This window comes from Rattus norvegicus, chromosome 15, assembly GCF_036323735.1.
Source record: "Rattus norvegicus strain BN/NHsdMcwi chromosome 15, GRCr8, whole genome shotgun sequence".
Classification (NCBI taxonomy): domain Eukaryota; kingdom Metazoa; phylum Chordata; class Mammalia; order Rodentia; family Muridae; genus Rattus; species Rattus norvegicus.
Genome location: NC_086033.1, coordinates 11,565,528 through 11,709,706, shown reverse-complemented (window position 1 = coordinate 11,709,706; position 144,179 = coordinate 11,565,528). Strand labels below are relative to the sequence as shown.

General features: G+C 42.6%; 2 protein-coding genes and 2 long non-coding RNA genes across 11 annotated transcripts in view; 1 reads left to right on the top strand and 3 right to left on the bottom strand.

Moving 5' to 3' along the window:
* Positions 1-3,300, bottom strand: part of LOC134481945 (uncharacterized) — a 7,553-nt gene extending 4,253 nt beyond the window's left edge. Inside the window, exon 1 of the long non-coding RNA XR_010057867.1 lies at positions 1-3,300. This exon is cut by the window's left edge and continues 940 nt beyond it. This is a non-coding gene — a long non-coding RNA (uncharacterized LOC134481945).
* Positions 3,301-25,846: 22,546 nt separating this feature from the next.
* Positions 25,847-32,544, bottom strand: LOC120097102 (uncharacterized). Its single transcript, XR_005494344.2, has 2 exons — positions 32,479-32,544; positions 25,847-26,517 (listed from the first exon to the last, which is right to left on the bottom strand). It is a non-coding gene; the product is annotated as an uncharacterized LOC120097102 (long non-coding RNA).
* A 31,792-nt stretch (positions 32,545-64,336) lies between these two features.
* On the bottom strand, positions 64,337-68,530 carry Oxsm (3-oxoacyl-ACP synthase, mitochondrial). 3 transcript variants are annotated; one of them, XM_039093089.2, is made up of 3 exons: positions 68,399-68,530; positions 66,866-67,864; positions 64,337-65,862 (listed from the first exon to the last, which is right to left on the bottom strand). In XM_039093089.2, exons 2-3 carry the CDS (start codon positions 67,831-67,833, stop codon positions 65,460-65,462), a joined length of 1,371 nt encoding a protein of 456 aa, XP_038949017.1. In that variant the 5' UTR covers positions 67,834-67,864; positions 68,399-68,530; the 3' UTR covers positions 64,337-65,459. The 3 variants fall into 3 exon arrangements, with proteins under 3 accessions (XP_038949017.1, XP_006251773.1, NP_001093978.1); XM_006251711.4 differs by having other exon boundaries at positions 68,372-68,507; NM_001100508.1 differs by lacking the exon at positions 68,399-68,530 and having other exon boundaries at positions 64,341-65,862; positions 66,866-68,087.
* A 199-nt stretch (positions 68,531-68,729) lies between these two features.
* On the top strand, positions 68,730-125,232 carry Ngly1 (N-glycanase 1). Of its 6 annotated transcripts, XM_039093451.2 has the most exons (13): positions 68,730-68,880; positions 69,676-69,876; positions 79,332-79,446; positions 86,692-86,928; positions 96,134-96,299; positions 102,079-102,301; positions 104,629-104,750; positions 106,793-106,938; positions 108,173-108,283; positions 110,678-110,842; positions 113,649-113,834; positions 124,014-124,191; positions 124,572-125,232. In XM_039093451.2, the coding sequence occupies exons 3-13, from the start codon at positions 79,432-79,434 to the stop codon at positions 124,745-124,747; spliced, it is 1,725 nt and encodes a 574-aa protein (XP_038949379.1). In that variant the 5' UTR covers positions 68,730-68,880; positions 69,676-69,876; positions 79,332-79,431; the 3' UTR covers positions 124,748-125,232. The 6 variants fall into 6 exon arrangements, with proteins under 6 accessions (XP_038949379.1, XP_038949378.1, XP_038949380.1 ...); NM_001414987.1 differs by lacking the exons at positions 68,730-68,880; positions 69,676-69,876 and adding an exon at positions 74,379-74,551; NM_001014136.2 differs by lacking the exons at positions 68,730-68,880; positions 69,676-69,876 and adding an exon at positions 74,379-74,551 and having other exon boundaries at positions 124,014-124,201.
* Positions 125,233-144,179: the final 18,947 nt, after the last annotated feature.

Below are 144,179 nucleotides of genomic sequence, written 5' to 3'. Positions count from 1 at the left end.
TTCCTTTTAAACAGCTCCTGAAGAGCCAGAAAAATTGGGTGAGACTTGAGAAGTCCCCATGCTCGCTGCAGCAGCTCCGCAGCTAATTTCGCTCCCCTCTACTGTGTGCTGCGAGCACAAGCACAGATAAAACACTATTTTAAAAATTAACTTTGGCTATCAACCAACACACCGCCACTAGAGCGGGGTCCATAAGATTAAGTTTCTTACTAAGCATTAAGGGGACCAAGTAAAACTCTTCGACGAACAAAGCAAACAGTTTCATGATTTCAAACACAGTCGTCAGTCCAAGATTTTAAACACGGTCGTCAGTCCAAATTCAAACACGAAACAAAAGTCAAAAAAACACTGGACAATACCACAGAAAACAATCCAGACAAACAAGACCAAGACAAAGCATCCTATAACCAATTTCCACAGATGCCTGGTACCTTCAGTACCTAGCCCAAACTGCAGCTTAACCTTAGCTGCTTCTGGGATACCAAACACAGAAACAGAATACAGACAACAGACACTAACACATCTAAGCACACTTGTCCGTGCCTATACTTAAATAGGCAGCCGAACTCGACCTCCAAAGTCACAGTCAGATCTTTTTGACTGCCCGTTGCCGGGTCCTCCCGACAAAATTCGGCTCGAGGAACGTTTCTCATGCGTCCCAGAGCCAGGACCCAACAAAGGCTGACTCGTGGAATGTCTCTCACGAGTCCCAGAGCCTGCGCGATTGGGGCGTCCCCCGGTGCGCTTTCTAAAAAGGAAAAAAAGAAAGAAAAAGACTATTCGGAGTAGGAATCCTTCATCTACTCACAGGCGCCATTTCGGGGTGGGGAACCTTCTTCCACCCGTGCACAGGGCAGGAAACCTTCTTCTGCCCAGACAGTGCACTAAGACTCTCGTGCACAGGGCAGGAATCCTTCATCTGCCCAGACAGTGCACTAAGACCTTAAACCGGTACCGAAAAACACAGACTACAGGACTTAATTCACACACACTCACACACACGAGCACAAACAAAAGAGAAAAAAGAAAACAAAACCGACGTCGACTTCGTGTCGACCAGAGGCACTGAAACTGATCGGCAGGTCGCAGACCTTGCCTAACAAACCGGTCGTCAAGGAGTAAAGTCTCCTCTGGACCTATCAGATGGGGTTCACCAGGCGTCCCTGGTCCCCCCTTGTCCTCCTGGGACGTCTCCCAGGGCGAACGGACGGTGGGTACCTGGACACGTCTATCCCTATCCACCCCGCTCTCCTTCCTGGAGCGCGGTCTCACTGAGCGTCCGCAAAACCGAAACAGCGATCGCACCAGATTCCCAGACAGAACATAGACACAGACCCAGACACAGCGCTGAGATAAAACAGAGAATCTTACCTCCAAGTGGGTCTAGGACCCCTGGGTGGTCGCGCAGATCCCGGACGAGCCCCCAAATGAAAGACCCCCGAAGGGAGCCCCCCACTCAAGTCTCGGGAAAGACGCGCACCCAGTAGGACACAGACACCGACCTGCTGTAATCACACGAGGAAGATTTATTGTGAGCGAGATGAAACGAGAGCTCAGGCCAGCATGCTGGGGTCGAGACTCATACACCACACAGGGAGTAGAGGAGTTCGACCCCGACCTGAATTTTCACAGAGCTTATAAAGGAAAAAACCACAAACCAGGGGGATCAAGAGGGAGGGAGGAGGGGAATTCCAAAACCATAAACTGCCCATACATCTAGGCCTTTGTGACATTGTGATTAGGGGTAGTGACATTTTACAGGGCCATTGGACCATTGTGGCCGGAGGCTATGGGTCATTGTGGCTGTTCCAGGAAACCTTTCATGCAAGAATGTTCCGGGAACCATTGCACAGCAAGGGAGGGGCGAAAAGTTCATGTTCTCACAGACCCTACCTCTTCTTTTTGGGTAGCTAGGCGGCTTATTATTAATTTTTAATCCTTCACATTCACTTATGAAACAGAGACAAAGAGAGACAGAGGGGAGGAGGAAAGAAAATATAGGCAAAAAGTTAAAGGTATGGCTGAACGTGACATAAACACCCAACCAGGAAAAGGAAGAAATAGAGTTCTAGTTCAAGTTTGTCTCCATGATTCTTTCTTCCCACTATTGGGGTTTGCCATGAAAGTCTTGGTAGAAACATCAGAGAGCATTTAAACAGCTTAATGGTAGCTACTAGATGCTGGATATTGAATACGACAGTGGTGCTGAGGATGTGACAGCTTGTTAGGAGCAGGAGAAGGTGACCACAAAGCTTCTCACCTGCCTAGATTCACAAACAGCACTGGTGCCTTAGGGCTTGGAGTGAGATCAGTGGTAGAGCACCTGACTAGCTTGAACAAAGCTATCTCCATTACTGGTTCTGTGGCTAAGGTGAGATACCCAGCCTAGAGGCAGGGGGCTCAGCAGTTAGGAGCACTCGCTGCTTTCCCACAGGTCTCAGATTTAATTCCCAGGACACACACATGGTGCCTAACAACCATCTGTAACCCCACTTCCAGTAGTGTACAATGCCCTCCTTAGGCTGCTGTAAGCACTAGGCACATGCACAGTACAGACATACACACAGGCAAACACTCAAAACACATTTTTTCCCCAAAAAAGCCTAACAGAAGCAAGGTTAAGTTAGAAAAGCTTATTCTGACTCAGCATTGGAGTGTTGAGTCCACAGTCACCTTTCCACCTGCACTTGAGCAGAGCAGACTGTTTGCAGAGGACCACAGAGAAAGCGTCTTCACAGCTTGGCGGACGCTAACTGAAACAGCAAGGAGAAAGGGCACTGAGGACCTAGTGATCTCCCAACATGCCTCACCCTGTGCCTACCTCCCCAGACTCTCTCAGAACAGAACCACAAGTCACAGACCAAGCATATAATACAGTCTATGGTGGACACAGCAACACCAAAATAAAAATAGTGCCCGTGTCTCCTGGAAACTAACATTTCCAGGAGGGTAACAAGGTTCTGGTAAGCTAAAACACATCCTAATTCAAAAACAAAGAAAAAACATGAAATAAAATGGATGCATCATCTCAGAGAAAAAAATTAAATGTATACACAAGTTAAATAATACTAACAAAAATATTGCTAGATTTGTGGTTAGTGAGCTGGTCAGGGGTTATGAGTACTTGTTGACTGCTATCCCAGACCAAATTTGATTCCCAGCACCTACAGGGGTTCACAACCGTCTGTAACTCGAGTCCTAAGGAATCTGACACCCTCTTCCGGCCTCTGTGGATACTGCATGCATGAAGTCTACAGACATATGGGCAGGCAAAATATCCATACACAAAAAATAAATATAAATAAGATCTAAAACCAGAAAAAAATCAACTAAAAGTTAGATCCTGCTAATTAAGGTTGCAGTCTACCGTTGTCCTGATAGCTTTCTGCAGTCAGAGCAAAATGAAGGACTTCCCTTTACCAGGGGGATTTCTCCATCTCTGACCTCATCTGGGGAGCCTGAATCTCCTCACTCTATCTGGAGAAGGTCGTGTCGTCCTTGGCAGATCTACAAGTTCAATTTCCTCTTTTCCCATAAGAACCCACCCAACTGGGGATTTAGCTCAGTGGTAGAGCGCTTGCCTAGAAAGCGCAAGGCCCTGGGTTCGGTCCCCAGCTCCGGAAAAAAAAAAAAGAACCCACCCAACAAGTACCTGGGATTCCAGGAATGCCTCTCCTTGCAAAGGAGGCATCTAAACTCCAGCCAATGATTTTCATTCGCCCTGAAAACTCCTTCCAAATCTCCAAAGTCTATCTATACCCCTGGTTCACTCCAAATAAAGTATATGCATACAAGCCCACCTGGAATAAAGACATACACACAAGCTCAGATCGTCTCAGAGAGCTGTTTCATTGAAGATTGTCAGAGAAGGTCTTCCTCTAAAAGGAGCTGTAACACTAAGGTCCTCCAGCCACGAACTCCACCCCCAACCCCCATGCCTCTCACCCTGCACTTGCCCCATCCCTCGACCCCCGGCACTCCCAGCCAGACCAGGATCCTCTAGCACTCCACCCACTCTGGACTCCACTTCATCCTTCCAGCCCGACCTGCAGCGGCATCTGGACACCTTGAGAGAAAAGAAGTAGAGGAAGAGGAACTATAGCTGGACCTCAAAACACATAATACCTCAAAAACATGCGCTAAATAACTTTATGCGAAGAATGGTCAGCCTCACCATCTGTCCATCTTACCAGTGTTTGTTCTCTCCCGTCTCTCTCCTCTTTCCAATTGTAACCAGGTTTATAGAGAGTGTTGCAGAATATGCAAGGAAAAAATATAAAATGTTATTTGATTTCTTTCTCTTTTTATTTTTGTGGTTCTCGAACCCGGGACCTCGCACATGCTGAGAAAGTGTTCTACCACTGAGCTACATGCTAGGCCAGTGTCACACAATTTCTACTGCATAATTTAAAAGTGTGAAAAAGTTCAAGCATGTGTCTATTCTTTGGCACAACATCCATACCCCTGGACACATATTCTAAGACAAAGTTTGACCTAAGAACTGTGAGAATTAATTTTATATGCAAATACCTATAAAAACAGAATACCTAGTGAGTTATTCGTGCAAAAACATTTTCGTAATTGTAAAAATGTTTGCTACAGTAGAGTCTAATATGAATGAGTTAGATGAGCAAATTTTAAGTTGTTTATATTTTTAAGACTACATGCATAAAGCACAAGTAAGCTTGCATGCTACATACTAGGTCTACACCAGAGCGGGAGCCGTGGCCTTATTAGGGTCACAAGGTCTTTCTCTGTGCATAAGAGTTGTTCTTGGCTTTTCTACTTAAATTGCGCTGTAAACAGGAAACAGTTGCTTTTGAATTAACATGCATGCATCAGGGAAGGAGGCCCGACCCCACCTTGTCTGTGAGCTAGTTTAGTCAAACTCGAGGATACCATAAGAACCACAGAACAGTCAGGATGGCTGGAGGCAAACTCTGCCATTTCACCATTTTACAGATCCATCATCAGTACTCTTCCCCAACAAAACACAAAATGCATTTCTAATAAGAAAGACAAGCTTTAGATGACAAGCCTGTCACAATGCAATTAAGAAGGCATTAAGGCTCTTCAAAGGCAGCAGCACAAACCATAACGACAGCATGAAATGCACAATAAAGAGATGAAATATAAGGCACACAAAGCGCCTTATTGAAAACACAGGATTAAGGTTGGGAATGTCTAGGCGCTCATCAAAGACCTTATTTCCTCTTGTAATCATTTGAATTTAAGGATGCCAACCTCGAGGTGGCTTGATTCTCCCAGCTTATGGAGCCGTTTTGAATACACTTGGGCACTCCTGAGGCCGTTGATAGTTGTCTGCTTTGAAGAATGTAAATGAGGGGAAATGCATTACTAAAATATTCAAAATAATTTAAATATGCATTTACAATACGCATAGCATAAATGGAGGCAGGCTTAAGCAAAACTAGCTCTCCTCTCTTCTTGCTAATGTCTGTGTCCCAAATATTTTTCCTCCCTCATGCCAAAGTAGTCAAAAAAAAAAGCCCTACCACTGAGCTTTACCTTCCAAGGACTTACCTCACCAAGAGCCATTATTGAGAAGCGGATTCTTGTGGGATCACACTCAGCTCCATTATTGACTATTGGTTAATGGTTCAGAATTGACACAGCACAGCAGAAACTACACCAGGAACATTTGAAGAGGGCATGTGGGGGAGCAAAGGGTCACGAAGGCAGCTTCAGTTTGTCAGCTCCAAGTTTGTGCACGGACAATGAATACAGTCATCAAGTTCAAAGTAATCGATGTGCTTCAAAATTAAAGACACAAATACTTTCACCCTGTTAAGTTATAGCGGACAGTAGGCCACTGGCTGCCTCAGATAAGCTACTCCCTCTATTAGCCACATAGTGGGGCTTTGTTCAGGATCTCTGATGCTTCGGTCTCAGCAGTGAACAACTTGTGTTAGAACCCCACTGATAAGCCTCATGTCTCTGATCTCATAGGTTATGAGTAGTTTCTGCTGCTCCTAATTTATGTTACACAGACCTGCACCACCACCTGAGCAAAGCCTTTGACACTGTGGCTGCACTTCTTGGGCAATTCAACAGTTCGACAGCAACGGATAGCACGGTCTGTTATAGACTGTGAGTTTGGGCTGACCCAAGCCCACATGCTGAATGTCCACCTCTACCCCTGACCCCAGTGTAATAGTGACAAGAGTTGGGGACTTTTCAGGAGAAATACATGTAGATGAGGACTTGAGGATGAAACTCTGCTGCAGATTGGTGTCCCTTTAAGGAGAAAGGGCCCTGGGGAAAAGGCTCAGCGGGTAAAGCTCGCTCTGCCAGTGTGAAAACCCAACTTGGAATATCCATGGCTCGCATTTGTTTAAGCCTGTAATCCTAAACACAACAAGATGGCAGGTAGGACCTGGTTTATGTGGCAAAGTTCCAGGCTTAATAAAAAGGTGAACCAAAGCCATGACTGTCCTTTGACTTCTGCATACAAACATGCATGCACTCATATGCATGAACACACACACACAGAGAGAGAGAGAAAGAGAGAGAGAGAGAGAGAGAGAGAGAGAGAGAGAGAGAGAGAATTAAAAAAAAAAGAAAACCTGCAAAGTACCTATATCTACTATATGAAGATACAACTAGCAGGAGCTAAACCCCTAGCTGTATGCAAGCAGGAGCTAAGCCCATAGCTGAAGGCAAGCAGGTAAAAGGGCTCAGAAAAGAATAAAACTGTCTGCATTCAATCTTGGGCTTCCAGGCCTCCAGAATAGTAAATTAAATGAGCCCGCTGTCTAATCCACCCAGCCTATGGCATTTTGTTATAGTTGTCCATTACAACTAAGACGAAAACCAATACAGAAAGCGTGGTGCTGCTCTTAAAAAATAAAAATGTGGATGCATCTTTGGAACATGGCAATAAGTAGAAGCTGGGCTCAGGAAGAAAAGAGGATCACACAAGAGGTATGTGTGCAGAACGTGGACAGGATGTGAGAGGCCAGGACTGTCCTGATGAGTTCCCAGATGAAAAGGGGCAGGATCTCAGCGTTAGAGAAAGGGTGATTGTGTAAACGGCAGAGAACTTGACCAAACTGACCACACTGTCAAAGACAGAGCTTGCAAGTGAGGAAACTGAGTTTTTAGGTGAAGATATTTCTTTTTTTTAATTAATGTATTTATTCACTTTACATCCCAATATCAGCTGCCCTCTCCTCTTCCCATCCCCCCATCACAGCTCTTCCTCCTACTTCTTTCTTCCCTCTCCTCTATCTAAGCAAAATGTTGAAGAACTAGTTTGGCTCCCTATAATATTTATACAAAAATCTAAAATCAAATAACTCCAAGACAAGTCTTAAACAAAGAAGAATCAGAACCTAGAGATTTAGAGAGCTCCCAGCCTGCCAATACAGGGAAAGAGTAAGAAGGTCAGAAGAGAGCAGCCATTAATGTAGTAATTGGTGAGGTATGAAGCACAGATTTAACAAGTCTCTCTCCAGAAACTGCAATGCAGTGGGATTACAACAGCAGAAATACGTCTGTGGACACAAAAGGGAACAGAAAGTAGGATGTAAGGAAGCAAGGCGTAAGCATGTGTTCTGCATAGAATAAAAAGTGTTTCCCTTGTGAGGGCATCCAAGAAAACTGTCAATAGGGCAATGAACCTCAAAGATCCTACTCCACTGGGACCTTGAGCTTGGACTTATTCTACAGTGTAGCCACTGAACCCACGTAATCTTACTCAGCAGCTCAAACTAGGACACCTTGTTTGTGTGAGTGAAGTCTTCTATTACCCCTTCTCTTGTTCTTCTATCTTTTTTGCTTCTAAGATCTTGTTGTTTAGTTCTACTCATGGCGAAAGTGAACTGCAGTGCTGTAGTATGCGGGTCAACAAACCCTTAGTTGCTATCCAGCTGCCAGTGACTAGGCTACACATGTTGCCAGGCTTTCCCATCATTCCCAGACCCGTTTGCGTCTGCCGGCTGGGAGGTACAGGGCAGGAGGAGGGACGCAGAGCCAGCCAAACATGATGAAATTCTGACAGACAGTATTTGACCTATAGGTGCTACAAAGGATTTGGAAGACCTGAGCCATGCCTATGTTTGAATCTGGATCCTTTCAGCAGTGCTGGTCTAGGTTGGTGCTGGCTGTTCTAGCTTCTTGGCCTCTTTCCAAAGAATTGAAAAAAGAGCTCATGGACATTTCCAAAAGTAACAAGACAACCATATTCAAAGTAATGCAGTAGTACATATTAGAGAGGGATACAGTGAAGACTGACAGCAAACCACACCAGCGAGTGAGGATACGCAAGGATCAAGGACCTGTCAGTGAGTGAGGATGCCTGAGGACCTGTCAGTAAGTGAGGATACTCAAGGATCAAGGACCTGTCAGTCAGTGCGTGAGGATGCTCAAGGACCTGTCGGTGAATATAAGGATGCTCAAGGATCTGGTTATTGTTTAGTGCTTCTTATTGGTTCAAGAGAAAAAACTTGTTATTAAGGGGGGTAGTTTGGAGGGGTTCTCTGTTTTCATTGATAGACTAATCACATGACCATTTTCCTATTATACATGCATGTCCTTTCTTTGAACATGATTTTTAACCATATCCATGCCCAACTACACATAGGCTTAGTGTAATAAACACAAGACTCTTTATAAAAGCTTACTTGAGAATATATATATATGTATATGTATATATATATGTATATATATATATATATACATATATATATATGTATATATATATATATACTGCCTCACTACACATGCCCTGAAAATGAGTTCTGGCCAGTTCTGGATCCTTCCAGCATCAGATCACGATGCATTAAGAATATGTTTGAGTGGGAACTGTCCAGGTTTTCTGATCAGGAGGAAAATGATCTTATCCTAACAGAGGTATGCATGGAGCTCAATGCAAGTTAGATTCTGGGATTTCTAGGAGCATCGTTTGAAGAGCGATGTGTGTACATAGTGTATACAGGTAAAGGAGATAGACAGACAAGTGCATTACTGCAAGAAGTGGGAATGTATAACCCTAACAGAATAAGTCTCCAGATTACTAAACTCTTGCTTGTGCTTGCCTGCCTCAGTTTCATAGATAATGAGCCCTAGTAATTACCTTCTAATCCAAAGTACCCCTGTGTCTATCTTCAGAGAATGTAACCCACAACAAGGCAGAGTTAAATTTCTCAGACCATCCGATGCTGAGCAGCTGTAGAATAACCTACAAGATTTCTACCAAATAAGGTTATGGCTACATAATCAATTCCACCTATTTCCTCCCAGTTCAAATTTATGATTATTCCCAAATAATCCCTTAAAATGACAACTTTTCAATAATTTGTAAAATAGCTATTGCCAGACCCCTAACCCCAGGGAATCGGGCTGGCCACTCTCCATAACTTCTTCTGGCTGAACAAGGATGACAAAAAATTCTTTAAAGGAGAAGGGAAGGGTAGGAAAATTAGAAAATTGGTTAGACTTTAAGAAAGCTAGTTTTAGCATCTGTTATCCAGTCTCTATATGCTTAGAAGGCTCAGGGCTTGACTGAAGTTCTGACTAGATGCATTTGCAAGGTTAAATAAGGCAAGACGAACTGGAATCCATGACACAGGGGGTCCAAGTAGGTTAGTTCAACATCTCTGGCGATGACTCTTGTCAAAGCTGTGCATTCTGTTATATATAAATCTCTTTTTTTTTTTTCTGGAGCTGGGACTGGGGACCGAACCCAGGGCCTTGTGCTTCCTAGGCAAGCGCTCTACCACTGAGCTAAATCCCCAACCTATATAAATCTCACAACCAAAATTTTAGTACCATTAAGATCTCTACATGGATTGTGAAGGGTGCACAGATTAGTTAAGGATGAAATTCTGCTTCTTGTTTGAGCATATGAAAGACAGTTGTCTTTTTATGAGTTGATTTTATTAATAACCAATTATAAGTCTTCGCTCATCCTATGTGAAGGATGGTACAAAGAATCTTCTTCACCTGTCCTGTTTGATTCTCTTGAATTTATCTAGTTCTTCAGAGGGTCTTCCCCTGTCATAGCTGATCCATATCACTCTGGAAGGGTTCCAGAGTCTATTCTACTTTCCTGTCAACACAAATGCAGAAACTTCCTCCCAAAACAGTATGTCATTGTAACCGCAAATCATTAAAACTTTAGCTTGACCTCTCTCCCAGAGGATTTTTAATATAACCACCAGACTTAAAAATCACACTCATTTTGATAATTAAAACAATTCAAAGCAAATAAAGTAATCTAAACAAATATTATCTGTTGAGACAGTGTTTCTATTGTCCCCTGCTCAGAACTTCATGGCCTCAATTACTTATTTAATATCTCTGTCTACTTATTGTATGAGTATATTTCAAGGCTTTCTCTTTCTGTAACTCTTAAGGCCTAAATTCCTACTGTATGAGATAGTCTAGGCACCCTATCCCTTGCCTTCGATCCATTTTTTTAAGATTTAATGCCTCGATATTTTAATATCTATAATTAAATTTCCTTCTGCTTACTGTATAAGCCTATTCTTAGGCTTTTAATCTGTTATACCAGAAATATTGATCACAGAATTCCTGTGGATCCCACATTCAAAGAATTTAAGCACACTCTGCAAGACCTTTTAAAATCTTCCCTAAAGCAATTTTTCATTCAATCTCTCTCTATCTTTAAAAACAATTAAACCAAATTTTAGAATTTTATTCTTTGTATGAAGCAGGCAGCTTTTATCTGGCTCTCTGCCTCAGATTATCCATCATGTCTCTTTTCACAGCAAGAAATCTCAGTGTCGGCGGATCCCGGCCCGCAGCAGCTCTCTGCTCCCAGACACCTTGGGAGACAGACCCGACTGCCTGGTCAGGTGGGCACTCCTGAGGCTGCAGAGCTGAAGAGACCACCAACACTGCCCACCCCTGCCCACATCCCTGGCCCAAGAGGAAACTGTATAAGGCCTCTGGGCTCCCGTGGGGGAGGGCCCAGGAGCGGCAGGACCCCTGCCTGAGACACCGCCTGAACCTGAAGGAAACAGACCGGATAAACAGTTCTCTGCACCCAAATCCCGTGGGAGGGGGAGCTAAACATTCAGAGAGGCAGACAAGCCTGGGAAACCAGAAGAGACTGCTCTCTCTACATACGTCTCGGACGCCAGAGGAAAACACCAAAGGCCATCTGGAACTCTGGTGCACTGAAGCATCCGGAAGGGCCGGCACAGGTCTTCCTGGTTGCTGCCGCCGCAGAGAGCCCGTGGGCAGCACCCCGCGAGCAAACTCGAGCCTCGGGACCACAGGTAAGACCAACTTGTCTGCTGCAAGAAAGCTGCCTGGTGAAATCGGGACACACAGAGGCAGAATTCCTCTAGAAACGGGCACGTCCTGTGTTTACCGGAAGTCCCACACTCGTGGATCCCGGCCCACAGCAGCTCTCTGCTCCCAGACCCCGTGGGAAAGAGACCCAACCGCCTGGTCAGGTGGGCACTCCTGAGGCTGCATAAGCTCCTGGAAGTGGCGGCACAGGTCTTCCTGGTTGCTGCCGCCGCAAAGAGCCCGTGGGCAGCACCCCGCGAGCGAACTTGAGCCTCGGGACCACAGGTAAGACCAACTTGTCTGCTGCAAGAAAGCTGCCTGGTGAACTCAAGACACAGGCCCACAGGAACAGCTGAAGACCTGTAGAGAGGAAAAACTACACGCCCGAAAGCAGAACACTCTGTCCCCATAACTGACTGAAAGAGAGGAAAACAGGTCTACAGCACTCCTGACACACAGGCTTATAGGACAGTCTAGCCACTGTCAGAAATAGCAGAACAAAGTAACACTAGAGATAATCTGATGGCGAGAGGCAAGCGCAGGAAAACAAGCAACAGAAACCAAGACTACATGGCATCATCGGAGCCCAATTCTCCCACCAAAACAAACATGGAATATCCAAACACACCAGAAAAGCAAGATCTAGTTTCAAAATCATATTTGATCATGATGCTGGAGGACTGCAAGAAAGACGTGAAGAACTCCCTTAGAGAAACACAGGAAAACATAAATAAACAAGTAGAAACCTACAGAGAGGAATCACAAAAATCCCTGAAAGAATTCCAGGAAAACACAATCAAACAGTTGAAGGAATTAAAAATGGAAATAGAAGCAATCAAGAAAGAACACATGGAAACAACCCTGGATATAAAAAACCAAAAGAAGAGACAAGGAGCTGTAGATACAAGCTTCACCAACAGAATACAAGAGATGGAAGAGAGAATCTCAGGAGCAGAAGATTCCATAGAAATCATTGACTCAACTGTCAAAGATAATGTAAAGCGGAAAAAGCTACTGGTCCAAAACATACAGGAAATCCAGGACTCAATGAGAAGATCAAACCTAAGGATAATAGGTATAGAAGAGAGTGAAGATGCCCAGCTCAAAGGACCAGTAAATATCTTCAACAAAATCATAGAAGAAAACTTCCCTAACCTAAAAAAAGAGATACCCATAGACATACAAGAAGCCTACAGAACTCCAAATAGATTGGACCAGAAAAGAAACACCTCCTGTCACATAATTGTCAAAACACCAAACGCACAAAATAAAGAAAGAATATTAAAAGCAGTAAGGGAAAAAGGTCAAGTAACATATAAAGGCAGACCTATCAGAATCACACCAGACTTCTCGCCAGAAACTATGAAGGCCAGAAGATCCTGGATTGATGTCATACAGACCCTAAGAGAACACAAATGCCAGCCCAGGTTACTGTATCCTGCAAAACTCTCAATTACCATAGATGGAGAAACCAAGATATTCCATGACAAAACCAAATTTACACAATATCTTTCTACAAATCCAGCACTACAAAGGATAATAAATGGTAAAGCCCAACATAAGGAGGCAAGCTATACCCTAGAAGAAGCAAGAAACTAATCGTCTTGGCAACAAAACAAAGAGAGTGAAAGCACACAAACATAACCTCACATCCAAATATGAATATAACGGGAAGCAATAATCACTATTCCTTAATATCTCTCAACATCAATGGCCTCAACTCCCCAATAAAAAGACATAGATTAACAAACTGGATACGCAACGAGGACCCTGCATTCTGCTGCCTACAGGAAACACACCTCAGAGACAAAGACAGACACTACCTCAGAGTGAAAGGCTGGAAAACAACTTTCCAAGCAAATGGTCAGAAGAAGCAAGCTGGAGTAGCCATTCTAATATCAAATAAAATCAATTTCCAACTAAAAGTCATCAAAAAAGATAAGGAAGGACACTTCATATTCATCAAAGGAAAAATCCACCAAGATGAACTCTCAATCCTAAATATCTATGCCCCAAATACAAGGGCACCTACATATGTAAAAGAAACCTTACTAAAGCTCAAAACACACATTGCACCTCAAACAATAATAGTGGGAGATTTCAACACCCCACTCTCATCAATGGACAGATCATGGAAACAGAAATTAAACAGTGATGTCGACAGACTAAGAGAAGTCATGAGCCAAATGGACTTAACGGATATTTATAGAACATTCTATCCTAAAGCAAAAGGATATACCTTCTTCTCAGCTCCTCATGGTACTTTCTCCAAAATTGACCATATAATTGGTCAAAAAACGGGCCTCAACAGGTACAGAAAGATAGAAATAATCCCATGTGTGCTATCGGACCACCACGGCCTAAAACTGGTCTTCAATAACAATCAAGGAAGAATGCCCACATATACTTGGAAATTGAACAATGCTCTACTCAACGATAACCTGGTCAAGGAAGAAATAAAGAAAGAAATTAAAAACTTTTTAGAATTTAATGAAAATGAAGGTACAACATACCCAAACTTATGGGACACAATGAAAGCTGTGCTAAGAGGAAAACTCATAGCGCTGAGTGCCTGCAGAAAGAAACAGGAAAGAGCATATGTCAGCAGCTTGACAGCACACCTAAAAGCTATAGAACAAAAAGAAGCAGATACACCCAGGAGGAGTAGAAGGCAGGAAATAATCAAACTCAGAGCTGAAACCAACCAAGTAGAAACAAAACGGACCATAGAAAGAATCAACAGGACCAAAAGTTGGTTCTTTGAGAAAATCAACAAGATAGATAAACCCTTAGCCAGACTAACGAGAGGACACAGAGAGTGCGTCCAAATTAACAAAATCAGAAACGAAAAGGGAGACATAACTACAGATTCAGAGGAAATTCAAAAAATCATCAGATCTTACTATAAAAACCTATATTCAAGAAAACTTGAAAATCTTCAGGAAATGGACAATTTCCTAGACAGATACCAGGTATCGAAGTTAAATCAGGAACAGATAAACCAGTTAAACAACCCCATAACTCCTAAGGAAATAGAAGCAGTCATTAAAGGTCTCCCAACCAAAAAGAGCCCAGGTCCAGACGGGCTTAGTGCAGAATTCTATCAAACCTTCATAGAAGACCTCATACCAATATTATCCAAACTATTCCACAAAATTGAAACAGATGGATCACTACCGAATACCTTCTACGAAGCCACAATTACTCTTATACCTAAACCTCACAAAGACACAACAAAGAAAGAGAACTTCAGACCAATTTCCCTTATGAATATCGACGCAAAAATACTCAACAAAATTCTGGCAAACCGAATTCAAGAGCACATCAAAACAATCATCCACCATGATCAAGTAGGCTTCATCCCAGGCATGCAGGGATGGTTTAATATAGGGAAAACCATCAACGTGATCCATTATATAAACAAACTGAAAGAACAGAACCACATGATCATTTCGTTAGATGCTGAGAAAGCATTTGACAAAATTCAACACCCCTTCATGATAAAAGTCCTGGAAAGAATAGGAATTCAAGGCCCATACCTAAACATTGTAAAAGCCATATACAGCAAACCAGTTGCTAACATTAAACTAAATGGAGAGAAACTTGAAGCAATCCCACTAAAATCAGGGACTAGACAAGGCTGCCCACTCTCTCCCTACTTATTCAATATAGTTCTTGAAGTTCTAGCCAGAGCAATCAGACAACAAAAGGAGATCAAGGGGATACAGATCGGAAAAGAAGAGGTCAAAATATCACTATTTGCAGATGATATGATAGTATATTTAAGTGATCCCAAAAGTTCCACCAGAGAACTACTAAAGCTGATAAACAACTTCAGCAAAGTGGCTGGGTATAAAATTAACTCAAATAAATCAGTTGCCTTCCTCTATACAAAAGAGAAACAAGCCGAGAAAGAAATTAGGGAAACGACACCCTTCCTAATAGACCCAAATAATATAAAGTACCTCGGTGTGACTTTAACCAAGCAAGTAAAAGATCTGTACAATAAGAACTTCAAGACACTGAGGAAAGAAATTGAAGAAGACCTCAGAAGATGGGAAGATCTCCCATGCTCATGGATTGGCAGGATTAATATAGTAAAAATGGCCATTTTACCAAAAGCAATCTACAGATTCAATGCAATCCCCATCAAAATACCAATCCAATTCTTCAAAGAGTTAGACAGAACAATTTGCAAATTCATCTGGAATAACAAAAAACCCAGGATAGCTAAAGCTATCCTCAACAATAAAAGGACTTCAGGGGGAATCACTATCCCTGAACTCAAGCAGTATTACAGAGCATTAGTGATAAAAACTGCATGGTATTGGTACAGAGACAGACAGATAGACCAGTGGAATAGAATTGAAGACCCAGAAATGAACCCACACACCTATGGTCACTTGATTTTTGACAAAGGAGCCAAAACCAGCCAATGGAAAAAAGATAGCATTTTCAGCAAATGGTGCTGGTTCAACTGGAGGTCAACATGTAGAAGAATGCAGATCGATCCATGCTTATCACCCTGTACAAAGCTTAAGTCCAAGTGGATCAAGGACCTCCACATCAAACCAGACACACTCAAACTAATAGAAGAAAAACTAGGGAAGCATCTGGAACACATGGGCACTGGAAAAAATTTCCTGAACAAAACACCAATGGCTTACGCTCTAAGATCAAGAATCGACAAATGGGATCTCATAAAACTGCAAAGCTTCTGTAAGGCAAAGGACACTGTGGTTAGGACAAAACGGCAACCAACAGATTGGGAAAAGATCTTTACCAATCCTACAACAGATAGAGGCCTTATATCCAAAATATACAAAGAACTCAAGAAGTTAGACCGCAGGGAGACAAATAACCCTATTAAAAAATGGGGTTCAGAGCTAAACAAAGAATTCACAGCTGAGGAATGCCGAATGGCTGAGAAACACCTAAAGAAATGTTCAACACCTTTAGTCATAAGGGAAATGCAAATCAAAACAACCCTGAGATTTCACCTCACACCAGTGAGAATGGCTAAGATCAAAAACTCAGGTGACAGCAGATGCTGGCGAGGATGCGGAGAAAGAGGAACACTCCTCCATTGTTGGTGGGATTGCAGACTGGTACAACCATTCTGGAAATCAGTCTGGAGGTTCCTCAGAAAATTGGACATTGAACTGCCTGAGGATCCAGCTATACCTCTCTTGGGCATATACCCAAAAGATGCCTCAACATATAAAAGAGACACGTGCTCCACTATGTTCATCGCAGCCTTATTTATAATAGCCAGAAAATGGAAAGAACCCAGATGCCCTTCAACAGAGGAATGGATACAGAAAATGTGGTACATCTACACAATGGAATATTACTCAGCTATCAAAAACGAGTTTATGAAATTCGTAGGCAAATGGTTGGAACTGGAAAATATCATCCTGAGTGAGCTAACCCAATCACAGAAAGACATACATGGTATGCACTCATTGATAAGTGGCTATTAGCCCAAATGCTTGAATTACCCTAGATCCCTAGAACAAACGAAACTCAAGACGGATGATCAAAATGTGAATGCTTCACTCCTTCTTTAAATGAGGAAAAAGAATACCCTTGGCAGGGAATGGAGAGGCAAAGATTAAAACAGAGACTGAAGGAACACCCATTCAGAGCCTGCCCCACATGTGGCCCATACATATACAGCCACCCAATTAGACAAGATGGATGAAGCAAAGAAGTGCAGACCGACAGGAGCCGGATGTAGATCGCTCCTGAGAGACACAGCCAGAATACAGCAAATACAGAGGCGAATGCCAGCAGCAAACCACTGAATTGAGAATAGGTCCCCCGTTGAAGGAATCAGAGAAAGAACTGGAAGAGCTTGAAGGGGCTCGAGACCCCATATGTACAACAATGTCAAGCAACCAGAGCTTCCAGGGACTAAGCCACTACCTAAAGACTATACATGGACTGACCCTGGACTCTGACCCCATAGGTAGCAATGAATATCCTAGTAAGATCACCAGTGGAAGGGGAAGCCCTGGGTCCTGCTAAGACTGAACCCCCAGTGAACTAGACTATGGGGGGGGAGGGCGGCAATGGGGGGAGGGTTGGGAGGGGAACACCCATAAGGAAGGGGAGGGGGAGGGGGATGTTTGCCCGGAAACCGGGAAAGGGAATAACACTCGAAATGTATATAAGAAATACTCAAGTTAATAAAAAAAAAAAAAAGAAATCTCAGTGTCTTTGAGCTGAGCCTCCCCCTGTGTTCCTTTGTTTAAGATTCTCTCGTGCTATAGCCACCACATGCTCCACTCCTGTCCCTGAGAAACCATTTTTCCCTCTTCCTAGACATATCACTGTGTGATATGTGTGTAAGTGATCAATCTGAGAATTCCTAAATTAACAGTGGATTCTCCCCGCCCATGTTGCACACCATCTGTAGTTTTTCTCTCTACCCACCTTTGCTCTGGTAAGTGACCACACTACCAGCCTCCGCCTGGCTTCCCTTGAATCTGTGGATAAAAGACACAGACACAGAGTTGTTCAATTTCAACTTGCCTTCTTGGCACAATTTCTGGGCACTACTATTTCTCGCCTGAAAAAGCATGCCCTTACCAATTTCTTACTTCTGTCTCTCCTACCTGCCCTAAACTTCAGTTATTAAACTCCCCTGATTACCCACCTGTAGGAGCAGCCTGTTTGACCACTCCATTTTGAGATCTCACATGGTTGACCAGTTCTCCTCTCTCCAAAACATGGCAAACTCCATTCTCCCTCCTTGCATCTCCTTTATCCTCAGGAAGTCCCATCTGTGCCTTTTACCCAATAATTGCCCATGGCTTTCTTTACTGACTGATCAAGAGCCAATTGGGAACAGAACCTTAGGATCAGAACTGCCCCCTACACTGAACTTTTACTTTGATACAACTTTGGGCTTTTTCATAGACTCGTCATTTGCTCACACACCCAATAGCACTTGTCTCCAATGATGTAGGCACTGTGCTTGGCAACGGATACAGGAAAACATCTGGAACTCAGACAAAGAACCTGAGGTGAAGCAATCATCCTGCAGCCATTAAAATGAAGACAAAGGATCCCTGAAAACAGAGGTATCAAGGGATTTCACAAAGCCAGAGCTGTTCCTGGGCTGCCTGGCATGGGCTTTCCTTGGGTTTTCTGTCACTTGCCTTGGAAGTATGAACTGTAGCTCATAACTCAGCACTCTGCCATAATTGTCAATTTCTTGATTGATAGCATTGGTTAAGAATAATTAACATTTTAGCCCACTATTATTGATCCAGACCACAGTCAGCCTGTGAAAAGGAACAAGGACATAAGACGGCTGGGTCTCTTGCTGCCCAGCCTTTGGCTTACTGTTATCAGTTACTTTCTGTTGCTTTCATGAAGCATCTTAGCCAAAAGCAACTACAGAAGAAAGGGTTTATTTTGGCATGGTTTCAGAGAGATAAGACTCCATCGTGGTGGAGACAAACCAGCAAGTGGCAGGCACGGTAGCTGGGATGGAATCTGAGACCTCACATCTTCAGACCGCAGCTAGGACCAGGCTCTAGTCTCTCAAAGTCTACCCAGTGACGTACTTCCTCCAGGAAGACCATACCTGATAAACTGTCCCAAAGAGCACCACCAACTCAGGACCAGGTGTTCAAATATGTGAGTCTACAGGGAACATCTCTTATTCATACTACCACAGCTCCCACTCTTTCTTTTTTCTCCATCTCAAAAGCATAGCCATGTCCTCTTGTTTCAGAGTATCATCACACATTTTTTTTAATCCAATAAGATGTTTTTGACACTTTTTTTATATCTCATATTTAAAGGAGAAAAATATCTGCTATGTGGCATGTAGGGGTTGGGTAAACATACAGTGTCTTATTTGAAAGTTTTAGTTTAGAGGAGCCAAGAGGTAAATGGCATGGCTATAATTATCCCTTCACAATCAATAAGCTTCAAATTGCTACCTGCTCCCAGAAGCACAAAAATTTTTAAAGTATTTTTTCTGAAATTTCAAGTATTACATATTCATTAATTTGCTGTGTCATGGAGTTCTAGACACAGAAGGTTTTTGGGGTGATGTTTATATAGTCTGTCTGATTGGGATTAAAGAAGGCCAGCCCAGCAGGTCAGTTCCCCTAGCACGGTCAGACTCTGAGGCTCCAGGAAGCCTTCCACAGACTGCACATCATTGATTTAACTTATCTCCTGATGAATACCATCTTCTTACTTATGTTTTTATTAACTTATTGATCTCTATTTAAACAAGCATCCATGTTATACCAGTTATGTGAAGTACATAGGCAGGCACTTGGGGAAATGAGGCATGGCCTTAGGAAAAGAACTCAGATAGAGATATATAGATACACCAGAAAGAATCTCAAAACAATCAAGTAAGAGTGCTGCATACCTTTAATCCCAGCACTCAGGAGGCAGAGGCAGGTGGATCTAAGTTCAAGGCCAACCTGGTCTACAGAATCAATTTCAGGACAGCTAAGGCTACATAGAGAAACCCTGTCTCAAAAAAAAAAATCTCAAAACAGTTACCAGTGAAACAGCTCAGCTCATAAGGGCACTTGAGTTGGATCTCCAGGATCTCCAACCTCGTGGAAGGAGAAAATCGCCTACTCCATATTGTTCTCTGATTTCCACATGTGCACTGTGGCACACCACACACACACACACACACACACACACACACAGGTACTCAGGCACAAATAGAAATAAATAAAATTAAAAATACAAACCATTTAACAGAAGTAAATACAGGCTGCCTTGGGGAATTCTAGAAGACAATCAAATCAAGCACAGAAAAGGAGTCCAAGAAATGCCTCCATGCCAGCTTATGGGCTATCTTGAACAGTAAGCACATGTCACCTGTTCATTGTAACTATGGTTCAAAGCCTAGCCACAGACACACACACACACACACACACACAAACACAAACACACACACAAACACACACACACACACAAACACACACACGAATTATGATGGTCTGGTAGCTGGCTACCTAATTGGACTTGTTTCCACTGCCTTCCCTACACAAACTTGATCCTCTCCATCCACATGGGCCCCTTGACATTCCTCCCCCACACCAAGCAAGCTGCCTGAGGCCTTTGTACTTCCTGCTCTGCCTGCTTGGGAATACTCTAATGGCTAACTCATTTCATTTGGCTCTCTGCTAAGGTGTCTTCTCTTTTGAGTGACAGGGCCATCTAAAATAATATTGCCATCATTGTAAACTAGTGCTTGGCTTCATATTCATGTGTAGCACTTGTCATGATCTAGTATGTTGAGTGTGGTATGTTACTTACCTTTCCTCTAGCTTTATTCCTTCAAGTAAATCCCATGAAAGCAAGGTGCTGTTTACTTCACCATTGTGCTGCAGGACCTTCGCAATCCTTACTCTCCATGCATACTCAGGAGACAAATAAGCAAACTCATCACATATCCCAGAAAAGAAGTGAGGAAAGAATAGTATCCAGAATGAAGCTCTTCACTCCTGTTCTGATTTGACATAATAATCTCTTCTGGTGAAGAGAAAGATCAGCTCCAAAGTAAATGCAGAGATTGGGGGAGTGCTTGTCTGAAAGGTTTGAAAACATCATTGTCAAAATTGGAGCCATTATACAAAAAGGCTTTTAAATTCTGCAAGATCTAAGCAAATTCATGGCCAAGGTCCATCTGAACACATAACTTCTGCTCCACAGCCAATTCTAAAAATAGACTTTTCTGTTCTGATCAGGCAGGTACTTTAGAGTTGAGCTATGCACCTGCAGGAGGAAGTAATGTAAGAATTTTCCTGTAGAAAGTTAAAAGATGAGAGAGAGAGAGAGAGAGAGAGAGAGAGAGAGAGAGAGAGAGAGAGAGAGAGGTGTGTGTGTGTGCCTATGTCTGTGTCTGTGTGTGCATGTGTGCATGCACCCATGTGCACATGCTTTGAGGACCAAGCCCAGGGTTTCATACATGTTAAGCAAGTACTCTATCACTGAATGACAGCCCAAGCTTGAGGGAGAAGTTTTTTTAATAATAGTAATTTTGTTACTGTAATATATTTACATCATTTCTCCCCTTCCTTATCCTCCCTTCAGTTTCTCCCGTGTATGCCCCCTTTGCTCTTTCTCTCTCAAATTCATGGCCTCTTTTCCTTTTATATTATATATATATATATATATATATATATATATATATATATATATATCCCCTGCTCAATCCATGTAATTATATATATATATATGTATATATATATATATATATATATATATATATATGTTTTCAGGGATGACCTTTGGTATTGGACAGTCAATTTGTGTGATCTTCCCTGGAGAAGATGATCGATATCAGCATTGACTAGTTTCCTGTAGTCCTCTATCTAGAGTTGAGACCTCATGGAGTTTCCTCCAACCATGTTATTATTTCTAGAACTGCCATCCTTGTTCATATCTTATTTAGGCAGCCGTGTTGGTGACACTTCAAGTGTGTAGCCTTGCTGACATTTCTAGAAGACATTATCTCACATAAGACCCCCCATTCCTTAGGTTTTACAATTTTTCTTCCCCTTCTTCTATAATGATCCCTAAGTCTTGGGTACAAGATTTGTGTTGTAGATACACCCACTGAGACTGGGCTCCACAACTCTGGGTTTTGACTAGTTGTGGTTTTCTGTAATGGTCTCTGTCTGTTGCAAAGAGAAGTTTCCTTGATGCAGGATGAGAACTCAACTTATCTGTGGGTATAAGGACAAATCTTTAGAATGTAATTCGGAATATTCTGGCTTGGTAAAGTGGTTGTAGGTTCTCCTCCAAGATTCATGACTTCAATAGCCCTGTGCAGTTGGCTAGGTTTCCAGTACCAGGCATGAATTCCCTTTTATTGAGAGGCTTTATGTCCAAGTACAGAACTGTTGGTTACCACCAGGGTTTGAGTGGCACTACTGTCCCTGGGGTTATTATCATGCCAGTTGGTGTTGTGTTTCATAGGTGTCATACCTAGGTAGGATTATTGCTTGATTTTTCTCCTTTGAAATTTGCATAGTACCTTTGGATACAATGAAATTTCTTTGTAATAAAGGAAGATAGGTAAGAGTTCCTTAAAAGGCAGCAACATACAATCCTACTGTCTATTCAAGGGTTTGAAGGCACAGGAATTAAAGTTTGCTTTTCAGATTTGAACTCATTATCTGTTGGGGTGATTGTTTTGTGCAGTGTGTAAAGAGTGTCTTTGTGTTATGCAAGCAGAGAGTTAAGTGCTTTGGTATTGTAATTCATATGGCTGCATCATATCCTGTAAACACTCCCTTCAACACCTTCTGATTGGTTTATTAGAGAGCTGAATAGCCAGTGGCTCAGGCAGGAGAGGATAGGTGGGACTTCTGGACAAAGAGATAGGAACTCTGAAAGAGAGGCTTAGGTGGGAGACTCGAAAGGCAGACACTGAGGAGAGGGATTCCCCAGTCAGAACTGAAGAAGAGGTAACTAAGGAGCCACAGGGAAGAACACAGATTAATATAAATGGGTACATTTAAGTCATAAGGGCTAGTTGGGAACAGCTAAGACCTTAAAAATTCATAATTAATTAAAAGTCTCAACTTATTGGGAAGCTGGCAGGTTATAAAAAGTCCAACCAGTTTTAATTCCCTACTTTTAAATGCTAAAACATTTCCCAACAGAAATCCTAGTTTCTCTTATCACTTGTACATGTGAAAAGTCTAGAACCTGTGACAGTCATCCAGCTATGGCCCTCAGCTAAGGGAGCTCTTCACAGTGTGCCAGGGTGCTTCCCATGCCTCTTTATTAGCTCACACCATGTCTTCCTTGGCTTTCTGACTCTGAAAGAAAAAATAAGGCTGAGACATTTCTAAAGATAAGAAAGATAAAAGGTGCTGTGGTTTGTACCTAAGCCATCCTCTGAGGACCAAATGTGAAAGGTGGTAGTCTCCATAAAACAGATGGAAAAGTAGGGAAAAATGGGGTGGAAATATGAGAATGGAGAAGCATCCCTTCATCCTGGAATCTAGTCAAAACAGAGAAGCAAGATCTCCATTGATATCACCAATTGCTTTAGGCCTCCCCCTCTTCCAGAATGCAAAGCTAATGTTTTCCCATAAGAAACCTCATTCATAGGGAAGTGCATATAACCAATCCCCTCGGGGAACCCTAATGGCTTCTTAACCTGACCCCATCCAGGTCGTCTCCAAAGCCGAGCTGTAATCTTTTCCCACTATCAAAAAAGTAAACAGTGGCAGAGGAAGGATGGGGTGCCCAGAAACCCAGTGAGCACTGAAGCTTCCGAAGTCCTACATCCGTCCATCACCCAGACATGTGAGATGCCTTTCAATCTTTGTAAAGTTCTGAGTCATCCTCTTGGCTATGTCTTGATTTTTTTGTCTGAGTGGCTGTCTTCCTCTTAATCCTCATGGTTAAGACTATTTTAAAATATCTTTAATGAAAATCTCCACACCGTTTCAAATGCTGGCTAGTCTTGATTTTTGGTTCAGTGTCAAATCCATGAATCCCCATTCGGACTAAGTAGAAGGTCCGAAGACTGTAGAGGAACACGGGCTTTTGAGAGTAGCAGTGTGGAACTGTGTCTCTGTGCATTCACCACTGACACAGCTCACAGTTGTGGAGATTAGAAGCGGACGATACGGTACCCTCATGAGCTAGGCCTAGAGGATGGTCTAAGAGTGAATGACACGACAAACTCATCGGCCTGACATTCAGACTCCACGTGGCTGCATAGGACGCCAGAGGGAGCACATTTAGATTTTACATGGCCAGAGGGGAAGCCAGGTCTTGCTGTCTTAGGACAATTCACATCAGCAGGAGCTAAGTAGGGGAAGGATGTGGGGTACCGCTCTGTGATTTTTATAACCTTCCACTAGGTTCCAACACCTGCCACCATTGCCACGCTGAGCAGCCTTGGGTACACAGACCATACCCAAACATGACAAATATTTTATTTTCTTTTATTCACTTATTTTACCTGTCAGCATTTTAAATTTTATTCCTGGCCTTAAAGTTAGACATTTCTGGGCTGGAGAGATGGCTCAGCAGTTAAGATCTCTGCTCTTCCAGAGATCCTGAGTTCGCTTCCCAGAAACCACATGTTGGCTCACAACCATCTGTAATGGGATCTGATGCCCTCTTCTGCTGTGTCTGAAGAGATCAACAGTGTACTCACATACGATAAATAAGTAAATAAATAAGTCTTTTTAAAAAAATGTTAGACATTTTCTCCAGAAACAGACATAATGAAAAGTGTTCTACATAGTTGCAAAGAACCATAAACTATTAGATTGACACATGTTCTCTCAGAAATGTAGAATAGGGGCTCAGAAGTTACCTAATAAGAATTATGGAAGAGGGGAGGGAGGCCCAGAAGAGTCCTTACAGAATCCTAAGGGTAAGAGTTCTCGATGTCCAGTTAGGATCTTTTGTCCCCACCTGAGCTAACTGCTGTGACTCACAATAGATCAGTCATTATGACAGTGTGGGGCTCAGTGCTCTGGTCTCTCACCAGCTCCCACTCATAATGTTTCAAAGGGATTTTAAGCCTAAATATAAGCAAAAGCCCTCATTTCTAACCCTTTAGGAACAAGTCAGAGAGTATCTCGGGAATCTATGAGGCTGGGATGTTTGTAGAATGGAGATGAGTGCTCTGCAAATTCTCTCGATGAGGGGCCCCTGTAAGCTTTTCAAGCTCCAGTGGCCATGTGGTCTCTGTCAGTACCAAGACCGCCATCAACACACTTAAGAATATGTGTGGCACCATGTCCTAGTAAAGCTTTATGAATTGCATTGGAAGGCAGATTCCATACAATTTTAGTGTTATAAAAAACTATTCTTTGATTTATTTTTCCTTTGAATTACTTAACACAAAAAACCTTCCTGGTTTACTACCCCACACAAAGCAGGTACTGAGAGATCAGGATTTGGCCATGGGGCGTGGCTTGCAGATCTCTGGCCCACACTGTGAGGGAATAAGAAGAGAAGCTGTCCTTGGTCTCAGGGACAGCATACACTTCCCTGTCCTAAGTAGCCTACCCCAACTTTCTATTGCAGAGTTTGAATTATCTCTCAAGTTATTAGATTCATCCCACTTCTTAGGACCTTCCCTGTGATCCTCCTATACATGATGCATTCCAGATTTCTTCATTCTTTATACACATTACAATGACATTAACAGGAGAAAATTTCACTACAAATAACAGCTTCAATAAACATTAAGTCAGAAAACGCAGTTTATATATGCAGTGGAGTTTTATATGCACTTGAAGAATGAAGTCAAAGCATTTGCAGGAAAATGGAGGAGCTGGAGACCATCACCTTAAGTGAAATGAGTCAGACTCAGAAAGACAAACATCACGTGTTTTCTCTCATACACTCACCGCACCTAGACTTAGACAATTGTTCATGTGTGTGAAAGTACAGGAAGATCTGTGTGGAAAGAGTGCAAGAGCAGACTTAGCTGATAAGGAAAACATGAATGAAAGGCAAAGGCAGGTATGTATGAAAATGCCCAAGTCAGACCGTGCGTATGCCAGCAAGAAAATAATACAAATAGAAAATATTTAACATCTATATTTCTCTATACTTTTTTGTACATATGCAAACACTTATAAAGTTGGCATTACAGTGTATATACTGTATATTGTATACTTTTACATCATAAATCTTAGTATTATGCTATATTATTAAGTAGGGCTCATGAGAAGTTGTTTCAAAGTGCTAGGAATTAAGCCTGAGGCCTTATGCATACTAGGTAAACATTCTCCCACTTAGCCAAGGCCTTTATGTATGCTGGCCTTGAACTAACCATCCTCCTGCCTCAGCTTTCTGAGTGTAGAAGTGACTGCTACATGCCACCACACCCAACATCATGTACAAGAGGTATAAGATGCTGTATAACTATAATTTTTATTGTCTTCTCATTGGCTGGGCATTCAAATCACTGAACGTGGTGGGTAAAAGTGACAGTGAATGTCTTTATTCTCTGTTCTTTTATACCTGGAAAAATATTCTCAGAATTAACCTTATAGGTGAAGGGATGGTACTGCTCTCTGATTATCAATAATCTGTGGAAATTTCTTTCAATTTTACACCAAAGCCACCAGCCAAAACAGAATTTCCATTGTCACCAAGATAAGCGTGTGAGGTAAGAAGCCACCTGGTTCCATCACTGGCACCGAAGTTCCTCAGAGAAAAAGTCATCTCTCCTTCAAGCTTCGATGTCCTCATCTGTCAAAAAAGAAAGGGATGCAGACACTTTATGTTAGACATAAGAGGTGATCTATGTCATGCTGTCCACAGGAAATGACTTCCAGACACAGTTGATGATGTGGTGGGGATGAGGAGTGGGAGATTCAGATCATGTATCTAATCTTGCCTGATGCCGTGTGATTGGCCAGAGGGCATTTTTTATTCCAATGAACAGTTTTTGCTATTTATCTTTGGGGATATGCAAAGATATCCTGGGACTTTTAATATTGTAATATCCTCCCCTCCCCCCTTGCTTACTCTTTTTAAAATAGTTTATTATTTGGTTGGTTGATTGAGTGACGTGTGTGTGTGTGTGTGTGTATGTGTGTGTGTGTGTGTGTGTGTGTGTTGACATGAGCATGTCATAGCATGGGGTGAAGATCAGAGGACAGCTTGTAGGGTTCGTTTTCTGCTCTTGCTATGCCTGTCTCAGGTGTCTTTCTCCAGTGAGCCCTCACACTGCTCCCTTGCTGCTTTGTTTTATTCTGTTTACATATTTACTTACCACATTGGGCATCAGCCAATTGTGTCCTCTAGACCTGAGGACCATATTATACAGCTTTAACCTAATCTAAGACCCAAGATTCAAGCATTTGCTTCTCTATTTTGTTAGTTAAGCATGTCACTCGTGAACATGGCTATAGCTTTTGTCTTAGGGTATCTGTTGCTGCGATGAAACGCCATAATCAAAAACCAACTTGGGAGGAAAGGGTTTATATGGCTTACACTTCCACATCAGTGCTCGTCATTGAAAGCAGTCAGGATAGGAACTCAAGCAACGCAGGAGCTGATAACGAGGCCATGGAGGGGTGCTACTTACTAGATTGCTCCCCATGGCTGCCCAGTCTGTTTCCTTTAGATAGAACATAGGACCATCACCCACAATGAACCGGACCTGTCCCCCATCAATAGCTAATTAAGAAAATGTCTTATAGCTGCATCTTGTGGAAGCATTTTCTCAATAAAGATTTTCTCCTTTCAGATAGCACTAGTTTGCTTGTCAGTTGACATAAGACCAGCCAGTACATATTTCCAGCTCTCACACCAGCTGAGTCAACAAATATGCTACAACAACGATGCCTCCTACCAGTGTCTACACTGTCACTGAAAGCCGGGAGGAATGGTTCTGCATCTGACTTCCTTTATACACACCATCTTCTATCAGCACTCCAAGACTCAAGGTTGCCAAAAGCAGATCTCCTAACCTAGAGAGCTGATATAAAGAACACCCAAATGAAAACATATTGTTTCCTCTGTATTTCTTCTTATGGGAAAGGATAAGGTTTAACGAACGTCAGAATATTCTAGAACAAACAAGATGCTTCTTAAAACTAATGACACGAGTTTTTGTGCTCTGTACTTCTGACGTCATGAGTGCTGGTGGCATTTGCAGTTCCAGAAGGTGGTAGTTTTTTTTTTTTTTCATTAAAATTCATTTCCCAAACCTGCAATCTTACTCTAGTAAACACTGGAGAACATTTGTTGAACAAATGTCTATACTTGAGTCTACAAGAAGTGCTAAACGTTACATCTCTGGTACTCACTAACTTGTGATCCATGTTCTGCTTCCCTCCAGAACTCAGTTTCATTTGGAGAGCAAAATGGAAGATTTTAGCTGGTGGGTCCTCAGGTTTTCAGTGAGCCCTCTTTTCAGTAGGCATAGCAGCAAATAGAGGGTGTAGTGTAAGCAGGGTACAAGTAGCTCTCTTGTTGAGAATGTCTCTTGCAGGAGAAACACCATAGGGAAATTTCGGCATTTTTTTGAGAAATGGAATTTTCATTTCTCATCGTTTCTGCTGGTCTTGTCCTTCAGGTGTAAATACAATCGTGCCTTTTGCACCATGCCGAGCCTACGCTACACGGGGTTTATAAACTACAGTTTTTTAGGTCTAAAAGAATAAGGACAAATCAGGTCTATCTTGTGACATCATTAGAAACAAATTGTTATGTTAAAAACACAACAAAGAAACATTTACTCTTAAAAATTTTTAAAAATAAGCCGGTTCAGCTTAAGTGAGCGCATTTCAGTAACTGAAAGTCCTTTTAACCATCAAGGCTTTGGCGCCATCGTGTGGCCATTTGGATTTATTTTATTTTATTCTTCATAAGATTTGTTTTGTTTTGTTTTGTTTTCAGAATAGTGTTTCTCGTGTGGTCCTGGCTGGCCTGGAACTCTCTGTAGATCAAGCTGATCTTGAGCTCTGATATCTACCTGCCTCTACCTCCCAACTGCTGGGATTAAAGGCATGTGCCACAGTAACATTCACAAATTTAAAAGTACATGCATCTAAACTTTACAGCACCATGTTTTGACCTCTGTATATATTATGAAATGATTACCACAATGAAGCTAATTAGGAAATCCATATGTTAATACCTCTCATAGAGACCCTTGTATATGACAATAAACCTTTAAGATTGACAGTCCGGGAGCTGGAGAGGCAGATCAGCAGTTACTTTTACAAAGGATCCTGGTTCAGTATCTTTCCTTTCTTTCCTTCTTTCTTCCTTTCTTTCTTCCTTTCTTTCTTCCTTCCTTTCTTTCTTCCTTTCTTTCTTTCTTTCTTTCTTTTTTAAGACTTATTTATTTCATCTATATGAGTACACTGTAGCTGTCTTCAGACACACCAGAAGAGGGCATCAGATCTCATTACAGATGGTTGTGAGCCACCATATTATGGTTCCTGGGAATTGAACTCAGAACCTCTAGAAGAGCAGTCAGTGCTCTTAACCACTGAGCCATCTCTCTAGCCCCCAAATTCAGATTCTAATTCTCAGGTGGGCCATCTCACAACTGAGATCTGGCACCCACTTCTGGATTCGTACAGATAAACCCACACTCAAATACATACATAACAAATTAAAATATACATCTGAAGGACACCGTGTGCCTCTGTTAACTGTGCAGTATATACGTGTTCAGGGGCACACTCATAACAGAAGCTTTGACCCTTGATAAAATCAACTCAACCCCAACTAGTTTGTAAATGAATGAGACTCAGACTATGTCTATTTTATTTAACTTTGACAGTTACTAAGGGGATCACCCATAATCTACTTTGCTAACTGCTGGCCTGGTTACCTTCCTCATAGTATACTCCAGATACTTGCTGTTTCTCCTGCTGCTGTCTCCTCTTTCTCCTCTGTCTTCTCCACCCCTAACCAAACCCACCTACCTCTAATCCCTCTAGTAATTGACTTTCACCAACATTATTTAACTAATAGTTTTGAATCGGGGAACATAGGCCTAGACCTTTAGATACAGAAGTTTTCCACTCCACCCAGCCCACAAGTCCCCTTCCCAAATTCATGACTTTTGGGCTTGTTTTGTAACCCTTTTAGTTTTACCAGGGCCATCTGTGTGACTATTGGATTAGAATGCTCCATGATGCCCAGTAGGGCCACCAGTGGGCCCACAACTGAAAGAGTCCCTCCTCACTGAATCTGTAAACAGGAAATAGCTCTCTCATGATGGTTACCCCACCCCTTCCCTGAGCCACTCCTTCATCCAGGTCAGACCATTAGCTGCCCCATTCTTACACAGATCCACTCCAGGCATGTGCAGTTGCTATGGATTTGACACTGCAATGGTTGTCCACTCCAGGCATGTGTAGTTGCTGTGGATTTGACACCGCAATGATTGCTTCCACTCAGATGAAAATCTGGAGCTCTTCTTCCTACCGTCCGGCTTATACATTCATTCTCTCCTTCTTCCATGGTGTTCCCTGAGCTTTGGAGGAAATGGCTGTGCCTGTCTTATTTAGGGCTAGACGCTCATGATTCTCTGTATTCACAACCCTTCACTGAGAGAAGTTTCTCGGACTAAGTCTAGGAGTAACATCTCTATAACTGTAAAACTGCATGTGTAAACAAATATTTAGAACCCAATTTAACTCTATGTATGCCAGACTAGCTAAGCAATAGCAGTACGTTTCCTCCAGGCCTATGACTTCCTCCACTACATGTTTTGACCAGCACTAGACATGTATTCCCTTGTGGAATGTGCCTACATTCCAGAGACCAGCCAGTTATCACCATGTGCCAATACTGCACAAGAAGGTATATCTTGCCTGGCCAGGTGGTCTCATAGTTTAGAATATTTACAGTTAGGTCAAAGTATTGTTGCGTCTTCTCCCCCAGCAGCTTGCATAGAACCTTCTAGAAATATTCCTCTTCCTAAAGGTTACATAACCGTCCCAAGCAATCCCACTACCTGGGGACAAAGAATTAAAGTACATGAATCTATGGTGGGCATTTCTCAATCAAAACTCCACATTACAGAGTACCATTGTCGTGTTGGTAATTGTGGTCTGGGTGTCTTGTAGTTGCTTTGTTCCTGTCTCTTTCTTCTCCTCAGCTGAGACAAGGTCTTCCTCTGTAATGCAGGCGGGCCTGCTACTCAGTGTGTTCCCCTCAGGCCGCTAACTCATGGTAATTTTCCTACCTCGGCTTTTCAAGTGTTTCTGTTACCAGTACCACACCCGACTTTCTCTCTTACTGCTCCTTTATTAAGATTTGCTTGTATTCATGCCTCTTTACATTATGTAGGTTTTATCTTTATGGTTATCATGAGGCTTATATAAACTATGTTATAGTTACAATAATCTATTTATGTCAACTGCATCCAAAATTTTGTCTATTTACTCACTCACTCCAAACATCATGTTCCTAAAATAAGTTTACTTTTTAAATATTACATATCTATTAATAACTCCTTATGGTTACAATTAGTCTTTTAAAAGCCTTAGCTATTAATGCATTCAACTAAAATTCCTCTCATAATATAATGTAATTTTTTTTCTAAAAATATAATTCAAGAGACTGGAGCCAGATGTGGTGGCATCTGCCTTTAACCCCAGCACTTAGGATACAGAGGCAGGAGGATAATCTGTTACTTTGAAGCCAGTCTGATCTACATAGTGAGTTCTAGGACCACCAGAACTATATACACTATATTAGAGAGACCCTGGCTCAAATTTACCAAAAGGAAAGGAAGGAGAGAGAGAGAGAGAGAGAGAGAGAGAGAGAGAGAGAGAGAGAGAGAGAGAGAGGAAGAAGAAGAAGAAGAAGAAGAAGAAGAAGAAGAAGAAGAAGAAGAAGAAGAAAGAAGAAGAAGAAGAAGAAGAAGAAGAAGAAGAAGAAGAGAAAGAAAAGAAAAGAAAAGAAAGAACAAAGAAACAAAGGAAAAAAACACAGTTTCTGGGGCTGGGGATTTAGCTCAGTGGTAGAGCGCTTACCTAGGAAGCGCAAGGCCCTGGGTTCGGTCCCCAGCTCCGAAAAAAAAAAGAACCAAAAAAAAAAAAAACACAGTTTCACTGACTTTTAGTGAAAAATAAGCAACTATTTTTTGCAGGAACTAGCCAATACCCCCATGGAACTCTGTTATACCTGGATGATTAATGTATCCAAAGTCTCAAAATGGAACTGCTAGATTTTGTTCTTTCTTGTTCTTCATACTGTGATGGCTGAAGCCACTTTAAGGACATACACAAGATATGTCTTCTAGGCATCTTTTAAGTGAGGAAAATTATTCCACTACAAGAAACAATGTTAGTTCCTGTGTGGCTGGGAATGGAACTCAGGTCCCCTGCTGAAGAGGCACAGTCTTAACCAATGAGCTGTCTCTCCCTCCAACCCCAGTTGGACTAGCAGCTCTTTCTGGAGACAAAAGTGTGGGCAGGCGCACAGACCCCTACTGACTCCTCCTGACAGTTGCCTGGTAGGGTAGCAGCAGCATGTAGGGTGGGGGTCTCTCAGAACTTCAGGTCTCACTGGATCCACACAGGATGTCTAAGTCCCCTACAGCCACTTGCTTTCTGTCGCCTTCCATCCCCGAGGGCTGAGCTCAGAACTGTTTTATTTTTAGTCAGTGCCCTTCTCTACAATCTGCTTCCCTCTTGTGCCATAAAAGGCGTCAGGAGAGTTTGTGAACACCAATACCTGAGGTGGCGTCTTGCATCCCCATGTAATGTTCATATCCGTCATATCCTGTGGTTTGATTTGCCTTTGTGAAATCAAAAGAGAAAATATTATGCATGGCCTTTCTTTGCTTAAAAAAAAAAAAATCTATTGAGCCGGCTCTTGAGAATTCATACCTGCTGAGATTAAAAACACAGCACAGCAAGTGATTAAAATCCTGTTGTCTCTGCTGGTTTTGTGAGAGCTATTCATCTAACAAAGAAAGGTCTTGCTCTCCGCATTTACAGTGCTTGGAGAGTGTTTCTCCAAGAGTTGGGGGAAAGAAAACAAAAACTGGAGAGGAAGCTTAAAAGTTGAAATAGTCTAGACCCAGGATGGGCTTTTTAAGCACAGGGCCTTCGTCTGAAACTGCACAGCACAAATCCTGCTTCAAGTTCATTTACATAATTGGCTGACCCAGCATTTGCATAATTGGCTGAACCAGGAGGTGTGCTATCTGGAAGCAGGGTGCTTCCAGTTTTGATCCTTTCAATCCTGTGTTGGGCAGCCCTGGCAGCTGGACTCCCCTCCCCCACTCTCTCCTGGCACACATCCAGGAGCGCTTGCATCGATCCCAGCTGGTGGCACACTGAACAATTTTACTGGAAGACCGCATTTGGCAAGCAGGTGCCACCGGGCACCAGGCATTTTCCACGTGATGAAATCACATCTCCCAGCCTCACTCTTCTTGATTCACTGATGAGGCTAAACTTCATTGTTTCTGAGCAAAAGGTTGCTATTCAAAGCATGTCTTAATGGCAGAAGGAGCTGTCACGCTCAGAGCAATCACACTGACCAAGTGTCTTTGCAGTAAACTGTGGCAGCTGCCCGGGTTGTATAGAAAGTACACTGTGACATGGGGATTAAATGAATATCTTTGGTAGCTGCACTGCCACCATTAATGTAAAAAGAATAAATACACAATTGAGAAAATTATAGGTAGTCAGACTCAATTATTTAATTAGCCTAGTCAGTTTGAATGTCTTAATCATTTTATACTTAGCATATCAATTTTATGTCTCTCTTAGTTATTGTTCACCTGCTATAACGTGAATATGACTTGTCCCCTCTGAAATTCACTTTGGGAAGTTGTTGGTGGCATCAGGAATTGAACCCAGGACCTTGCACATCCCAAGCACAAGCATCACTATGGAGCCACATGGTCAGCCTCGTGTTGACACGTGATGGCTGTTTCAAGAGTGTTAGGAGCTAAGGCAGTGGAAGGTTCTGGGGGTCGTCAGAGGGAGCCTTCGTGAGTGAACTCACGCATCCTGCAAGAAGAAGTTGCTTCTGGATGCTTGTTCGATCGCCCCTCTTGCTCCTACCGTCTGTCCAGGCACACACCCACCCTCTTGTTTTTCCATCTCCACAAAGCAGCATGGGTTCCTGTCTACATGGGGTGTGGGTTTCGGTCCCTGATCATAGAAGACCCAACCTCCAGGGCCATACCTAAAACAAACCTATTTCTTTTTTTAAATTCAATCTCAGATGTTTTCTTAAAACAACATAAAATCAGCTAACAGTATTTATCCTTTGACTTTGTACACATTTTCTTTCCTGCTTGCTTGCTTTCTCTTTTCCTTTCTTCCTGTTTTCTTTCCTTCCCTCCTTTTCTTTTTGTTTTTAATGAGACTGTTTCCCTAGGCAACTCCGGGTGGTTAAGAACTTTCTGCATAGACTACTGCCTGCCTCTGCCTCCCAAATGCTAGATCAAAGGTATGTTCTTTGCCTGACTGTATACTAGTTGTCTAAGTTTAAGTCTATATTTATAGGCTAAGTCCCCTTGCAGCCAAATGATGTGATATGATACATACACACATACATATATCCACATGTGCACATACATATATACTTGTATATACACGCACATATGCATACATGAACACCCACACATATATATATATATATGTAAAGAGAGAGAGACATACACACACATGTACACAAACATACATAGTCAAATAGTTCCATCCAGGTTCCCTGGTGAGCTCTTGCTAGCCACTGAACCTTCCCAATGAATCTGAATGTTCTGTTCATTTGTGTTGATTGAGATGTCTGCTATCACCCTGGTTCCCTTGATTCTCTAAATAGCTATGTTTATCCCTGGAGATTTTAGGATACTGGCATTCCCTGTAGCCCTCTGTGTGCTCAGCGCGCTAGGGGATTTACACCTAGATACCTCCTTTACCATCTGTACTCTAAGCTCTTCTAGCACCCATGCCCCAGGATTTTCCTTTCTCTATCTGCTGCCCTCATTCCTCAGTGTCCGGGTCCCCATTTTACTCTCTTTAGTGACATCACCAGCCAGTGTGTCTTCTTTCACCTACAGCACACACCCAAAATACTCACCTGGCCACCATCGCTCTATATCCTGACACTATCTTCACTCTCTCCTCTCTCAAGGCTGTCTTCTCTGTTGCACCAACACCGAATGTCGCCTGCACTTTAAACTTTATACTTTCTAAGAATCCTCAACAATCAGTATGCCTGCTTGCTCTTTCATAAAGTCTATTTCATTGTATTTTGTTTTCTTTTGAGGTATTTGGCTGATTTCTGTTTTACATTTTGTTTTGTTTGCTTTTTAAACCCGGTCTGAAAAAATCCAAAGGAAAATAGATAAGTCCAAGTGGCCTTAGAATTCAGGCTCCTCCTATCTTAGCCTCTGAAGTTCTAGAATTAAAGACGTCTACCACTAAGCCCAGATCATTAAGTTTTCAATGATTTATTAATACTGTTTATTACGGAAACAGACCTTTTGCTAACAATGGTCCAAGTCCCTTTCAACTATTGTTTTACTACACAAGCTCTTGATTTTTCTCTAGTCGAACACCTCTTTTACGCTCACAATTGCGAAAATTTGCTGCTTCTGAGCCTCATTTGTAACTTAGAAAGCTACTGGCATCTGCACTTCCCTGAGTCTTAAACTTTAATCTCAGTGCAGGAAACGTGCAATACAGGCTTACACGTTTCCATTTGGATTTGTTGTTGCTGCTATTGTTCCTTGTTTGTTTCCGATTTCCGTCTTGTTTTACTTTGCTTCGCTCTTTGAGACCTGGTCTCACTATGACCTGGAACTTCCTATGTAAAGCAATTAGCCTCAAACTCAAAGAAATTCACCGTTCTGGCTCTTGAGCCCTGAAATCAAAGTTGGGACCACCACATCCGGCAACTTCAATTTCTACTTTTCTAACATTATATAACGTCCAACTTAACTAATATACATAATGCCACTTCAAAATGTTTGAGTGTTTTAGGAAATGTATTCCTAGAGTTAACAGGCTAAGAAAATGAACACAGCTGGGCTCATGCTCCAGCCATCACTCATGGGAGGGGCTGAAGCAGGAAGTTCTCAAGTGTATCCCTTCCTAGTCTACAGAGTGTGTGTGTGTGTGTGTGTGTGTGTGTGTGTGTGTGTGTGTGTGTGTGTAAGAACAAATACATCAATAAGCATTTTCTTGTAAGGTGGACATACATTGGAGGATACTCAGCAAGTTACAGCACCATAGTAATAATGTAGAGTATCACAGTCATGATTCCTGACTTTTCTTGCATGGAAAGCCCCTTCTGCTTTCCTTTCAAGGACGTCTCACTGTTAGGTCACCACTGTTCTTCCTTGACTCTCAGGAAGAAGGGTAACACCATGTCTGCCCCTCTCTGACCAACTCCAGCTAGAAGCAGGCAGCTGGTGTGCGCTGGTTGGGAGACCTAGGACGTCTTCCCTTCTTTAGAGCTCATTTCGAATGTCTACCGCAGGGTGCCGCTGCCTTGCTCTCATACTCACAAACTGAGTGTTTTATGGAACTAGCCTTTGCAGAGGCTAAGGAAATAAATACAGAACAAACACTAGAAAGAAAACCTTATGGGGTTGGGGATTTAGCTCAGTGGTAGAGCGCTTGCCTAGGAAGCGCAAGGCCCTGGGTTCGGTCCCCAGCTCCGAAAAAAAAAAAGAAAAAAAAAAAAAAAAAGAAAGAAAACCTTATATTCTGTTACAGGATCAAATGTAGTGTGGGAAAAAAAAAAGGAAAGGAAAGAAGCCTTAAGAAATGTAGCAGGGTGCAGACTTTAACACATGATCAGGGTCGGCCTCCACGAGCGGACTGTGAATGGTAACGCCACGGAAGTAGGAGTTAGACCTCCTGCACAGGGCACTCAGCTGGCAGCAAGCAGAGCCCGTGATCTGACTGACCTAAGGCAAAAGCCAACAGAAACAACAGCTCATAAGACAGCTCACTGGGGACACAGAGATAGACGAGGGAAGGGAATGAGACAGAGTCAGAAAAAGTACACAGAGAAAGAGATCATACCGAGTCATGTTAGACAAACGGATGGGTTTCACTTATCAGGACTAATACATAGAACTATCACAGGTTTTGTGCAGAGCCCATTTCTGTCTCTGGAGGACTTTCCTCAAAACTCAGGCTATACATATCCTTCCAGAATGAAGAGCTTTCTAGAAACCCATGTTCCCATCTCTCCTTGAGCACTGTTCTTGAACAACTGCTATATTACAAACTCTATGCAGCTTAAACCTGTTCCACGCAGACAACTGGATTGCACTTGCCTCAGACTGCACTGCAATGCCTCTTGCCTCCTGCCCAGGAATTCCCTGGGCAGCTAGGAAGCTTGGATCATGTCTTCAAGTCCTTTGGAATCTATTTGTTCTTTGAATCTATTTTGTTCTCTCAAAGGGAAATATGGATAGAAAACAGTGCCAATCACTCAACAAGGTTGGGGATTAGTTGTAGATTTAAAGAAAAAAATGTGTTGAATATGACATGAAACTCAGTCCTGTTTAACTTATAGGCACTATCTCATTTTAAAATCTAAAATGGGGGCTGGGGATTTAGCTCGGTGGTTAGAGCGCTTACCTAGGAAGCGCAAGGCCCTGGGTTCGGTCCCCAGCTCCGAAAAAAAAAAGGACCAAAAAATATATGCATGTATGAACGCAAACATATAAACTTTGGGTTGGGGATTTGGCTCAGTGGTAGAGTGCTTGCCTAGGAAGCGCAAGGCCCTGGGTTCGGTCCCCAGCCCCGAAAAAAAAAAAAAAAAAGAAAAAAAATCTAAAATGACCTTAAAGTCTAAAGTGCCCCAAACTTCTATTGGTTTTACACCAATGTTAATGTGAACCTGTGTTTGTCGGGCCAGAAAAGTGAGGTCAGCAGAGACAACAGAAAAAGTAGGAACTGGCAAGGAAGAGTTTTAGTAGCTACTGAAAGTAAGATTCAGCATCATGATCCTAAACTCAAGGAGAATAATCTCTTCAAATCAGAAACCCATGCACACAGTATTTGGAAGGGCTGAAGAATCTGCTATAAGTAAACTAGCAGTCATCCCAGCCGACTTATAATACATTTACATCCTCACACCTCAACAACAACAACAAAACAACCACAACCACAAACAATAAAAACAAATGCTAGTTTTCTCTGTTCTCAGTCACTGAAAATTTCTACTTGACGCCTGTAAGGTGAGAAACTAATTGCTCATCTTGTTTTTCATTACCAACGCAGCTTTCAGACATAAAATCAAAGTCAGGATAAATGCAAAAGACCGAGTCAGGAACCAAGTGCAGAAATTATCTTCTAAGTGTTGCTTATCCTATCCTCTGACTGTCGCCTAATTATAAAGATGCGCAGTGTCACCTCTCACATCGAATATATTCCCTTGGAGCCACCCAAGAGAATTTAAACCCTAAAGAAGATAGATCAGGGCTAGAGATATGGTTCAGTTGGTAGCGTACTTGCCTAAAATACGTGAAGCCTAGGGTTCAGTCCACAGCACTGAGTAAACCCGGTACATGCTTGTAATGCCAGCACTAGGGAGGTGGAGATAGGAGGGTCAGAAGCTCAGGTCATCCTCAGCTGCTAGTGACTAGTGACTTCAAGGCCAGTGTGCACTACATGACGCACTGTCTAAAACTGGTTGGAGGGCAGGAGGAAGGATCCAGCAGTGGTGGTGCACACCTTGCACACCTTTAATCCCAGCATTCCAGAGATGAAGGCAGGCAGATGTCTGAGTTCAAGGTCAGCCTTACCTAGAGAGGGAGTTATGGGACAGCCAAAGCTATGCAGAAAAAGTAAACAGAAACTTAAGCCTTACTTACTTGTGACGTCTGAAGAACATGAATCCTGGTTCAGTCAGGTCAGCTGAGACCATCCTGCTCCTGTTCCTTGGTGGGAATGTCCTTCCTCTGGCAGTTTCCCAAAGGAAAATCACTCCTTGGAACTCGGCTTGACTCATATTTCTGACATCCCATTGGTCCAAGCAAGATACATGAGACCAACATGGACATACATGGCAACCAATCCAGTGGGAGATCATCCCCACAGCCTCTACTACAAACCATTATATCCACTTTGGAGAACTCACTCAAAGAAATAGTTCAACAAGATAAATATTTATATGTCAAACATACTGATTACCACATGGAAAAATTGGAAGGTATAGATTCATAAATGAATTAGGACCTGAGAAAACAAACGTTTTGTAGATATTAAACATGGATTCTTTTTTTGGTTGCTTGCTTGACTTTGGAGACAGGGTGTCATATATCTGAGGCTAGCCTCAAGTTTCGGCTGTAGCTGAAGGTGATCTTGCCTCTATGTTTCAAGTGCTGGGATTACAAGCACTTATTGGCATTCATGGTTTACCCTGTGCTGGGAATTAACCCCCAGTCCTGCTAACAAGCATAACAACCCACCTACACTCCCAACATCCCCAGGCCATCTTTGCTTTTGCTTTTGCTTTTGCTTCCCATAGAGCCTCACTGTGCAGTTCAGGCCAAGCTGCCACTCACTGTCTATTTTTGAATTTCGGGTATTTGTTGTTTTCATTATCTGACTTTTTTTTAAAAAATGTAATCTTATTATTACTGAAAATGTAATTGAGTACTCAAAATGCAGTGACCAGCAAATGTCTTTTCTCTCCCTATTCATTGTCAAGATCTGAGGCTCAGTAAAGTTATTTAATAAAGCGAAACTATATTGTATGTCTTGAATGAAAGTGACAGACATAGGTCCATATGCTTGAATGTGTGGTACCTAATTTGTGAAAATGTTTACAAAGGATTAGGAGATGTGGCCTTGTTGGAGGAAGTGTGTCACTGGGGGTGGGCACTGTGATTTCAAAGCTCATCCCAAACTCAAGTGATGTCTCTCTCCCTCCCTTCCTCCCTTCTTTCCTCTCTCCCCCTCCCTTCCCCTCTCTCTCTCTCTCTCTCTCTCTCCCTCTCTCTCTCTCTGTGCGTGTGTGTTGCTGCTGCTGCTGTCATCCTCTTAGCTCAGGATATAAAGCTCTCAGATTCTGTTCCAGTGTGAGGCTGTCGGCTTCCCATCATGATGTTATAAACTAACCATCTAAAAATATTTTCTAAAAAAAATAACTTTAAAAAAAAAAAGGCCCATTGCCCCTCTGGTCTGCACTTCCACCTGTACCTGTGGCAGATCAGTGTGCCTGTCACCCAAACTCCACAACCTGCCTGTCTCCCAGAAGGTCTGCCCTAACCAGGGATGCAGGTGAAACTCCCACCCCAATACCCGCCCCATCTGGTACCCCCACAGAGCCCAGAAAATGTGGGATCTATCCACTCTGGCAGAACCCCATTGTTCTTCCAGTCTGCAGCTCCACCTATACCCATAGCAGATCAGCATGCTGGCCCCTCCCTGCCCCCATTCCCACCCCACAGACTGCTTGTCTCCAGAGGTCCGCCCTAACCATGGACACAGGCCTGCTCTAACTAGAGCCAGAACTGCTTGCCTCCCAGGAAGCATGCTTTAACCCAGGTCACAAAGTTCTACCTGCCCCCAAGGAGGCCTGCTCCAATCAGAGACACCCTCGTCACTTAACATGAGAGATAACCAGATGGCAAAAGGCAAGGGCAAGAACATAATCAACAAAAGCAATGTAATTTGATATCATCAGAACCCAGTTCTCTGCGACAACAAGCCATGGAGAACACACCTGAAGAACAAGATTCTGACCTAACATCCCATCTCATGAAAAAAAAATAGAGACCTTTAAGCAGGATAAAAAGAACTCTCTTAAAGATATACGGGAAAACACAGATGAATAGGTAGAAGGCCTTAAAGAGAAAATAAATAAATACCCTAAAGGATACAATAAGATATATCAAACAGGTAAAGGAATTGAACAAAATGGTCCAAAACCTAAAAATGGAAATAGAAGCAATAAAGAAATCACAAATGGAGGCAACTCTGGAAATGGAAAACCCAAGGAAGAGATCAGTACCTACAGATATAAGAAATAGAAGAGAGAATCTTAGACATAGAAGATATCAACACATTGGTCAAAGAAAATTCAAAGTATAAAAAGTTCCTAAACAAAAGCATCCAAGAAATTAGCAACACCATGAAAAGACCAAACCTAAGAATAATAGGAATAGAAGAGGGTGAAGATTCCCAACTCAAAGAACCAGAAAACATCTTGAACAAAATAATAGAAGAAAACTTCCCTAACCTAAAGAAATAGATGGCCATAAATGTACAAGAAGCCTACAGAACACCAAATAAATTGGAGCAGAAAAGAAAATCCTCCTGCCATAATAATCAAAACACTAAATGTACAGAACAAAGAAATAATATTAAAAGTTTTAAGGGAAGAATGTCAAGTAACTTATAAAGCAGACCTATCAAAATTACCCTACACTTAACAAAAGAGTCTCTAAAAGACAGAAAGTCCTGGACAGGTGTCATGCAGAACCTAAGAGACTACGAATGCCAGCCCAGGCTTCTGTACCCAGCAAAACTCTCAATCCCTATAGATGGAGAAACCAGGATAATCCATAACAAAACCAAATTTAAACAATATCTTTCTACTAATCCATCCCTACAAAGGCTACTAGAAAAACTCCAACCAAAGAAAACACAAGAAATTAATCATCTCACAAGAAACCAAAAAGAAGAGAATCACACATACATCATACCACATTCAACAATAAAAATAAAAATAACTAATTATTATTCTTTAACATCTTTCAACATCCATGGACTCAATTCCCCCAATAAAAAGACTTAGCCTAACAAGCTGGATACATAAACAGGATCCATCATTTTGCTGCATACAAGAAACACACCTCAGAAACAAAGAGACACTAATTCGGAGTAAAGGGCTACAGACAATCCCAAGAAACAAGCTGGAGTAGCCATTCTAATGTCCAATAAAATAAATGTTCAATCAAAAGCAATCAAGAGACAAAGAACGCTTCATATTCATCAAAGCAAAAATCTACCAAGATTAACTCTCAATTCTGAACATCTATGCCCTAAATGCAAGAGCACCCACATTCATAAAAGAAACTGTATTCAAGCTCAAAACAGGAACTAAAACTCATACAATAATACTGGAAGACTTCAACACCTCACTCTCACCAACAGACAGGTCATTGAAACAGAAACTAAACAGAGACACAATGAAACTAACAGAAGTTATGAACCAATAAACTTAACAGATATCTTCAGAACATTTCACCCAAAAACAAAAGAATATACCTTCCTCTCAGCATTGCATGGAACCTTCTTTAAAACTGACCTTATAATCAGACACAAAACATGCTTCAACAGATACAAGATGAAATTATCCTATGCATTTTGTCAGATCACCACAGACTAAGGCTGGACTTCGGTAAAAACAAAAACAACAGAAATCCCACATACTCTTGGAAACAGAACAACTCTCTATTCAATGGTAACTTGGTCATGGAAGAAATAAAGAAATTAAAGAGTTTCTAGAACTTTTAAAAATAAAGGCACACCATACTCAAATTTATAGGACACAGTGAAAGCAGTGCTAAGAGGAAAACTCATAACTCTGAGTAACTCCATAAAGAAACAGGAGAGAGCATACACTAGCAGCTTGGCAGCACACCTAAAAGCTCTAGAACAAAAAGAAGCAAACACACTCAAGAGGAGAAGATGGCAGGAAATAGTCAAGCTCAGGGCTGAAATAAACCAATTAAAAACAAAGAGAACAATTAAAAGAATCAAGGATATCAATGATGGTTCTTTGAGAAAAATCAACTAGAAAGATAAACCTTTAGCCAAACTAACTAAAAGGCAGATCCAAATTAACAAAATTAGAAATGAAAAAGGAGACATAGCAACAGAAATTTAGGAAATTAAAAAAAAATCATCAGATCTTACTACAAAAGCCTATTCTCAACAAAACTGGAAAATCTAGATGGAATAGATTGTTTTCTAGACAGATAACATGTACCAAAGTTAAATCAAGATAAGATAAACTCTCTACACAATCTCATTACCCCTAAGGAAATAGAAGCAACTATTTAAAACATCCAAGCAACAAGAACAACAAGCCCTGGGGCCACATGATTTTAATGCAGAATCTGTCAGACCTTCAAAGTAGAGCTACTACCAATACTTCTCAAACTAGTCCACAAAATAGAAACAGAAAGAACAGTACCTAACTTATTCTATGATGTCACAGTTACTCAGATACCTAAACCACACAAACACCCAACAAAGAAAGAAAACTTCAAACCAATTTCTCTTATGAATATCAGTGCAAAAATACTCAATAAAATTGTTGCAAACCAAATCTAAGAACACATTAAAGACATCATTCACCACAATCAAGTAGGCTTCATCCCAGGGATGCAGGCATGATTGAATATAATGAAAATCCATCAACCTAATTTAATATATAAACAAACAAAGAAAAATGTCACATGACCATCTCCTTAGATACTGAAAAGGCCTTTGACAAAAATCCAACACTCTTTCATGTTAAAAGTCTTGGAAAGATCAGGAACTTATGGCACATACCTAAACATAATAAAAGCAATATACAGCAAACCAGTAGCCAACATCAAATTAAATGGAAACTTGAGACAATCCCACTAAAATCAGGGACAAGACAAGGCTGCCCACTCTCTCCCAATCTATTCAATATAGTACTTGAAGTTTCTAGCTAGAGCAATTAGACAACAAAAGGAAATCAAGGGCATACACATTGGAAAGGAAGAATCAAGGTATCACTATTTGCAGATGATATGATAGTATACATATGTGATCCCCAAAATTCTACCAGAGGACTCCTACAGCTGAAAAATGACTTCAAAGTCATTTTGCTGGACTTATATCCACCAAAGTGGCTGGATATAAAACTAACTCAAACAAATCAGTAGCCTTCCTTTATTCAAATGATAAATGAGCTGAGAAAGATATTAGGGAAACAACACACTTCCCAATAGCCACAAATAATATAAAATACCTTGTCCTAACTCTAACCAATGCAAGTTGACCTGTATGACAAGAACTTTCAAGCCCCTGAAGAAAGAATTTTAAGAAGACCTCAGAAGATGGAAACATTTCCCATGCTCATGGATGGGCAGGAAAAATGGCCATCTTACCAAAGGCACTCTACACATTCAATGCAATCCCCATCAAATTCCAACACAATTCTTTACAGACATGGAAAGAGCAATTCTCATCTTCATATAGAAAAACAAAACATATAAAAAAAAAAAAGCCAAAACGATTCTCAAAAATAAAAGACCTTCTGGGGAAATCACCATCCCTGATCTCAAGATGTAGAACAGAACAATAGTGATAAAAACTTGCTGATGTTGGTACAGAGACAGAAAGGTCATCCAGAAGAACAGAATTAAAGACCCAGAAATAAACCCACACACCTCTGGACACTTGATCTTTGACAACAAAACCACCCCTGTGTAGTGGAATAAAAGAAAGCACTTTCAATAAATGGGCTGGTGTAACTGGCAGTCTGCGTGTAGAAGAAGACAAAATGATCCATATTTATTGCCTTCCACAAAGCGCAAGTCTAAGCAGATACACTGAATCTAATAGAAGAGAAAGTGGGGGAACGCCTCAAAAGCATTGGCAGAGGGAAAAGGTCCTGAACAGAACACCAATGGCTCAAGCGCTAAGATCAGCAATTGACAAATGGGATCTCATAAAACCGAAAAGCTTCTGTAAGGCAAGGAACACTGTCAATTGAACAAATCAGCAACCTACAGATTGGGAAAAGATCTCCACTAACCCTACATCTGACAGAGGGCTAATATCCAAAATAGGTAAGGAGCTCAAGAAGTTAGAATCCGAAAAATCCAATTAACCCAAACACAAAATGGGGTACAGATCGAAACAGAGAATTCTCATCAGAGGAATCTCGAATGACTGCGGAGCACTGAAAGAAATGTTCAACATCCTTAGTCATCAGGGAAATGCAAATCAAAATGACTGTAAGAGTCCACCTCATACCAATCAGAATGGCTAAGATCAAAAACTCAAGTGACAGCAGATGCTGGTAAGGATATGGAGAAAGGGGACCAGTCCTCGATTGCTGGTGGGATTGCAGACTGGTACAACCACTCTGGATATCAATCTGATGGTTCCTCAGAAAATTGGAAATAGCTCTACCTGAAGACCCAGTTATAACATTCTGGGCATATACCCAAAAGATGCCCCACCATACCACAAGGACACATGCTCTACTATGTTCAAAGGAGCCTTATTCACAATAGCCAGAATTTGGAGGCAACTCACACATCCCTGAGTTAAAGAATGGATACAGAAAATGTTATTCATTTACATAAAGAAATACTATTCAGCTACTGAAAATGAGGACATCATGAATTTTGAGGCAAATGTATGGAATTATACAATGCCATCCCAAGTGATGTAACCCGCACCCAAAGGACATATATGGTATGCACTCAAAGATAAGTGGATATTAGCCATAATGTGCAGAATACCCATGATACACCCACAGGCCCAGGTGAGGATGCTTCAATCCCACTTAGAAAGGGGAACAAAATAATCAGGGAAGGAGAAGGAGAGAGGGACCCGAATGAGAGAGGGGATGGAAATGGGGAAACGGGGCAGGATCGGATAGAAGGGTGGGGGCACAGGAACAAAGAGCAGAGACCCAGAATATTGAATGGAAATATGCAGTTGCCTGGGACAGGGGGTAGTGAACCTCTAAATAGTCTCAGAGACCTGGGATGTGAGAGACTCCTAGAATTCAATAGTGTGACCTTAGGGAAAATGCCCAACAGTAGGGAGATGGAGCCTGTCGAGACAGACGGTAGAGGGAAGGGGTCACCAACCCACCTTCAAAACTTTTGACCCAGAATTGCTCCTGTCTGAAATGGAGCAGAGATTGAAGAAAAGGTCATCCAGTGACTGGTCCAACTTGGGAGCCATCTCACGGGCGGGCACTAAACACTGGTACTCTTACTGACGCCATGCTGTACTTGCAGACAGGAGCCTAGCATGGCTGTCTTCTGAGAGTCTAGCAGCAGCTGACTGAGACAGATGGAGATACTCACAACTAACTATTGGACTGAGGTCAGGGACCCCTATGGAAGAGTTAGGGGAAGGAGGGGATGGCAACCCCATAGGAAGACCAACAGTGTCAACTAACCCAGACCCCTGGGAGCTCCCAGAGACTAAGCCACCAACCAAAGAGCATACAGGCGCTAGTCCGAGGCCACTAGCATATATGTACTGAAGGACTGTCTTGTCTGGCCTCAGTGTGAGGGGATGTAGCTAGTCCTATAGAGACTTGATGCCCCAAGGAAGGGGGATGCCCAGGGGAATGGGAGCTGAGGGGGGAGCACCCTCTCAGAGGTGAAAGGGAGGGAGGAGAGGGTGAAAACTGTGGGGGGAGAGTCCAAGAAGAGGGCGGCATTTAATATGTAAACATAAAATAATTAATGTTTAGAAAAACAAAAAGGGGGAAACAAAAGATTCTGAAACTGCGCTGGGCCCAGTGGTGCAGATCTGTAATTCTAGCTACGTGAGTAGCTGAGGCCCCAGGGAGTACAACTTCCAGACCTTCTGGGGAACATTTATCAAGGCCATGTCTCCAAAATATAAGGTAAAGGGAAAAATTAAAGGGAGGGCTGGAGGCTCAGTTCAGTGGCAGAGCAGTTGCCTAACGTGTTTGAGGTCTTAGATCAGTTCCCAGTAAAACAACAGCAATAAAAAGACTAGAAGTTGTGTTTTTATATGTAAAAGGCACAGTAAATACTCGTTCTAATTTTAATTTTTACTGAACCATATAAAACACCAAGGTTTTGTTATATTTTGAAGTTTATATTATATCCTTTAAAAGATTCATTTTATTGTTTTTGTGTATGTGAGTGTGTATATCTATGTATGGGTATGTGCATGAAAATACAGATGTCGAAGGAGTCTGGAAGAGGGCCTTGGATCCTTGAGAACTGAGCTTAAAATGCCCATGAGCTGCCCAGTATGAGTCCTGGGAACCAAATACCAGTCCTCTGGAAGAGCAGTAAACAGCTATAACCACTGAGCCCTCTCTCCAGTCCCACTTTTCAATGTATTTGGATTAGTTTCTAATAATTAAACACTTAAAACATCTTTTAATTAAACTTTTTACGTGTTTATTCCTCAATATATTTGTACTACAAATGCAGTTTCAATACTTTTGAAGTTCTTAGTATTCATAGTTGAGATGGTAGTTAACTGGGACCCATGAAGAAGCAGCCATCAAAGCTCTACTCCTCGCTATGCACCATACCTATGTTGAGGTTTACATCACTGCTTTGCTGTTATGCAAGGTTTGTTGCTGCATATTCATTGTACATAAAGATGTTCAAGTGTGTCAGATACTGTGACCACATCTACTCCCTACCCTTTCCAATTCTCTCCTCCATTATTCACATTCAGTTCCCCAGAAACAGGTGTTTCTACTTTCATTCCCTATCTATCAATCTATCTATCTGTCTGTCTATCTATCTGCCTGCCTGTCTGTCTGTCTGTCTATCTATCTATCTATCTATCTATCTATCTATCTATCTATCTATCTATCTATCTATCTGTCTATCTATCCGACTATCTATCCATCCCTCTATCCGTCTATCTATCCGTCTATCTATCTATCTGTCTGTCTGTCTGCCTGTCTGTCTATCTATCTCTCTCCCACCCCTCTGATCCACAAAAGAAAAAAATCTATGTTTTTCTGATTCATTTCATTTAATATGAGGACCTCTAAATGACATAGACCCGTTTTTCTTTATGGATGAACAAACCCATATTTTCTTCATCCATTCGTTTATTGGTGGACATCCAGGCTGATTCCACGGTGTTATCATAGTGAATAATGCAGCGATAAACATGGCCATGCAGGTATGGCATGGTGACTTCATGACCTTCAGAAATATACTGAAGGCAGGAGAGTTGGGTTTAAGGCACATTCTGGTTTTGGTTCTCTGAGGACCATCACCTGAAGTGACTGGACTCGTTTACCTGCCCACTGGGAGGGTGTAAATGTCTGCTTCCTGTTCTGTCCTCACCAGTATTTGTAACTTGTTTTCTTAATGATTGCTGATCAACCCGCAGGGGAAAGCAACTCAAGGTTTAAAGTTGCATTTCTTACGGAGGAGAACAAACACATGGATGTCAGAGGACAACTTATGGAAATTGATCCTCTCCTTCTAATAAGTGGATCCTGGGATCAAACCGAGGTCATCTGGCTTAGCTTCTAGCATCCTTCCTAAACTGATGGGCCATCTCTCCCACCCATGAGCACTTTCTAAAGTGAGCAACTAGCCCTTTCTCTCAAGACAGCAGTCTCCTGGCAGAAAACCTAAGGGATCCATGACTACTAGGGGTCGCCACAGCTTGTGTGAGAATTAACCCACATCTCTTTGTCTCTATCCTCCTTTCTTAAACCAATGAAGAGATCTTCACTGATTTCCCATTGTGTCACATACTCTCCTAGATTACAGAGAGACAAACAAAACAAAAACTTACATCACTTGTTTTCTTTGCTAGAAATCTATATTTTCTTCTGTCAAAAGAGGGAGTCAAACAAGATGAGCTCCTTTGTGATCAAGTCCCTGTCAACCGTAGGGCTCATAAGGAACTCCCAACATCACAGGAGCCACTGCTCATCTTACATGGTTTTAAAGTTATAACTAAGTGTCACTAGGAAAAGAAGACACAAGTGCATCGTTCTCTCTTTTTTCTTTCGAGTCAAGCCTGAAGTGGAAATTTCTGGTTTCTTTGGAGATTCAGTTGTGTCATGGGATGTTTTTCTGGAAACTGTCATATGAGATGTATTTTTTTCTGAGGCCAACTCATGGAAAGATGTTTTGCTGAGAACAGACACGTGGTGTTTTTCTGGAGAAAGCCTGGAAAGAGAGCATGAGATGTTTTGCTAGACCAGATGCTTGAGAGAACATGTGGTATTTGGAAGGGTTATAAATATGGCCTGATGGATGGACAGTGGATGGTGCTGGATGGCCTTGGTACAGCTTACCTTTCTTTGCTGGTCATCATTTGTCGTGATTTCATAGAGAGAAATGTACCAAAAATCTTCTGGGGTTCCGGTGGCTTCTTGCCACTTCCTCAAACTCAGGCTGATTGGCAGAGCTTTGCTACTTCTCGGGGATCGACCTGCAAGCCTTTGCTGATTCATGACTGGTGTTTGCAAGCCCTGCTGTTAGTAAACGGAGCTTGTGAGAGGATCAATCCACCGCTGCTGACTCATGTGAACTGAAGGCAGATTGGATTGGCTCCAAAGAAATATTTCTATAAAGGTCCACATTCTCCTTTGCCCTGTTAATCTTTAATTCCCACTACCTCTAGTGGGTGGTGGGCTAGAAGGGAGATTAACGCATTTAAGAACCCTTAGAGGTTTTGAGCAATCTAAGCCTATATAGAAGGCCACCCGGTTGTCAGCCCCAGATGACTGTGTTCAATGCTTACATGATAATGATATGACAAACCAAGACTATCTTTACTCTCCAGAAGGAACATGAAGGAAAGAAGAAGGTTTTCCAAGTAGATGTGTGAGTTACCAGACATGCACGGCACCAGTTGGAACTATCCTTTCAGACCGAGTTTCCTACAGGGATTATTTATGACTTACCCCACCGGCACCCTGATAGACTTAAACCAGCACCATGAGAATGCACACAGAGCCTCCCAAAGATATGAAGACAGATCGTTGGAATTTAGTTGTGAGCAGAAAAATATTGACATATCAGGCAGCCCACAGCCACCTTTAACCACAGTCCCCAGGGAGCCAATGCTGTCTTCCAGACTCCTTTGACATCTACATGATCCATGCATGCACACACATTCACATAAATAAACCACAGAAATATTTTAGTGGAATTATGAAATTAAAGAAATGGGGTCCGGTCCCCTGACACATAAAGTTACTGCATTTATTGCCACATAAAGCTTAAACTGTGAATCACTCTTGTCTGTCTAAATTCTTATTTTTGATGCTGTATGTTAATGTAGAGAAAAAGGAAATAGAGAAGAAGCAGAGCCTTGGTATCCAGGCCTTCGCCCTTCATTTTAGATCCCATTATTTCCAGAGATACACAATAGCGCCAAATCTTTTTTTTTTTTCTATCTTGAGTTGCTTCCCCTGTATATTAGCTGTCAGAGTGAAATTATTGTGCCTCCCACATGGAGGCAGAAATTCCAAACAATGGCTGCTGACAAATGTTTCTTGTATCCTGACTCCACAATGAAAATGGGTTTTACAACCAGCTAAAATTAAATACCATTGTTACAGAAATTGAAACGCATCAGGCATCTTCAACAGGAAACACCGTGTGCTTTCTTGCCTTGTTATTGCACCAGTAATTATATTGTACAAAATCAATTACAATAATGTAGCCTTCCTAAAACGTGACACCCCACTGGATATGCACAGCGTGAAAACACGAGGGGTGTGGGTAGAGATGTATGTGTTGACAGCTGAGAAGAGACACTGAAGGACAGAACACTCCAGATCTCGAAAGGTGATACAGGCCCAAGGCAGACAAAGGGACATCCCGGGTGTTCTAGTTAGTATTTCTGACAAGCTCCATTCTGCCCCAGGAAGACTTACAGACTTGGAACAGCAACATCCTCCAGGATGTCAATATGAGCTCACTTTCATATTGTAGCCAGATTGTAGGTTTCCTATAGACTGCCTGACCAGCAATGGGTCAGCAGAAACAGCCCAAAGGCCTCAGTTCTGCTCCATAACCCTTCATACCTCTAGAAAGCTGACGTGGCTATTTTTGATGCAGTAACACAGAACAACACGCACAAGGCTGCCTCATGCTCAGGATTGGAAATGATGTCTACCACAGGCATTGCATGCCACCAACCAGTGTCACCAGTCATCCTTTTCAAAGTCCCTAAGTACAGAGGAAGGAAGCTAGCATAGTACAGTGATGGATCTCCCAGCAAGGGAAAACGCCTGGTCTGTTGTCGAGTGTCACTGTCTGCTTGGCATATACCCAGTGACTATGTTCTTTGTTTTCAGTATTTTGCTTTTGAGTTTTAGGAACATGATTTCCCAGTGTAGTCCAGGTTGGCAGCAAGCCCCAAGTATTCCTACCTCTGTTCTCTCAGCCAGAGATCACAGACATTCACTACTTACTGTGTTCAGCTGCGGCCCACGCTCCTCTGAGGCTTCACCTACTCTATCTAGCCCTATTTGCATGCTGCTACATTCTTAATGGCCAATGATGCAGAGGACAAGCCAAGAGAATATAAGGAAGATGCTATCATTGTCCTCTAGTCTACAATTACCATGTGTCCAAAACACTCTTGGATGGCCTCATGCTAGGTAGACCAACCTCCCTGTCCCTTGACTCTCAAAGTACCTTGTTTTGGTCATGGAAACCCCACCAGGAAAGGACTATGTTTGTGTATTGAGTCTATATTTTTGCACTGAAGTTGCTGTGAGAAAACAGACCCTGTAAGAACTGGGTCAACACCCTGTCCTCGGGCTCAGGCAGAGCAGCCGGCCAGTGGGTCTGAGTCCCAAACCATGTCTGACTGGCCAGCTGCTCTGTGAGTCAGAAACAAATGTCTCTGATATGTAGCTCCAGTTATAGGTTCATTCCCCAGAAAAATCCATGCTAGTTAAAGCAGAGGATGAAGGGAAGTAGGGCACAGACATCAGCGGTCAGGGATGGTCAGGGAAACTCACTCAACGCATGAACTGTCTGGAAGGAAGTATTCTTTTCCCCTCTGAACATTATAATCTGTGACAAAATTTCATTAATAATTTATTTATTTTTATTTTATATTAATTAGTGTTTTGACTGTATGTATGTCTGTGTAAGGGCGATGGGTCCTCTGGAACAGGAGTTAGAGTTGTGAACTACCATGTGGGTGCTGGGAATCGAACCCAGGTCCTGCCGAAAGGGCAGCAAGTGCTCTTAACCACTAGCCCATCTCTCCAGGCCCGAGAAATTTTCTACCAGTTACATTCTGAATGCAGATGTTCCTTATTTGATTGTAGCTGTTGCTGTGGCCACTCACTAGAAGAGCGCTTTGCATTTTACTTTTGTTACTGTAGCAGGATAAATTAGTGTTTATTCTGTGAGAGTTTCATATTCCCCATCTGTAAACTGGGGCTTAATGTGCAAGAAAAAAAAATCAAAGTGTTTTTTGTTTGTAGTTTGGTGTATTTTTCTCCAAAGGATGATGGGAAAGACGATTTAAAATATTTAAGAAATACAAAGCAATATGTAAACACTAAAGAACCACTTGTGAATACTGGGACAAGAAGGGCCTTGCATTTACAGCTTTCTTCTCTGTGAGCAGTAGCTGATAATAACCCTCATTAAACATTCTAATTATCTACTGACTGGTTCCATTCCAGATTCAAATTATAGCAAGCCCGAGATGAGTGAATGAAGCACAATCAGTTCAGTGTGCTGATGGGATATGGCGGACCAGGGTCAGCAGTCACATAACCACTTCAGAAAGATGAAGTGCTTCCGGGTAGAGAAGAAAGCAGAGACTTTCTCCACGTCAGACAAGCCTCCCAGGGAGACCGGGCAGGATGCTCTTGAGTCAAGGTTGCCAACTTGACTTAACCGATGTCTTATCTGTACAACTCTCACTCCAAAGCCATCAGTTGTGAGCTGACTTACACATTGGAATTAATAACAATATTTGCTACATCTAGAAAAACTGCTATGCTCAGTGAGTGTGTGTGTGTGTGTGTATTTTGCTTAATTACCAATAAAATATAATAAATTCATGAATAGTTCTAAGCTAAATGAATTAACTCCTTACAAGAAAAATCATAGTCAGATAACTTTAAATTTTGCATAATAAACTACAGACCAGAAATTATTTTTTTAAGCTGTCCTTGAGCCAGGGTCTCATCACGTAGCCCAAGCCAACCTGGAATTTCAGATGGTCCTGTCACAGCCTCCTGAATACTGGAATTTCTAGCATGGGCCTCCACTTGACTTCTCACCCAGTTCTTTCCTGATGTTGTTGTAGAGTTGTGAGCACAAAGTTAGAAACACAAAAATAACATCTCTGCATATAATGACTGACGGATGTCTCAAAATCATTCTTACCCTTGGGTTTTTTTTTTCAATTACAAACAAAAAAACTTGGAAGGAAAGAATCAAAAGGGATATTCGTTCAGGTAAATCAGATAGAGTATCTTGACGATTTGAGCAACAAAGACTGATTCTGTAGGAATGTTTTTCAATGACCCTGAAATGGTTCTCCGCTCCCTAAAACAGACACTGACTAGTTCTCTTCTGTATTTTCCCTAGAGACAGCAGAGCACCCTCCTTTGTCGACCCTGAACCCTCCCTGGGAATGGGCCAAGAGACACCTTCTTGTTGGTGTTGTTCTTGCACCAGTCAGGGACAGAGCAGATGGCGGTCCTTTTGTCAACCTAGCTCGATGCTTGGCTTGATGGTCAAAGCTGTCTTACTATGCCTAGGACTCCTAAAAATCAAATCAGTCAAATCAAATCACATCCAGGCAGAGAAGCACAGGAGGAGGAAGACAGAGACCTGTGGACCACCATGCCTCCCACAGACCTGCCCTCCAAGTACGGCACAGGTGGGCCATCAACACCGGCTTGCCGCCATCCTGTATAGCAAGGATGGAGGATGCCACCCAGGGCCGCCCCCCCCCCCCCCCCAGCCATGTGGCCAGCCTGCAATGGGAGCTATCACAGTGTGCAAGTATGTTCTGGTCAGATGACAGAGAAAATGTGGAGCAGCTTGAGTCTGATGAAGAGATGGAACTGAAGTGTGGAGAGGAGTACCCTGTGTGAGCCCTGCCACCTGAGGCCTTGGAGATGTCCCAGCCTGGGCTTCCACTGAGGGCTTTTCCTCAGTCTATGACTACTGAGCAACAAGGGTCGGTATTGATATCCATAGCTCATATTACTGCTAGAGAATATGGGGATTTTTCCGATTAGGGTATCCACAAGGAACCAGGTGAATGTCCAATGGCTGTGTATAACTGGTCCAGCCCTTCACTGCATGTGGTACTCAGGAGAGTAGGCCCCATCTCTCACTGGCAGCAGCACTCAGAAGAATAGGCCCTGCACCTCACCACGGCAGCACCGTGGAACTGGTTCTGGCAGCAGGGCTATGGGTGTGCCAGCCCTGAGAGCATGAGTGTGGGAGAGCTGACCCTGCTATTTATCTGCCATGGGGCGGCACGGGTGCAGAGATAATGCCTCCCCTGCCCCTTGCCACCTCTGGCAGTCAGGAAAGCTGCTTACAGGGTCATGAGCTTGAGAGATCTAGAGCTCACCCCCACGGTGCTGATAAGGGAGAGCCAAAGGCCAACCAGCTCAACTGTCACCCAAGCCCAGATCCAGGACTCCGAGTTGGCCCACCCCAAAATCAAACAGAATCATCCGCAAAGAGTCGTGATGTGTGAAAGGTCAGTCCTGATGTTCCACAGCTGCAGGATCTCCATGACACAGGGCAATAAGAGAATAACCAGGAAGGGCCCCGATGAGGATCCAATGTTGATGGTGTCATGGAACCCAGAGAGTTTCAACCACAGCAATGACTCATTGCAATGAATATTCAAGTGAAGATATGGACAGACAGATACACTGTAGGATATGCTATGACATACTACAGCTTCCAAGATGAGATGCTTTCTATGCTTTGGTTTTAGATGGTGTCTGTGTGTGTGTGTGTGTGTGTGTGTGTGTGTGTGTGTGTGTGTGTGTGTGTGTGTTATTTTCCAGGGGAGGTTGTAAGGCCAAAGGATGAATACTAGGGGACAGGGACATGAGATGGACTTGATGCATGATGTGAATATCACAAAGAATCAATGAAGTTTATACAAAAGATTCTATCTAGCGAACAGAGAAATGATTCGGACTAGCAGTGCTAAGACAGAAGTGTGCGTTGTTAAGCAGCTCTGGTCAAGGTGTAGACATTGTTTCAGCGCCTGTTCTGCAAGGTTTTCCACTGCAGTCCTTAGGAGTCCCTCAGTATGCTGCTTCTGCTTCAAGTGCAGCCTCACTCTCCTGTGTCACTGCTCTCAACTGGGGGGAATCTTACTATGAGGCTCTGGTCCTCTTGGAATTCAAGGTTGAGGACTATGACTGACCTCTGTGCCTCCAGCTTTGAAGCAGGCACTTCTTGAGTGGCTAACATGCCTGACAGAGGTTGTCAGACTTCTTCCTGCCGTTAGTCACCCAGTAAATCCAGGGGAGTCAGAGTTTTATAGCAAAGCAGTGTTTGCCCGCTGTTAGTTATTGTGTAAAACTTGAACTTTTCACCTTAAACGAGTCTGTTTGTCTTGTAGGGTGAGAATTGACAATGTTTTCTTCAAAACGGCAGATAGTAGGCAAGAAAGATGGCTCAGCAGTGAGGAAAGCTTGCATCTCTTACAAATGGCCAAAGTTCTGTTCCCGGCACCCATGGAAGGAGCTCCCAAACACCTGAAACTCCAGCTCTGGGGATTGGATGCCCTCTATTGTCCTACTGGTCACCAACAAGCACATGCACATGTGCATGTGTACAGGGAGACATATATGTACACATACATAAAATAAACCTTTATTTTTAAAAGTAGGTCATAGAAAATGTTAGGCTTGGTAACCAAGTTTCTGGAACAAATGCTCGAAACACTCAGAGTCCATAAATGGATGGTGCCATTCTTGTCAGCAATAGATAACTTCTCTGCTGCTTCCCATTACCTTTTTCATAAAGGAGAGCAAATCAAGCTGATATAAGGCAGATTGACAAGGTAAATGAGCCACTTTTATCATCTATGTTTAGATGAGTTACAGAAAATGTGACTGAAAGTGTTCTTCAGACTCTCCCACTGAAACGTCATCCCAGAGTGGGGAAGGCAGTGGGTACTTATGGAAGAAGAACCCCTAAGAATAAGAAGAGGAGAAGAAGAGAAAAAGGAAGAAGGAAAAGGAAGAAAGAAGCTGAAAAGAGAGAGACAGAGGAAAACTTTGTGGTAGTATTTCTTCTTATGTGTGGTCCCAACCCATCTTCTAGGAATATGTTCTTAATAATTACATGAATTCTGGGGAAGATTTATACAATTTGAGCTCTTCCAAGAGTCTTGGTATTGTGGTTTAAAAGTGAAATAATTCAAAGTACAGGCTGGAAAATAATTTATTACAGGGACTTTCTTGTATTAATTGCTTTTGCCATTTCTGTGATAAAGTTACTAACAAGAAGCAACTTAAAGGAGAAAGCACAGACTCTGGCTTATGGTTTGAGGGTCCACTCCATCATGGCAGAGAGGGCATGGTGGCAAGTGCAGTGACTGTGGCCAAATGACTGCAGGACTAATGATCACTTACACCTGAGTAGATCAGGAAATAGGAAGATTGGATCTGGAAGTGAACCTGGACTGTAATCCTCAAGGCTTTCTGTCCTCTTAGTCAACCGTTTCCTCTAGCTAGGCTTTGCCTCTAAAGGTTCCACAGAGCCCCACACTTCTGCAGAGCCTGTTCTCTATTGTGCAAGGGACTGCAGGATGCTGATATTTGAAGAATTTTTTCTGCTCTCTCCTGTTCTACTTACTCTGCAGCTCCAGCACTGGCTTGTACTGGGGATTCCTTCCAGTCTCTGCATTATGCATTGTTATACATTTATCTCTCTGAATAGCAATGTAAGAACAACACGTAATTATTAAAATACTCTTTCTCTGAATGCATTTTCCATCGAATCTCTCTCTCTCTGTCTCTCTCTCTCTCCCTCCCTCCCTCCCTCCCTTCCTCCCTCCCTCTCTTGCTTTAGACCAAAAGACAATTTCTAAAATAATCTTTGTAAGGAGGAAAAGGAAGGGGTTGGGGATTTAGCTCAGTGGTAGAGCGCTTGCCTAGCAAGCACAAGGCCCTGGGTTCGGTCCTCAGCTCCGGGGAAAAAAAAGAAAAAAAGAAAAAAAAGGAGGAAAAGGAAGATGCAGGGCAATGAACTGTGCAAACCATGAGCATGCAAGCCCTGCTCATCTCAAGCATGCATGCAAACTGGGCCTGTGTGCAAAGTGCCATACTGGTGGCATTAACACAATCTGTGAATAGACATTTAACACAACACGTCAGGTAGGAAGAACCACCCACTACCCTGCTGGAAAGGGAGCTTCCCACCTTTCATCTCTTCAGGAAGAATTCTCCAAGTCGCTTTGTTACTGCCTCAGTGCTGCATGCTGATGATCCCAGGGCAATTTTCTTGAAAACAAGATAGGACGCTTTCTACTGTAGCAAACCATTCTCCTGTACAAAGCCCCAGTGAATCCCAAAGACAACAGAATAATGACGATTGATGATGATAAATGACATAGATATGTAACAATATAAAAACATTCTGAGAGCCTAACAACCCATTTCCCAAATGTGGAAATGTCCACGAAGAACTACCTATGCTTCATTAACCAGCCTTACTGGATCCTAGAGATCACTGTTAGATAGGTACATTATCATTTTATTATAGCTGTTTTGGGAGGGGGTCCCACCATGACCTGGAACTCTCTAATAACTCATGATAACTTCAAATTCACAGCATTCGCCCTTCCTTAGCCTCCCCAGTGCTGAAATTGCAGGCAGGTACACTTTGCCTAGCTTCTTGGACGGGTACTATTAAACTCACTTTAGTGCCCAGACTAGAAACTTAGATCAAGATCTACTAAGTCCATGTCTTCCCCTCATCTTAGGATGCCACTCTGAACAGGAAGAAGCCTTTCCCCACAAGGCTATCGTTAACAAAGGGTGGTCACGGCAGAACCAACAGCACAGAGAAAAAGGCAATTCTTGTTGGCTTTTTATCCAATGCAAAGCCAACGCAATCGTTTCAGCAATGTGTTAACTTAGATCAGTAATTAGAACTTTCAAGTTCTTTATCTGAATCCATTTCTAGCAAGCTTTATATTTTACTTTAGACCAAAAGACATTAAAAATATATTGAGAGAGAAAACCAGAATGGCCTGTACAAAGCACGAGTATTTCAGTCCCACCTGTGATGCCCATTCGGTTGTGCATGGTGGGGTGGGGCCTAGAGGTGTCACAGCTCTGTGCACTGTGCTGACTTCTCTCTTTAAGGTTTACTCTGATATGTATACAAATATACATAAATGTATGTATGAAAACCTCTATTTTTATCTGTAAATAATGGGTCTTTCCTTTAAGGTTTTATGGTTTTTTTTTAATTATATATAAAAGCATATATAGTAAATATGGAGACTATCAAATACCTCTATCTATGTGTAAACGATGGGTCCGGGGGGAACCTGGAAGAGAATGGGGGACAAGAGACTCGAAGAAGGACGCCAAGACAAGAGTCTGATCAAGGCGACAATTTTATTTTTCTCCAAGGCTGAATTTCTACCATAACATGGATAACAGAGGGAGGGGGGAAGTAAGAAACATTTACGCAGGCCAAGGACATGATATTCGTGTGGTCAGGGAATCGGCTGATGTTGACAGGATGTTGGAAAGGTCACAGGTTTGTCATATTATTAGTCAGCAGGAGAACTTTATCATAATTATCATTTATCTTGACCACAGATTTATATTAGTCTTCTGCAGCTGACTGGGGATTTTCCATGAACCCAGTCATACTTAATTCTAACCATAGTAATAACATCAACGATGGAGGGCTTCAAGGGCATCGCTCCCAACATCTATGTATCTCTTTAATATGAGGGCTGAGATTTGGCTTACATGGTCTACAAATTCTAATTTAACCATGAGTAGCTGCAAAAACAAAACAGTCATACTTGGCTTTTTAACTAAGCAAACACGTGATACACAACGGATTTCTTCAGTTATTTCATTCCCTTCAGAAGAGGGTCCAGGAAAGCCCTGCTCCTCCCTGTACATGTAAGGCCATTCTTGCTGGGGAGACTCAAGTTTGCTCTTCAAGACGGTCTTATGTTTCTGATGTCAAGAGTTTGTTCCTTCATGTCCGTGAGGTCCCTTTGATCTCCTGGCCTGTTACCAGTCCATTGAACTTTCCGACTCCTTATCTGATCTCTAAAGTACATGTCTGTTAAGTCTGGAACTTGGAGATTAAGACCAGACTAGGCCACATGGTATGGACCCTGTCTCAAAATACCAAAATATAAAAGGCCTTTGGATGCTTTATCCATAAAATAGAGACAAAAACGTTACATGAAGCATGTAACTACTGTGTGCTCTCCATCAGATGGTCAGCATTTGGGGGAGCAGGTATAAGAAGCACAGTTCCCCACTGTCACCCTCAGCAGTAAGCATGTCTTCCCACCTCAGGTTAAGGTAATCAAAATAATGCCCAGAAACATCTTCGGAGGCTGCCCTAATCAAAATATACCTTCATGGAGATTCCAGGTGATTCTAAAGCAGATACAGCTGATAACGCCGTCTATCATGAATTCTGTGCCAGATACTGTTCTACACCATAGCAATGACATCAGGCACGCTGGTTAGTTTTTGTCACCTTGACCCAAGGAGGGTTTTCTGGGAAAGGGGAGCAACAATTGAGAAAATGCCACCATGAGATTAGCCAATAGTCAAGTCTTTGAAGGCATTTCTTTTTTTTTTTCTTTTTCTCTTTTTTCTGTTTTTCCTTTTGAGTAATGATTACTATGGGAGGTAGGAGTCAGCCCACTGTGGGTAGTGCCACAAACCATGTAACTCACACTCCTTCGTGGCCTCTGCCTCAGTTCCTGCCTTGAGTTCCTACCCTGACTTCATGATGGACTATAAGGTTTAAGCTAAAATAAATCCTTTCCTCCGAAAGTTGCTTGCTGTTGTGTTTAATACAGCAACCAAAAACAAACTAAGAAAGCAGGGAAGGGAAAATAGAAGGAAAAAGCAAAACAATGAAACAAGAAACAAGGAATTGGGATCAGAAGGAAAGTGAAAGCAACCAATTGTTGAATCCTGATTTTACCTCCTAAATAGCTCTTGCTGGAAGCCAGGTTGAAATGGATGGCAGTTGCGTTACAGTGATGCTGAGAATTGACTGGAAGGAACCAAGGGAGGAAGTTACCCCAAGCAGGCAAGGCTGCATTGGTATCACCCTGTGTGTTAGTTATTTTTACTGTTCTGATAAAAGCATCACGACCAGAAGCAACTCAAAGAGAGAAGAGTTTGTTTCTGCTTAGGTTCCAAAGGGAGACTTTATAGACAGAGAATCGTGCTACCAGGTGGATGTCTGAGGACTTAACAGGAATAGGCAATCAGGGAAGAGGTCATAGGGAAAGAGATAAAATTCCTACATAAGCAGCTGAACTATCAAGAGAAATAATATCCAGACTCTGCAGCTGGGATGTATCCTCCTGGGGCCTTGTTATCTTCCTGGACCAAGGGTCATCTAGGTTGAGAGGAAGCAATGAGAGGGAAGGAAGAAGTTAAAAAAAAAGTGGGGATAAAAAATGGGAGAATCAGAGTTCTGTCAAAGACCAGCCACGAGTCCACTTGATGGTCTGGCTCTGAGACACTCACTACCTTTCCTAATGGTACTTTTTGCTTCAATAAACACCTGTTTTCATCTCTCCTGTGTCTTTACTTACCTCATTCCTGGGCATTCAGTTCTTTAGTGGACTCTGAAAAGAACAGAGACTCCTGGACAGCTTAGCCATGACTTACTCCCTCCCTTCCCCTTCCCTCAAAACAGCTGGTGCAGAAGGTTGAGAGATCCAATCCCTCATAGAGAACAGAAAGTAAAGTGGAAACGGGGCAAGCTATAAGCTCTCAAAGACCATTCCCAGTGACATGCTTCCTCAGGCAGCAAGGCTATCCCTCCTAAAGGTCTCATAGCTCAAACAACACGACCAGCTGGAGACCATGTTCCTGTGAGACTCATTTCTCATTTCTCTTTTGGTAGCAGGAGCCCCAAACTGGAAATATATAAAGAAGGCCTGATTTTGGTTAGTAGCCTAGGAAGTATGGACTGGAACAAGAAAGGAATATTTCAATTAGGGGTATATGAGTGGACATGGAGGAACCATATTAAGAGTGAAGGCTTCTGGGTCACATGTATACTTACTTCCCAGAAGAGCCTGCATAGCACAGATGCAAATGACTGCCAATTCACATTAACAAGTCTTAGTCACTAGCTATTCCAAGGCACACACAAGATGCATCTGGCTAACAAAAGTAGCAGAAACGGACCTAACAATATCCAAGTGGCCTACTTGCTTAGCTTGTGGTATTCCCTCAAGCCTGCATTCTAGTGTCTTATGGCATTGCCTCAGAACTGTGACACAGGTCCAGTATCTGTGAGCAACAGACACTTAGAAAGAACTGAATAAGCAGGGTTTGAGTCTGAAGTGTTTGTAACCACATGCTCAAATCACAGGCAGGCAACACTCGCCCAGCATTTACATGGGTGCTGGGAACCTCACACTTATGTGTGAAACAGACATTGGTGTGAACAAACACCAATGGCTCACACTGCTCGGGAATTAAATCTTGGGAAACCACCAAGGCCTACCGAGACGATGGCTGAGGGTGACTGACATTACCATCTAGGGGTTTTGATTGGTTTTATTTTCTCTACCATTTAAACAATTAAAAGGAAACCGTTTATGTCTGATGTATAGCAGAAGGGAGAATCTCAAACACAGCTGACAGAATCAGCTTTTATTAGGGGTGAGGAAATGCACATGCAGCAAACCCACAGAGAAGGAAAGCAAAGGATAGATCTGAGAACTAAAAACCCAGTCTCCCCTCAAGGGCTAGAGGTTTTATGGGACTTGAGTCATCTTCCTCTTCTGATTTAGTGTTGGTCAGTTTTGAACAAAGACAGAGTGCTTTTCTGTTCTTGTAGTGTAGGCGTGGCATAACAGAACTCTAGGATACCTTCTTATAACGGATCACAAAGCCATTTTAGATGTGATAAAAATGTTCGTTTTCACTGAAGCAGTATTTACAAATATGCATGCATGTTTATCTACGCTCATTGAATTGTACTAAAAAATAGAATGTACATCAATGTCTTAGAGTTGGCTTAAAAAGCACAGCTGATTTTATACTTTGGAAGACAAATGAGTCACCGTATCTATCGGGAATTCGTTCTAATGCTTTGAATTAATCCAGCCCCACAATCAGGAATCTGTGTGTCCAAACACTGAAGGTCCTTGTCCCCAGTTGGTTTTTCATTGATCAATAAAGAGCCAAATGCCAATGGTTGGGCAGGTAGACTGAAGCAGGACATTTAGATTGGCTAGGGCTAGGGACTGGCAGAGGAGAAGAAGGCAGAGATCACACTGACACAGAAGAAAGACCAGATCTAAAGGCCAACTGGCCCGTGAGGATCAGGGGAAAATCGCCACACAGGCCATTTCTCCAATTGTGTTCTGGTTAACAGAGATGAAATAGATTTTTTTAAGATGTTAACTCAGAAGCACAGGAGGGAAATGTCTACTAGAAAGGATTAGAACCGTTCAACCTTGGAGCTAGTCAAGGTACATTAAAATTAACAGGTGGGAGCGCATGCGTGTGTGCGCATGTGTGTGCATGCGTGTGTGCCCATCTTTCATTCACAAATCCAACGGGTTCTGGCAGTTGGTGGGTGGCTGGGAGCATCTCACGCTGGGAGCACAAAGCAGTTTAAATAGCTACCACTCCACATAGCCTATCTTCTGACTCTAACACCCTTCTGATTCTATTCCCTTAAGGGACTCAAGCTCCCCTGGGGTCTGTTCCCGATCTCTACAACCCATGATACTTTAAAAATAAATTGGTAATGCCACTCCTATACCATCCTTTCTGTTGTGACCAGTGGCTGCCTCCTGCTGCTGGGGTTTGAAACACAGAGCAGGTGCAGGGAGCTGAAGACAGCTGTAAAGTTCCAACAGCCAACCAGAACCCGCAAACACAGGAAGGAACTGAAAATTTGACAAGTTCCTGTTTTTTATCTTGATGGCATGGGCAAGAGCTGGCTGGGGTCAATTAGTGCCGTGGGGCCAGAGGCATACCCTTGCAGGAGGATTCAGTACTCAAAAGAAAAAGCAGTTGCAGGCTTACCTAACCGACTCACATTAAGATTCAGTAACATCTTTTATATCACTCAGAAGAACTCTTATGGCCAACTCTAAGCAAAAAAGAAAATGACTAACTAGTGGGAAACAGTTCAGCTCGTACACCCCCAAATGGACTCACTACAAAGCCATCTTACCCTCTCAAATCTTAAAATCAGCTTACTACCCTTACTTCCTGAAAACTTGTAGGATTCTTTGTGACCCACCATCTAGTAGATCTTCCAACATTCTCTCTCAAATTCCCACCTCAGAATACATTGGATTTGATCCCCGTTATTAGAACTTTCTACATTGAATCCCCTCAGACTGGAACACCCTTTCTTCTCAACTTTCCTTTGACCTGAATTGGTTGACACATGTATTCAGCTTCCTTAGAATCTTCTTTAATGCATACTTTTTCACTGGTGACAACATAAAGTACCCAGTAAGTTCCCAGCTGACCACTATATGTTAATGAAAATTGATACCAATGACAGTGTTTGAGCATTAGGAGGGAGAACCACAGTGAGAGTCACAGCCGGCTAACACTAACTCAAGTGTAGTGCCACAAACTTATAATGCCTGCACTTGGGAGTTCACAGGCTGCTTGTTCTTCAGGACACGGGCCAGTCAGAGCTACACAGAAAATTTGGGGCCAGCTTTCTATACAAAATGAGACACCCCCCCCCCTTTTTAATTGAAAAGCTGGTCACCGAAATGGCCCAGCAGGTAAAGAGCTCCCAATGTAAGCCTAAAGATCTGAGTTTGATCCCCAAGACTCACATAAAAGTGAGAGGAGAGCACCAACTCCACAGAGTTGTCCTCTGGCCACCACTACAGCACTTGCACCCACAGATATGTCCCACTCCGACATGGACATACAGATTTTGAAGAACAAGGACAAGGGGCTGGAGATCTGACTTGTCGCTCTTGCAGAAACTTGGGTTTGGTTCTAAGCACTGACAGGGTAGTTCACAACCATCTATAACTCCAGTTACAGGGGATCCAGTGCCCTGTTGTGACTCAGGGAGTGCTTACTCATACACATTATTTTTTTTTTTAAATCAAAAAAAATAAAATAAAATAAGAACAAAGTTTTAAGTAAAATGTGGGACTGCTCCTCATCCTACAGAAAGGCATATAGCCATTTATCTTCTTTTTTACTCTCTCATTGTGTGAACCAACAAGAAAGCTGAGGCCAAAAGGCAGTTTGTCTGGGAGATGACTCATGGAACCAAAATAAAGATCATGAAACAGTACGGGGACAGAAAGGCATTGAAGGTGTTACTGGGCCAGGGAAATGTAGACACCTGAATGAAGCTCCACGTCACCGTGGACTTGAGGGTCTGCATGGAAATGAAAGCACTTACTCAGAAGAGCGATAAAAGCCCTGCCTTCCAAGTGCCTCCCTAGCTGGCTGTCACCTCTGAAGAACTTGTTACCCTGGCAGTGGGAAGCTTGGAGAACACTGTCACAGTCACACAGTTAGAGGTGGACTAAGGGGAGGTGGCCTGGTTTACTAAGAGTTTTTCAAAAGATCTCTATGCCCATTCACCACAACACAAATATCCCCAGAATGAGAAATGCCAAACCAGCCAGACCATGGTGGTGTACACCTTTAATAGTAGCACTTGGGAGGCAGAGGCAAACAGATCTTTGTTGAGTTCAAGGCCAGCCAGGGTTTATAGAATGAGTTCCAAGAGAAACCCAGTCTCAAAGAAGTAGAGGAGGAAGAGGAGGAGGAAGAGGAGAAAGAAGAGGAAGAGGAGGAAGAGGGGGAGGAAGAGGAAGAGGAGGAGGGGAGGAGGAAGAGGAGGAGGAAGGGGAGGAAGGGGAGGAGGGGAGGAGGAAGGGGAGGAAGAGGAGGAAGGGGAGGAAGAGGAGGAGGAAGGGGAGGAAGAGGAGGAAGGGGAGGAAGAGGAGGAGGAAGGGGAGGAAGAGGAGGAAGGGGAGGAAGAGGAGGAGGAAGGGGAGGAAGAGGAAGGGGAAGAGGAGAAAGGGGAAGAGGAGGAAGGGGAGGAAGAGGAGAAAGGGGAGGAAGAAGAGGAGGAAGGAGAAGAAGAGGAGGAAGGGGAAGAGGAGAAAGGGGGAGGGGAGGAAGAGGAGAAAGGGGAGGAAGAAGAGGAGGAAGGAGAAGAAGAGGAGGAGAAAGGAAGGAAGGAAGGAAGGACAAATGAGAAAAGACAAGAAAAATGCCAAATCAGCTTCACTTCCTCCTTCAGAGAAATGAAAGCTTGGGGGAAAATCCACTGAGGAGACCTACACAGGTCAGGGGTGACTAGGCCATAATTGACTGACAGTTGTCCTCAAAGGATGCTGCCTGATGATGCATACTCCTACTTGTATTACATTCCTCCCTATATGCTGTATGACAGTGGTGCCCCTAGAGTTACACCATGAAGCAACACAGCCTTGCTCAGAGGAGCTAGTCTCTAAATAAATATCTAAAAAGGACAGGGATGGGTGAAATAGTGCGTTAGAAAAATATAAATCAGTAGTTCTGTGTGCAGGCTATCCTGTCCTCCAGAGACATTTCTAGTTGTCACAGTTGCCACTGAAATCTCACAGGAGACACCAAGATGCTATAAAATACCGACAAGTACTAGGTAGCCTGTTCACTAGCAAAGAACTGTACAAATACCAAGTAGGCTAGAGTCACCTGGGCACTGATAAGACATTTATGTGCATACTATTTATACATTTATGACTATTGAAAGCCAAAGCTTACATGCCAGCAATACAAAGTGTCGCATTAGTACCACCAAACCCGAAGGAATTGGTGAGTCCAATACATCGACCCTCGGTTTTCCATTCCTGTGCCTCCAGTGGAACATAATTGAGATCAAATTCTGCCTCTGTACAATCCAGGTTTAAAGTTGGCGGTAGTTTGTGATGGTAACAAGCCAGTGCAGTGAAAGCTGCCTCGACTGCCCCTGCAGCTCCCAGAAGATGCCCCGTGGCTCCCTTTGTGGAGGATATGGCGAGGGCACGAGCATGGTCCCTAAAGAGCCTCTTGATGGCTCTGTTCTCAGCAGCGTCACCCAGTGGTGTGGAGGTGGCATGTGCGTTGACATAGGATATCTGATCAGGTGATACGCCTGCATCTTTTACAGCAGCAGCCATGCATCTGGCAAGAGAAGAAAAGTATCGCATGATCGTTAATCACAGGAGATGTTCACCTGAGTAGCTTGTGTAAAATAAGGTTTCCAGGTACACTGGGTGGGCCCATCCTGAGTGTCATAGCAGAGACCCTACTAGCCGTAAAGCTAAAGGTAGCTAGCTAGTATTTGTCCCATTATAGGAAAGCTTGCTAAACGTCTGGCTGATTCAATTGGATAAAATAAAGTTTAAGCTTGGATGGTAACATATAACCAAGGACTTTTTCCCAAAGTGTGGTCTTTAGACTGGATAGACTGGAGCTAGTTAGACATGTCGACTCTTTTTTTTTTTTCTTTCTTTATTTCGGAGCTGGGAACCGAACCCAGGGCCTTGCGCTTGCTAGGCAAGCGCCCTACCACTGAGCTAAATCCCCAGCCCCCACATGTCGACTCTTTTTTTTTTTTTTTTTTTTTTTGGTTCTTTTTTTTTTTCGGAGCTGGGGACCGAACCCAGGGCCTTGCGCTTGCTAGGCAAGCGCCCTACCACTGAGCTAAATCCCCAGCCCCCACATGTCGACTCTTAAGTGTCAACGTAGACCGCAGTCAGAACTGGCATGCCAGCAAGACCCCTGGGTGATTCGCGACCTGCAGATGCTGCTTTGAAAAGAACAGAATCCACCCAGACACAGCTAGCAGGTCTGCCTCCATTCTCCAGGCCTGACGTTCAGAGGGGGGCGGAGGAAGGGAGCGCACTCATGACTACCAAACAGAAGGTGGGGCATAGGAAGCTAGCAAAGACACAACTCTATTGGTTCTAACTAAAGTCCATTCAATTTTTGTCTAAAGATCTTCAAATGTTTTCAACCATTTCAAGCAAATAATTTTAAAAAAAACAAACAAAAAACTTTGCTCTAAGGATATATACTATACACCAAGACTAGGTAATTTATTTTTTAATTTGAAGTTCCAATGGTACCTTAATACAGTATCCTAAGAGGAAAAACTATTTTGAACAGAAAGACCAGTTTTTACCTTAAAGCACCTTCTCCTTCAGGATCGGGGGCAGTTATGTGACCAGCATCACCTGAGAGTCCATAACCCAAAACTTCTGCGTAGATCCGGGCTCCTCTCTGAACAGCATGTTCATGTTCTTCTAGCACCAGTACAGCAGCTCCCTCACCCATGACAAAACCATCTCTTTCTGGATGAAATGGTCGGCAGGCCAGCTTAGGATCTGGGTTCGTGCTTAGAGCCCGGGCTCTGGAAAACCCAGCGAGAGATAACGGACTAATACAAGAGTCTGTGCCTCCAGCCACCATCACATCTGCGTCACCATGGGCTATAAGTCTAAAAGAGTCTCCCACAGCATGTGCACCCGTGGTACAGGCTGTAGACACTGAATGATTGGGGCCTTTGAGTTTGTAGCGAATGCTGACCTGGCCTGCAGCCATATTGATCAGAATCTTAGGGACAAAGAATGGGCTTACTTTACTATAACCTTTGGTTTGAAACATTAAAGCAGTTTCAGAAACAACTTCCAGAGGAACCATGCCCATGCCAATGGCAACGCCAGTAGCCACCTGATCTGCTTCTAGTTTTGGATACCAGCCGGAGTCTTTCAGGGCCAACTCTGCTGCTCCGACCGCCATGATGGTGGGAGAGGACATGGACTTGGCATCTGATTTGGACACAAAGTTTTGTTCATTAAACTGACCTTTATCTGAACCTCTTGGTACAAAAGCAGCTACACTGCAAGGAATACTCTTGTACTCATCACCAACTACAGAAACAATTCCACTTTCTCCTCGGAGAAGCCGATCCCAAACTAGTTGAGTCCCAACGCCAAGTGGTGTCACTAGTCCAATGCCTGTGATGACAACTCGCCTGCGCGACCCGGCTGCTGGCACACTTCCAGAAAACTTGTGCTTGCTTATTAACCAACAATATGATGCTGGATACAGATGGGCTTTTAGAAAATGTTGCAAGCACTTTGACAACATGGTTGAAATTCAGAAGATCAGAAACACATTCCTGGAACAGATCACAAGAGACAGCAACTTTTGTTTAAACAATCGAAGGATCTTACATACACACCCTAGGTGTGCTTGAGGTCATGTGCTAAAAGCCACAGAAAAATGCAACACTCGCTTGGACTTAACTTTTATTTGTAATCTATGAGGTCCCTCAGACTGTCAACTGACAGCAAGTTCGCTGGATTTCACAAAGCCACCCCACCCTGCAGGGGGCATCCTTCTTCAGGCTCACGGAGGATTACTGTAGAGCGTCGGTTGTGTCTATGTGGCATTGCTAAAGTCAGTGCACAAAGGCCGCCTCGGCCCCATTCTTTGAAGAGCATTTTATCTACTTCCGTGTAGGGCAGCTAGCTTTTCCGGCGCCCTCCGCCACAGCACAGCACCGCGGTGTTAGGAAAGCCGGACATTATTTCCCGAGCTCAGTGTTAGGAGTTCTCAGGGCTCCACGGCCACGTCACGCCCTCCACCCCTACCCCGAAACCCGGGTGCGAAACGCAGCAACTACCTGAAACAAGCCTTTGCGGGCGCTCACCGAGTGCGCATGCGCACGCTGGTCTGCTGCGCAGCGTTTCTTCCGCCCGGAGACTGGCTTCTGGCGTCGGAGGTCAGACCCGCGGAGAAGGACTTCCGCCGGGTTCCGGGGCTGGGAGTCCGCTGTTCTGGCTCCAGAACCTGTTTCGGTTGCTTGGGAAACCTCACCTTAGCACACAGCGATAATGCCCAGATATTCCGGTGTCGCCAGATAAGGGAAGCTATCATTTCCCCAGCACATTCCGAGGAGGACACAGAGCGGTAGCCTGGAACCCAGGCTTCCCTGGTATCTCTGTAGAAAGTATTCATAGAACTCTTCAGAATGCTACTCCCCCTGAAACAAGAGGTCGTTTGGGAAAACATCTAAATGCCACGCAAACTATGAAAACAATACTACGGCTGAATATGTCGAAATGTGCAGAGACGTTGAGAATTTGTTAGGAGACGTTGATTACAAAACAGAATAGATCGTCCACTTTAAAGGTTTGCAAAGAAATCAGATAATGGTAGAGCCTGCTATTTCAGCACTTGGTGGCGGGGATGGGGGGTGGAGTGGGGGTGGGGTTAGAGGATCAGGAACTCAGTCCTCAGCTGTGTAGTGTGTGTAAAGCCAGTCTGGCTTACCAACCTTAAGACTTTGTCTTTAAAACAAAACAAAAGAAAACCTAAAGTCTGTAGTGATCTGCAGTGGTTATGGTGTCTCCTTCATTTCCATTTTTCCTTACTCTTATTTACCATAGCAAATGATGTTAACAACTACTTCTGTAAAAATAAAACTTTTAATGGCTGACCCATGACAGGAAGTGAACGGAATATGCCCAGTATCTGAAGTGGAAATTTCTGAGCTTACAAAAAGTTTAACTTACTTGCTCAGAGATAAATATAACTGAATCTGTAGTGGGTAAGCAGAATAAGGAGCAACACAGCGAGGGACTGTTTATTAACTGTTCAAGTCTGTCCCGCGTGCGAGCTTTACTTTCTTCAGATAAAGGATTGACTGTTCGAGCTCCACCTGAACCTTGTAGTAATGCTAATATATTTTCTCGTGGGTGATACCTCTTGAGGTTGTTACCATACATGCTAGCTTTCCAACGGTAGAAAAAAGGATCTGAGGTCGGTTTAGTCTTGGATAGGATTTATTTGGAAGCCTACTTTGTCTAAAATGTCTAGGAAAAGCCAACTTGCTCCTGATCCAGTGGCTCTCCACTTGCTTAGTATGCTCTCCCCGAAGTGAAAATACCTTTTGGCCATTTGCATGTTTTACTGCTCCCATTGCAGGCAGCCTCGGATCTCAAAAGGTTGCTGGGGCATGTAGACTGTGGAAGGGTAGCTGAAAGAGGAACTCTATCTATGCAGCCATGGAGAAGTCACGCCATCATCCATGCTGCCGTGAAACTTTTTGGTGGTGGAGATGCCGTGGGGTCTCCCACAGTCCTGTGAGCAACCCATGCTCTGAGGGTGAGCTGTACAAACTTAGAGGTAAGTCGCACTTTGGGAATTTTGCTTTGATTTATTGTTGGTGCTTTATAAAGAGGCTGGGTGTTTGTTTACATCTTCCCAGGGGAAGAATTCTCGAAACAATGCACACACATAACAAAGTGGTATGACAAGGCTGTGGCTTACATTTCTATTTCTCTCTTTGATCATTTTGCTTCCGTCTGGAAAGGGGTAAGCAGTTTATAACATCATAACAGCTGCATGTGAACTACTACCATATTGTTTGCTAACATGTCACCATGTATTCATGAACAAAAGTCTTCAGCTTGGTTCTGTTTATCATAGCCTCCTCTTAGAATTTCTCTGGATCAACACTTTATTTCCAAATCCAGTTCTCAATTAAATAAAGTTCCTATCCAACAAGTTGAACTTGTTTGTAATATTATTGTAACCAAAGGAGACTGAGGTCAAGTGCTATCTCATTAAGTCAGGAAATTATTCAAAGAAGGGAACCTAGGCTTCAGTCTGTGAGCTGAGTAAATACAAGTGAAGTAACTGGGGGGAAGCAGGCATTTCAACAGGCAAGAGTCCAATACAGACAAAACACCAGGCCGCTGTGGCCAGGGCTAAATTTGAGAAGTTTGACTGAGTAGATAAAGACACCTGCCACTAACCTTTATAGCTTGATAATCTGAATTCCATTTCTCCAGCGCGCTTGCTCTCTCTCTCTCTCTCTGTGTGCGTGCGTGCGTGCGTGCGTGCGTGCGTGCGTGCTTGCTTGCTTGTTTCTGTGTTTTGCTTGGTTTGGGTTTGTTGTTGTTGTTTGATTTGGTTTTGATTTTTCAAGACAGGGTTTTACAGCCCTGGCTGTCCTAGAATTCACTCTGTAGTCCAGGCTGGCCTCAATCTCACAGAGCTCCATCTGCCGCTGCCTCCTGAGGGATGGGATTAAAGGTGTACATCACCACGGCTCAGCCATTGGTGGATAGGGCTCACGACCATTTTCAGAACTCTTAACAGTGGAAGAAAAAAGCCAACTCCCAGAAATTGTCCTCTGATCTCCAAATACCATGGAAGAGGAATGTGTATGCATGTGCTACACACACACACACACACACACACACACACACACACACACACAAACACACACACTTAAAAATAAAAATGAGGGGTAGGAGAAATGGCTCAGAGGCAAAGGCCTTATATTTCCAGAGGGCCAAGTGTCTACAACTGGGACAGTAGGTCAGCAGGCAGCAAGCATGGTGGCTAGAGGAGGAAGCTGAAAGCTCACATCCTTTATCACAAATGTGGAGCCAAGAGAGCAAACATAAAGTTGTTTTCTCAACTACTTTCAGTGACGTACTTCTTCTAGCATGGCTGTACCACCTAAATGTCCCCAAACTAGGCCACTGACTAGAGCCTGTGGGGAACATTGTTCATTCAAACCACCACACCCAACTCCCTGGTCTTCATAGACTCCTGGCCATATAATGCAAAATGCATTTAGTGAAACTTTAAAAGTCCCTGTAGTCTTTCACAGTCTTAACACTGCTTAAAAGTCCAGAGTCTCTTCTAAGATGTGAAGCATCTCAGAATGCAACCTTCTGTAAAATCATAAGGCAAATTACATATTTCCAATATATGACACACATTACCATCCCAAAAGGCCCAAGTGGGGCATAATAAGAACATACTGGACCAAACCATGACCATTACCTAGCAGAACAAAACACCAAACCCTGTCTTCGGTTAAGGGCTCCAACCCTCTAGCTTTCCTGCCTGTTGCCTACATCTCTCTCTTGGGCTGGTCCCACTCTCTCTATTCAATCCTTGGCAGATTTCTCATAGCATTGATATCGTCAACATCTTGTGATCTCCACTGGAACCCAAGCTTCCCTTTCACAGCTCCACACCACAGTCTGCCACAACTCTTACTCTCTCAGGATCTTCATGCAGAGAATTCCCTACCACAGGTTATCTGGCCTCAGAGGCTCTCACAAGCCACAGAGGTAGGATCTGTAACCCTCATTCTTGTATCCTACAAGTCAAAAGCTGGCATTGTGGGAACAACACAGCCGAGTGTGGCTGCCAGCCAGGGATGGGGTCGCTTGAATCACATTAGCAACAGTACTTTTTTTTCAATTACTCTCTGGGATCAGAAAATGCTTTAGGCTGTCTTATAAGCTATACATTTTGCTGGGGGAGATATTGCCTAGAGAGTACCCTTTTCTTTTATTCCAGTGCAAATTTCTCAACTGGGTGAAACTTCCTCTCTCCAGCACATGCTTTGGCTGTAATGTTAAGCTCCCCAGAGCTCCTTTGCTCTACAAACAGAACAATTTATCTTGTTTTCTAGCCCAAGTCTTCCAAAATCCTTGCATAATACCCTCCCCTGACCAAAAAACGCCCCACATGGTCAAATTCACCACAGCAGTATCCCACTCTCTCAGTATTAGTTTCTGTGGATATTAAGCTTTTCTACTGTTGTGATAAAACACCACAACCAAGGCGACTTATAAAACAATGTAGTTTGGTTTATGGCTCCAAAGGTTAGAGTCAAGGGTGGTGGCATGCCAGCAGGCCCAGCAGCCAGAGCAGGAAGTTGAACACTCACATCCTTGACCACAAGCACAAGCAGAGGGAGTGACCTAGAAGTAAGGCAGGAGCACACATAGCAAACCCTGACTTCCGTGCTGCACTTCTTCCAACCAAGTTGCACCCCCTGGCCTGCCTCTACCTTTTACTGGGATCACAAGCAAACAGCTGGGAACATAGCACTCGGAGCTGGGCCAAAAACCTAAGTGTAACTTTGTTATGAGCCACAAAAAGAAATTGCTAGTTAGCCAATGAAAAGTTTAAACGAAAGTTAATAGCAGTCTCTTTGTTAAACATAATAGTCTCTTTTTAAGAATGATGCTTTCACAGTCTCATAGATATATAATAGTCTTTGGCCACAGTCCGTCCATTATCTCTCTTCCGTCACCTTTACTGCCCCCCTCCCGTTTTAATCCCCTTTTCCTTCATCTCCCTCCAACTTTCATGTCTTTTGATAGTGGTGGTAGTGGTAGAGGGGTGTGTGTGTGTGTGTGTGTGTGTGTGTGTGTGTGTGTGTGTGTATTTTGTATGTTGACAGGGTCTGGTGAAGCCCAGGCTGGCCTCAACCTCACTACTAAACCAAAGTTAACCTTGAACTTTTGATTCTCCTGCCTCTACCTTCCAAGTTTTGGGATTTGCCAACATGCCGAGCTGAAAACAACATTCTTGAAGTTGGTCCACAAACCTAAATGCTAGCATTTAGCATTTAGGTATATCTGACAGATGAATATTCAGAAGTTCTAGAAAAGTCTCAAAAGAAATTGCCCAGAAACATTAAAAAGCAACAGATAATAAAGTGCCAAAGGAGGTTACATAAGTAAATATCTTTAAAATACAAAGCCCAGAAATAGCTGCTAGCTAAGTCTAGTGGTTCCTACATGTAATTCCAGCTATTTAAGGAGAGTGGAATATGGAAGACTCCAGGTCTGACTAAAAATCAAGGTCAAGTGTACCCTTAGTGACATTTCGACATTAAAAAATAATAATAAAGCCAGTGGTAGTGGACAAGCCTTTAATCCCAGTACTCAGGAGGCAGAGGTCAGGCAGATCTGAGTTCAAGGCCAGCCTGCTCTGCAGCTTGAGTTCTAGTTTAACCAGAGCTATGCAGAAAAAAACCCTGTCTTGAAGAAGAAAAAGAAGCAATGAAGGCTGGGTATATAGCTGAGCGCTGGAGCCAATTCCCAGGGTTGATGCCGGCGACATCAGTGTGGTGAAGCATGGCAGGACTAAAGAGGTGATTCACTTTCGAAGATAAATTAAGGAAATTGGTAAGCGATACGCCTGTATGAGTCAAAAGATACAATGTATATATAAACTTTATTCTCGTTCATTTTATTCTATTCTTGTATATGGCTTTTGCGCCGGTGACATGATAAACTGAGTCCCCAACCCACTGATTAAAAAATGCTCCATACAGCAGAATCATACCTTGTGAGAAACGACCGAGGTGACGTTCATCAACAGATTTCAGAAAATACATGAATCAGAAGCCTAGCAGAGTTCTGAACTATGCTTTTGTTTCTGAAGCCAAACACCAGTCATCAAAGATTTTGAGGCAGGACTGCAGCGAATTCAGGACTGTGAGCCCAGTCTAGGCCACAGTCCATGATCGCTCCCCCTTCCCCATAACCCCTCCCTCCCCAAAAAAGACAAAACAAACTTGCTCTTTCTTCTGGACTCTTTTCTTCCACAAACGACATTTATCTACCGCAAAAAGAAGGCTGTACAATTATCCGTGGGCCTCTACCCAACACTAGCTGTCACCATAGCCCTCTCCTCCACTGGCAGGCCCGCTGTGAGCCAACGTTCACAACCCGCCTCTCGGTGGCTCGCCCCGCCCCTAACCCCGCCCCTAACCCTCCCGGAACGCCCCGCCCCTCGGCGTCTCTCCCCGCCCCCTGGCCTCAGGCCTCTGCGGAGGCCTAGGCGCTCCTCAGCGCCTGCTCAGTGCGGGCCGCGGAGCGCGAGGTGGCGAAGGCCGCGGCTCAGCCATGGCGTCGGCCACACTGGGCAGCTCGTCGAGCTCTGCGTCTCCGGCCGTGGCCGAGTTATGCCAGAACACCCCGGAGACCTTTCTGGAGGCCTCCAAGCTGCTGCTCACCTACGCCGACAACATCCTGAGGTGCAGCCGGGGCCCTGGAGCCTGAGGGCCGCAGGCGGGCGGGGCCGCCGACACTCGGGCCTGAGGCGGGGCGGGCTGGGCGACGAGGGCGCTCGCTGGGGCTGTCATTGCCTCTGACAGCTGTGGTGTCCCATCTCGCTGAAGGATCCAGGCGCTGTGACTCAGCCCGAGCACCCGTTAAATGTTCACTTCGAGTTTGGTGGTTGACACATTTGTAGTTCTAAGTTACGAACTTTGGGTTGATTACTGGGTTTTTACTTCGTTCGACCTGACGCCTTAAGCAAGAGTTTTGAAGGAAACCACTCTGGAGAAGCACCTCACAAGGGCTGCAGTTGGAAGTTTGGGTCGGCACCTTCCCACAGCCCTTTAGGTCAAATGGAGCTAGTTTGGGGAAGGTGCACAGGAGGGGACGCTAATTCAGTTAAGCCCCTGGGCGCTGGCCCTTACAAATACACTGACCCGAAGTCTGGAGGAACTCTTAGCTTCAAGGCTGTACACTTCATGTGGCCCAGCTTTAGAGAATTAGTTGGGAACGATATGTTTGAGACATTGAGGTAGGTGTTTGAGGTGTTGTCCTTTACCCCAGGCTGGCATGGAACTTGCTCTGTAGCCCGGAACTCATGCCAGTCTCGTCTCAGCCTACCCCGGAAGCTGAGATTACAGGTGTGCGCCACCACAACCATAACTGTTCACTTAGGTGACACTGGTGAGATTTAAAATAAATTGAAGCGAGGACATAATGTGACTCTGTGCCAGGTGTTATGCAGCATTGGGCCTGCTCACAGCTACATGATTGTGACCTGTGTGACGATCACCTTCCTCCTTTATGACACCTCAGCTTAACCCTGAGATCTCACAGCACCTCAGAGTACAAGGTGTCGGAAAGAATGCATAGGCTTGGTTCTCCAGAGCCCACAGCTGACATTTCCTACTGAATTCTTTGAGTCCTTCACCTCCCACGCCCTGTACAGAAAAGAGGGCTGGATTTGTAAAGACACTTTGAGCCTTTCAGTATACTGAAACCAAAGATGCTGAGATCAGAGTATTTTGAAGGACTGCTTTGCATGCATATAATTATTTGGGATCATAACCACCATTATGAATGTTTACTAAACTTCTAAAAGAAACTGGCTCATCTTACAGCCTTTACTGTGCCTTACATTTCTGCTCTTGTGTTTCTGTCTTATAAAGGAAATTAGGAGTTAATAACCAAAATGATTCAGGTTGATGTGAAAAATAGCTCTTTTAGTTTGTTTTCAACAATAATGCCCTATGTTCTTAGAATTCAAGGTCTGGCTTGGTTGGGAAATGGTATCCTATTTCTTCATGTCCAAATTCTTAAGGAAAGGTTCATATACTTTTCTGGTCCCTGGCAACACATTACAATTATACTTCAGGTTTCTGTTTCCATTACTATTCTTTTTAAAATCCACAAGTGGCAAGTGAAGGCACTTTTGAAGGATTGCCCCACTGTCTCTTCTGCTTTGGTCTCAGAACAGTTTATAGAATGGATGTGCAAGTAAAAATTCACTAGCAGACTTTAAACCCATACTTGTTACTGTAATCTACAGTGAAATAATACTCTTAAATTTCTGCTTGAATAATTTTTATCATATCCCCAACACTAATAAATCTAAATAAGCTGTAGAAATATGTGCTAATATGTATGCAAAAGCTGCTACCCATTTTAGATATGACGAGCTTACTATCACCTTTCTCAAAAGCAAAACGAAACGACTCTTTTAGTTTTCCTGGCATCACAGGTGAGCTGTTTAGCTAATTTCATTCATGTACCAATTTAGCCTAGAACTTGTCACATACCTAAGAATAATGTTGAACTTCTCATCCTCCTACCAACACCTCTAAATTACAGGTGTGGGCTACCACACTTGCCATTATGAACTGCTATAGATTAAGCCCTCAGGGCTTCATGAATGGATCCCCTGTTCCTAATTCATTTATTCTTTAATATACATATTTGATATTCTACTGTTTTGTTTACAAAGCACACACAGTTGTTGACTACTAACTATACTGAATGAAGAACCAAAAATCAAACATAGTTTCTTTGTTCAAATAATATATTTGAACAAACAGCATAACATCAAAGAACAATTCCAAGATAGTGTTTTTGACTCTGTATTTATGCTCTTATGTTAGGAGATAGTGGTGAGATCCAACGTGAGACATTTAGGTGAAGGTATAGGTGAAGGGAACTCAGTTTCTGTAGTGGAGTTTCCTGAGCATTGGAAGAGACAGGCAGTGGTTGTGAAGCCATTGCATAATCATAATCATAAATGCAATGGAATGGAGAAAGATGATTCTCACTGACAATGCAAGAAGTAATAGAAGACAAAAACAATAGAACCAACTTTAATTTTTAATGGAGGTTGCCACTGACATGTAGAGAAATTGAGTGCAGTTGAAGGTTGATGAGTTTATTGGCAGCTTGTGTAGTGGAATATTTATAAGCATCTAACCAAAGCAGAAGTTTCAAGTGTAGGCAACTGTTTTAAGTGTGATCTTAGGTAATTTATATATAATTTCCAAGTTTGAGTTTCCTTATAAAAGAGAAGAAAAATACTCTATTCTAGGATTACCACAACATAGAGAAATAAAGGACCTGGCATATATATAGCTACTACTGAGGTTATTTAACACTATTATTATTATTATTATTACTATTATTATTTATTTCTGTTAAATTAGGTGAAAAGTTTGGTAGAGTGTTTGACTAAGTTTGTAGTCCACTGTTTATTCTTCCTTTCCTTCCTTCTCACTACCCTGTCTAGTGTACAAATCCTATCCCCACATTCAACTATTTTTGTTTTGTCTTAAATCCTACTGGTGGGGGTTTCATTGTTTGGGTTTTTTTTGTTTTTGTTTTTTTGGTTTTTTTTGTGTTTGAAAATCGTTTTTGTTCTGTTTTTGAAACAGTTTCGTTGTTTGGCATGTTGGGATTATAGGCATACACTACTGTATCTTGATAAGTATTCAGTGTTTGTTTGAAAGAACAGTGGATGTTAGAGGCAGGGCCAGTGATAGTGCCTGCATCCTTCCTAAGGCAAAAAAGAGACCCTGTTTTAAAAAAAGGGGTAGGGGGAACTGGGACAAAGGGGGGAGAATAGTGACTTTCCTTACCTGATTGAAATACAAAAGCAAATGCTATTTTTTTGAAAATTAAATAGTTTGGTAGATAACTATGAGAGTAAAATGACTAGAAAGAAAAAAATATCTCCAAAGTTACAGTTGAGCCAAGTACAAGATATTTGACGTCATGAAAATCTACACATTCAGAAAAAGTCCCAAGAAAAGCTCCAAGATAATTGCTAACAAGTGAAGTAAATATTACAACTTACAAAAATATTTAATAGATAACAGAGATGGGTAGGGGAAACATCAAAGCTTGACAACAAAAACAGGAAATTGTATATAGAAAATTAAGTTGATGGAGAATCAAGCAAGAATTCAGGTGAGTGCCCAGGGTACCATAGAAAGACAGGGCTGATTTTGGGCTTAGTGTATGCTTGAACTCATGCAAGTCTGCTTAGCATTTTTCACTTAAAAATGGGTTGGGCATTCATAGCTTATTCAAGCAACCAAGAGCAGAAACAAGGGGAGTCCTGAGTTTGAGGTAAAACAAGCAATAAGAGAACGATCTGGGAACTGGACATGCCTGTTGTTTCTGGGCTCTGCTTCTGGCATGGTGAACATCAGTATTATACAGCAGTCATGTAGAGCTGGAGAAGCTGTGAGGGTGGGCACAGGACAGCTGCAGCTTTAAACGGGTATGTGACAGTGGTGGTAGCCGATGTGCATCATGAAAAGTCATCTGTAGTTAGCACTGGCGTGTGCTAGGCTCATTCTGTTGTCTGTTTAGGTGGTATGTCATGGAAAGCAGGGGTGTTGAGCATTCCATGGTGCATAGGAGTCTCCCCTCAGCTGTGCTGTAAACTTCATGGGGATTAAGATTGAAAAGCACTGTCCCTAATGTAGTAAGTGCAGAGGTAAACGTTCCCAGTTCCCAGCAATCTACATTTGCTTCCGAAATCATTTGTGAAAAGATGTAGACCTACAAAGTTTATATAACACAGTGAAAATCCCATAGTATTACCAAGTTATTATAAAAGTTATTGAACACACAGTCTTGCAATTATTGTGGAAGGGACTTTGTAGACCAGCACTAATATATGACAGTTAAACAGTAATATTAGAGTTTTGTCCTTGAATATGTGTGGTTTCGTTTTATTTTATTACCTTATTTCCTATGCTAAAAACATTTTGGAATGAGGTTGAAACTTATAGTAGAAGCAGTCATCGGTGCAGGGAGGAAAGGAAGCTAAGTGACCGCTAAGGTTCAGCTGGAAGCAGAGCTCTTCAGCTATGTTTCAGTTCACAAATGCTTCTTAATCACCGCCGTCGTGCCATGAGCACTACTGTAGATGATGGCATCCCTCAGAACAAGCATAGTTTTCTACTCCCTGTCTGACACTACTTTTAGAAGCTTAAAAGACTCAACGAGTACTCATCTGTGACAGCTACACATTTCCCATGGCAGTATTAATACTGTCATCCATGAAGGTGGACAGTAGAAGTACTCAGTGGTACTGAAGTGAGACTTATGAAATGGAAGTGCTTGTCTGCACTGCTCTGTCTTTACAGTTGGAATCTCTACTGCCTCAGGGAGTCTGGCTGGTAGAAAATATGAAAGAAACATGCATAAGCTCTTAGAAAATGGGTGGTGATAATTTACCCATGATGTTATCTTCTTTTTAATCAGAAACCCCAGTGATGAAAAATACAGATCCATCCGCATTGGAAACACAGCCTTTTCTACTAGACTCTTGCCTGTCAGAGGAGCTGTTGAGTGTTTATTTGAAATGGGCTTTGAAGAGGTGAGTACGTGAAAAGGTCTCCTCACCATTCTTTATGTGCAAAACAAACAGCAGTGACAGTGAATAGTTGTTTAAATGACAGTTTTTAAATTAACTGGTCATTTTGGAAATGTGTAGAACTAGTTGGGTTTCTTTTATTTAATGTATATATGAGTACACTGTAGCTGTCTTTAGATGCATCAGAAGAGGGGATCAGATCTCATTACAGAGGTTGTGAACCGCTATGTGGTTGTTGGGAATTGAACTCAGGACCTCTGGGAGAGCAAGCAGTCAGTGCTCTTAACCCCTGAGCCACTTCTCTAGCCCCTGTTTTTTTGGGTTTTTTTTGTTTTTGTTTTGTTGTTGTTGTTTTTAACATGTTAGACATTTTTAAAGTATAATGAAGTCAGGATAAAATGTAACAAGTTTCCATAGATAGGAATTCTTAAAGTCTCAATGTTTAGAATAAAGAGCATGAAATACAGCCCAAGAATCAAATGTGGCCCCTTTAGTCTTCCAGCAGCATGTTTGATTGATCTCTGAGTGTGCAGTGCATATAAAAGTATCATCATTGTCTCCATTAAGAAGTAGAACAAGGAAGATAGAGAAAAGAGAAAGTCACCTGCCCCACATGCTTTTCTAGTGCGATGGTGATCTCAAGATGTTTACCATTTTATTCCACAAGAAGAATTTGGTGTTTCCATCCTCTCAAACCTTGTGGCAGAGTTTACTATTATAATACAGTAAATGTGGTTATTAAAGTTGTCATTTTAGCCAAGCATGCTGATACATCCTGTAGTCTTCTCTTCTTGGGAAACTGAAGCTGGAAGAAACTAAGACTGTTTCTGTAAGATAGACAGACAGACTTCTGTGTACCCCTATTTTTGGTATATAGGATATTAGCAAAGTTGAGCAGGAGTACAGGTGCTATTTGTAGAGTTTTTTCTCTTCCTAACCAAATCCTGATGCATGCCATGAGGATGTAACAGTGAAGTAAGTTAATACAATCCCAGTTCATCCACAGCTTATGCTCTCATCGCCTAGAAAACAGGAAAGAGGCAACAAGGGTAAAGAACACAAGACATGGTACGTGCACTCACAGCATTAGAGTACAGCCACTGCAGCAGTGAAGTGACCGCCGAAGGAAGGCCTGTGAGGTGGTAAAGGGTAGGACTCAAGTGACAAGAAACCACTCAGATACCTGAAACTCAGTTCATACAGGGGAGTGGCTTGAGCAAACGGCTTCCAGCCGTAGCAGTTCTGACATGAGGACTAGCTTTAAGCATAGACAGAGACCAGGCCAGATCAGGTAAAGACTCAGACTATGATAGTAAATCTTGATTATCAGATTGATGAGATTGGTAAAACATACTTCTTATCCGAGAGACTACAGAGCAGGAGGCCCATGACTAAAGGAATGGTTTAACCCCTTGAGGGATCCAAACTTCGACTTGATTAATTAGTAGAACTATGGAGATGTGGCCTCTGTGGAGAAAGTAGCTCCCCAGAGACATGTCTTTGGATGCTATTTCTTACTGTGACCACTTTCTGTCTTCCTAGAGAGGATGCCTCCTCCACATGGTCCCACCACTATGATATTCTGCCTGGCTGTGGGCCCAGAAACATGTTGCCAAGTAACTAGGTACTGAGTCTTCTGAACCTGAACCAAAATTAATCCTTCCTCTTTTAAATTGTTTGTGTCAAATATTTTGTCAAAGAGACAAGATAGGGAACTAATATTGATACCATTGGAAAGTTTAAAGCAGGGAAGAAAACTTTCAAATATTATTTCAGTTATCGTGAAGAGACTATTCTGGATAATCTAGAGTGTAGGCAAGGGATGATACAGGGAAACCATTTTGGCTTCTTACCCGTCTAAGACTGCATGGCAATGGTTATATAGATATCAGGAGAGCCTTTGTCTGCTGCTCCAGTGCTCCTAGCTCCTAGAATATTGCTATTACAGCACACATGGGAGGCTGTAAACAGTTGCTGATCTAAGCACTGATGGCACAGAGACAAGATCTAAATGGATTCAGAAATTGCGTGTATATACATGTACAGAGGAATGAATCTATTTTGAATTAAACATCTGTACAAGGGGAAAGGAAGAAATTGGGGACAGCCAGGTTTAGGTTTCAGACACTAAGTAGTTATTCCTGTCTACCTTACCTATTTACCTACCACTATCCTTGGTGAAGTGGCAGTTTGCATGGGAGAGGCCCTGCCTGGCTTGTTGAAAGTTTGGCCTACTTTGCTATTAAATATTATTTAGTGGAATAAAATGAGCACACAACTCAAATGAGACCAGGCCAGGTTATAAAGCATGGTCATCTGACTGCAGGTTCCATATAAACCCTGAGTTTGGAGAATTTCAGACTATCGAGGGAGAAAAGGGAGCACTGCTAAGTCTTCGCGAGGACATGAAAACTTAAAACGAGACAGGAAAGCTTAGCTTTTGGTGTTTAGAGGCTGTATCAGTTTCTCGTTGTTGAAGTCATGGGTCCAGGGGATCATATTTGTCTTTCACCTGACAAATATTCGTTTGTAACCTCTGACCTAATTTGCTCAGAAAGTGCCCCGGTGTCAGGCATTCATTACGGTTGGCCTCCTCCATGCCAGATAACAAACCATTCCAAGGCTTGGGATAGTGTTTGATGTAAGTGGAGTTACAGTATTCTGATAAAATGAAATTATATTTGTTTTTGCTGTCTTTAGGTCTCACACCTCCAGACAGACCTGAAGTCAGTGTAACTAAGGGGTGATGAGTTGAGAGAGCTGACAGTGTACTGGGAACTTGGTAGGCTTTGAAGTCGAAAGGTAGATCTGATATTTACCCTGAAAGCATGAGTGAGGTCGAGGAAGGATGGGATCCAAATGAGTCCGTGACCCCACAGTTTAGTGTAGCAGGCGTCAGCTGGGAGCCACGCCTGTCTTCCTGCTGCACCCTCCCGCATGCTCCAGTGGGGATGAAACAGGGATTTTATCAGAACAGTTTGGGTTGTTTGGTTTTCTGAAACACATTACTGGCATTTCATGGTCATAGGACATATTTGCTAAGCATCCTGCAGTGAGAATTGTCATGGAAAAGTATTTTGATAAGCAAGTTTATTGAATCTTAGAATCCCATATTTCTTTTTTTAAAGATTTATTTACTTATTTTATGTATATGAGTTCGCTGTAGCTGTCTTCAGACACACCAGCAGAGGGCATCAGATCCCATCACAGATGGTTGTGAGCCACCAGGTAGTTACTGGGAATTGAACTCAGGTCCTCTGGAAGAGCAGTCAGTGCTCTTAACCACTGAGCCCCCTCTCTAGCCCGAATCCTTTATTTCTTAAAATGTTCCTGGATCTATTATGTTTAGCCTGTAATTTTGGCCTTTTATGAAGCTGTGGATCTTTACTATGAATATGTTGGCTGTAGGTACCATTTTTAGGATTGGTTAGAGAGGAAGGCAAGGCATGAGCCACACATCTGTCCTCTTGGGCTCTAAGGTGTAGACTGACATGCAGATGCAAATACCTAGGCTTCCCATACTTAAATACACACCAGTTCCATTTTGGCAACAGCTCACCTTCAGATGCGTTCCCCTACAACCCACCTCCTGCTTTTGCAGTGCTGCATCACTAATGTCAAGCCATCAGATGGCATCACTCGTGGGGACCAGATGGTATGTGTAGATGTGAAGAGTTGTTCCTGTTTTAAAACTTTTACTAAGGGACTGAAGACATGGCTCAGTGGTTAAGAGCACTGACTGCTCTTCCAGAGGTCCTGAATTCAAATCCCAGCAACCACATGGTGGCTCACAACCATCTGTAATAGGATCTGATGCCCTCTTCTGGTGTGTCTGAAGACAGTGACAGTGTGTTCACAAATATAAAATAAATAAATCTTAAAAAAAAACTTTTACTATTTTAATTTTGTTTGTTTACCAAAACAGAGTTTCAGTGTCTCTCAGGCTGTCCTGAAGTTCACTGTGGAGCTCAGGCTACCCTGAAGTTCACTGTGGAGCTCAGGCTACCCTGAGGCACACTGTGGAGTCCAGGCTGGCTCCAGACTTGAGCTTTTGCTGCTTTGGCTTCCTCAGCACTGTGGTTACAGAAGCATCTTTGTTTTTATTGGCAGATACTGTTTTGTACATTTTTGTGAGGTACTATGGGATCTGTGTATAATGATCATGTGGTGGGTTTTGTGTCAACTTGGGAGGGCCCAGCCCATGATGAGTGGTGACATCTCTGGGCTGGTGGTCCTGAGTTATGTAAGAAAGCAGGTTGAGCAAGTCTGGGGAAGCAAGACTGTAAGTAGCATCTTTTCATGGCCTCTGCATCAGCTTCTGCCTCCAGGATCCTGCCCTGTTTGAGTTCCTGTTACTGACTTCCTCTAGTGATGAACAGCAATGTGGGAGTGTAAGATGATTAAATCCTTTCCTCTCCAACTCACTTACTTAGGTCATGGTGTTTTGTTGCAGCAATAGAAACCCTAACTAAGACACAAAGTAGTTGGCACGTCCATCACGGTGAATACACTCAAAATCCTGTTTGGAGATATAACTGTGCAGTTGTCACAGTATTCTCTCTGTTCTACCAAAATTACACTAGAACTTACTATACCAATTGACCTCATACCTATCCCTATCCCTCATCTCTAGAATACCCACTGTTCTATACCTTTTTTCTAATGTTGGAGTGAGCCGTTATTGTTGTAGGCGTTCTGTTTGCTCATCCCCTTCCTACTACTTGTAAAAGCATGTAGTTAGGAGCATTGTGATTTCTGTTCAGACTAAGATGGGGGTCAGTTAAAACAAAGCAATTGAGGTCTTGCAATTTGAGTCCACAATCAAGCAATTACTGTGTGGCATCAATTCGGTTTTTCAGCTTCTCTGAGCCTTTGCATTTTCACATAAAATGTATGTAAATGATAAAGGTACAGCCTTTCAGATGTTCTGAGAATTATTGGAATGAATGTGTATGGATTGGCTGCACAGTACCTATACTACATAAACATAATGAGTAGTAATAATTTTTCACAGCTAATATGATTAATACAGGAAACATCATGTACATTTGAAGAAGGATTCTATAGTGAGCTTTTCTGTTACTTTTACCTGGTTTCTGCAGCCTGCTGTTCCCAGAGAAATAGTCCTCCTTGTTGTTTAAAATGCTCATCATCTGCAGGGGTCTTAGCTGGGGCTACTGTTGCTGTGATGAAACAAGGAGCCAAAGGCAACGCAGAGGACAGGGTTACTCTGCTTACCCTTCCACATCACAGTTGGTCATTGTCAGCTAGAACTCAGACACGGCAGTAACCCAGAGGCAGGAGCTGATGCTGTGGCCATGCAGGAGTAGAGCTTACTGGCTTGCTCCTTCCGGTTGCTAATCCTGCTTAGAATCCAGGACCACCAGCCCCAGGGTGTCCCTACCCACAATGGACTGAGCCCTCCCACATTAATCACTCACTGATACAGTGCTATGTAGGCTTGCTTACCACATGATCTTGTGGAGGCCTTTTCTCAATTGGAGTTTCCTCCTCTCTGATGGCTCTAGCTTTTGTCAAGTTGACATAAAAATTAGCAAGCATATCAGGTATGGCCACTGTGTGTGGTAACAACGTTTAGTCATTTCACAGTTTGTAGAATTACCGTTCGCCACTGTTGCTTCTCAATTCCTTGAAACGTGATTTGGTATATTTTCATATCACTTGTTTTCTCGGTTTATAATTTACTATTTTAAATCAGGAGTTTTGTGTTTATATCGAAGTTGTCTGTGCTGTGGATAAACACTTAACTAATATCAACAAATACTACTTGTTTTGTTGTGATTATTTGTTGTTAGAGGCCTTATCAATACTGTATAAATGGGCTTGCTTTTTGTCTTGTTTTGTTTGGTTGGTTTTTTTGGTTTTTTGTTTTGGTTTTATTCCATTCTGTCTTGTGGCCACAGCAGGGATTGGGGCAGGGGCAGGTGCTGGAAAGCTGGCCCAGCTGTAAGGGCAGTTGCTGTTTTTGCAGAGGACCTGACTTTGGTTCTCATCACCCACATAAACAGTAGCTCACAAAGGCCTATAACTCCAGGTCCAGGAGATCCAATGCCCTCTGACGGTCTTTGTGGATACCCACATTCACATGCATACACACAAATACATAAATAAAATTATTTTTCGAAAGTGCATCTTTAAAAATATATAGTACCAGACATTGTGGTACATTCTTCCAATCAGGAGGTGGAGGCAGGCAGATCTCTATGAGTTTGTGGCCTACCCAGTCTATATAATAAGTTACTGACCAACCAGAGCTACACAGTGCGACCCTGAATTTACAAAAGAAAGAAAACAGTCTATAGTTTGGGACTAAAAGTGTCACTTGAGGGTAGAGGACAGGCCTTTATTGACTTGGGTTTCTGCTGCCTAGCATCCTGGGTAGCTGGGATTATAGACCTCAGCCTCTTGGCTAAAGCCTTTTGCATGCCAATATTTCTATCATTACTTTGCATGGAATTAATAGAAAATAACAGTATTTTATTTTATTGAGAGAATATAGGAATATATATTTTGCTACTCTTTGACATACTGTAAAATGTTATAATTTCTACAGCTCTCCTAAGGCTCGGGATGCAGTCAGTTGGTCGGGCACTGCTTGCTGAGCACGGGTTCAAACCTCAGGATTACCTAGACTGGATTTGGTGGCACATGTCTATAATTCCAGCACTGAGGAAGTTCAAGGTCATCCCAGCTAGAAAGCAGATTGTGGCTGGCCTGGGACACCTGTCTCAAAAATAAATAAAGGTCCCTGGATTACACTAAATATGCCAAGTTTTATATACTAATAAGGAAACATTTTCTTAATTTAGTTTAAAAACTAGTATATTTGTTGATATATGATACATTCAGGGCTGAAGAGATGATGCCACGGTTAAAGGTGCTGTCTGCTCTTCAAAATAACTAGTTTGACTTCCAACTCCCAAATAGCAGCTCAAAACCATGTGCAGTGCTGATTCAGTGGAGCAGACACTTTCCTCTGGCTTCCCTAGCAGCAGACACACACAGTGCACAAGACACACACACACACACACACACACACACAGTGCACAAGACACACACACACACACACACACACACACACACACACACACAGACAAAAAGCCCATACATATAAAAATATTTTTTAAAAAGATCTGATACATTCAACAGTATCGACACCACTGTGTATAAGAATGACTGTCAGTTTAAAGCAGAAATTAAGATTTTTCTCAATTCTGTAAATTCTAGGGAGAAACACACCTTATCTTTCCTAAAAAAGCTTCAGTGGAACAGCTTCAGAAAATCCGTGACCTGATTGCTGTAGAGAGAAGGAGCAGACTGGATGGATCAAGTCAGAAGGTGGAGTTCTCTCAGCACCCTGCTGCTGTCAGGCTTCCTGCCGAGCAGCCTGAGGATCCTACAGGATTAATGCAGCACTCAGGAAACCAACCTGGGCAGCCGCTGAGCCTACCCTCTGCTCCACTGGTACTGTGCAAACCCAACCTTTCTTACTGTTGTCAATGTTGAAACAGCAAACAAGAAGTGTTCCTGAGGTCATCTCAAATGTTCTTGGGTTTAGGACTTTAACATCGTTAAATTTACTAATAATTTCAAAAACTGTCAGAGATATAGCAAATGTAAGGGAACGGCCACCTTTATTTTCCTCCTTCCTTCAGTTCCTTCCAGACAGTCTCTTGCTACGTAGCCCAGGCTCACCTTCAAGCCATGATCCTCACTTCAGCCTCTTGAGTTGTGGGATTATAGTTGTATATGGGTGTTCCCCTCCCCATCCTCCTCCCATTACCGCCCTCCCCCCAACAATCACGTTCACTGGGGGGTTCAGTCTTGGCAGGACCAAGGGCTTCCCCTTCCACTGGTGCCCTTACTAGGCTATTCTCTGCTACATATGCAGTTGGAGCCCAGGATCAGTCCATGTATAGTCTTTGGGTAGTGGCTTAATCCCTGGAAGCTCTGGTTGATTGACATTGTTGTTCATATGGGGTCTCGAGCCCCTTCAAGCTCTTTCAGTCCTTTCTCTAATTCCTTCAACGGGGGTCCCGTTCTCAGTTCAGTGGATTGCTGCTGGCATTCACCTATGTATTTGCTATATTCCTGTTGTCAATCTTGATGGGAATTTAATTCTCTTGGTCCAACTATTATCACTATCCTAAGTGAAAAATTGGGTTCTTTAGGTTTTAGGTAACTGATAATCTATTAATAATTATTAATTATTAACTATTAACTATTAGTAGTTATTAACATGAAAAACTGAAGTCAAGGTTTTTGATGCCTTAGCAGACACTATGGCCAAATTTAAATGATCCCCTTTCAAATAGCTGTGTGTCTTTTCCTAGAGAGATATAAACAGACATCTACTGTACCTCAGATAGTACACTAGCTGTAGATCAAGAAAATGAGTTCATCCAAGTCCAACTTGGTGAACTACTGAGTTTATTGGGCTCACTAAAGGCTTATGAATAATAGGTAACAGCTGCATCAACCCTGTGGCACGTGGGTGCCCTCCTCCCAGAAGCTGCATACGGAATCTGCTTTGTAGTTAGCTTTCTATGCCTTTTTACTCTGGGTAGAATCTTAGGCAAGAGTCTGTATTGGTTACTTTTCTGTTGCTGTGGTAAAACACTATGCCTAAGGCACATTTATAGAAAAGGGGGTGTATTTAGAGCTTATGGGTAAAGAGCATTAGGGTTCATAACGACAAGGAACAGCATTGCAGCAGGCGGGAGGCATGTAGCCAGTGACAGCTCACATCTTGAACTCTTAAGTAGGAAGCAGAAAGGGTGCTAACTGGGAATGGCCTGTAGCTCTTGAAATCTCCCTGCTTCCCTCCATTGACAGCTCTCCTCCTGATTGGCCACAGCACCAACATCTGGGGCCAAATATTCAAATGCCTAAGACTTATGGGTAACAACATCTCATTCAAACCCCCACAGGCTCTAATGCCCTCCATACACCTTCCTTCTGTGCAGGACTAGCCTAGTCTTGTGAAGGTCTCCTGAGTGCTGGTGATTCGGAGATAGCAGGGGTCGTGGAGGACAGTATTCTTTAACAGTAGGAGATACTTGGTTTGCAAAAACTCCTTTTGATAAAGGCTATTAAATATCCTCAATTTTCACTGTCAAGTTTTTGTGTTATTTCCATGGTGATTTTGTGAATAACAAGTTTAAACTCTTACCCACTTATTTTAATTTTAGTGAAATGCCTTGTCGCTCTCTTCCATACAGTAAAACTTCACATGATCAACTCTTAACTCCACCCATCATCCTTTCAAATTGGGTAATTCTGGATGCTTTAAGCTCTTCTTTCCTTGGTAGTCAAAGATTGAGAGTCTTTTCTTTGTTTCATCCTAGAAGACCCCAAGATGCTCCTTTGAAAATAATAAAGGTTGTAGGTCCTGGTCAGCTAAGACACAGGCGTGCCCTGTCCTTTCTTGTAACTTGTATTGAGTAGTAGTTCTGGTTGGTTTGTTTGGTTTTGTTTTTTTGGTGGTTTTTTTTTCCAGAAAAGATTTAACTCCTTGGACTTCTAGAGAAGGTTTAATTCCCTCTGTCACTACTCATTTGTGTCTCCTTTGATTTATAAAACCTGTAAATACTTCAAGTACCTGTTTCTCATTTCATTGGTTTATTAATCAACAGCTTTGAAGTTTTCTAATTACAGTGTTAGGATACATCTTTTTAAAATTCCCTACTGTCTTCTGTTTAATTAGTGTTAAAAGTTTAAAATGTTCAATGCATTCTTACAAAAACATTTATATATATTCCTGAACTAAGTACTTCATTAGTGTTGTAGCTCAGGAAATCTCTTTCTACTTTCTGAATCATGGTTTGCTCCTAAGCTTGAAGTTCAAGCATAAATAATGACAGCTTTAAGATGCTGTCAGTCAAAACAAACTGCCATTCTTACCAACAAAACTTCCTGAGATCTATGCTATTGATGGGAAAGTATTTATCAACTCTTCCTTGGTTCTTCTTTCTTTCTGAACAGCTCCTGGTTATCCATGAATTACTAGAATACTTTTTTCTTTGTAACCTGGGTTGACCCCAAATTTGGTATGTAGTTAAGAATGACCTTGAACTTCCTATCCTCCCGTTCCCACATCCCAAGTGTTGAGATTACAGACATGCATCTGGAATACATTTTACAAAATAAGATTTACTTATCTTTATGTATTTGAGCCTGCCTGAGTTTAAGCCACAAGAGGACATCAGATCCCCTGAAGCTGGAGTTACAACTGTGAGTTGCTAGGTGGGTGCAGGAAACTGAGCCCAGGTACCCTGCAAGAGCAGTAAACAGCCTTTACCACTGAGCTATCTCTCTAGCTCCTAGAATACACTTGGCTTTAAATATCATTTCATTTAAACTTAATCATCAGTTTCTATTCTGTAAAACTTAGCAATTATTTTTACCGTCATCATTTTGAGTGTTAAAAAACTTAACTTCTATTGAAGCTAAATAATTTCTGGTAAACTCTGTAACTGTGTCTTTAGCTATATCAAGTGAAAGTTTTAAAGTTTAAATCACAATGCATATATAATTGTTAAGAATTTTTCATAAATCCTTACCACTTGAAATTCCTGCCTGTTTCATATAAGGATATATTTTTAAATAATTATCATACTTTATGATTATTCCATTGAAATTGTTAAATAATACAATAATGGGAAAATAAAATCACCTACATATTTATTCTTATTGCGGTGTTGGGCTTGGCAGCCAAGGGTTCTCAGGTGATAGAAAGATGCTGTACTACTGAGTCATAGACTCTCTGAGCTCATTAAGTTTTAAATTTATGTGTCTGATAAACCAACAATAAGGCAACTTCCTAGTCTGAATCTATTTAATAAGAGAAGAGCTCTTTGGGGGTATAAGACTTTTAATGTTCAGTAACTTGCTCTTGTGGCACTCTTAGATGTCAGACACACCTTTACATCCTGAAGTAGATGTCAGACATACCTTTACATCCTGAAGTAGATGTCAGACACACCTTTACATCCTGAAGTAGATGTCAGACACACCTTTACATCCTGAAGTAGATGTCAGACACACCTTTACATCCTGAAGTAGGAGAATGCTTCAGTTACGATACCTCCTATGTTTGAACGTTTAGTCCCTATTGAAAGTGACAAAGCTAGGACAGGAAGGATTGCAGTAGTTCAGAGCATGTGTTATTCTTGCACAGGTTCTTACCATCATATCAGGTGGTCTACAACTATCAGTAACCCCAGCTCTATGGGATCCAGTAACCTCTTCTGACCTCCACAGGCACCTTCTTCATGTGTACACCCACGCACTCGCACACCCATACACAAGTGAAAAATACATCTTTTTTATTGATGATGATGATGAATGTGGTGGCAGGACATTAATTCTAGCATCAGGAGGAGACTGAGCCAGGAGCATCGTGAGTTCCAAAATAAAACCCTGCCAAAACAAACAATAAGTTGTCCTCTACTTGAGGTCAAGACCAGCATTATGTGGAGAAGATAGATAAACTAAGACTGGTAAAGCTAAACACTTAATTCCAGGTATGTAGCATTTCAGTTTTTCTTATTGAAAACACAAGCATGTGTGAAATGTAAAGGCTGGAAAAGCATGTACACAGATCTTAACCATAATCTTCTGAAAGTGGTAAAATGATGGGTGATATATTACTATTTACACCTCTTAGTTGTTCATGCAGTTTCTTTTTGCAACAATATATAATTTAGATATAGAAAAATTTAGTTTTTTTAAGAAATGTTCATTGAATTCCAGAAGGGATTAAAACTTTCACTTAAAATTTACTATTAAACAGAACTTTCATGCTGAAAAGTAGGCTCCCCATCTGAAACTCACAGTACGAAGGATGGTCTGGAAGGTGCACAGAGCTGGTGGCCCTGGAGGTGGCTGCTTGTTTGCTAGAGAAGTGACGGTGCTCATTCAGCATCACTGACTTGACAGAATCCTGAGTGCTGTACTTTCATATGGAGTTAAATATCTCACAGCAGAACCAAAATAACTGGAAGTATGAATAGCAAAGAAGAAGCCGTTTGGTCCCAAAAAGATTTCACATTTTAAACTTCCACTTATACTCCAAATAAGTTTTCCTGTGTCAGGCAATTAACTGCTGCCTTATGTAGCATTAGTACACGGTTACCCAGCTGCCATAATTGCCCTGCAATCAACAGCCTTCTATTTTTATGGCTTAAGCCCCCCCCTTTATGGGCCAATGAATATGTAATGAAATAAGGCAAGAAAATAAACTTTATTGTTCAAGATCATTTGAGTGCCATTAAAACTACAATGAATGAGGTAATTTCCAGATAGAAAGGAGTAAATTGAAAATAAAAATACTCTAAATGAGTTCTTACCCTCTCAATAAATGAAAATCTGCATTTAAGAAAAACACACCACTTTAAATGTATTGTTTTAATAAGAATTCTTTCAAATAAAAATGGAGACCTTGTTTTATATAAATTTTGCTTTATAATAATTTCTGTTTATGTCAGTCAGCATGTTTTCCCTGTTGACTTTTCTACTGCTTCAGTTCTTACAACTGAACCTGTGTTTGCATTGTTCACAACTGTTGAATACAGCTGTTAGCCGAGATCCCATCTCATCTGACACTCTGGTCTCTTTTCTCGGGAGGACTTCTTGGTGGCGTTTGTACCTTCCCCTAGGCCTGTTCTCTTCCAGGTCGCACTGACTTCGCAGACCTGGGTCTGCACTGGTGTTTCTAGCAGACCAATGTCTGCGAGCCTTTCTTATAAACTGATGTAACACACGTCAGTATGCAGCTTCCCTCGGATGCGAGTGGCCTACATTTCTTGCTGCTGGTTTCCCATTCTCATCATTGTCTCCATTTCTCAAGCACGTCTCCATCTTTTCATTATGTGTCTCCAGTAAGACATTAGGAACACATACTCTGTTTTATTCGTGAATAGTGTGTACAGTATACAACAATGCAAAAAAAAACTCATAATTCTAAAATTGGTAATAAATTGCTTAGTTTCTAACTATGCACATAAATCTTCAGTTTACATAGTACTGATAATTTTGGATTTGGGGGTACAACGTCGTTAGATCTCATGGATTTTTGTTGTTGTTACTACATTGTGATGCAGATTTTGCTGGTGACTATGTACAGGGAAGGAATCCATGCTAGAATAGAATGCCCTCTCATTTTTGCCTTGTCTACTTGCATTAGCTTTAATACTCATAGTTCTTTGTAATATTTTTAAGCTAGGGTTGGTGTTTAGTAAAAACAGCACTCAAGAGACAGAAGCAGGTAGACCTCTGAGTTTGAAGGGAACCTGGTCTACAGAGTATGTTCTAGTATAGCCAGTGCTGCAAAGAGAAATCCTGTCTTGAAAACCAAAACCAAAAACCTCCATACCTATAAATGTGCTCATCCAGGAGGACCTGAAACTGTAACCCTGCCACACATCATAGACACAGGTGGGAGCAGGCCACTCCTCTACTTCCTGTCATTCTTCTGCTCTGAGTATTTCTGCAGCTCATGGGGGAGCCACTTTTAATCTAAATATTAACCAGTATTATAAGTTTCTTGCTTTAAAGTTTTGACTAAGACTGATGGTAGTTCTAGCATTTTCTTCTCTTTGAACCATTCAGTACAATTCATCAGTCCTGAAGTTAGTCCACGTTAGGTGCCACTTGGACAGCTTGGTCCCTTGTAATTATTTTCCCTAGTTATATTATTACAGCCTGTGCTAAGTAAGATCTAGAGTCTTTGTTCTGCTACATTTCTTCAATTGTTTTTGCTTTAGGCGGGCTTTTGTATACCCAGGCTGGCTTTGGAACTCACTGAGTAACCAAGAGTAATCACCTGAGCTGCCTATCTCGCCCTCCAAGTCTAGTGTTGTAGCTCTGTAGCAGCACACCTGGCTGTAAGGGCTGAGCTCAGCCTGTTTTCCCTTGAGCACTCACTGTCGCGTGCAGCTGGTCATGTCTTACTGTAAGTGACTAACTGCTAATAAGTGGCTAACTGCTAATCTAGCTACTCACAGGGAAAATGCATCCACCGTTCCTATTTTCCTTCTGCTCGGTGCTTCCCACAGTGGGCTGAATCTTCCGATATCATTTTACCTTATCAAGACAGTCTCCCACACACATGCCACAGACCACCTACCCCAGTGTATGGCCCTCATTGATACTCCCACAAAGTGATTCTAGGTTAGGTCACATGCTAGATAAGCACTGTGTCAACCCAGACTTCTTTGGTACTTAAGAGTAAATTGCTTAATTTACCACTTTATTAATTTACCACTTTATTCCTAGTATCCTAGAAAATAGGGCATCAGTAAACATTTATGGACGTAAGCGTCATTGGATTCCTGTGTACCATAGGCTACTTGGCCTTTGAGGGCAGTGACTGTGTTTGTTTCAATCTTAATTACTTTTCCAGTGTCTGATTCATTCACAGACAGATATTAACTCATTGTGCTGGATCTGTGAATATGCAGTTCATTCTTATTCTTTCTTTTGTTCCTTCATTTTTTCATTTAATGTTCTTCTTCTTTCTCATCTTCCTGTGTGTATGAGTGTGTGTACATGCATACGTCTGTCTGTACATGCACCTAGGCTTCATACATGGTAGGCAAGTACTGTACCAGTGAACCCTATGTTCTCACCTCTGTTTACTTTACACCTGCTGAGATGGTGTCACCTAGCTGTCCACCCTGTCCTTGAACCTAACAGTTCTCTGGCCTGAACCTCTGCCATGGCTGGGATTCAAACTTGTGCCACTTAGCTTAGCTATTACTTCTTTCCTGTACACATATCCCAGTGCTTAATACAATGCCTGGCATACTGTATTTGGTAATGGTTTGCTAATCCAGTCACATTTACTATGATTGCCCTTGTTAATTGTTTCTTTTATGATACTTTATAAAGTGTATTTATCTTACCCTTCTACATAATTAGCTAAGTTGGGTATAAGTTCTATGTTCCTAGTCATTTTTCATCAGGATTTCAAATCATGTGCTTTCAATAAGATGTTTGATGTCAGACTCCAACCCCTTCCCCATATGCATTTAAGTTTTCTTACTACTTAAGGCCTTTAGGGTTTTATTTTTAACCTTCTGCTATTCAATGTTCTGGTCTAGTTAGTTTCCTATTCATCCTAGCTCTTCAGCTATGTGAAATTTGCTTCTGTTATTTCTCTGAGATGTTTCTTTTTTTCCAAAGATTTCCTTACTTATTTTTATGTGTGTGAGTGCTCTATCTGCATGTACACTTGCAGGCCAGAAGAAGGCATCAGATCTCAGCATAGATGGTTGTGAGCCACCCTAAGGTTGCTGGGAATTGAACTCAGGACCTCTGGAAGAGCAGTCAGTGCTCTTAACCACTGAGCCATCTCTCCAGCCCCCAGCCCACTTTGAGATGTTTCTTTTTTCCATTGTTTGTAATTTTTTTTTAAGAATTCCTCCTAGATTTGGAAACTTTCTGATTTATCTTGAGTGTCTGTTCTTTTTATGCATTACTCTTAGAAAATGTCTTAGATTTCTGATTTGTCTTTCTGCTGTTTGATCATACTAGTGACTTCTTTATTTCAGTGTTTAAAATTTTATTCCTAAGATCTGTACTAGAGCATTTTGAATACTAATGATTCCCACTTTAGGGTGTTCAATGTTTGGTTTGAATTTTCTACTTTACAGTAGTGTGAAAGAAAGGCAGTGCACATCCAGGAGAAACCATCCTGGAATTATGGGTGTTCAGTGTCTTCCTGAACTCCGATACATGGCAGACACTCTCTCTAGCAATGATGGACGGGGCAGTGAGCTGCAGCTCCACCAGCCTCAGCTCCTGAGGTCACAGTGCCATGTCACCAATGGAACAGGGAGACAAAATGCTTTTCCACTCAAGATATTATCAACTTGTGACACGTTTTCCAGGATATAACCCCATTGGAGGAGTGTCTTTATAGTGTGTGCTCTAGTCTTGGAATCGTACTTCTTTTCGATCTCAGCTATGTTTTCCATTGTTTCGGTAGGGTTTGCTTTCCTGATACTAATTGTAACACAGTTTTCATCTCTCGTGGTCAGTGGTAGACTCCTCCATGCCTGGCAGAGCCAGGAGCCTGCCAGCTGCTTTTGCTTCCAGCATCTGTACAGAGGCGCCTGGTGCAGACTTGATGACTAACCTTTGTTTGGGACTCTAAGCCTGCAGTGTTGACAGGCAAGCTTCTTTGGTGATGAGATGAGTAAGAAGAAACACTGTTCCTCCTGCAGACCCTGCCCATCCCCTTTCCTTCCTGCTAGGCCACCCTCCAGCTTCTTACAATTATTTTGGAAAGTTTTCACTTTCTGTCAACACTTTGGCAGGTGGGCATGCTGCCTTGCTTCCCCCTAGTCCATGCGTGCACCTTTCTTCTTTTAGGTATATCCTGACATTCTCAGTCTGATAAAGTCATGTCTCCTTTGTGATGCCATGCGTTCCAAGGGTTTGTAGTCAAAAGATGTGCTGCTCAGAGCACATGATTAGGAATTCAACAGAAAATGTATGTCTTCAGTAGTAGATACACAGTGGAAAATAGATAGGCCCATTTCTTAGTATGGTAAATATAATTGTTTTTGATGAACTTGCATTGTCTCTCTGAGATCAGAGACCACAGAATTATTGTATTATTTCCATAGTATTGTAAAAAGCTGACTTCAGTTTTTTCCCCTAGGTTGTTGGTGATTCAACCATCTTTAAAGTTCTTCAGTCCAACATTCAGCACGTGCAGCTCTATGAAAATCCTGTCCTCCAGGAGAAAGCCTTGGCTTGTATCCCAGTCAATGAACTCAAAAGAAAATCTCAAGAAAAACTATTCAGAGCTAGAAAGTTAGATAAAGGTAGCGGCTTCCATAATGATTTACTGCTTATCATGCATCATTGCTAGATAGTAGTGCCTTTAGTTATGTGTTGCACACTATAAATGAGTAACCAGACCTATATGGATGTGTAAGAAATAAACAATAATGGACATATATTTGCTTTTTTAAAAAGTATTCTGTGGTAACGGTAATGTGGAAATGTTCCTATCCTGGCCTTTTAGACATACAGTTCATTGCTGTCGAGTCCTTTTCTGCTGCTGCATGGCCTTTATCACCACCCTCCTCTTGTGTATGGAGTGGGAAATCTACCCTTAAATGCTAACGCCCTGCCCTTCCCTGACCCCCAGCTACGGGCAGTCACTGTCTCCGAGCCTGGCAGCTCTCCTGCATGCGAGTGCTTTGTGCTTGGCTCGCTTGCTTTAGTGTAGCGTCTTCAAGGCTTGCTCCTGGTACAGCACGCTGTAGAGCTGTCTTCTGTGGGAGAGAGATGATGACCCATTGTGCGTACATCCATGTCCTGCCTGTCTGGTCACCCATTGGTGGACACTTGTGTTGCTTTCATGTTTAACTCTTATGCTGCTGGGAAAAATGGATGAACAGATACCATTTTGAGGCCTAGGAGGCCTAGTTATAATTATTTGGTATTTTAACTTGAAAGTGCTAATATGCTCATTTTAATTCTTTTTTAGAGAAATTACCAAATTTTTTCACAGTTGTTGTACCTTTTTATATTTTTTTTTTGCTTTCTCAAGTCAGTGGTGCACAGGATTTCATTTCTTACCTCCAGTAGCAGCTACTCACTACATATATTTACATGTACATATATGTGTTATATATTTACACTTAATATTCATATATAAAACATTTATAATGCTATATATAATTATATAAAACATAAAATATTTTATATTATGCATTATATATAATAACCATGTTGATAGGGTGACGTAGCATCTCAGTTGTGATTTACCTTTCCAATAATGTCGAATGTCTTTCAATGGGCATTTGTATATCATCCTTGAAAAATGTCTATTTAACATTTCTCTTAAAAGTGTTTTTATTCTGGATATGCATTTTTATTATATATATTTTTGGTAAATGTATGTTTTTGGGGAAGGTAGAATTTTATGAAATATACAGCAAGTATTATTTGAATGCACTGTTTTTTACTGTGCTACAGATTGAACCCATTGTCTTCTATCTGTTAAACAAGTGGTTCTCTGTGGAACTCCACCCATACTCTTTAGTTTTTAAAACAGGGTCTGTGTGTAGCTTGGGGCTGGCGCTGCCTTCATGATCTTACTGCATCTGCATCTCAAGTGCTAGGAGGACAGGCATGCTCCACTACGTCTAGCTTTAGTGACACAGAATTCATCCCTGCTATTCATCCTATTGTTATTAGATATCATTTATTGGTACAGAATAATTTCACAACAGTTGGCTCTGTATAAGCTGGGATTGCTACTTACACCGAGCAAACCCCTCTACCTCTGTTTGGAAATAAGAGTAATTAAAAAACAAACAAGGGGTTGGGGATTTAGCTCAGTGGTAGAGCGCTTGCCTAGCAAGCACAAGGCCCTGGGTTCGGTCCTCAGCTCCAAAAAAAAAAAATAAATAAATAAAATAAATAAAAACCAAATGAATTAGTACATTTAAACAGCCCAGAGAAATCGGTTTCATCTTCACAATCATTGGTTAGCATTAATAGTCTTAGGGTTTTGGTTGTTAATATTTTGTGGCTATAGGGTTTTGCTTTTTTACGTGATTGATTTTTATCCAGTCATCTTATTGTTCGGCACTATGTTTTTTAGGGCGCTGTATATTTGAGGAAACTGATTGCCATGCCTTATAATAGCATTTTTATATCTTCCGAGTCCTAGTCACTTGGGTACACGGCAGGCATCCTGTGAAAGGCTGCCTTTCTTCTCTCCATAGTGGTGGGGCTGGCGGTCATTTCACTGTCCTACACTGTGATTGTGAGTACTCAAGGCAACAAGGCAATGCTGTTGTATTTTAGATCAAGAATAGAAAATGGAATGTTCTTTTTTAACCTTAATCTGTTCTTTCCCTGTGCTCTTTATTTCTTGATGTAAAACTAAGTTTCTAACATGTATCGTTTTCTTTTTTCCTATTCTGAGGTGTGAGATATATAAGTGTTTTGACTACCATTCTATTTCTGAGTAACTACACTCCCATCTCCATAGGACTCCCCCCTCCCCACCCCACACCCCCCGCAGACTGAGGCTGGCACCCAGGGCCTTCAGCAAACTAGACAAATTGACTATACCGTACCTCAGCCCTGAGAGGACTGTTACCTGCTGGAACAAGGCTAAGGAAGATGCTGACAATTGAATATGACGATGTCATGATTGTTGTACTAGAAAACATTAAATTATTGAGGAAAACTTAAAATTCTCTCTTAGTCAATCAATCCTTGGTCCCTCCATATGGTGCAGTTCTTCAAAATTTGTTTTACCAAGTAGATCTATGGAGAAAATAGTTTAATTTGTTTATACAAAATTTTTCATCTCACATACATTCAGTTCCTTCCTAGCTTGCGTTTTCATATCAGGGACATACATGGGTCTCTGTAGCCTGCTATAGAACAGACATATGTAGCCACTCTACTACACGCACATTTAATCTCCACACTTCCCCGCGCAGGGCCTAGGATGACTGTCTGTGTGCTGAATGCCACCCACTGAGGGGCTCATGAAATCACTCCTGTTCATTGCCAATGACTTGTGCTGTTGTCTCACAGAAAGAGTATTTCTCCTTCTGATATTGATGTAATTTTAATTGGGTGGCTAGTAGTGTCACTGATTTTAGGACAGTTTTATGTGTTCCAGATTGATACTTTGCTTTGCTAGACACGTTAGAATTTTACTACTCCCTACCTCAATGTTCTTTGTATCTTCTGAAACTCAGAAGTTTTAAATAACATAATTTTTCCATTATTGAATTTATATTTCTGGTTGTATCTTGCTTTTAAGAAAACCTTCCCAGGCTGGGGAAGTGGTTCAGGACTAAAGGAAGTGCTTGCCACACAAGAATGAATTCTGAATTTGAGTTCCCAGAGTTCACACAAAAGACTGATGTAGAGATATATCTGTAATCTGCACTCCTACAGGAAGATGGGGGATGGAGACAGGGGACTACCAGATGCTCAGTTATTCTGAATTTACAAGTGACAAAAAGAGATGCTGACTCAACCAGTGTTGAAGGCAAGGATCAACACCAGAGCTTGTCTGCTGTGTACCATGGCACATCCATACACATGCCCATCACATGCACACACTAATACGGCTTTCTGGGGTCCAGTTATAAACATGGTATCTTATAACTCTTAACTGGTGTAGTACTCTAGAGAAAGACAGACTTCTTAAGTAAATGTATGAACAGTATCAAATATCTAGGTAACTACTTGTCTCAACCTAACGGGTGGTCCATTCTCTTAAAATTTCTTTAACATGACAGTTTTGTCTTGGTGTTTTTTTTTTTTTATTTAGTGTGTTTGTTTTGGTTTTGAGCTGCTGTTTTCCTGTATATCTATGCTAACCTGGACTGCTTCTTACCTCAGTCTCCTGAGTGCTTGAGATTACAGGCCTGCATCATCACATGCAGTGCCAACTTTATTAAATGCCATTTATTCACTTTTAAACTATCTTTTGACTGATACAGAAGACCTGTGTCAAAAAGAATAAAGAAGTTTGTCTTTCAGTACACTTTCTTGTTTCATTGATTTTTTTATATAGTAATATGATATTTGATTATTAAAAATTGGTAAGTTCATTTATACATGCACTAAGAAAACCAAGCTATTTAATAAACATGCACATTATCACAATGTGCATTAGTCTTAGAGTAAATAGATTCATAGGAATGTGCATGTGTATCATAATTCATTTTACCATTGGTTTTGTTTTACAATACACACATATACGTTTTTTAAAAGTTAAAGTTAGTTTGGGTGGTGGTTCATCCTTAGAACTAAAATTTAAAAGTATAGTTTATCAAAAGTTAACTCACACAAGCAGACTTCAGTGATGCCAGTGATACTCATGAAACTGAAGCAAATATAAAGATGCTGTAGTGTTGGTGTCAGTGACCTAGCTCTTCTTTATGAGGAGAGCAACGGGACAGCATTGACAGCCAAGTGCAACAAACAGAGCCTTTTCAGTGCGTCCGGAAAGACCTTTCAGTACAGCATGTTTTGTTTTGTTTCTAATGTTTTGTTTTTGAATACACTTTTAATTACTTCATGTCTAGACAAGTTGAGATTTTTTTTAAACAACTTAATGTAAATTTACTCCTTGATTCTAAAAGAGTAATTTAAGTGCATTGCAAAAACCTATTACTAAACAGCTTAAATGACTTTCTTAAAAAACAATTTTGAAGATATCCCATTATATCAGCATTCCTATTGAATACTATTTCAAATACCTGTGACTACCATCAAACGTATTAGATTTTGACATTACACTATGTCTTTCCTTCATAGATATTTTTATTTCTTTTAATAACAAAACATTAAATGTAGAGCCTGAGGGCTGGTAGGATAGGCCTATGGGTTAAGGTGTTTGCCTCCAAGCCTGATGACTTGAGTTCAGTTCCCAGAGACCACATGATAGAAGGAAAGCACTAACTCTGGAAACTGTCCTCTTGTCTTCATACACATGCAGAGCCACCCTACCCCAAGCAATTAGATGTGAAGTGTATGTGCAGGAAGGGGTAGGAGGGGCTGACAAGATAACTCAGCAAGGTGAGCTACTTGTCCCCGTCCTAATAAGCTGAGGATTTTCTGAGGACCCACAGAGTAGGAGAACGGATTCTCACAAGTTGTCCGCTGCCCTTCATACAAGTGTCCTGTGACACACAGGAGCATACACACACATGCATGCACATACATCCATGAGTAAATGTAATTTTTAAAATAGATAGGAGATGGTGTTTTATTGATAAATTGGGCAAAATCCTTTGTGCCATGCGTACTCGCTGGGGCTGTTTTGTACATTCTAGATATGCTTGTGTATCTGTCTTTTGGTATGCATATCCATGGATAAATTCTATTACACAGTAGAAGCACTGATTTAAAACAAAAGTAGATAGCAGAGAACATTGTCTGCTCTTACAGAGGACCAGGCCATGATTCCTAGTACCCAGATAGAAGCTTACAACCTTCTGTAAGTCCAGTCCTATGGGATCTGATCCCGTTTCTGCCCTCCAAGGGTACTAGGCATATCTGGACACGCATAGCAAGACACCCCTACACATAAAATAAATCTTTAAAAACTAACAGCATGATATTTATTGTATCTGGTACTCAGACTTCCACCTATGATTCTCTTATCATATTTACCTGTGTATATACCCAGCAAATTTAATATGGCCAAAATTAATATTTTGTTTCATAGTGCTGGTGACAAAACTCTGGACCTTGCACATATCAAGCAGGTAAAATACCACTTAAGCTGTGTTTTTCAAAATCGTATTTTCTATCACCCTTGTGTTTTATGGGTTGATTCTAGGTTGACCCCCCCCTGCCCGCATTCCTTGAGACCATGTCACTCTGTTCATTTGCATAGCAGAGACCACAGGGATTCCTTCTGCTCTAACTGCACTCACACAGCTTACTGTGTGTGTTAGCACCGTTCACAGCATCTGACATCGCTCCTTGCATATTTGTGAAAGCTTTTATCATCTTATGCTTTCATATGTTTCTGCTCCCAATCTGAGTATAGAACGTTTTGGATTTTGTGGGCTTTAAACCTTAACTGGTTCTCTTCTAACTTCCAAGGTACTAAAGTAAGTGATGAGGATTTCCTTCTACTGGAGCTCCTACACTGGTTTAAAGAGGAGTTTTTCCACTGGGTGAATAACGTTGTGTGCAGCAGATGTGGCAGAGAGACTAGATCTAGAGATGAGGCCTTGCCGCCCAATGATGATGAGCTGAAGTGGGGCGCCAAGAATGTGGAGGATCATTACTGTGATGCCTGCCAGTTGAGCAACCGCTTCCCAAGGTGGGTGCCTGCAAAGTGAGGTGGGCGTCTCTCAGTGGGACAGGTAACAGGGATTTATTATCAAATTAGACTTTTACTCTCCATTTTAACTGGACTTGATATTTCTTTAGGACAGAGGTCTACAGACGAGAGTGGCAGTCTAGAGCAGCCACATCCACATTCTCTGGTTTTCTTAGGACACAACCCACTGACTTACTAGTCCTGTGACAGTTTTCTGACTGCAAGAGTTGCTGAATACTGATGACTGTAAGACTAAAGATCAAAATATTTACTGCCTGGTTTTCTCTGTCTTTTCTGTCTCTCTCTCATGTGTATGTATCTATGTCTTGTGTAGCCAGGCTGTCCTGGAACTTCTGATTTTTCTGCCTCCACTTGTTGAGTGCTAAGATTGTATGCGTGTATCACAGTGTATCCAGTGCTGGGGACTGAACTTCTAGCTTTGTGCATGTTAAGCAGGCACTTGACCAACTGAGCTGATCTCCAGTCCTTACTGCCTCCTTTTATGCAGTTTGTTGACTCCTATTCTAAGGCATACATTTCTACATATATTCATAGCATTTTAAAGTATGAAAGTGCTGTGGTCTACAGTGACAGTATTAGTGATAGTGACACCATTATAAAAGTAAAATAGTGCTATCTTTAATCGTAAGATTCAGGGGTAAAAGTAACTATAAGGGCAGAAGTTGTTTTAACCAGGACTGCCTCTGTCCCAGCCTCTCATATCCATCTCAGTCTCTGCATTTTTCTTGTTTTGTTGATTGGTTTTGTTTTTTGAGACTGAGTCCTGCTGTGTAGCTCAGTTATCCTCCTACATACCAAGATTACACATGTGTACCACTAAACCTGAATATTTTAAACTTGGGAAATTAAAAATTTTCAGTTTACTGTTTTCAACCTTTAGTTTATAAGCATAGTTAGGAAGTTTAGTTTTATTACACAACAGAAAAGATGGCACGCGTTTGAAAAGCCTGTTCTATTGGAGTTTAGCACTCAGCTTGTCCTAATGTGGAACCAGCCCTACATTATACATGAAAGAACATTATAATACCTGATGCTTGTATAAGCACAAAACACTCACCAGCCCTTCTCAGTGCAGAGTGAAAATCTCAGTGCTCTCTATTCTTATGGTACATTAGTAACTGAAATGACTTTTGAGAGAATACTTCAGATGTCTTGCTCGTAAACTTTAGCAAGCATTTTTAAGTGTGTCCAGAAAATTAATCAAAATCATTATTAAGAAGAAAACTGGAATTTATACTAAGTTACAATATCATAAGCAGAGTGAGAAGTCCAGCTATGTTTACAGCCAGGAAGAATGAAGTCTTGTTCAACCACTTCTACCTTAGGCCCTGAAGACAGGTGTCTAGCGAGCCCCAGAAATCCTGTCTCCCTCACCCACAGCTTTGGGATTACAAGTATGCATGGTCACACCCAGCTTTTTACATGAGTACTGGGTCCAAAGTCGGGTCCTTATTTTTCAACAGAAAGTGTTCCTAAGCACTGAGCGAGCCGTCTCTCCAGCCCTACTCCCCCCAGCCCTACTTTTGGTTTTCATGTTTGGAGGCAGTGTCTCATGTAGCACAGGCTGGCCTTGAATGACTGAATTCCCAGTCTCCTCCCTCCAAAGCCCTGGATTATACTTGCACAATACCATGACATCTTTTCTGGTGATAGGAACTAAGAGTTCACGTATGATAGGCAAGTACCCTAAAACTGAGCTGAATCCCTGCTCCTGCCCCTGCCCCTGCCCCCAGCCCCCTGCCCCCTGCCCCTGCCCCCTGCCCCTGCCCCTGCCCCTACCCCTGCCCCAAGCTAAAAATCCATTGAGAAATTTCTAAAGATAATTACACAGTAAGCGTATTTACTTGCAAGAGAACCATTGAAGATCTTAATCACAGTTTTTAGAAAACCTGCCCATCTAAATATTTTTAGAAACCAGTCAAGATGAAAATTATTCCCTCCAGCCATTCTCCTATGTCTTAGCTGTTACATGGCTGTTTTACTGATTCTGCTTGTGTTGGTATGGATAGGCTAATCAGTGCACTTAGCTCTTTGAAGTGGTAGCATCCATTTTTAATTAAGACAAAACTGACTGCATATACTGAACTACACTCACTGAAGACAGTTCCACCTTTTAAGCATGATTCACAAAGACTAGCACAGTGCCTTGTATAGACCATGTACTTTTATCAATATTTTAAAATAGGAAACTAAAAATTATGAAAATCATGGTTGGTGTTTTAGAGTACAAGTGATGTAAATTCCTTAAAAATTGGATTTTAATCATGAATCACATCTGTTGTCTTTGTTGTTTTTTTTTAAACCAGATATAACAACCCAGAGAAACTTTTGGAAACAAGATGTGGACGCTGTGGTGAATGGGCCAATTGTTTTACGCTATGCTGCCGTGCATTAGGGTTTGAAGCTCGATATGTGTGGGATTACACAGGTACAGCCTGGGTAGGAGAGAGAAAGAGACTAGAGAAGAAGTGGGCTTTGTAAACTTCTTTTTCTCACATCCCCTGAGTTTTCTGTTAGCCTTCTGTAAGGTAACAGCAGTACCAGCCTCAACAGGCATTTTCGAGACTCTGTAACACTTATAACACAGCTGCCCCATTCCCAGTACCTGGATTCTATCCTATTGGTGACATTAGCAGTGGCCCTGTTCTGTGTGTATGGAAATGTGTGTAGTAACATGCTGTCCTGTCATGTTTAAAGGATTGCTGTAGGTGACGTAGTAAGCCTATACTACATTCTACAGGCATGGAGGATAACCTTGGTGTTGGACTTGGTCTTCATTTAGAAACAACTTATGTCAGGTCCGTGTTGAAGGTCACTTTCCCTGTTCCAGGGTTTTCTTTGTTTTTACTGTTGTCTTTATTTTTATTTTTTTTATTTTTTTTATTCGATCTATTTCTTTACTTACATTTCAAATGTTATTCCCTTTCCCGGTTTCCTGTCCATAAACCACCCCATCCCCTCCCCTCCCCCGTATGGGTATTCCCCCTATCCATCCTCCTTACTGCCACCCCCCAACATTCCCCTGCACTCGGGGTCCAACCTTGGCAGGACCAAGGGCTTCCCCTTCCACTGGTGCCCCAACAAGGCTATTCTTTGCTACATATACAGTTGGACCCCTGGGTCAGTCCATGTCTAGTCTTTGGGTGATGGTTTAGTCCCTGGGAGCTCTGGTTGGTTGGCATTGTTGTTCTTATGGGGTTGCAAACTCCTTCAACTCTTTCAATCCTTCCTCTAATTCCCCCAACGGGGTCCTATTCTCAGTTAGATGGTTTGCTGCTGGCATTGACCTCTGTATTGGACATGCTCTGGATGTGTCTCTCAGGAGAGATCTATATCCAGTCCCTTTCAGCATGCATTTTTTAGCTTCATCAATCTTATCTAGTTTTGGTGGTTGTATATATATGGGCCACATGTGGGGCAGGCTCTGAATGGCCATTCCTTGAGTCGCTGCTCTAAACTTTGCTTCCATATCCCCTCCTATGGATATTTTTTTTCCCTTTTAAGAAGGAGTGGGAGCATTCGCATTTTGGTCATCCCTCTTGAGTTTCATGTGTTCTGTTCATCTAGGGTAATTCGAGCATTTGGGCTAATAGCCACTTATCAATGAGTGCATACCATGTGTATTTTTCTGTGATTGGGTTACCTCACTCAGGATGATATTTTCCAGTTCCATCCATTTGCCTATGAATTTCATGTAGCCATTGCTTTTGATAGCTGAGTAATATTCCATTGTGTAGATGTACCACATTTTCTGTATCCAGTCCTCTCTTGAAGGGAATCTGGGATATTTCCAGCTTCTGGGTATTATAAATAAGGCTGCTATGAACATAGTGGAGCACGTGTCTTTGTTGTATGTTGGAGCATCTTTTGGGTATATGCCCAGGAGAGGTATAGTTGGGTCCTCAGGTAGTGCAATGTCCAATTTTCTAAGGAACCTCTAGACTGATTTCCATGTTGTTTTAGAATTAGATGAAATCTTCAGCTAGCAGTCTTCCCTCAGAATCAAATACAGAGCCTCAAGCACTCAAGAGGGGTTAAGGCAGGAGGATTGAAACCAACCTGGGTATACATTCACCTACTGATAAGATTCAGTTTCAAAACTAAATATAGACAGTGAATAACCAGATACTCTGTTAGGCCTCCTTCTGGGTCCGGAAAGGTTGTTGTTTCAAAAGTCACATCCATTCCTTCACAGCCTGGTGGTTTAGATGCTCTTCTGAAAGCTTTGCCTGCCTTAGCGTCACAGCACACATCATTTTTAATTAAGACTTAGACTGACTACATTTTAAATACAAATACTCTACAATTATGTGTGCCACAAAATGTTCTTGCTAATTAACTAAATTTTAAAAATTATAAATTAGTCTATTATGTGATTCTTAGAGGATTACTTACAGTTATTGGAAGTCACTCTTGTTTTATAAACTTAACTTCTATTTCCCTTTTCTTTCTCTTCTCCCACCTGTGTAGACCATGTTTGGACAGAAGTCTATTCTCCATCTCAGCAGCGGTGGCTGCATTGTGATGCATGTGAGGATGTCTGCGACAAACCTCTTCTTTATGAAATAGGATGGGGAAAGAAGCTCTCCTATATCATAGCATTCTCTAAAGATGAGGTAGGACCTCGGAGAATACAGACCTTCAAAGCGTGTTTGCCATGTGGCCACATGTATTCCAGTGCTCTTTCATCTGTCATTTGTAAATATCACGAAGTCACTAGAATCAGTGTTTCCCCTGTGGGTATCCGTGGGATGTTTGTATCCATTTACCTGTGGGGGACATATGGGTGAGTTTAGTTTTTAAAGTTGAATTAAGCTACAGCAAACGTTCAGGTATATGCTTGCTTTTTCTCTTTGCCTAGGAGTGGAGTGGCTGGGATGTTGTCAAATTATTTTGCGAAGCAGTGGCACCATTTTACTTTCTTACCAGCAGTATATGAGACTTGCTAGTTTCTCCATATCCTTGCCAAAATTTAATGTAGCTTTACTTTCTAAATTGAGCCCTGCCCGTGAGAGATAGTTGTGCTTTCCAAATGTTCTCCCCAACAGCAGTGTCCCGGAGCATGTGATGGTTTCACTTTCCAAACCCATGTCCCTTCTGAGTTTTGAGGTTTCTTTTTATGTCCTTATGTAAGTTGTTTTTTAGAATTCTGTGTTGTTAATATTTGCCTCGTGTGTTCTAAATGGTGAAAGAGAAGAAATCAGCAGTCAAGTTTAGAATGTTCTTGTAAAGATTTTTCCTTTTCATGTTGTATCGAAAAAAGTTTTGCCTGCTTCATGATAATGATTTTCTCCTGTTTTCTTTTTAGAGCTTTTTATATTTTAGTTAGTTGTAACTTATTTTGAGCATCTATATTAATGAACTGCCCTGGTGTAGGTGGCTGAGGACACTGGAATTTTCCCTTTACTTATCCTCTCTGTCAGAAGTCAGTTCTGTAATAGTACAGTAACAAGGGTAGCTTTCTTTGTTTGTTCTGCAGTTAGATGAAAATCTAACATTCGGAAAACTATTTTTTATTTATCACTATTTTGTTGAAGAAAATGTGTATTCTTTTCAATATCTTTATTCTTTTCAGTGTCTTTCACTTGCATTTTGTTTTACTGTGGCAGCTGAGGTTACCCTTGAACTCACAGAGAAGCCTCAGCCTCCTTAGTCCTGGTCTGTCATGCTTAGCATTTCTTCTTTCTTGCTTGCTTTTAAAATTGAGCAGTACCCCCAACTCTGGTTTTAAATTCTAGCAAAGGTTATTTTTCTGAGTTACATGTAAGAGTTCCTTGCATTGTGGCTGTTATAAGAATTAAAGGAACAGTGTGTTTTTGTTAAATAGTTGTGTTCCATTATTGATTCTAGGTGGTTGACGTCACCTGGAGATACTCTTGTAAACATGAAGAGGTGATGTCCAGGAGAACCAAGGTCAAAGAAGAGTTACTTAGAGAAACTATCAATGGGCTTAATAAGCAGGTATGTGGTGGCTGTCATTTTGAAGAGGACATTTGAAATCTTACATATCAGGAATAGCCAGTTTTAACTCTTTATTTACTTATTGAAAAAGATCTCATGTATCCTTGACCTCAAGTGCTAGGATAATATGTGCAACAGCATGCCTAGTTTTAAAAAATTATCTTTATTCTTTGAGAATTGCAGACAGTGCATTTCGATATATACCACCCCACAACTATCCCTGGCCCCACCTTCCCTCCCTACTGTCCACCCACCCACCCACATCATGTCATCTTTTGAGGCTTGGGGGTTTTAATGTATGCTGTCCAAATACTCTTGGGTGTAAGGCCTGGCCTGTAGCTTGATATACAGCGGGTATCACACCCTTCAGGAAAACTAACTTTCTTCATCCCAACAATTATCCATTGCCAATAGCTTCCTACCTGATGGTGGGCCTTCATTTCCACCTCCCTGCTTCCATGCTGGGACTTTGTCAGACTTGAATGTATACACAGGTCTTATACATGCTGTCATAACTACTGTGAGGTGTACATGTACAGCTTCCCTGCTGTGTCTGGAAAGCTCACTGATTAGAGTCAGTCAGCCACAACTTAATGAACTTTCTGCCCCCTCTTCTTCAGTGAAGCCCAAACCTTGAAGGGAGAGGTGTGATGGCAGGTGTCCACTGAGTGCTGAGAACTCTGCAGTCTCCTACTCTCTTCCAGTTGACACACCCAGGTTTATGCAGTGCAGAGGATAGAACCCAGGGCCACAGGAATCCTACGCAAACAGTTTACCAAGGGAGCTATATACTTAGCCACCATTGAAGTTCCTAAAGTACTAACACCTTTCTAGCAAGAGTATTTTAATAAGCCAGTGTTTTTTTATTCATGGAAATTTTTGCATAGTTCATTTAAGTATTATAGAATGTTTTATGTTAAATGTCACATTTTCCTCTCAGAATTCAGTAAAACAACATTTCATTGTTTGTAGTGTTTGCATAAGAAGATAAAATGCTTGCTGCATAAGCATGAGGATGCCCAGAATCCATGTAAACTATAAATGTGGTAGCTTGCACTGTAACCCCAGCACTGATCAGTTGCACAGATAGATACCAGGAGCTTTCCAGCCACTAGTAAGATGGTGAGATGTGGGTTAATTAGAGATCCTCTCTCAAAAGTAACATGGAGAAAGATAGAGGAAGATGCCTGAGTTAACCTCTGACTTCCACTCTGGAACACAGGACAGGCCCATGTGCATGCCCACAGCATGCACACAATGTCTTTGCTGGGCATGTTGGTGAGTGTTTGTAATCCTAGCAGTCTTAGCCATGGAGACCCCGAAGCAGGAGGATAGTGAATTTCAGGCTAACCTGGACTACGTTGTGAGACCCCATCTGAAGAACTGAAAAGTATCCTAATTTTCAAACTGTATCTTGAGTATACTGATGCACTTGGACTTGTGAACATATGTATATGTAATGTATCCACATGCTCATGTGTGAGATTTTCTAACGTAAGGTGGAATGGTTATACTGACACTGAGGGAGAAAAGAAGGGGTCTGAGATGGAAGGGTCTTTTATAACCTTTGCTGGTAGTTTGTGTATATAAACCCAACTCTTAACTGACACATGACATGGTGTGGAGACATCTCAGTCTACCTAAACCTGACTCTTAACTGACACATGAGATGGTGTGGAGACATCTCAGTCTACCTAAACCTGACTCTTAACTGAGACGTGTGGAAACATCTCAGTCTAGTTTGAGATCGTCTTTCAGGCCCATGAGGAGATTATTAGAACCCTGGCCTGGAAATCGGGAGAGCCTGGCTGGAGATTTTGTGTTTGATTTGATTTGCTGCTGTCCACTCTGCTAGCACTTCTGTGTTGCTTCTCAGAGCTTTAGCCACAGCTCTTTCCCGTTGCTCAGCCTCTCCTCATACTGCTTAATGACGGGTAAGTCCCTGGGAAGGGAAGGGGTACTGTATGCTCCTTCACACTGGTCCATTTTCCCCTGGAAGCTTCTCACACTGTGTTTCCTCTGTAGCTTCCTATTTTATGCACCCATTCAGTCTCTCTCAGCCCCTCTTCTGAGACGTGTCTGGAGGTATGCACATGTCTCATGGCTTTTCTTAGCTAGGCCATTGGCACAGCACAAGCTAGTCTGTCACAAGCAGAGCAGAAGGTGCAATCTCCCATTTGAAAGCTGTGGTAATCCAGGTCATGAGAGTTTAAAATAGATGCTAAATGATTTAGTAAAATAAAATATATAAAATTAAGTTTTCCATAGTTTCAAATTGTCTAAGTAGCATGGAAATAAACTTTATTACTTCTTTCAAGACCTCTTTAGTTTTTATTTTGCTTAGAGGTAGACTTCTGTATTCTCATAAACTCTGATTTTAAACATTAATTGCAGAGACAGCTATTATTATCAGAAAGCAGAAGAAAAGAACTTCTCCAGAGGATAATTGTGGAGCTTGTTGAATTTATATCTCCCAAAACCCCCCGACCTGGAGAACTTGGTGGAAGGGTATCTGGGTCATTGGCTTGGAGAGTGGCCCGAGGTGAGACGTGTCTGGAGGTATGTGTTCCTGCCAAACAAGCTTAGACTCTGCGCACTGAAGTCCTGGGTGACGAAAGTCCTGGGAGCGTTCATGAGTAGGATACAGGGCTAGATTTACAATATGCAACACAATTTAAGTCTCATTTTTCTCTTCCATCTAAAAGTAAAACTAGACACATTTCTAATAATCGGTTGCTTTAGTGGTTAAATCCTTCAAAATCTTTTTTATTTAGTCTGTAAGAATTATTATGTAACTGTTTCTCTTGGCACCCACCTGTATCACTAGATGTTAGGGAGGCTAAAGCAGGAAAGTTACAAATTCAGTGTGGCCATTAGTGAAACTTTCATCAAAAGGAAAAGGGAAAAGTGTAGAGAGAAGCTCAGCAGTAAAGCACTGATATTCAGGCCTCAGTACTGAGTTAGGGGTTGTTCTCCTGCATTTAATCTGTAGAAATTGAATGACTTACACTAGAACTACTCTGTATAGCTTAACTCCACAGCTAGGGACCGGGTGGAAGTCTGTGTGCAGGGAGACAAAGGGCACCAGATCATCTCTTACCTAGGGAGCTTTGAGAAGCACTGCTGCATTATTCAGCAACATTTCATAGGAGGTTACCTAATGAAAAGTACTTGAAAGGAAAATGACCCATCACATATTATTACCAGACAACTACTCTGAACAGTGTAAACTTCTAGGTCACCTTTATCCAAGTGTGCCACTGTTGTTCGTTTTTCATGTCAAAGTCCCTGGAGATTCTGTTTGCTTTTTATCTTAGCCCATCATCTGTGACAGGCTGTTAGTAATGTTGCTCTAGCTGTAGAATTTTAACAGCCAAGTTCAACAAAGAGTTCCAATCACTGCTGACACAGTGCAAGTTAGGAGTCTGAATCTAGATTTAGTCATTAGCGAGAGCTCATTTAACTCACAGCTGTGCTCAGCTCAAAGTGTGGACATTATTTAGGTCTTCAGTTCCTTTTCTTTGGAGTGAGTGTGCTTCCTCTTACATGGGTGTACACTGATTAAACTTTAAAATTACAAACTGGGTCATGGAATGAGTTTATTTATTCCTTTTGAAAACTTTGAGAATTTCTCAGTTTCTGGAGACCATCTCAGTGCCATAGATTTAAAAAGAAACCACCTACTCATGCTTTACAAATGGATGTTCTAAAAGTGAGTATAAAGGAATGCTAACCCTAAAAAATAGTTGCATCTTAATCTCACAGTCATTTGGAGCAAGAAAAAAGCATTGCTGATATTGTTTCCAGAAAAGAAAGTTTTATCTTAACTTCATTTTATGAAGGCTAAGAGGGGAATGGCACGTGCCTGTAGTTCCAGCTCTAGGCAGACTGAGACAGGAGGATCTCAAGTTTGAAACCAGCATGGTCTCTATTTTTTTAATGAGATATTAATCTTGTTACGTGTTACTTTGCTTCTTTGCATACATGCTATATTCAGTAGTATGCTTTTTTTCATTTTGACAATTAGTTATCCTTTGTAAGACAATAGGTAATCATTCCAAGCACTTTTCTGTGGTTTGTGTCAGCATTCTGAAATATCGTTGATAAAACAGAGAAGAGGATGTTTCGCTGTAGAAATGCATGCTTGTATTCTCAAGGTGCAGGGTCCCTAGTGCCACAAAAGGAAAGGAGGAAGGAAGGAGAAAGGAAGAAGATAGGAAGAGAATTAAGAAATCTAAAATAGAACTTACTAAAATCAGATTCTAAAAAATAAAAACAATAACTTGCTTATATTCACCTTTGACAGTTCATAGACAAGTTCTGCTAGAGAGTTATATTCTCTTTTACATGTGGACTGATAGGGGTTTTGCTGTTTTTTTTTAAAGATAAGGTCTTTCAGTGTAGTTCAGGTTGATGTCAAACTTGCTATTCTCCTACATTAGCCTTCGCAGTACTGACTGCAACTGTTTTTGCTCCACCACACCTACTTAGTGATACGATTTTAAACATTACACACATGCATGCGCACATGCACACACTTGTGCTAGATATTTTTGTTTGTACCTTACTGCTCTGGAGAGTTCTTTGAGAGTACAAAGATTGCTTACTCTCCACAGTGGATGGTTTGCCTTCTGGTGGGCCTTGGCAATGTCTGGAGACAATTCAGTTATCAAGCTCTTCACCCTGAGATCACTTTCATCTGTGTGGAGCACAGACAGAGAAGTGGAGAGTGTAAAGGTGGTAGTGACCTTTAGTGTCAGAGTCACAGACAGAAGTGGAAGAGTAGAAATGAGGGAAAGCTGAATAAGTTTATGTAGATAGATGGGTTTTCTATCACTGTGACAAACCATCATGACCAAGGTGATTTATAGAAGATGGGCGGGGGTTATTTGGACTTTTAGTTCCAAGGGAAAGGAGTCCACCACCATGAAGGAGGGGACATGGCAGCAGGCAGGCAGGCAGGTAGGTGTGGCACTGAAACTGCAACTGAGAGCTCACATCTTGATTCATAAACAGGAAACAGCTCTCTGAGGATCCCAGGAGACTTTTGAAGACTCAAACCCTTTCCCCATGACACACCTCCTCTAACAAGGGTAATACTTCCCTAGTAGTGTCACTAAACAAGACCAAGTATTCAAACATATGAGTCTGTGGAAGCCATTTCTTACTTAAATCACCACAGTAGATGCTGAAAAGTAATCCTTAAGTCACACTTCCTTTCTAGCAGTACCTTGTGTGCTATCAGTATTTGACTTGTGTGCAATGTAAGTTTATATCGTTTTTATAGTTTACTATACTGCACATAGCATCTCTTTGTTTTCATGTCTCCGCAATGTTGAATATTGAATTTCTGCCTTTTTTTAAGAGAAAGGAGATTCTGTTCATCCCTTCTGAAAATGAAAAGATTTCTAAGCAATTCCACCTCCGTTATGATATTGTGAGAGATCGTTACATCCGTGTCTCAGACAACAATGCAAACATTTCTGGATGGGAGAACGGTGTGTGGAAAATGGAATCCATATTCAGAAAGGTTGAGAAAGACTGGAACATGGTAATTTAATGCATGAAATGGTTTAAAATCTGTGTCATTATTTAAGCAGATAGAGATTGCCTTCATTTTCCAATTATATATAATATGAAACTGATATAATTGTTTTGGGTAATTCTTTAAGTGGGAAAAGAAAATCCTGTTCCTAGCATTTAATCAAAAATGCATTAGAGATTCTTGTACTTATATCATGGAAATGTCTATTTTATCAGTGTTCAAATATAATACTTTTAAATTATTATTAGATTTTTTTCATTTTATTCATTGTTTGTATTTTGCTTGCATTTATGTCTGTGCACCGTGTGCATGCTTAGAACCCATGGAGGTCAGAAGACGACATTGAGTCATCCAGAACTAGAGCTATGGATGGCTGTGAGCCGCCATGTGGGTGTTGGAAATTGAGCCCTGTCCTCTGCAAAGCAGCAGACGTTCTTAATCACTGCCCAGGCTCTTTTTTAGGAAAAAAATAGTCAAGTGACCAATAATTTTCATGACTGCCATGTAACCATTTAAGAACTATGTAAGAGTGCTACCATTTAATTCCTTCACAACCATATGTTACCAGCCTACTAAATACTAGGCTCTAGTGAGCTTTAATAGATTTAGCCCAATGTCTAGAAAGCTGTCTCACAAACGTCATTAGGATGTGGGTAGCTGAACTCAAGTATTGGTTATTCCCTGTCTGTGCCCTAAAAACTTAAGGACATGAAGGCTGCACTTCAGTCCCATTCACTTACATCCTCGATTACACATTATTGTCATATTACCCATAAGGAATGAGAGCGTTGCTTTGAAGCATCCCTATTCCTTGGGAACACCATAGTTTATGTTACCCACATGACAACAATAGATAATATTGTATTTTTTATTAATAATGTTGGAGGACAGAGAGTGAATACACTTGACATGGACTATGTGTCAGGTCAGAGGATTACTTTATGAAGTTGATTCTCTCCTGTCACCTTTCTATGGTTCCAGAGATTGATCACAGTCAGCAGACTTGCTCAGGGGGTGCCTTTGCCCATTGAGCCATCTAACTCTCTCATACCTCAAACATTATCAATAGCTGTTCCCAACTCCTGCCAAGTCATTAAATAACTCATAGGAAGCTTTAAAGTCAACATACAAAAATATTTAAAGGGACATTGTTCACTTGTAAGACATTGGATAGATCAAAGAAGAGGGAGTCACAGAAGGAAGGGCTGTGTTCACGAGCGTCCACCACACAGTAGAAAGAAGCAAGGAGATCTGCCCTCTTCTCAACTCAGTTGTGAGCTTCAGTTTCTAAACTTACCTGTTGCTGTACTATTACAAAGTTGAGTTTAATCATATCTCATGAGGGCTGGACAGGTGGCTTCGGAGTTAAGAGCACTTGGTATGCAGCCATGAGTTCAGCCACCCGTGGAACAAGCTAGGCATCCCACACGTACCTATAACCCCAGCTTTGACTTGGGCAGAAGCTGGAGTACATTGCTTGGGCTTTCTGGTTTCCAGCCAAACTGAGGAATATTGAGCCCATGTTCGGGGAGAGACCTTGCTTCAAAAGAAATGGACAGAGCAGGAAGAGGGTAGCCACACCCACTCAGAGGCACAGGCACCCACACGCACACTCACACAGACACACACACATACACCATCTGTAAAAATAAACGATTATATTGAACCATAAAGTGGGAGTCCTCTTTGCTGAACTGAGAATAGGCTATGGGATTATTAAGCTTGCAATTTTGCAAATAGTTTTACTTAGCCAAAGAAATGCAAAAAAAGCCAAGCAATAAAACGTAGACTTTCTCCTGGTGGTGCCACCCACCTTTAATCCCAGTACTCAGGAGGCAGAGGCAGGTGGATCTCTCTGAGTTTGAGGCCAGCCTGGTTTAAAGAGTGTGTTCCAGAACAGTGAGGGCTACACAAACCCTGTCTCAAAAAGGGCAAAAACAAAAGAAAACAAAAAAGAACTTAGAATTTCATAGTGTCCATGTCTATAATGATTCTGTAGTTGGTAGAAGACTGCCCTTAGCCTACGTTTTACAAGCAGAAAGCACAATGGAATAGAAGTTTCATCTACCCAGAAACTAGTCTGTTCTTGCTAAACTGGAGAAAGCTCATATTTCTCCCTAGCCAGCAGTGTTGCTAGGGAAAATGATAGAGAAAATGATGGTTTGTGGCAGAAGGTGCAGTGTTCTAGAAGCAGGGCAGCTCTGGCACGTGTCTCTTCTGTCTTCTTCAGTCCTGCGTTCATCTGCAGTCATTTGCCGAGTGCCTATTGTGATTACCAGGCCTCCTTTCGGCTATATGAGTGAATATGAGTCCTTTCTCCTTACTGCCTAACCAGGAAAACATAAACAGCCATCTTAACCACCATGCAGAATGCTATAATAAGGATAGCAATGCATTGCTATGGAAACGCTGAGGTAATTAGCTCTGGCTGTGGGAGTTGGGCAGATCTCCTCAAAACAGGCAGTCTTTGAGCTGGACACTGAAAGATGAGTAGGTGTTCATCAAAACAGCAGGAATATGTGCTCTGTTTTGATACATGAATCAAAATAGAACACCACAGTCAGAGCGGGTACATTGCAGGAGGAATTCAGTGATGTGATGAGTTACAAAGGCCATTAAACAGAAAGCAGACCTGCCTATTCGAGACCTGGTTTGATTTAGTGTAGAGTATGGTACAATTCTTCATTGAGTGAATCTGTTTCTAACTATAGAACTTAGTGTTAAATCAATAAAAATACTAGAATCTTGGAGAGGGGAGGAAGGGAGGGAGGGAGTGGGGAGGAGGAAAGAGAAGGAAGAAGGGAAGGGGAAGAGAATAGAGAAGAGGGGTAGGGAGAGAGGTGAGGAGAGGAGGGAAAGAAAGGAGAGGGATGAAAGAAAGTAAGAGTAGCAATTGTCATTAAACTTTGTCTTTCCCACTTAGAGGCATCAGCCATCTTTGGTTGTTTGCCAGCTCTGTTGAATAGTTAGCCAGTTCCCAGCACTCCTCTACTCAGTGACATCCCACACAGTGGATAACAAGCAACCTATTTTCACAGTATTAGAGACTCTTACCTCCCAAGGCCACAGAGACTTACTAAGTCTCGTAGTTTCCAAATGCATTGCTCAGTTATATCTGAATTAAAAAGAACACAAAAGTCAAATGGAGACTGCTGCAGTGTTTGGGAGGCAAGTGATGGCTCCTTGCCTTTAACAGCAAGGGGAACACTTACCTAGCTCATCTCCCATCTCATGGGGCCTGCATGTGCTCTAGTCTGTCCTGGAGAAACACTTCCCACATTTCACTTGCTCCTGAATTCAGTGCTCTTCCACAAGTAACCTAGCTGTTTGCCCCGCCTCACCCTGCTCTGTGCTCTGCTTTGCAACTGTCTGTCCTTCTCCTCGGAACCTATTTTATTTTCCTTTTCGATTGAATTCTTGTCATCAGAGCGTGGCTTAATATCCATTCCCAGCCAACTGAATGTTCCCTCTCACCTTCTATAGATTCCCTCCTTGCACCTTGCCTTCACATTTACTCAGCAGCCGTGTGTGAGAGTAGACTAGTCTCGGTTGGAGCCCCATTGTCATTCCCATATCCTGTCATGGTCATGTATCTGACCTCATTCATAGTCAGTGTGTAGGGGAGACTGGGGAAGGCAAGAAGGCATGGCTGGATGTGTGCAGTGAACCTGCTCCCTGACAGCACTGCTTTATCTCTTTGTTTCAGTTCCCTCTCTATTGCTCAGAGCCTTGTACATGCTCGCAAGCCTCTTCCTGCTGCTTTACCTTTCAAGCTCAAGACTTTTCAACAGGTTTTTTTCTTTCACTGTACTCATTTGTGTCAAAAACTTTTCATTTAGTCACTCAACAAACATGTAGATTAACAAATGTGCTTGGCATTCAGGGTGGAATGAAAGAAGTACTTGCCCTCAAGAGGTCTGTGACTGCACTGGCTAGTTTCATGTCGACCTGACTCAAGCTAAAGTCATCTGAGAAAAGGGAACTTAGGTTGAGAAATGCTCCATAAGATTAGGCTGTGCACACGCCACACGGCATTTTCTTGATGGGTCTTGAAAACCCAGCCCATTATGGGTAGGGCCATCCCTGGGCTGGTGGTCCCAGGTTCTATAAGAAATTGTGCTGAGCAAGCCACATGGAGCAAGCCAGTGAACGGCACCCTCCGTGGCCTCTGCATCAGCTACCTGAGTTCCTGCCCTCACTGTTTTTGATGATGAACTGTTATATAGAACTATAAACTTGGGGAGGAATTATTCTTCTCCAAGTTACTCTTGGTCATGATGTTTCATCACATCAGTAGTAACCCCAAGTAAGACAGTGACCTAGGTATATCAGCTATCTGTTTGATGGCATAAGGTCAGAAGAGCATGAATCTCTGGGAGGGTGAAAGAGGGATGAGTTTTGTTTAAAGTCAGTAGCTTCCTGATTCAGAGAAGTCCTTGCAGAAGAATAAGATGTGAGCAGACTTTTGCAAGAAAAAAAGGGGGGGGATCTCTCAGCTTCAGGACAAGGTATGAAGGAGAGGGTTTAGGAACAGGGAAATAGTCGGTGGGAGACATAGGCCAAGTGCAAAGACGAGTGGGTAAAGAGGAGTATACAGAGCCGTAGGGAAAGAGAATCAGAGAGTGAAAAGCTCTCAGATCCCAAGAACCCAATTACCCTACAGCTTCGTTCAGGAAGAGTGGGCTCTCAGGCGGTGAATGATGGATTGTACTAGTTACCCAAGGAGGCGGCTCTAGGAGCTGGAGGTACGGTGCCTTAGGAAAGAGGATTTAAACACGGGGCAACTGAAAGAGGAATCAGTTTCATTTCGGTGATATAATGGAATAATCAAAATTAGGATTCGTGAGCAATACCAGTGCACTGGCCGTGGGTTAAAGCCCCGCTCCTCAGGGGGGCACCTGTGGGATGAGTAGGGGACGAAGGGTGACCCGCAGCAGTCCCAGCCGGACACAGCAAGCACAACATGTTTACCAAGAATCTTCTTCATTCCTCATAAACACTCAAGGAGGCAGATGTGCAAATGGTTCTCAGTCCTAAAAACTCTTTCTTCCTGAGTATTTCATGACTGACAGACATTACCAACACCTTGATATGTATGCAGATGACAAAAAGGGCTGGGGTGGACTACTGGAGAACAGCTCCATGGGTTCAAACTTTGCCAGCTTCCTGCTGAGGTCAGAGAGCAGCACTTCTCTCCTCAGTAGACACAGAGTCCTTACACATCTGCGTCCAGTGAAGGAAGCCTGTAAATCACAAAACCCAGGAAGCAGAACCGGTCTGTGAAGTAGGAAGTTAAAAACAAGCCACAGGGGCCAGAAAGAATGCTCGACTTTACCAGCATACACTGCTCTTGCACAGGTCGCAGGCTCAGTTCTCGCCATCTGCATCAGATGGCTCACAACTGCCTGTAATTCCAGCTCCACAGGACCCAGATCCCTCTTCTGGCCTCGACCAGCACATGCACTCATAGCACACACTAACACACACGCACACACATGTGCAGACACACAAATTGTAAAGGTACAAAAATAACTTAAAAATTCACAAGATATAAAAATACTAGGCAAGTAAATAGCTAGGAGCTTAAAAATGTTTTTTTCTAAGTAAGTTAGAATTTCTTGTCCTGATGGTATTTATTATTTACAGATATGACCATAATCAAAAGTCTTTATATAAATCCTATTATTTTAATGCATTTCAAGTTACTAAACTAAATATTATTACCATGTCTAAAATTATCACTTCATTATTTAATTGGATAAAAATACTATCGACAGAATATACTGTATGAAAAAGATACAAGATTTTTTTTTTTTGATTTTTTTTTTTTTTTCGGAACAGGGGACTGAACCCAGGGCCTTGCGCTTGCTAGGCAAGTGCTCTACCACTGAGCTAAATCCCCAACCAAGATTTATTTTTAATATAAAGAGTCTAGTTTGTTCTCATATTACTTTAGCATAAATAACCTTTTATTTGCATATAGTGATTTATTTATTTTTTGCATTGAGACTAAAAATAAATTAAACAGAACCAAGCAGTTCTGTCAGGCATGTTCAGCAGCTTTTATAACCCTTATGTTACAATAAAAGCTACAGTTGCGACCCAGACCCACCCAATATATCAAGGTAATCCTTAGAGTAAGCTTGTAGTTTGAAATGAGCTTGACTTTAAATGATGAAACATTATGGCGTACTCCAGGGGAAACACAACTAATGAACTCCAAGAATACACTGGATGGACGTGGAGATGTATGCAGAGACAAGAACATCTGTTTCCATCCTCACTGCCTCTGGGCTTCGGTCTTTCTAACACCTTGCCTGGCTTATCTTAGCTAAGTAACCTTCAGTCGCCACTTCCTTAAAGGGCTATTCAAGCTGTGACTAATCCTAAAATGGATTTAAATTTAAATTGGTAGTTTAAATTGGTTGAGATCAATGACATCATGGACATGGTGCCATCACAGAGTCCCAGGTCCTCCATGCAAATAATTACAAGAGGAAAAAAAATACAAGTAGGAAAGTGTGTTTTTGTTATTCCTTTTTCTCATTAATTAATTAGTCACTTTTCATCTAGATTGCAGTCCCTTGACCCCTCTGGCTCCCTCAATCCCTCCCCTGACTTCCACAAGACTCCCTGAGCTCTGCCTAATGTTGGGCTGTAGGTCTGTGCGTCTGTTTCCACCAGCTGATGGGTGAAGCCTTTCAGCTAGAATCCTGTCTACAAGCTAAGTTAATAGTGTCATGGATTGACACCCTACCATGGAATGGTCTCAAGTTGGATCAGTCATTGGTTGGCCATTCCCTCAATCTCGGCTTCATCTTCATCCCTGTATATCTTGTAGTCAGGGCAAATTTTGGGCTGAAGGTTTTGTGGGTGAGTTGTTGTCCCCCTCTCTCTACTAGAAGTCTTGTCTGGCTACAGGAGGAGGCAACTTGAGGCCCCACATCTCCTGCTGCTAGGAGCCTCAGGGTCACCCCCACATCTTCCCAGGAGCCTCTCCCATCCCAGGTCTCCATCTTGTTCTAGAGATGCCCCCAGCTGATTCCCCTTTTCTCTCAGCCCTCTCACCCTCAACCCCTACTCTGCCCATACCTGATCCCCACCTCTGTTGTTCCCCTCCCTCTCCCACTCACTCTCTCCATCCATTTCTGATGTCTATTCCACTTACCCTTCTGAGTGAGAGTCAAGCATCCTCCCTGGGGCCCTGCTAGCTACTTAGATTTTTTGGGTCTATGGATTGTAGCCTGGCGATGCTGTACTTTATGGCTAATATCACTTCTAAGTGAGTACACATGTGCATGTTTTTCTGGATCTGGGCTTAGGATATTTTCTAGTTTCATCCATTTGACTGAAATTTCATGATGTCCTTGTTTTTAATAGCTGAGTAGTATTCCATTGTGTAAATGTACCACATTTTCTGTATCTATTCTTCAGTAGACATCTGGGATGTTCCCAGCTTCTGGCTATTACAAATAAAGCTGCTGTGAGCGTGATTGAGCAAGTGCATCTTTTGGGTATGTGCCCAGGAGTGGTAGAGCTGGGTCTTGAGATACAGCTATTTCCAATGTTCTGAAAAACTGCCAAATTGATTTCCAAAGTGCTGTAACCGTTTGCACTCCCACCAGCAATGGAGGAACGGTCCCTTGCTCCATCCACATCCTTGCCAGCGTGTGCTGTCGTCTGAGTTTTTGATCTTAGCCATTCTGACGAGTGTAAGATAGGCTCTTGGAGTCATTTTGATTCACATTTATTTCCCTGATGATTCAAGGATGTTGAATTTTAGGTGCTTCTCAGCTATTCAAGATTCCTCTGTTGAGAATTCTCTGTTTAGCTCTGTACCCCATTTCTTAATTAGGATATTTGACTTGTTGGTGTCGAACTTCCTAAGTTCTTTATATATTTTGGATACAGCCCTCTCTGGTATGTAGGGTTGGTGAAGATCTTTTCCCGTTCTGTAGGCTGCTGTTTTGTCCTAATCATGGTGTCTGTTGCCTTACAAAAGCTTTTCAGTTTCAAGAGGTCCCATTTATTAATTGGTGATCTTAGAGCCTGAGCTGTTGCTCTTCTGCTCGGGAAGTTGTCTCCTGTGCCAGTGAGTTCAAGGCTCTACTTACTACCTTATCCCTCAGGGATAGTTCAGTTTGCTTTCCTACACAACAAAGTACCACATACCCTGACATGGGTCTTACCACATCATCTAATCAAGGCCGTACTCATAACTTACCTTCTTGCACATATATGTGACCAGTTTCTTTTGTGGCTTCAGCTAAAAGTGTCCCCTTTTTTAATTAATGAATTTCTCTAGCATTCACATTTTTCATACACTTTCATTTGGACTTAAATTGCCGTTTTTAAACAGTGAACTGCTTCTTGCCTTTCTGCTTTTCTTGTTATATGTGTTTAAGGCCAGAGATCTTGCTCAATACTTGAGTTTTCTAATTTTTTTAACTAACAGGTGTTACATTTATATATCCTGGATTGAATTTTTCCATCTTTCTAACCACTGGTAGCCTGGAGTATCTGTGACTAAAGACCAGATTCCTAAATGGTTCTAAAGACTGTTCTTCATCCATAATGTGGCCCAAAGGCAGCTTCATTTTCCAGATACTTTGTTCCAGAATAAAATTATCATCATTAGCTATAGCTTCTGTCATTTGTTGTCAGATTAGTGTACTTGAATTTTCTTCTGTAAACATAACAGTTTTAGCAGTAATACCTCGTCGTCTACTTGGCAACATTACCTATTTGTAAGCTACTATTTTCTACCACTTGCATATTCATGTAAACCTTAGTTATATTGTTGAAGATGAAATAAGCTATAAAGTCACGTGTTTTTCTTTGTATTCTACTTTCTTCTGCCATTTGGAGTATTCTGGGAGGGTAATTTTCTCAATTAAGATTCCCTCTTCCCAAATATATCTAGGTTTGAGTCAAGTTGACAAACACAAGTCCACACAAGCATACTTAACCAGGAAGAACACTAGAGCGAGTAAGTGCTGGCCGTGATCATTTTTACCTGACGATAGGACTGGCAGCCAGAGTAGCACATGCAGGAGGACATTTCTGTACCTGACCCTTCAGCCATTTGCTCTTCATCCTCAGAGCACCGGTGTGTTTCTAATGGGCCAGTCTAATCTGAATATCTGTCCACTTATGTGTATTATATTAATTACATACTTTTAATGTTTAATAAGTACTTCATGTTTATTAGAAGCTCCCTCCCCTGTGAAGCCAGAGCTTATGTCCACAGAGTCCTTTTGATGTGGTTACATTAGACAAAAACACAAATAATTACACTGAAGTAAGGAAAGTTTGGCAAGTCCAGGCATGATGAAAATTTGAACTCCCTGGAAGCTGGCAGACTTAAAGCAAGAGCCTGCTGTCTGAGGAACATAGACTAGGCAAGTGTATGGAGGGAGGACATGGGACCTAAAGCCTGATGAGAGTGGTGTTGGACAGCAAGAGCAGAAGCTATCGGGCATGGCTTGTGCAGCATAGTAAGGAGGGGTCTTTCTCAGAGCCTTTCTTCTCATGCAGACGCACAGAGGAATTGTGATAGTACAGGTGTGAGGAGAGAGTAGAGTAAGATTCTTAGGGTCAGGCCCAAGTGAGGGGGTTGGGCTACAGAGGGCCCAGGTATAGATGTGAGTTTCATGGCACCTATGGAGGGGTGGCTGTGGCAGGAAAATACTGGAAACAGCCAGTAGACCTGAGCACCTTAAGTTATGACTGTTTAAAGTGAGAAGGGGAAATGCACTGGAAAGGCAGGCCAGTGTGTCACTCCCACAGCCCTGGGTGGTTGGCTGAGCTGTGTCATGTCCATTGAAAGGCTGTGGCTTCACTGTCATCGGGAAGTGTGTTTTAAAATCCTGACCTGAGGAAATGAGTCAAGGGGCAGTTACTTGGAAGGACAGTCATGTTCAGTGTTGTTCCTCTCAGTCCTAGCTTTAAGTAGTAAACTTCTAAACAGATTATACCTTAGGGGACATATGTACTATAAACGGAAAAATGTCACAGAAAATATTGCTAATGGTGAGAAAAATGATAGCATTAAGAATTTTTTTATTGGAGAAAACTTCATTTTTAGTGATCCTTTGTGCAAAGTATTCGACAATGATAAAACTCATATTTCCACACTATTCGATTTCTTCTGAAAATTCCTCCTACTTACCCTGAATGTTCTAGGTTTATTTGGCCCGAAAAGAAGGATCATCTTTTGCTTATATTTCCTGGAAGTTTGAATGTGGGTCAGCTGGTCTAAAGGTGGATAACGTTTCCATCCGGACGAGTAGCCAAAGCTTTGAGACTGGATCAGTGAGGTGGAAACTTCGCTCTGAGATGGCTCAAGTCAACCTGCTGGGAGGTAGGTCCAGGTAAAGTCTTCCTAGGGAGTGAGTGCTTGCCTGGCACTCTGGGCTGAATGCATTTCATTGACATGTGCCAGAGTTATTCCTGTAACTGTCATGAAGTTCTTTATTTCATCCCATTTTATATTAGACAAGTCGATAGGTTGAGTGTGTGTGTGTGTGTGTGTGTGTGTGTGTGTGTGTGTGTGTGTTGTGAAAAAATGCAGGAAGAAAAAATAACCTCTTTGTTACAAAGGATATATTTCATCTATAAAGAAGAATATCTGTTTTTAAGGGGTGATTTTAAAATGTATCAGTCCTCTAGGAGGTGCGTTTGAAACGTCTTGCTTTTCAAACTGCCAAGCCTTAAGTGAGAATTCTTTTCTCCCTCCCACAGACAGAAATCTGCGTTCCTATGATGACTTCTGTGGGGCCACAGAAGTTACGTTAGAGGCAGAGTTGAGCAGGGGAGATGGAGACGTTGCTTGGCAACACACCCAGCTGTTCAGACAAAGCTTAAATGACCATGCGGAGAATGGTCTGGAGATAATTATAACATTCAGTGACCTCTGAAAGCCTGAACTCAGACACGCTGGCCACAGTCAAGGACCTGCTGTGGCCTCCAGTAGTGTATCAGCTCAGTGTGTGTCAGTGTGTTGGCAGTTTGCCGCCCTGTCCGACAGGCTTCTTTTGCTGGCTGCGCATCATGTAATCCTCATTAAAGTATATCTTCATAGTGTGGACCATAAGAAACCTTCAATTAAATGCTACTTCTGCCTGTGACTATTTGGCATAAAGTAACCGTATGGAATTGTGATCTAAGCACTGTTAGCAGACTTGTAAATGAAAATGATGGTATTGATGATTAAATGCTGTTTATGACTGTCATAAGATCTGGGCTACAATTTACTTAACATTTTCTGATTAGATTTTCCTAACATTCTTAATTTTGAATAACTGTCAAAGTCAAGTGTCTTTTATGTTATATGATGCATGAAGGTTTTTATCATTGTAAATATATGGACAGTTGAAAAATAAAGTTGATTATTTTTGCTTTATACCTTTTTGGTGCTTACCTTGCCTAAAAACTGGCTTTCCTGGGTATGATGGACACTGACAACTACCTCAGTATACACCGGTTATGCAATCATTTGTTACTAACAGCTTATTTACAGATACACTGCACGCTCCATAGGCATGGGGACCCGGATACTCTTTACCTTTAGATATAAGCCACCTCATTGAATAAAATAGTTTTGACTTTGAAACTGTTTTGTATGAGAAAGTTGAGGGATGTGAAACCATTAAGCAGAAGGCAGATACTATTTGAGACAAGTCTTGATAGACTATAGAGTAGGTCACCATAGTTTAAGCTGTGTGAATCTGATTCTAGCTAAAGGATTTAATGCCAAATCAATACAAATACTAGAATCTTATGGAGTGAAAGAGTAGCAATTGTCACTAAAGCTCATCTCGCCCATTTAAATCAGCATCTCTATGTGTTTACCAATAAATAGTAGGCCAGCTTTTACGAAGTATCCCTTGCTAAAAAGTTGTATTTCTCTTTTCCTCATAAATATGTTCTAGCGTGACACACAAAAATAGATAAAATGAATAAAGAAAGATCAAGAAAGAATACAAAGCTAGGCTTGGCTGCATGAGACCCTGGCTTAAAAACAATCTGCCTTGTTCAATTTTTTCAGTAGCTTATGTAGCTGAACTTGTTATGTCTTGAATGTCAATATTCAGGAATGCTCAGGCTTCCAGTTATTCATACCATGGTAAATGGCCAAGCACCTAGAGCTGGAGAACACCAGCTCCTGGCTTGCTGAAAGGATGAGCTCAGTGGGGTTGAGGAACCCTCAGGTCTACAGCAGTTCTGCCAGGAAGCATGTTGAAACACAGCTGCTTCCTCCATGTTCGGAGAGAACACATTCTAGTTTTTGCTGGGTCTTTCCATATTAAAATGAGAAAGGGCAGTTGGACATTTAGAGATTAAACCCAGGGCCTTGCATATGCTAGGGGAAGTGCTTTAGCACTGAGCTGCACCCAAGCTTCCAGATTCAAATGACTTCCATGAGGGTTTTAGGGCGGAGTCCAATGATTGCTAATCTAGATTTTATTTAAAAGTTGAGGGGTGATATAGAAATCTGAAAAAATTCTCAATACTGTGTGAAGTTACATAGTAAACAAGAACTGGTAAGCTAGGTGAGTAGGACGATAGTGTAACCAAGCTAATGAGCTAGGCACGCGCAGCACTGCACACTTCCTAGAGTTGTGGAGCTCTCGCTTGCAAACTTCTGTGTAGATGCAGACTGCATGGAGGGGATCAAGGCCAGGTCAGCCTGCTCCTGCCTTCGATAGCTTAGCCATCTGCCCTCATGCTCATTATCCATGTTAAACCTTGCAAAGCCGTATTACCAACCATTCCACTGACACTGCTGTCTGCTGCAGCAAAAGATTATGTCCCCAAGGCAGGTAGGACATCTAATGCTTTGATCACTTTACAAAGAGATAAGGGCCTCTGAATGAGAGGCCTCTAGGAGGCATTCACTGTGTCAGGGAATTCTGAGGTCCATAAGATTAGCAGTGAGTTAGCTTAGGCTTGTCATGGTTTCACTCCAAAAACCCTCGAAACCAACGAAGTTAGTCCTGACCCATCCAAACAGTGTCAAACTGGTATTTACAGACGGGATTCTGTCCAAAGCCCTTCTTCTTGAGATGTAAAGCCATAGACTCAGGAGTTTGTGGGTAGCATGTCATGGATATTCTAGGATACTTTAACAGGAGTGTTCTCAGAACCAGTGACTCTTCTGTACGCTATTCTAAATTCAGAGCGTCTATAATAATAGAAGTTGTGGTTTTGTGGTTTTATTTATATGTAAACTAGGAGATTCAAGCAGGCCTTCCTTAAATACTTTTGAGAGAAATGAAGACTAAGCCATTACCCAAGTCCAGCTGATAGTATTACACATGGATGTTTCCTCTAGATTGGCCAAAACCACTTTATTTTGACAACACTAGCTGGCAGGTAGCATCTTATCCCCAATGTATAGAAATTAAACTGAAAGGCTAAGTGGAAGCTGACTGTCCAAGTGAGATCTTAACTATCTTTCTTAATTTGCTCTCCCCTCGAAAGCCGTTGTTCTAATGCAGTCTCTAGCTCATGCTGGCCTCCAAGTGGGGAACCGTCCTCGCCCTTCAGCCTCCACATGCTAGGATTGCAGGGATGAACACCACACCTGGCCTCTTCCCCCAAAGACTTGTTTAGAAATTTGCAAAGTCCGATTAACAGGAATCCGTAAGTAAGCCAGGAAGAGCCGAAAAGCTAAGGAGCAGCGACTGGAAGGCCTGGCAGAGCACGTCACAAAAATACAGTGTGAGTCTCAGAAATCAAAATTGCAACCTCCACAGCCAATCCTACACTCTTTCCAGAGGTGACCAACAAGACTTCTGATGTGGGATTCCCAAGACTTCCCGTGAGCTTCGCTCGTGTGCACACAGATCAGCTTTCGTGTCTTGGGGATTCTTTTTTCTCTGAGGATGTGCAGCCATTCTGCTAGCTTTATTAACACTTTTAGAAAGCTGTTCATTTCCAGTCATTAATCTCCTCATTTTATAGCACATTGTTTTGTAATTTATACCGTCCCTTTATTTGCAGACTATTGTTTTCTCTTTATTGCTAGCATTGCTGTGTAGAACATCTTTATACATATTGCACATGGAATATATGCAAAGATAATGTGCATTTAAGGTTTTGGTGGTTACACACTTAGCACTGGTGTTAACGAACAGCTCTGTCCTCCCTTTTTTTGCAAAAGCTAAATTGCAGTGGTGGCAGTCAGCCAGTGTTCCCCACCTCCTCAGTCCCCTGTTCCCCTTCCACACATAATTAGAGCTGGCTCTTGTGTCCAGTCAGCTGATGGAAGGAAGTATGCATGTGGTCCTCTGAGGTGCATCGTTAAAGGCCTTCCTGGTCCTGGATTGCTGACTCTAGAAAGGCTTGCTTCTGTGACACTGGGATAATCCAGCCAGCTCCAGAAAAGGAGGAGATGGCCCCCTCACTCCAGCAGCCAGCACTGACTAACAGTGGCTCTGAGGCTGCCTTTCCTGAGAGCACACTGCACAGGTCAGAGCTGTGTCACTCAGGACCAGCACTGCGGCGTTCCTAGCATGTGTCAGAGCCTCGAGAACCGGCGGCCCTGAGGGACCTGGAGCGACCTGTGCAGCAGTGGGTAACCACAGTAGCCGTGCTCTTTTCAGTCCTGCAGTATGAAACCATGGAGCTTCACTTGCGAGGTCGATTTCCTCAGCTAGTTTTGCTTTCTGCTTAATTTCCTGTCTATGCGTTTCCCGGCATTTCTTCCATTTTTCTTTCTTTTTGGAAGATGTAAGCAAAAGCCCTTCTCAATTCACTATAGCCCTTGTAAGAACTGTAAAAGCCTCACCTTGCCTTTCCAGTCTGTGTTGGTGGGGTTTGAGGCAGAGTCTCAGTGGTCACTCAGGCTAGCCTTGAACTCTGGATCCTGCTGTCTAAACTTTGGAAGTTCTAGGATTTTACTTCTGTAGATCTGTGCCACAACTCCCAGCCTTTTATTTCTCCTCAGCTTTCTTCCTCTTTTCTAGCCTTGGGTACAATTCACAGTGGTGGCTTGTCTCCAGTCTTTTTTCAACCGAAACTTTTAAATGAGATTTCACATCTTTATTTGGGGTGCATATTGAGAAGTGATGTGTGATGGCCGCTGGAGTGGACACTATCTGTACAGACCCACACCCTATACAGGAGCGGTTGGCAAAGCCTCCTCTAGGACAAGACCCCTCCAGACCGCGCTCCCCACCACTGTAAAGCCTGTCTTGAAAAACCAAAAGGATAAAAAGAAGAACGTCATTAGTGTCTTTACTGTTCTTTCCAGACACACTGCCATTATTTAATACCCTACGCTGTTAAAAACTGATATAAGACAGTGCAAAAATAATAAAACTAAAGATAGTGAAGTATGAAACGATGTATTTCCCTCTCAGAGTATGAAGACACTTGGGGCTGGAGAGATGACTCTGTGTGACTCTCTCTTCTAGAGAACCTGTGTTTGGCACTCATGAGCATATACCCCCAAGTATAAATAAACGATACAAGAAATCTTCAATAAAAACCTTTGCTTTCATCTACATTTTCTAATGAAAAACAATACCAAAGTCTCCTCAGGACCTTCTCGTTCCCTTCTTCCCTTCTCCAGAGGTACCTTGTCTTCTTGGTACCCAGATTTTGTCGTCCCTTCTCCAAAAGCACCTGCAATCAGAAACTTAGAGTTTGTTTAGTGTGTGGCCTCTGACTGTGCAAATGCATAAGACACTAGAGATCTGAATAGGTTTAAGCCCGTAAGTATGGAGTGAATTATTAGACTTCTGCAAGATGCTGCTTTAGTCATTTGGTTAGTCCTTGACATGAAGTCATTGTCCTCAACGCAGGGTAGACCCTATAAGGGTCTCCACCTTACTTCCTTCTTGCCAACTTGTGATTGTCAGAAAACACCACACAGTGTGCTTGGGGAGATGACCACCTTCTACTACTTTCTAAGTACTGAAGCCATTCCTACTAGGCAAGGAACTTAGTGGGAAGAAAGCAGAGAAGCCTGGCAGCCATCAACAGTGTGCTGGAAGCTGCTCTTACTATGACCCAGAGCAGAGCAGGATGTCGTTTGTGACCCCACTGAGCTTACTATTTGGGGATGATCTAGGCTTCACGGAAGCAAATGTTTGGAAACAGAGGCATATTTCTCATACTGAATTCCTGGGTGGGGAGACATGGTCATCTGAAATGGTGTGATGTCCCTTGCAGATGTAAAAGACTTAAGAAGCAAAGAGGGCCTTTGATTTCCTCTTAATAAGCACAGCCAGCAAGGATCTCACACTTCTCGTTAACTCAAATTTGACACAGATTAAATGCTGAAGGGGAATGGTGATGGAGAGCTTCGTAACAAGAGTCGTAAGTTCCAGAACTTTCTGGACGAGGAAATAAAGCTGCAGTTTTTCTGGGATTCAAGCGTCTCGTGGCACTGACTGTGGTGTGCCTGCCCTCCATGACTGGGGGAAGCCCCAGCATTAACTTAATAAAGCGTTGTTTTCTGAGAATAGGAATAAGCAGAGGAGCTGCTCAAAGACCCAGTGAGAACCTAATGTGTGCCCTCCTTTGGGACATGGAGTCTGCTCTGTAGCCTTGTCTGCCCTGGCAAAACTCTCCTGCCGCAGCCTCAGCCTTGGGATTATAGGTGTGTGCCAGCACGCGCTACGCTAAACAACAGACTTCTGCTCCACAGACATGGGCTTGAGGGCCTGAGCCCTGGAAGCTCAGCATGGTTTTACCTACTCTCCCTCCCTGTTCCACAGACCCTGGAGGTGCCAGGTCTTCAGAGACTCAGACAAAGGAATGGCTCTTACAACCAGAACCATTCGACATTTGATTTCTCAAACCCTTCACAGGATGAATCGTGAGTCTGTCTTGAAAAAGTTTATTTATTTCTGGAAGCCTGATTTTGCTTTGTGAGTGTTAATTGTTTTTCTCAGATTGGATGCAGAGCTGTATTTAAGCCTCGTTTCCTGATAAAAGTACAGTTTTTTTTTTGTTCCCTCATCACAGAATGAATTACACACAGAGTAAATTATACTTCTATTTATGAACTAATCCCTTCTGTGAACTGTTGGTGGATATTTTATGAGAATGCATAAATAGAACCAGAGAAAAAAGGAAGTGTGTATTTGATATTTCTGCTCCTTTCATTTTTGCTGGCACCTACAGCCTGGGATCATCAGACGATATATCAGATCATAGCGTGAGGGTTGCGTCCCACCATAGGGCCAGGACTGCATCTCAGCAGAAGGAGGAGGCACTGGAGAGATAGACCTCTGGGATACACTGGTGATTTTGGGTCAAAATTCTTAGACTCAGGCCAGTGAATTTAGTTCATTAAGAAGTCCCTGTCTAGTGCACACATACGTGCATGTGTGCGTGCATGTGCATGTACACGGTGCCACAATACAGAACACGGAAATCAGAGAACGAGCTCAGTTGCTGGTCCTTGCCTTCCATCTATCTTGAGTTTGGATCACTCTTGAGTTTGGATCTCTCTTGTGTGGCACTGCATGTACAGGGGATGTGACCAGCAGGCCTCCGGGAAACCTGTCCCTGCTTCCCATCTTGCCTCGGGAGGAGTGTTTTTGCATGCGTGTGATGGCATACAAGTTTTTGCATGTCCTGAATCTTTAGACTGAGGTTCTCAGGTGCACAGCAAGCACTTAACCCTCTCAAGGTCTTCCAGGCACTTGCCCCTCCCCCCTTTTTTCCTGGAACTCAGCACATAGCAATCCTCCTGCCTTGGTCTCTGAGGCTGGGATTTATCCATGGGCTTTGTCTTTGTAATTTCCCACAATACTCTGTCTGCCTTTGCTTATTTGTTGGTTTTAATGAAAATGGCGTAATTTTAGCTTTTTCTAGTTTCTTCTCTCTCTCGGACCAAGCTTACAGAGGAGATGAGAAAGCAAGGGCTACTCTTGGGTACCTGCCCACTTGTCGTTTGGTCTGTTGGTTCACGTTCTGACTAGGAAACTGTTCAGCAGAAATGCAAGAGGGTAGACCCCTAATTTCAAGTGTCGTATTTTAGTCAAGAACTCATGCAGGCTAAGAACTTCAGTAATTTTATTAGTTTCCTGTTTTCTTTGTGCCAGATTTCATAAGACGGCATAGTAAAGGACAAGAAAAGAAAATACTTTTAAAAAATTTCAGAAGACCTAGAACAGTTCTGAGATGATATCACTCATAGCCCAGTCTCCTGGATTAGTAACATGTGGTAATGTCACCTTTATGCTCTGCCGACACCAGGGTGCTGGATGCCTTCCTCTCTTCTCTCCCGGCAGGCCTGGATGCCTCCCTGTGCTGTGTGCTGTAGAACCCTCAGTCTCAGTTTACAAGATTACAGTGGGAAATGTGTAAGCAGAAAGTTTGTGGATTAAAAAAAACCTTTTTATCAATTTTTTGTGAATTTCATATCATGTACCACATTCTACTCATCTCCCCCTCCCTTAGCATCTGCCTTCCACCCTGGCAGCTTTCCCACCAAATGAAAACAAACAAAAAGATAGAAAAGAAAAAAATCTAACCATAGAAGTTGTGTTGTTTCACAGTGTGTCCCCAGCATGCCCCTTTGTCCAAACTCCTTCCCTTGCAAATGTTTGTTGAATAAGTCGTTGGTCTGGTTTGAGGCCTCTGGCTTCTGCTACATTCTCAATTCTGGATCCTGCCTGGGACTCCTCTTGGATTGCACTTTTGGGTGAAAGCAGCTAGGGCTTTTGAATGCACTCAGTATAGAGTTGCCCCTTACCTTCTGAGCCTCCTACAACCATTGCCTATTCAGTCCTGAGTAAAGATGAGTGAAATACCCTGAGAGTTGGAAAGGGCTCCTATCATCCCTGGCAGGTATTCGTGGCCTTGCAGGATGGCTGTGATTTTGCAAGGACATGCAACTAAACCTCGTGGTGCAACGGTGGTCTGGTTGCTGCAGTCCGAAGTAGGAAAACATAACTTTCCCTAGACTTTATTCTGCAGAGCTCTGAGAGCCACCAGAGGTGGAGAAAGATGGCGGTTGACGTGAGGGGGCCCCATCTCCCGTAACTTACCAGTGGAGGTAACACTTTCCTGTAGCAGCTGTACACAGATCAGATGTAGACAACATTGCCTAGGAGAGGTTTTAAAGACAAGGCTAAACCCCAGCTTGCTGTAAAAGATGTTATACCTCTCTTGTCATGGTTAGCAGGAGGTAAGTGTGCTAATTAAGACCTTGCCTGTTCCTACCAGCCTTATCTAATGAAGTCTTAGTAGGGCACTGCAACTGAAAAACATTCACATACCCAGATGACTGATGGCCAGCAAGGCATCCCACAGGCTACAATGAGTCCCCATCTTGCTTTGCTTCACTAACACTTGTGCCTCCTCCATTCCCTTTCGGTTATTTCTAAAATATCACTGTCTTCTGCTTATTCCTTTCCAATCCCACAACATAGAAACAGTCCTTCATGCTTCCTCATTTGGTTTCTGTAGCTGGTGTCTCTCCAGAACTTTCGACATACCACTGCAAAGCACGTGATCCTTTAAATAGCCTATTGAACCGGGTGGTGGCAGTGCATGCTTTTAATCCCAGCCTGGGAGGCAGAGGCAGGTGGATCTCTGTGAGTTGAGGTCAGCCTGGTCTACAGAGCTAGTTCCCAGCCTGGCTTGCACAGAGAAACTGTATCTTGAAAAACAAAACTGAATAGACAAAAAGTCTGTTAGCTTTCAACTCAAGCATTTTCTCTGCTCTTTACAGTTGAAGTCCTCATCCCACTCCTGGCATGTAATTTCCCCAAATGGTGATTGCCGGCTAGACCACAGCATCGACAGGTTTCCAAGACAACCCTCTGGATCCCTTTTAGCACATGCCTATGAGTCCTGAGCATGAACTTTTAATTATGGAAAATTACTACTGCTAAAAGCACCGTGACCTTACTGGTATGGCCATTGACAGTGAAATACCAGAGGGAATAACATTTTAACTGCACTTCTTCCTAGTGAAGTATTTGGGGGCACCACTTAAATGGACCCCATTGAGTCCTTGATCATTGCACGAGTGTCATTCAAACGGAGATGCTCAACAACCCTCCTGTGAGAGTCAGCATGTTCTGCTTCCCTGTGCACACTCAATCTGACTTATTGTTTTATTTTTAGGTTCATCCAACGTGCCTGTCATCGGTTATATACAACAGATTATAATGTTGGTTTGGCTAGATGTTTTACAAATCAGCTGAATATGTGAGTGTGTGGATTTTAAGCATTGTATTAGTTACTTCCGCACTGCTATGACAAAAATAATTTAAGTGGGAAAAAGGTTTCTTAAGAGTTGCCATTTGATGGGACCTGGTTACCATGGCAGAGAAGGCCTGGCGGCCGGAACATCAGGTGGCAGCACATTGTACACACAGTCGGAAGACAGAGAGACGTTCACCTGGTGGTTTCCTTTTTTTCCATTTCTACTCATTATGGAACATAGCCTATGAAACAGTGCTGCCCACATTCAGGCCCCCTTATAGACATGGCCAGACCTAAGTGACAATCAAGATAAGCCACATGTGGTGGCTTGAGTGGGAATGGCCCCCGTAGGTTTAAATGTTTGAACACTTGGTCCTCAGTTGTTGGGTCTCTTTGGGAAAGAGTAAGGGTTATGACTTTGTTGGAAGAGAGGTTTTAAAGTCTATAGCCTCCCCAGTTAACACCGTTAAGTCTGTTTTATGCTTGTCGATGGCCAGGCTCCCAGCATGGTGGTCATGGACTCTAACCCTCTGAAACTGTAAGCTCCAAATAGACATTTTCTCCTATGAGTTGTCTTGGTCATGGTGTCTTACTCACGGCCATAGAAAAGTGACTCAGACCTCACACCCATTTTAGATTAAAGGGAAATCTAAGCCCAGTGGAGAAGTTTGCATTGAGATTTCCATCGACCCTTTAGTGTTTCTCAACGTTGAGACCATTTAACCTTAAGCAAAGCATCAACGGATTTTAAAACAACTATTTAACTCAGATAAAAGAAAATGGTACATATAATAAAATCTTGAGAGCTGGGCAAAATCTGTGAACTGGTTGAAACAGACCCTGTATGGATTTTATATATATATATATATATATATATATATATATATATATATATATATTTGCCATTTGATGGGACCTGGTTTACCATTATATATATATATATATATATATATATATATATATATATATATATATATATATAATAGCATTATATATATATAGTATACCATTATATATATAGTATACCATTATATATATACATATACATATATATACATATATATATATATATGTTATTCTCTCTGCTACCCTTGCTGGTTATCATTCTCCACTCTTCCAAAAGGCAGAGCAGGCTGTCAGATAACATTAGCTGACAATGCAGCCGTTTCGTGTCTTCCTGGATTGGATGACACTGATCAGACATTGTAAGCAGAAGTTGATCCAATGATTCTGGCTAAGATTAAATGACTCTAGGCCAGTGGTTATCAATCTGTAGGTCACAAACCCTCTGGCAAACCTCTGTCTCCAAACATATTTACATTACAGTTAATTAATTAATGTAAAATTAATGTTATGGCTGGGGGTCGCCACAACATGAGGATCTGTATTGAAGGGCTATGGCATTAGGAAGGTTGAGAACCACTGCATTCACTGACCCATTCTTGCCCTATCGATGGGGATACCCATAACTACTCGATTCCTTGTTCAGAACTCTGTCGACTTTTCTTATTTCACACTGTGAGTTTTCTAATTGTGGGGTTAGTGTCAAGCTGCCCACGTGCTAAGCACTGAGGAAGATGTGGGAAGTCAGCTTCTGCTTCAAAGTTATTTAAAACATGCGTGATTCTTTAGAGCTGAGGCTGACTGTGTTGGCTTGTACTCCAAGTGTAATATTTCTCTCACCGCGCTAGAGTGGTTTACTACTGTGTAAACTCCCATTGTGTTGCTGGAACACTGGAGATTCATTATATGGGCAGATGACTGCAAGCCAAATCCAACTCCCTTCTCAGGAGTTTTTGCCTCCGGCCAGCGTGATGACACTACACAGTTCTCCTTCTGAAGTACGAGACAATATCTGGTGGAACCTGCCAGGGCCCCGGAGTAGTCACAGAACAAGTTTTCCGTGCCCCAATGCAATCAGCCACAAACATGAGGCAATAGCTGATGCACAGACTTTTGATGCCCGACAGTGGGAGTTACCTTTAAAAGATATTTTAAATGGAGCCCAGTTTTGTTTCAAATGTCACCAGGTAGCCCAAGCTGGCACAAAGTTAATCCTCTTGCCTCAACCTTACAGTGCAGGCGTCAGAAGTATGTACTACCATGCCTGGGATACATTTAAATTTTTAAAGGAGTGTCATTATGTGACAACCACTGTCTTCTGCATAATCTCTTCTGCTTGATTTTAGCCTTCATCGGGGCTTAGAGAGGGTCACAAACTGCGTGTCCACGGTTCATCGGACTCAGTTTGTACCGAATAATGAAGGACAATACGTGTGGTCAGCTGAGACAGAATCAGCTGGGAGTTTGGATGTTTATCTCTCATGGTGGGGGTGTCTTACTCTAAACTAATTAGAGCCTTGCGAGGTGGTTACAAGGCTGTAATCCCAGCACCCAGAAGACACAAGAGGATTGCCACGAGTTTTAGGCTGGCCAAGATGGTGTATATGTATGTGTGTGTGTGTGTGTGTGTGTGTGTGTGTGTGTGTGTGTGTGTATGTGTTTGACATTGTCCCGAAAAGCTTGGGGAATGGAACAATGGTTCAGTGGTTAAGAGCACTGATTGTTCTTGTAGAGGCCCTGTTGTCCCATCACAGGCTCAGGACTGTCTATAACTCCAGGTCTAAAGGCTCCGATGCCCTCTTAGGGCCTCTGCAGGTACTGCATGCGTGTGGTTCACTGTCATACAGGCAGGAAAAAAAATGGATATATACGAAATTTAAAAAAAAAAAAAACTTTTCAAAAAGGAAAACAATGAGTAGCTCTGACATTCGTGAATATAGTGAATACATACCCTAGTTAATTATTTTAGTTTCACCGTTTTCAGTGGGGCAAAAAGAGATGGATTAAGTGGCTAAGAGCATTTGCTACTTTATAAGAAGGCCCAAATTCCCAGGACTCATGGTAGTCACAACTGCCTGAAACTCCAGCTCCAGGAGATCCAAAACTCTCTTCTATAATACACAAGTATCTATACACACATGTGTATACACAATATACACACTAAATAAATCTTTAAAAGTTCTCCTTTAAAATAACATTTATCATCATCATCACCACCACCACCACCACCACCATCATCATCATCATCATCACCACCACCACCACCACCACCACCACCATTTGATTTGAGAGGAATACTTGTCGGAGTGAATGCATGGCGGTTAGAGAGTAACTGTGGAGTTAGTTCTCTCTTTCCTTCTTCCTGTGGTACCAGGGATCAAACAACTCATCGGGTTTGTATGGTAAACGCCTTTACCTACCGAGCCATCTGGCTGGCCTCATAAGTCTGTTTTAAAGTCAGCTCATTGACAGAATGAAAAGAGGAGAGATTGGGAAGTGTAGATCTGGTCGGAGGCTGGTTCTGTTCTATCCTAGCTGGGTTGAGCCTCTTCCCATTTTAATGTCTGACTTTGTAGACATAGAAAGGGGATGTTATAGTCCTTGTTGAGTTGTTGTAAGGGTTAAATCTTAGTTAAGTCACAAGGCTTGCTATACTGCAAAAGCATCCAGGCTGTTACAGATAAAGCTACAGTTAACACAGTTAAAACTGGAAATAAAGGTTACCGTGCTATCAATTAAGTGAATTGTGGGGCATATTTAAAATGGAAAACAAAAAAATCTTAATGCTCATTTTTTAGAAATCAACTGAGTTCAAGATTTTAAAGTATTATAATGAACTTAGCTTTGACTTAAGAAAGTGTTTTCGCAAGCTAGAGAAACTTTTGTCTTAGAGGTCTTTGAGATGGAGATGATTAATGTTACTTGTCTCTTTGATAAACCCTACAATCGCCTGGGAGATGTACATGTGTCGGACTCTCTCCATTTCCTTGACATGGGAGACCTGCCCACCCTGAATACCTCCATTACTTGGCTGGAGAAGGAAATGCTGCAGAGCCTTGATTGGTTCAGTAGAAAAAGGAGGCCAAGCAGCAGCTGTCATTCTCACCTGCTTTCTTGTTGCAGATGCCACCTGACCGGCTGCTGCCAACTCCTGCTGCCTGGATTTCCCTGTCAGCAAGAGCCTCGAACCCTTGAACTGTAAGCCAACCCCTTTCTTCCTTGAGTTGCTTTTGTTGTGACAGTTGACCATAGCACCAGAAAAAGAAATTAAGGCAGGGTCTACACTCTGAACCCTTGGCAGTCCTTCTGCCTCTGCCTCAGAGGTCCTAGGATTGCAGGTAGGAGTCACGGTACCCAGAGAGAGAAGCTTTTTGATCAGAAGAAAGACATTATAACGGTGCTGTTTTGACACCGAGTTTCACACCTGCCCATAATTTGGAGCAAACAATCAGAGGCAACTCTCAGTTTTTCAGAACATTTCACGCAGGGCTTCTCTCAGAACGGATGGGAAAGCCAAGGCACGAGTGGGACTGAAGGCTGAGTGTTCCATGAGAAGCTCACAGCCAGATGGGACTGAAGTTAGTTCCCTTGGTCATGGGAGCATCCACTGAGTGTATACCAATCCCGGGGTTTGAAGATACACACCAGCCTGCCACCCTCCCCTACCAGCACCACACACGATCAGTGCGTCTGTGCAAGGATTTCAAGTGTCCCCTCTGTGTCCCAATGGGGCTACTTGGCCACCCAGAGCTGAGTAGTGCTGCCTGCTGTGCCGGGGAAGAGGAGGCATTCAGTTCTTCATCATTCGGCAAGAGGCCTTTTGTGTAGGGATACGGGTTCTCTTCCTGCCCACCAGGACCTCCCAGAAGTTTCTACATCTAGAGGGACTTCTTCGACACCAGGGAAGGGTGGCCTCTGAGATTCCCCTAGAACGTTAGGTTTGCTCACACACAGCCGTTTTGGTTGATGGCATCCTAGTTGACTACTGACAGGAGCGATGGCACCCTGGTATCCTCCGTGCAGCAGATGTTAAAGCATCGTTCCAGGGTTTAGTGATGGTCCGTGAGGTTGCTGTCTTGAAAGAGGCCATGGACCAAGCTTTGCAGCTTAGGTCTGGGAGAGTCCAGCACCACCGAAACAGCACTCAGGCTGGGCATTGAGAACGTGGTGGCGGTAGACGCTGGGGTGCTGCAGGGCAGACCCTGGGGTGCTGCAGGGCAGACGCTGGGGTGCTGCAGGGCAGACGCTGGGGTGCTGCAGGGCAGACGCTGGGGTACTGCAGGTCCACGGGGCTGCCTTTGTGCCCTACACTAGCCAATCTTCAGTCTCTCCTTCCGACCTGACCTCATCTCGTGGCTACCTTTCGCAATGTAATAGCTTAGACCACGAGTTTTCGCCGAAGCCAAAGCTTAGGAGGTCGTCAGAGAGCGTCCGTCAGGCAGCTACTGCCTTACTGCAACCTCTGACCTTCTAGCCCTGTAAATGGACTTGAAAAGGGCTTTGATTCGTGACTTTGTTTTGTTCTCTAACAGTGAAAATTTTGCGAACCGGTTTCCACATTTGAACACGTATTTGCTTTACCTGAGTCTGTGTTCCTGGGCCATAGTAACTCATATCTGGCTCCAGAGTGGACTCTTTTGTCCCTTATGAGATGAGAACCGCGTTTTACTCTGGCGATGTCAACTGGTGCTTAGGGTTCAGGCACAGCAAGCACTCCTCCCTCCCTTCTCCCCTTGTAGGGTATCACAGTGCTTTAAGAACAGAGCCTTGGGCTGGACGTGGTGATATGACCCATGAAATCTCAGCAATCTGGAGGCTGAGGCAGGAGGATTGCCACAAATTCAAGACCAGCCTTACTACAATATGAGATTTTTATCAACGGAGGAGGAGAAATGGGAGGGGGGTAAGAAGGGGAGAAGAATAGGGGGAGGGGAAGGGAAGAGGAGAAGGAAAGAACAGAGCCTACAAACACAAAATGAAGTTGAGGTTTTAAGAACTCGGACCATGAACGAGTTTTATTACTTTTCTTCAAACCTTGATAAATCACTGGGTTTCTCTCCCAATAGCCAAGCAGCTAATAGCTTTGTGGAACAGCTCGCTCCAAAGGGAAGTTCGCATTAGTTGGAGCACTTCATTCAACCTCAGGGATTTACAGACAGGGCCGCGCTCCAGTTGGCCTTAGTTTTTCTGACGTCCTTTATTGGCCTCATAAAAACTCGCTTGGATATGAATCTTCCCGGAGCTCAATTCCGCTCTGTTTTGCATTCCTGCTGGTCCCCGGGGAGTGCTCCAGCTTGGCGCTGGTCAGTCTGGCGTGCAGCTGGAAGAGGAATGTGGCTTATGGGAGGAGGGGCTTGTCTGCTGGCTGGCTGGCTGGCTGGCTGGCTGGCTGGCTGGCTGGCTGGCTGGCTGGCTGAAGCCTGTGTCTCAGGCTACCTAGGGTTTTGTATGAGTCTGGAGTTTAACGTGCTCCTTAGGAGTTCTCGGGAGAGTCCCCGGGAGCTGACTTTGTGGGGTGCTTGCGTTGTTCAGTTCGGAGCGAGTTACAGGGACAACGCATTTCGGAAACACCTTCTACCTTTTCCCTCCCCCTTCGTTGTTCTCGCCTCCAGTGGGAGTTTTACTTTCGTTGAAGAATGTACACTTCCATTTTAGTTAATGCGTCTGCCAGACCTCAGCCTAGACTCACAAATCTTCCAGAGTCCCTTGGCCCCGTGCTGCCTGCCAGTCAACCGGTTGCTGTAGGAAGCCCAGGGGGGCCTCTCTCCTGCCCTCTGCTTCCCTTTGTCAGCTGGAAGCCTTCTCTTTGCCTGAGTTACCAGCTGGCCCTCCCCACCTTCTCAACAACCCCTACCCTTAATTCCAGCTCCTCCCATTTAGTGGAATCCCGCGTGCCGTCGCCCCGCCCCCCTTTGGGGTGTGTGTGTGTGTGAAATTTGTCTAAGTCTTTTCTCAACTCTGTTTCTGTGTGCGGTCAAGGACCAGATTCCTTGCTGTGGGAACTCGAAACGGAAGAACTGGCAAGCCAGTCTACTGTATCTTCCTAGAGTCCATGTTCCCAGGGCCCAGAGCAGCCAAGGTTGCAGGAAGCTTCCCAGTGCCTTGTGCCTTGGCCAGCAGCGGCTTCTGGCTCTCCCCAGCGGGATGCAGAAGACAAAGTTTCAGGATGGAACACACACCTTCACTATTAGGCAACATTAAGATTCCAGCCATCGGCTGGCTGCCGCGGACAAAGAAGAGTTCTTCAGGTAGATAATGCCTGGGTGTGCTATTTTCTTTATATGCACCGAGTTGTTTTAAAGTTTCCAGAATAACCAGTTTCCCTGGAGAATGCACAGGCCCAAACTTCCCAAAGCTTCTATCTCATGCCACACACACTAGGTGAGCAATTCCAGTTACTAATTAAGGTATTAATTATCCGGAATGTATACCTGTGGGGAGGAGCCGCTAAGAAATCACTGATTTCCCTTGCAACTGATATAAAATGAATGTCCAAATAAGACCCTGACGTTTAGGTGGTGAAGCAGGAAGTGGAATTGGGCCTTCCGGCTGGGGAACAAGCTTTGCCCACTCCAGGACTCACACTTCTGCACGGGCCTCAGCCTGCGCCTTGGATGTGAAACACACATAGCCCAGACCTGGTCAGCTTGCAAGCCTCGCCACTCCCTTTATAAAATGACCGCTCTGGTGTGGTTTTGCCCTCCTATGAGTTGTCAGAAAGCCTGCTGCAACCTGGGAGAGAGAAGACTCCTGGCCCACAAGCCATGGCAAAATTTACCTTAAGACCTCTGTCACTTGGATTCTAGAAAAAATTTAAATATTGCCATTATTTTCTACATTTGGAAATTTCATTTTAAAACTACAATTATACTATATATACTGCCAGCAATTGTCCTTGAGAATAGTAGTTCTGGGCTAGCATAGTGGTGCAGGATGAGTAGGATTCACCTTCAAGGCCAGCCTGGGCAAAAACGAAAACGACAAAACAAAAGTAGAATATAAAAATTGCCGTAGAAAACTACTATTGCCATTAAGCTCCATTTAAAAATAATTATTTAAAGGTAATGGAAGTTGCCAGGGTTCCAGGAAGGAAGGACCTGTGGGTGAGCTGGGGACATAAGCTGGAGCATCAAGTCAGAGCGTGTTCCTTGTTCAAAACTCAAGTGCTCTATTATTAGCTGTAACGCCAGTTCCTCAGAGGATGCTGGCACCTTTACTTGGCATCCGCTGCCTCCCAGGCCTCACCCTTCACCATCTCTGTTACTCTGAATTACTCCCCATGCTTCTGGGACCATGACTGAAGCCCCACGCCCTGGCCTTGCTTGCTTTTTCCATATTCTGGAACACCTAGTCTTACCCGCCCCCAACACACACACACACACACACACACACACACACACACACACACACACACACACTAAGCCTCCCTCTCCTTCAGGTCTGTACTCAAGGGGCAACTTTCAAAGAGGGAGCTTTTCTTACTCCCTCTCACGGCCCCAGTACTCGCCCTGCTAACTATTTGTTAGCCATTGTCTCACCCTTGCCCCCAGAGGTAGGCATACATTCCTGTGTCCAGCCCCAGCAGCTGGAGCAGCTCAGTACACAGTGTACTTGGCCTGGGACTTGTGGCAATGAGAGAAGCTGTGTGCCAGCTCCTTGGCCATGTGGGGGGTACCCAAGAGGCTGGGCAGGGACTGGGGTCAGCTGTGGGGGTACCCATGAGGTTGGGCAGGAGCTGGGGCTCAGCTAAATCTACCATAAAAATAGAGGAGTTCAGGGACCCAGGAGGTAATGGCAGCCTTGACATGTAGAGGAAATGAGCTTGTGAAGGAGATGTGGGAAGAACATGAGGTTAAGAAAGCGCCCTGATGTGATCTACAGAGAAGATCCCGGGGTTGGGGATTTAGCTCAGTGGTAGAGCGCTTGCCTAGGAAGCGCAAGGCCCTGGGTTCGGTCCCCAGCTCCGGAAAAAAAAAAGAACACCCCCCCCAAAAAAAGAAGATCCCATTGACAGAGCCAGTGTCAGAGTCCCCGGAATGCTGACACAGAACCCCAGGAGGTTGACTGAATCAGGGAGAGAAAGTGAGAGCAGACGTGGTCCAGAGGGCAGAATTGGTGGAGGCCCTAGTGTTGGTGTATTCAAATGAAAAGGATATTACAGAATTTCCAGGTGAAACAAAAGCTTGAGACAGGTAGTGGGGGATCAACATAGACTTGTGGGTCAGAGAAAGCCATGTTGCTGAGAATCAGGGACTGAGTGGATATGGCTAAAAGAAACTATGGACCGCCCTGCTGGAGGTTCTTGATGGCTCTAAATGTATTTAATTTTTCCAGAAAAAAAAAAGGCAGGGTTATTAGTTGAAGAGATAGGATGCAAAAATGAACTTCCAAACAAGGGGCCGTTGGCAGATAAGACCAGTCAAGGCTATTCTGTAAAGCATATCATATGCTCCCCATGGCCAGACCTCAGGCCATGGGACAGGTGCCTCCTGCTGCACTTGGAGACCCTTGGTCCTTTGTGTTTGATGTTAAGGTCACCTGGTCTCAACCTGCAGGGGCGACACCTGCAAAACTGGCCAATGCTGGGTTCCCATTGCAGACCTGGACTGCTGTCCATCTGACTGTCCATCCTTCCTCCCGGTTCCTAGGCACACTGATGCTGAGTTCTTTGCTGTTTTACTGAAGACTTGGGATGGAGTCATACCCAGAGTGCTACCAGCTGTGCAGTTTTAAAAGGGAAAGGCGGGAAGGAGGAGGGAGGCTGAGAGGAGTGGGGGCAAGGCTCTCAGCCTGAGCAGGATGGAGACAGTGTAAGGATCAGGTAAGTCCAAGTTATCAGAGCTGCTTGACAGAGACAGATCCACAGATCGAATGGAGCTCGTTTGTAGGGGTCCTGCTAGAAACATCCACAAGAAATTAGAAGACAGTGAACTTGGTGTTTATTTCTCTTGAACCCACAGGAAAGGGGTGCATTGAAACTCTTCTATCCCCTTTCCTTTCAACTTCAATAGATCTTTCTGTCATCTTTGCACTGGATGTGAACTTTCCACAGGGTGGAGCTTTTGTGCTGAGCTTTAGACAGCGTCACTCACACAGGAAGCTGAGCCCAGCCACACACCGAAGCGCATCAGCAAAGGCCATAGTGATAGTCCTCGGCAAGGCAAAGGAAGCCTTTCACCTTTCAGACGTTTTCCCCTCGACTCCGATAGCCCCGCTCTCTTAGAAGCAACCCTGTTATGATGGGCTCCGATTAGACAGCATCCTAGAGACACACCTGTGCCACTCACTAATTATGCCTCTGTGGATTGCTGTGGACAACCTTCGGAAAGT

Excerpts from the sequence above, each read along its gene's own strand:
- Oxsm (XM_039093089.2), bottom strand. The coding sequence starts at position 67,833 with ATGTTGTCAAAGTGCTTGCAACATTTTCTAAAAGCCCATCTGTATCCA. Across the intron at positions 65,863-66,865 it reads GAAGGAGAAGGTGCTTTAAG|ATGCATGGCTGCTGCTGTAA; the intron begins GTAAAAACTGGT and ends TTCTCTTGCCAG.
- Ngly1 (NM_001414987.1), top strand. The coding sequence starts at position 74,421 with ATGGCGTCGGCCACACTGGGCAGCTCGTCGAGCTCTGCGTCTCCGGCC. Across the intron at positions 102,302-104,628 it reads TTGAGCAACCGCTTCCCAAG|ATATAACAACCCAGAGAAAC; the intron begins GTGGGTGCCTGC and ends TTTTTAAACCAG. Across the intron at positions 108,284-110,677 it reads TCAATGGGCTTAATAAGCAG|AGACAGCTATTATTATCAGA; the intron begins GTATGTGGTGGC and ends CATTAATTGCAG.